The 121,896-nt window shown below is 48.9% G+C and overlaps 2 protein-coding genes and 1 long non-coding RNA gene across 6 annotated transcripts; 2 read left to right on the top strand and 1 right to left on the bottom strand.

The window, feature by feature from the left end:
- Positions 1-4,938: 4,938 nt before the first annotated feature.
- Positions 4,939-8,343, bottom strand: LOC140897680 (uncharacterized). Its single transcript, XR_012154784.2, has 3 exons — positions 8,261-8,343; positions 6,784-6,922; positions 4,939-5,155 (listed from the first exon to the last, which is right to left on the bottom strand). It is a non-coding gene; the product is annotated as an uncharacterized LOC140897680 (long non-coding RNA).
- Positions 7,688-87,083, top strand: RNF157 (ring finger protein 157). 4 transcript variants are annotated; one of them, XR_012154782.2, is made up of 21 exons: positions 7,688-8,215; positions 22,262-22,380; positions 48,217-48,305; positions 52,416-52,562; positions 53,419-53,536; positions 56,499-56,565; positions 60,372-60,415; positions 61,454-61,501; positions 61,836-61,907; positions 62,784-62,943; positions 63,889-64,001; positions 64,539-64,777; positions 65,674-65,782; positions 67,075-67,186; positions 68,037-68,221; positions 69,634-69,699; positions 71,079-71,127; positions 74,096-74,206; positions 81,778-81,901; positions 82,441-82,481; positions 85,353-85,401. XR_012154782.2 is itself a non-coding variant. In XM_073310596.2 (20 exons), the coding sequence occupies exons 1-19, from the start codon at positions 8,128-8,130 to the stop codon at positions 82,479-82,481; spliced, it is 1,977 nt and encodes a 658-aa protein (XP_073166697.1). In that variant the 5' UTR covers positions 7,688-8,127; the 3' UTR covers positions 85,353-85,435. The 4 variants fall into 4 exon arrangements, 2 of the variants coding, with proteins under 2 accessions (XP_073166697.1, XP_073166696.1); XR_012154781.2 differs by having other exon boundaries at positions 81,778-82,481; positions 85,353-85,407; XM_073310596.2 differs by lacking the exon at positions 81,778-81,901 and having other exon boundaries at positions 85,353-85,435.
- Positions 87,084-96,295: 9,212 nt separating this feature from the next.
- FOXJ1 (forkhead box J1) lies at positions 96,296-106,501 on the top strand. The gene is made up of 3 exons (XM_073310362.2): positions 96,296-96,419; positions 97,664-98,251; positions 102,459-106,501. The coding sequence occupies exons 2-3, from the start codon at positions 97,718-97,720 to the stop codon at positions 103,272-103,274; spliced, it is 1,350 nt and encodes a 449-aa protein (XP_073166463.1). The 5' UTR covers positions 96,296-96,419; positions 97,664-97,717; the 3' UTR covers positions 103,275-106,501.
- The last annotated feature ends 15,395 nt before the right edge of the window (positions 106,502-121,896 follow it).

Here is a 121,896-nt window from a genome sequence, read left to right as displayed (position 1 = left end):
TGTTCCACGTATCACGGGCTGGGTAATAACTTGAAAGGGCTCCATGCTTATCAAACTAAACTGGCTCTTTATTACAAGAACTATTTACAGCTGTGCTGTAACAACTTCAGTGAATGTTCTAGCCACGTGAAGGGAGACAGACTTGGTGTGCCTCCTGCAATTGGTGCCCCACGGTCCATGCAGGTTGCTACGGTGGGTAAGGAAGGGACCATTCAGGGATCTCTGGCTGTTCGCTGTTTAGCACAAGGCCTCTATGTTTATTTGACTGTTGGCTGCTTGGTGAAAAACCTAGAGGAGACTAGAGTGGCCTCTTACTGTTCCTCAAACCTCCCCTCCCCCCTGTGTCTTCACTCGTTAGGCCCGGGCGGTAGTTGTGTGATATGTGGCTCCCTCCAATGCCTGAATCTGGAGTGAGAGTCTCGGTTTCCCTTCTTCCAGTGGGAGGTGAGATGTAGTTATGTGTAAAGCCTTAGAAATGTGCGTGAACGGCTTCCATTCTGTGAGAAGAGAGAGGGAGCCGGTGAAGGGACTTAGGTAGGCAGTCCGGGAAGCCGATGAAGTGAGCTGCTCACTATTCAGTTGATTGAAGGGGAGAGGTGGGAAGCTGGGGGTGGGGGGAATGTTTAGAAAGAGGGCGGTTCTGTTGGTGCAGGTTAAAGAGAACCACGGTTCTCGCAGAGGGACTGGAGAGGATGGGGCAGGTTTTAGAAGTGTTATCAGGCAGAATTTGGCAAGATCCTGGATCCAGAGAAAGAAAGAAAGGGAGGAGTCAAAGATAAGCCTGAGTCTGAGTCATGAGAAAGGGACTGGAGTTGTCCCTGGTGAAAGGGGAGAGTGTAGAATAGGAAAAATGAGACAATCCACTTAATCCAGGGCTCGTTTAAGGCTGTGGTGTGACATTCACAAGTAGGTACGTTGAAGAGACTGGAAGAGCTGGGGTGGGGAGAGAGATCCAACAGTCACGGACACTGAGGTGATGAGAGAGACCATGGGAGGTCATGAGGAGAGAGGTGGAGAAGGAGAGGTCTAAGGACAGATCTGTGGGGAAACATCAGCACAGAAGGGGATGGGCAGAGGAGCAAGAGGACTTGCTGAAAGAGCAGTCAAGGTGGTAGGAGGAGGCCCAGGAAAGGACAGAGTCAAAGAAACCCAATGGCAATTTCAATCAGCGCAAGATAAAAAGGAAGGTCATGGAACAAACAGTAGATAGGGATGAAAAAGAGCTACTGACCTAGATAGCTAAGCCCGTCCCCCTTGTGAGAGCAGCACACAGGCTCCTGACAGAGGACATGTCAAATGTGCCACTGATAGAGTGCAAGATCTTAGCCAAAAGGCCATCTGGAAAGCTTTATCTCCTACAGGAGAGAGCTTGGGTCAGAGACAATGAAGGGAAGGGTGCTCTGGGATAAACTGTCCGCGAAGGTAGCGTATGCCAGTCACCACTGAAGCGTTAGAGAGGGAACTGACAGTGCATTAGATGTATGGACACAAGGCCAAATTCTCATCATCTTACTCCCTGGAGTAGGCCTATTGACCTCAGTGGAGGCAGCAGGGTCTACTAGACTTGGGAGATCTGAACTTTTCCCCAGCTTAGGCAAGTGACTTTGTCTCTCTGTGCCTGGGTTTCCCCATCAGTAAAATGACGGTAATGATATTTACCTGCCTGTGTAACGTGCTTAGTTATTTTCATGCAAAAATCACAAAGTATTAATCCATGTGGAAGAATCGCTTCATTGTCCAGCACTTCTCTCAAGCATCAGAATCCCTTACATTTAATTTTAGTATTGTTTACATTTAAGGGCCTGATTCTCTGCTGGCTAGTCATTGATGCAATGGGGGAATTTTGTGTGGGTGAGGAGTGCAGGACTGGGTGGGTCCTAGCAGAACATTCTGCATTGCCCCTTGAAACTCCTTCCTTAGAGATCGCTAAATGATACCAGCCAAACAGTCATTCAAAAGAGTATTTTATTGTGCAGCTGAGGGTGCTGTCATGCCATTAATAGAACTCGCTGCTCACTCCAGTGAGGGGTTCCACTTGATACTGATGGCACGATCCAGGCCAGCGTTTCCCTACAGCCTTCATCTGTGACTCCTGGCAGGCCAGATGCTGTGCTGTTTTGCCCTCCTGTGTGTCCACTTCATGAGGCCGGAGCGGCAGCTGTATGATTATTAAGCTGGGTGATGTCAGCAACTAATACTTTGCACTTACTGCTGCTTCCCTGCAGTGAGTACAGCTGAGTGAGGGTCAGATCAGATTTTAAAGCAGGAACTCCAGGCAAGAAGGATGCAGTAGAGAGTACAGATATGCTAGCAGGATTACAGTTCTTGGCGATCGCCCCCTTTAATGAATACTCTGGCTTCCTAAGCTACTAGATGAATAGGCTTAGTGCTTCAGCCCTCGGGTCTTGCACAACAGATGCAGAGTCAGTCTAAACACTGCCTGTCTCTCTTCCATTGCCCCCACCTCTCCAAGCTGGAGACATTGAGCCTTGTATGTTGGCCCAGCTATATCTGCCTTGACTTTGTTTTGGCTGTCAGTGTTTTGCCTGACGAGATACAGTATTTAAATTCTGCAAGCAATGCTTCGAAAGGAAAAAAAAAAGACCTAGACTCAGATCCTCCCGTAGCAATATTCTTGAACAACATTCCTCCACTACGGCACTGCACCATAAAATACTACACTGCAGTACGACACCGTAAAACTTCAACACTGGGCATAATGACTGGTGTTTTATGGCTCTTTGTGGGTGTAACTTTGAATTATTGTCTGCTGTAAAATCCTGCAGTCTGTTTAATGGGATTCATTCTAATGAAATGTGCTGGCTCTTTCTCCCCCATGTTTCTCCCGTGCCCATGTTTATACTTCCCTGGGGTTTTCTCTATGCAGAAGTGAATATGGAGATGGATCCTGAGCACTGAAATTCAGACCCACCTCTGGCATTTGCACCTGCCAAAGCTGAAAGCTGTGCAGATCCAGCGTGCTTAGTTCACCCCAGCCATGAAATTTGGATCCAGGTTTGAATTCTGACCCTCTTCCCCAAAATTCAGGTAGGTTTGGATACGGAGTTTTGGATCAGACCATCTCTAGCTGCATGGGCCTGATCCCACAAGCCTCTCTTAGCCTTGCTCCTGCACCTTGCTCTGCACAGCTGGACTTCATTGACTTCAGTGGGGCTTGAAAGGCAGGGATCTGACTATGCAGAACAAACTGTGTCGAACTCCCATTGAGTTCACTAGTGGTTTGCAGAATTGGGCCCTATATAGAGTATGTAACTTCTGCTGTGTTTTCCATCCCCAGCCACAGACTGTATTTCTAGACTAAATGATGTTTACAAAGACTGAGGAATAAAAGCAAAGTCCCGGTTAGACAGTGGAGTTTGTTGTGCGTCTCTGGCTCCATAACACACTGTCAGTTTAGCCTCACAAAATGTCAGGGGCTGCAGACAGCAGACTACTAGCAACCTTAAAAGTTTCAGAGTAACAGCCGTGTTAGTCTGTATTCGCAAAAAGAAAAGGAGGACTTGTGGCACCTTAGAGACTAACCAATTTATCTGAGCATAAGCTTTCGTGAGCTACAGCTCACTTCATCGGACGCATACTGTGGAAAGTGTAGAAGATCTTTTTATATACACACAAAGCATGAAAAAACACCTCCCCCCACCCCACTCTCCTGCTGGTAATAGCTTATCTAAAGTGATCACTCTCCTTACAATGTGTATGATAATTATATAGCAGGAGAGTGGGGTGGGGGGAGGTGTTTTTTCATGCTTTGTGTGTATATAAAAAGATCTTCTACACTTTCCACAGTATGCATCTGATGAAGTGAGCTGTAGCTCACGAAAGCTTATGCTCAAATAAATTGGTTAACCTTAAAGGTGTGGTACACAGAAAAGAAAACCGTCAGTTATCAATTCGTACGCTTCCATTTCTTTTAGTGATGATGTCAATTGCCAATGTTACATTGTCTGTCAATCTTAGTTTTGCTTTTATTCCCTAAAATCTATGAAGTTTTATTCTGGAAAAAACAGATGCAAAATGTGTCTTAAGTTTAACATTTGCCTTTAACCTGTAATTTGCTCAAACCTACCCTTGGCTGCCAGGTTATAGTTGCTTGGTGAGGGCTCAGCATCAAGACTAGAGCTGGATGAATGGCTGCAAAAGAATTCAAACATGCATGTGAAATCTGACTTGTGATTTGATCCATCCATGCTGTCTCCTTTTCTGCAGACTTTCACAGGACAGTCTTCTGTTTGCACTAATATTTAAGGATGAGCTTTTTTGTGTGCAGATATGGGTATTTGTTCCAGAAATACTTGCCAACCATTTTCTATATAAATGCAATTACTTGGCGTGTCAAGAGAATAAATGTGATACAAAGACCAATTATAGTGTTCAGCCACCAAAAACACCGAACACCATGTAACTGAATGTATCCTCAGCAACCTTCATACCATCCTCCATCTCTTATCGTTTTTGTAAAGGGATCAAAAGAGAGGATAGCTAGCCCATGAAATAATAATATTGGAGCTCCACAGATATGAAAAGAAGGAGGCATAGGTTTGCTGGAAAGTGAAATACAAGCCTTCAGTCCTGCTGTAAGGTCTGGGTGGGCAGATTTCCCCACTGACATAATTGGGACTCCATGCAAGTGCAGGGGGTCTGCTCCTCCAGACCTTCTGCAGGATTAGGGCCTAAGGCTCTGTTTGGCACACAGATGTAAGAAAGTGTGTCAACATGGGGGAAAAGGAGTGGGTGGAATGGAGAAATTGTTGCTTGTAAAATGAACATGCAAGCTGCAGGGATAAATAAAGTGAACTAAAATAATATAGGTTTCAGAGTAGCAGCCATGTTAGTCTGTATTCACAAAAAGAACAGGAGTACTTGTGGCACCTTAGAGACTAACAAATTTATTTGAGCATGAGCTTTCGTGAGCTACAGCTCTCTTCATCGGATGCATTCAGAGTGCTCAAAAGGCCAGTCCTGCAATCTGCATGGGAGCAAAATTCTTGTGGCAGTGTCTGATCTGCATGAACTGCAGTGCCAGGCATTGAATCAGTGTTGTCAGCTCTTGGATGTGATTGCTAGTCTCATTTTTTGGGGGTGCTTTTCTTAAAGCTCCGGCTCCTGGAGTCATGTGAATATGTGAGACTCTCAGCTTCCATTAAAAAAAAAAAGAAAAGAAAAAGGTATGTTTCTAACCTCCAGAGCTTCAGAAAAAAAGCTTGAAAATGAGACCTGAGTGTACCCCAAAGGTTCAAAAACCAAAAGGTGAGTAAAAGGAACCCAAAGTTATTGTCTTTGTAAAATCTCATTATTTTTGAGGGCCTGAGTCATGATTTTCCAGTTGGCAATGCTGCATGTATTCTTTATAGAGAATCAAAAGCAATTGTTTGACATGAAACACATCCAGCATTTAATATGTTTAGAGTTTTGGGTGTTTGCACTAATTTCCTGATCCTTCAGAGAAACAGGAAGTTCTAAATGAAAGAAATGTGGAACCTATGGAGCAGAGAAAAGCCATTAGAAGTTTCATTCATTACCGAATACACATCTTAGGGCAAAGTGGTCATTTATCTGATTTCATACATGCCTCTCTGATTTAGTATTTGTAGCAATTGTGATATCAACTTAAAGTAAATTCATGTGATCCTCCATTAACTTGCATTGCAGGATTGATTAATTTCTAGCATTTTTAAAGAAGTTTCTGTTCTCCAACATTTATATATGAAAATAGGTCAGAACAATGATATTTTAAAAATGGCATCATATTCCCATGGAACCTTGTTCTGGAGCAGATACTCAAGTAGTTTGGAGAAAAGTGTGTTTGTATGTATGGGAACTCCAGGAAGCATTAAGAGGGTGTCTGAGGATAAATAATAATAATTTCACATTTATATAATATCTTTCCTCTCAGCTGCTATATGGGGAGTACCAATGATATGCAGCCACTTCTGAGGTGGAGCCTGACAACCACTTCACAGTACAACGCAAACAAGGAGGTAGGTGGGGAAATGAGGTAAAACATCTACACTTAAAAAAAGAGCCACTGGTTTACCATGTCTGTACAGAACAGACGGTGCCTCTGGGGGGGGATCTATGAAGGGACTTTGGCATTGCAACACTAAGCGTCATGATGCCTAACTTTTAGGTGCGGTCCCCAAAGCTTAGTTAGGTGTCCAGGCTCCTTATACAATGAATGGGGAGAGAGGCGCCTTAGAATGGGACCCACAAAAGCCAGGACGCTAGGCGAAGAGCCACCTAAGTGCCCCATGGGAGATGCCCACGAGAGCGGTATGTTCTAAGCCTTGCCCCGCTCTTGGAAACAGGCGCCTAAATCCAGGCTGCAGGGAGATGCCTATCCCTGCTTGGCCGCCTGGAGTCAGACAGCTTAGGTGGGAGACCCCTGTTCAAATCCTTTCTCCCCCTCTGCCATGGATGAATGCTTTAACCACTGGACTGGAAGTTATACCGTGGGTGGCAGCAGCTTCTCTTCTGGCAGGATTTTGAATGGGCTCCGATCCCATAGGCGGCCCCTGAGCACGCCGACCGGATTGGACCCAGTGTGCGATTTAGGCGTTTGTCTTCCCCCAGGTTTTGAATTGCTCTGGGATTAGGTGGAGACAGGTGTCTGGATGCTAGAGAGAGGCAGTGCACTGGCCCCCAGGCAGAAATGCAGGGTACTGAGGAGCTGAGCGCGTGCAGCCGCCTACAGGGTTTGGTGGGAGTTCAGTGGCCAAAGCTGGGGCGTAGGCCCCTAAAGCCCAGACTTAAGGGCTGACGTACCTTTGTGGCTCTGGGCCTGGGTTTTCAAGTATAATCAGCAAGGTACTGGGACCCTGATCCTGCACTGAGCTCTGCGGGTGAATCCCCAGTGCAGTCCATGGGCGGGGAACAACTGGCTGGGCTGGGGCCCAACTTTTTCCTGCGAAAAAAAGACACATTTGGCCCATTTAAAGGGAGTTCCAAGACCAGTCTAGCCTCAGTGGAAAGAGCCCCCTGTCTAGTGAGCTCCCAGCCAGGCTAGGGAAGTTGCTGTAAGCAACTGGGGTGCCCCTTTGGTGCCACTAAGGGACTCCCTCCGGGGAGTGGGGGAGGAGTTGTTGAAGGGGCAGGAGGTCAGACCGGGTTAACAGACTTGCCGAGCGAATCCTTCCCGCCCCTTGCGCAGAGGGTAGGGTGACCCGACAGCAAGTGTGAAAAATCGGGACGGGGGTGGGGGGCAATAGGCGCCTATATAAGACAAAGCCCCAAATATCGGGACTGTCCCTATACATTTGGGACATCTGGTCACCCAGCAGAGGGAGGGGAGCGAGCAGGGGCCGCAGCCCCAGCCTGGGGAATACCGGAGCGGGAGGCGCCCCGCCCCGCCGCTTCTCCATGCACAGAAGGTACCTCCGGCAGGTGGCTTCTGGGTCCAGCTCGAGGCTGCAGGGCCTGGCTCTGAGCAGCAGGGGCTGCTCCTCCCTCCCCGGGCTGGGGCTGCCGCTGGCCCCGGGGCACCCGTGCCGCGCTGCCCCGCGAGCCCAGACCCTGCCCCAGCTGGGGCGCCGCTGCTGCCGCAGCCGGCTGAGCTCGTGCAGCTGCCTGCAGGCGGCTCCGGCCCGGCCCGGCCGGTGACAGCTGCCGGCTCCCCGCCTCCATTGGCTGGCGAGCCGCCCTAACGTCAAGGCGGCGCCCAGCCCCCGTGCAGCGGCTCGGCGCGGCTGCCGGCGCAGGGGGAGAGGATGCTGCTGCGGGCAGGGGCTGCCTCCCGGCCCTCCAGCGGCGGCGGCGGCGGCGGCATCCTCAGCCCTGGCGATGCAGGCACCACCCCCCGCCCCTGGTGAGCCGCAGTGCTCCAGGAGGGGCCCCCGCTAGCCCCAGCCCAGCCCGTGCGTTCCGCTCCGGCGAGGAAGGGATGGGAGGGAGGGCAGCTGCTCCTGTCCCCTGCTCAGCAGCAGCAGGAGAGTCAAGGCGGCAGCCGCCCCACTGAAGGAGCAGGGGGCACAGCCAGTGCGGTTGACTGAGGGCACTGTGAGGCTGCCCTCCTCCTCCCCCGCTTGCATTGCCGGCTCTTGCATTCCCCCCCCCCCCCCCCCAGCCCAGCAGCACCTCCCAGCCCCTGGATCCCCTCTGCAAGGCGCAGCCATGGGGGCGCTGACCAGCAGGCAGAACGCCGGGGTGGAAGAGGTGGACATCCCTTCTAATTCCGTCTACAGATATCCTCCGAAATCCGGTAAGGCTTAAAGAGCGGGGAGGTATGGGAAGCAGTGTGACTGACCTGTGCACGCTCAGGAGGTAACTCCAACCTCAACTAGTGTCGCAATCATTTCACCCTGTGTGGCGAGGGAAAAGGGCTGGTCCGGTCCTTTTGCGGGGTGGGAGGCGATGCAGTAGTTTCTGAAGTTGATCGGTTTTCGTGGAGTTTGTTTCAGGAAGAATGAGCTTCCAGGCAAAGGTTCTCAAAGGTCTGGACTGCCCTAAATCCTCTTTTCCCTTGCTTGCCTGCTGATACTCTGTAAGGCTGCAATATTTTTACATGGGGCCTGAATTATATTGGTGACATTCATGGCACTGTGCTCAGTGGTAAAGAAATGACTTTCTATTCTATTTGTTTTATTAATTGTATCTAATGTGGCTACAGCTATAGGGCTAAATCCAGAGACTTAACTGAGTTTTGCTCAGTCCTTGGTCTGACAAAATTCCCTTTGAAGTCCCTAGTAAAAACTGAATTGGGACCACAGCATCCCACAATGAATTGCTACATACCCATCTTTGTGTGTGCATGGATGGAATACACATTAACCGTAAGTGCGGTGTCTTATGTCTGTTCACACAGGTTGGAATGTTTGGCTCGTGTGTTACTTGCATTTAGAAAAATGAAATGGATAAACGCTGGGTGGGGGGTTATAAAATTCTGGCCTGTTACACAAAGCTGTGTCATCAGCCGTTCTTGCTAGCATTATGCATTATTTGTGTGGCACGGAAAAGAACGGGTTACGAATATTCAATGGCGAGGAAAGAACTTTGGGTTCTGACAAGAACTTCAATAAGTACAGGTTCAATTCCAGTCTGCCAGCTTAATGATTCTCTTTTAAATAGCAGATTGCATTGATACATTGCCATTACAAGGTGCAAACAATTGTCTGGCTTTAAAAACTTAGCTGTATCATGTTCCACTTCATTTTTCTTTTGTGTTTTGAAGAATAATTCCCAGGGTGACAATATAACTCAAAGCACTGGGGGCTTGTGCTTTTACAGATACTCACCAGGGCTGCATGTTATTTTTAAAACCATTGTTTAAACTCCTGTCGGGTTCCCTGTTGATCAATCTGGGACCAACCCTTCCCCTGAGGATTTCATGAGTGTGGTTTGCAATTCTCCTAGCTGCTGAACCTGTGCTTCTGACATGATCATGCAGGCAGGATGCCTGGTCTAGCGCAGTGCTTCTCAAGCTATCTGATGTGGGGGACTGGCAATTTTTTTTTCCAAGATGCGAGCAGACTGGCAGCCGATGGCTTGCGGACTGGCACCGATCCGCGGACCACCCCTTTGAGTAGCACTGCTCTAGATGAAACCACACAGTACTGAGAGTCAGCAGTTTGGGAATCTGCTCTTGGCTCTTCCTCATGGAAGAGCGAGTGACCTTGAGGAAAGACTGACCTCCTTTCCCCCCTGTATAATGGGAATGCCAATGTCTATCTTATGAGAGGGTTAATTCAGTAATAAATACGAAGAGTTTTGTGATCCTTGGATGGAAGGTGATATGGATGTGCAAAGTGTTACATTAGGGGGTGCATATTTTGAAGATGTCTTGATCCACTATGCATTTGTACTTGGTTTGCAAAACGAGCCTTGAGGCACTGAATATTATTAATAGGTTAAGGTAAAAGTTAAGGGTCTTCAGTGCTATAAGAAACTACTAGCTAATTACTATCAAGGACCTTTTTAGAAAGAATTACCGCTAACATAAACTGTGTTTCCGTACTGAAAATATGTGCTTGCCTTTGTAATAGCGAGCACAGCTGGAACTGGTCTGCTGAAACATCTGTCTGGTTATTGACCTTTAACAACCTCTTTTTGACCTTTAACAACCTCTTTTCCACCAGTCATGCTACAAGGTGTATTCTGGTGGGGTCATAATTTTAAACCGGTGATTCCTGCTGCTTTTAATCTCCTCTTGATGCACACGCAGGAGTTGCATGTTTTTACAGCAAGGGAAGTTATGCGGAGTCCCTGAGTACTGCAGTAGATGCTGTGAGGTTGGTGTGTGCTGGGACTGCTGGAGATGATTCTCTTTCCACTTTCCCATGAGTCGTTTTAAATGCTGTCATTTTTGTTGCATCCTTTTATTTTGCCTTACTTAACTGTAACTAAGCTTTGCATCGTGAACTGATGGACAATCTTTGGGGGGGCGGGAAACGAGTGACATTTATAGTAGGTATCTCAAGTTCAGAAGGAAACCCGTGAAGAGGAGGAATGATAGCTTTGTAGTTAAGGTATTGGATGAGTACTTGAGAGATGTGGATTTAACTCCTGGTGCTGCCACAGACTCCATGTGTGACCTTGGGAAAGTCATTTAATCTCTCTGCCTCAGATCCCCATCAGGAATGGTGGAAGCTTCCTAAAAGTGGGGAGGGGGCACCGGTGCCCAAACCATGACTCTGCCCCCCATATCGCCCCTTCCTCCGAGGCCCCGCCCCGGGGAATCTATTCCTGGCTCTGTCATCCCAGGCAAGTCACTTAACCTTTCTGAGCCTCAGTTTCCCTACCTGTGAAATGAGGGTGATAATACTTCCCCCACTTACTTCACCAGGATTTGAGAGGCATAATTCATCAATGTCTGTAAGCTGCTTTGCAGTCCTCAGATGGAAGATGCTGAGGAAGGGCAATGGGTTAGTTTAGTAGTACCATGATTTGATGTACTCAAAATGTCAAGGACTGAATAGACTGGAGGCTGCGGTGTTGGGGTATATGTCTTTATCCTGCTCCTGTATAAAGTGACCTCTGCATGAATGAGAAGGACTTTCTCATCTTCAGCTCGGTTGCTTGGGGACAGAGTTTTCTTGGCTGTGTCAAATCTGGTACTGGAGCACTCTGTTACGAGGCCAAGTGCAGCGTGGTGCATTAGGGCAGATCCCAGCACTGTCTGGGTTCCCCCATGTGATTTTTTTTTTTTCTTTTTAGTGTGTTTCGGGTCCAGAGTTGTGAGGCTGCACCGGGAACTGAAGTAGTAATTCACTAAGTTGGTTGTTTATCGGAAGTTGTGTTGGGAGCAAATACAACCATCCAAACCTAAGATGACCGGGGACTAGTGACCAAGAGAGATTACAGTTGTTTTGCTTGTGGTCTTAAGTGGGATTTTCTTTCAGTTTTGCAGGACAGCTGAGTTAGAACAGTTCTGGGCGAGATGCTTGCGGTGCTGATTTCTACAAGTGTCATGCATCGCATGTGTGAAGTGTAAACAGTCTCTGAAATGCAAACGTTGGGAATGTAAATCGAGAGCTGGGTGTATAATTACACGTAACCTTCTCCGGAGGTGGGGGAACATGATAGCTGTAGCAAAGTGGGAGTGGTGGGGCTCAGAACGTAGGCATGGTCCTTGGTTCCCTGCTTCAGAGGTGCGGCGGTTTTGCAGCTCCCATTGTTTTCTCATAGATTTGGGGGTTCCGGGCCTAACTGATCAGCCTGTAGCATGGGGCTTGTCAGGTGCCCTTTCCCTCACTGCGTAAGTGTCTTATTCTACCCAGCCAGAGCTGTTTCTCTGTTGAAAGTCTGAGACGCTGCTTTGGCCAAAGTCATGGTTCTGCTGACTCGGGCACTTTACTCATGCGTGCAAGTTGTCAGACACATGCAGCCATATTAATGAAATCTGGCCATGTCCTCTTGCTTCTCATTAAGCTGGGTCGGGGTGGTTATGTGAAGAATTGAAATGCACTATTATTCATTGTGTGGGAAAAAGGTGACTCCCTTTCTCTGCTCCCTAGTTACATCTAGTTTCCTTTCTACTGGCTGAAAGGTGCAAGTAACTCAGCTTGCGCCCCAGGTTTAAGGGTGAAATTTACTTCAACTCACTACTCGAGCTCTACGGTGGGTGAAGCGTGCAGGAGGCTCGGGGCGGGGCGATGCACCAGCGCTAGATTGCGGTTCTGTAGCTCCTTCCCCGTGCTCTGTGGGCTGGAAGGGTGGCTGTAGCTACTCTTCCATCACTCCCGTGAGATGTTTAGAGTCGCTGGACAGGTATAACTGTGGACACTGCGCCTGGTTCTTCTCATTCCCCTCTGCCCCATAGACAAACAGGGGGAGCACCTCCAAAGCATCCGTTCATAAGTCTCCTGTGTAGCAGCTCCTTAGGGGATGTAGTGATGTGGAAGCCAATTTGAAGATTGTATGTGCTGGGATAAGTGTACCCAGACCCCCAGTTTACCCAACTGGAAACAAGAGGCAGATGTTTAACAGTGAGAGTAACTAACTGTTGGAACAGATCACCAAGGGTTGTGGCAAATGCCCCAATCACCTGGAGTCTTTAAATCAAGTCTGGATGTCTTTCTAATGGCTGTGTAGTTCAGCCTCAGGTCGTTGGACTATTAGGGTATGTCTACACTGCACTGAAAGATCCTTGGCTGGCTCAAGTCAGCTGACGCGGTGTCGATGTACTCCTGAGGCAGGAATCGCTGGGTGAGACTCTCTGGTCTGCGTTATGTAGGAGCTCAGACTAGATGATCCTAATGAACCCTTCTGGCCTTAAAATCTGTGAAAGCTGTGAAATCGCAGCAGTGCAGCGATCCGAGTCCCCATTGGGTCTGATAATTGGGTGCTCACTGTCACACTAGGCCTTCTCCATAATGGAATCTGCCTCAGAAACTATTTGTCAAGGAGGCTTGTTTATCTTTACAAGCTGATTTCCCCCACCCAGTGTCCAGCCTACTATGGTATACAGAGGTGGTTTTATTGAAATGCACAGACTGAATCTTAGGTGCTCTGAGCGTACGGGTGGCTCTGCCATGACGAGCAGTGAGGGATCTAATCAACTGGTGACGTGCAAACAAAATACTGGGGTTTGATCCCACGGTTAAGGTGCTGAGTCATGCTGGCGCGCTGTTGGAATTGAGCAGTCCATCCAGGTGACAGTCAAAAGAAGAGGAAGGGTCGTGGGATGATCCAGGGGATTAGGTTAGGAGCTGGGATGCCTGTGCTCGACATCTCCCTTTGCCAGTGCCCTTCTGTGTGGCCTTGGCCAAGTCACGTACCCCTGCTGTGCCTTTGCTTTGCCTCCCACCCACCGGCTAGAGGGGAGATTTCGGGGCAGTAACTGTCTCCCCTGCATTGGCACAGCACCATGGGGCCCTATACTTGGTTGTAGTCCTTAGGTGCTACTGGAATACAAATAATACGAACAAGCTCCGCTGTTTGTATCAGAGGCCGCTGCAGGGACTCAAGGACTCCACAGTTTTTGGCTTATGGCTGCCTATTTTTCGTTTGTTTAAAAAAAGACAGTCCAGACAGTGGTCTCCTGTTCCAGCTTTGTCCTCCCTGTGCTTTTTCTTGAGGTCTTCTCTCTGGCTTATTGCACTGATCTAAATGAGCCAGAACACAATGGGGTACGGGGGTGGCTTGGAACCACTTCCCACAGTAGGAAATGCAGATGTGCATCAGGCCCGAGGCAGCTCTTGAGAAAGAGATGATGCTTCCAAAATCCTCTGCATCCACTGCACCTTACAGTGGAGTGCATCAGGTGCGCTTCTGGTTTCTGCCCAGACAAAAGGTGGGGTGGATCCTAGTGTCTGAACTCCTCCCCCTCCCCCTTTTCCTTGCATGCCTGCACAGGGTTGGGCATGATCTTGCCCTAAGTTTGCAGTTAAAACACTGCTGACGTTCTTCTCTACAGGAAAAACAGCAGTCATCGGCACAGGTTGATTACAAACAATTTATGCAGGTGTGTTGGGGGAGGGAGGGGTTTGCAGGTGGCTGCTGGGGGTTTCCTGCTACATTTATTCTTGCTGGGAAATTTCACAGGGACTGAGATTTTGCAAACCGAATCGTTAACACAGGTGTGGAGAGCAGGTGGCTAGAAGCAGAGGCTTCACTGTACGTTTAGAGAAGAATCCCTTATGTGTGTTATTAGTAACATCTTAGATGATCCAATCAGCATGAAAAAAAGTAATTGACATATCCCCATTTATGCTGTTTGCTCCACTTAGATCAGGTTGGACAGTGGCAGTAGCCTGGTCAGTTTCATCTCTCTCTCTTTTTTTTTTTAATCAGTTTCCCTTTAGGGCTGTAATGCACTAGCCCAACCCAGTTGTGTTTGGAGTCCCAATATGATTATTTATGCGTCACCAACAGTGTGCTAAGTGCTTCAAGACAAAGTATGAATCTGCCCCCCCCCCCAACACATCCACCCATTTTCATTGTTCTTTTAATTTCAAACCCCTTTGTAAAAATTGTCACCCTCTCATCCGCCCTGTAACACTGCCCTGTGGTGCACCTTTCAACTGTAAAGTGGTTTCAGCCCTTTGTTCCTAAGGGATGGGATGTAACTAATGTGTAATCCTGAGTATGAAGTGTAATGAATGGTGTGTATTGCAAGAAATGTGGTATAGCAGATTTGGAGCTGAAATTAAATGCAAAGCTGCAGTCTCAGATGATTGTCAGCTATAGATTCTAGAAAACCTGCAAAACTGGCTTCAATTGCTTTATGTGCATAGGGCTTCTCAAGATGTACAATGCCCATCAGCCCACTTGATGAGGGAGCTGTCTGTGTAGGGTGTCAATTGACTCCTGTTTAAACTGCAATGTTTTCTATAGAGCCGGACGGGGCATTATCTTTCTCCACCCACCCCCTCCTCCCGAGCAAATTCTTCATGATCAGCAAAATGGAAACAGACCCACAGCGATTGGACACTTGCAAGAGAGCTTTATTTATGCACCTAAGTTGATTAGCCCAGCTGCCATTAGCGCATTTGCCTTGCATCACACTGTGATGTGCGGTAACTGGGAAAAGCTGTCTGCTGCTTGCCAGCTTCCTAGCCTTGCGCTTGTCAGTACTCCATGGCGGAGTTCTTTGTCTCTGAGTATACAGTATTGCAGGGGGAACCCTAATTAGATCTTTTCCTGGAACAGGACAAACCCAAGATTCCTTCTCTAGAGCAATTCACCTGCTGGGTATTCGGCACACACACAAAAAAAGGAGCCCAGTAGCATCCTTAGGATCAAATATGCATTGTGTACATCTTGACAGGTTTCAGAGTAGCAGCCGTGTTAGGCTGTATTCGCAAAAAGAAAAGGAGTACTTGTGGCACCTTAGAGACGAACAAATTTATTTGAGCATAAGCTTTTGTGAGCATCCGATGAAGTGAGCTGTAGCTCACGAAAGCTTATGCTCAAATAAATTTGTTCGTCTCTAAGGTGCCACACATCCTCCTTTCCTTTTTGTGTACATCTGTGACTTCTCTTACATGAATATGTTGGCAGGGGGGATGCTGATACACGAGGCTTGTCTGAATGTACAGGTGACATCATGATGCCTTGTTCAAACTTCTGTCGCTTTTTTAAAATAGTGCAGTTCGCTTATACTGTATTCTTTATTTGTTCCTTGAGGTCTCAGAAGTTTTAAATCTCATTAGAGCCTGGCTCTCCCTCAACCATTTAACCGTCCTTGACAGGCTTTTAATCCTCTTGAGGCAGGTGTCAGTTAAAGAATTATAATTAACCAATAATAGGAAGCTTGTTGCTTGACAGAGGGGAGTTCAAACCCCTCCTCCCCTCCCTTCCCAGCAGTGCCCAGGCAGTTAAAGTGTTTCGCTCAAGGGTTGATCTCTGGGAGAATGTTCAAAGCAAGTTCTTCACCGGAGGTGGGGCAGGGTAGCCTGGTTTGCAAGTTTTCCTGCACCTGGGGTCAGCGTAGAATAATCTCTAGTCTTGTTGCTCATGGCCTAGGTGCATGCCTGTGTGAGTGACTTCAGGGAGGAAGGGAAGCAAAGTATTAAGACTGCAAACCATAAACTGGCGATGAAGGCAGCAGCATGATGGAAACAGTCAGTGTTTCGGGAGTCCGGTGTCATAGTTGACATGGAACTGCAGCATATAACAAACTAACCTCTGATCCTGCTGGAGCCATTCACTTTGCGCTCACTGCAGGCTGATCGGGAGCCCTTCTACACAGAGACAGCAAACTCCATGCAACAATGGATCTGTTAAAAGAAAAGGAGTGCTTGTGGCACCTTAGAGACTAACCAATTTATCTGAGCATCAGCTTTCGTGAGCTACAGCTCACTCTTCCCCCTTTTGCACCTAATTGGGAGGAGAGCATTGGACCAGCACAGCCCATTTGATTACTCCTTCTCCTCTTTCATGTGGATGAGACAAAACCATCAACTTACCACTTCTGTCTTTAATCTCCTCTGCCATGACTGATGGCCGTTCTGCTGGGCATATGGAAAATTTATAAGGCTTTATAAGCAGAGTTTTGATATTGAAAAGAGGGCTCAAGCATAGCTAGGGGCCAAGACATCTTGCTGTTATCCAGGTAACTTGGAGAAAAATCCAAAGGCACGCATTGATCCAGAGCTTTAGTTGCTTGTGTCCACATGATTTCATGGTAGCTGGCGTGGAAGATAGACATTTTCCCTCCAGTAAGGAGTTGTTTCTAGATCTTTTTCCCTGATAACAGAAAACAAACAAGTCTTGGAAATGCTTTTATTTATTTATTTTTCCCTTTAATGCTTTTTCTTATTCCATTTGCCAACTTACTTTCCATATCCTGACTTCTTGTGTGCCAAAGTGATCCTGTATTAGTGATGGTAAAAGGAGGGATATTTTCACTCAATTTTGAGCATAATGAAATCTGTCATATACCCCCCACTACCACAGCATATGGTGTAGTTATCCTCACCACACCCATGTGGGGTAGGTCAACGCTGTTATCTGCATTTTATAGTTGGGAAATCGAGGCACGGAGAGACTAAGTGCACAAAGTCACACAGGAAGTCTGTGACAGAGATGGGACTTGAACCTGGGTCTCCTGAGTCCCAGGCTAGCACCAAAATCACTAGGCAACTCTTCCCCTCAACCCCTTCTCTTACATACCCCTTAAACCTATGAGCTGGGGGCAGGAGGCTAGCAAACCCCAAGGTTCAGCTGACTGAGTGGTGTTGCTATTTATTGGTATTGCAGTAGCACCTAGACGCCACAGCTGAGACCAGGGCCTTGTTGTGTTAGGTGCTGTACAAGTCCACAGTAAGGGACAGTCCTTGCCCAGTAGCGCTTACAGTCTAACTAGATAAGAGAGACAAAAGGTGTGTAACCGCTCCGCCAGGTGGTGTCAGCAGCAACAAGGGCCTGGTTCGCTATTTAGGGGTTCCTCTTCAGATTACAAAACAAAAGCCGCTCAAGCCCGCACCCAGAAACCTGAGAAAATGAAACACCTTCCTTGGGCACCCTTAATAGGCAACATTTCCCCTCTCGCAAGCACTGAGTCTGCATCTAAAAGGAAGGCGGTGTTTATGAAGGGAAGAGGGAATGCAGCGTGAATGTGAGAAGAAGCAGCCCCAATGGCTCACCAGGGGGTGAGTGATACCACATACCATATCCCCATTTCACAGATGAGGAACTGAGGCCCAGGGAGATCATTTGGTTTGCACCAGGTCACGCAGGGCATCTGGTGGATCTGGAAACACCCCAGAGCTGCTGAGTACCAGCGGCCACAAGACAACCCTTTATCTCAACAGATGGGGTTCGTTCGGACTAATGCGAAAGGTGGAGGGGTTGGGCCAGCCACAGAGGAGGCAGGCGGGAAAGTCTCCAAGTCCCTCTGATCCCAGGCAAAAGAAGGTCCAAGCCTGCATAGGGAGCTTTTCCAGCATCATTGCTCCCTTGGGAGAAATGCAGCCGTTGACTCCCCTGCCCGCCCCTGTGCACAGGGGGAGTAGGAGCCAGCGCTTGTTGCACTGACTGTGGTGTTGAGCTCCCCTGGGTTCTGATGAGAGCAAGCCACGTAAAGTGGCTTCCCCCTGCTTCCCCTGCCTCAGAGCCCCAGTCCTGCAGAGGGGTTTCCCTGTGAGTTTGCCCCATCTACGCTAGCTTTTGCTCTCCCTTGCCTGCTTTGGGCCCTGGCCTTCCACTTCTTTTGACCTTCACCCTGAACTTCAGTCACTCAGGAAAGCGAGAGGCTGCCGGGCCCGACCTAGAACCAGGCATTGTCGAGGTGGATGCCGTGCCAGCTTCCTCAGGCGGCTCTGCATGTGCTCTCTATCAAGTGCCAGACACCGGTAAGAGACCCTTCCCTTCTGATCTGCAGCCACTGCCCTGCAGAGAGCCCGCTACCGCCTGTCTGGGGAGCATGCTCACTGAGAACTAACTGGAGACCATCGTTCTCCTTGTGGTCTAAGTGCCCAGTCCAGCGGGGGCCTTTCCCCTGAGCGTAGTGGGAAATGGATCTTGGTGCTAGATCAGGATTTGAACCCAGGGCTCCAGGATTGTTGAGCAGAGGCAATAAATGGCACTGCTGCTTACTGCAAGCTGCCCCCTTTTAAACTTTTTTAGGGGCCTCGGAAACTCCCCTTATAAGGTTTAATGTGCACTTCTGTGATTTACTCTTCTGCCCAAGTCACTTCATCTGTCCAAGTGAAACCATGTGATGTATGTCCTCGCCTCTCCTCCTCCTCACACATGTGCCCATATCGGTTTTAGCAAAGGTTGAGGGCAGCTCACTGTTGGGTTCTTTCAGATGGCTGCTTTCTCTCTGTGAAACTATCTTACCTATAAATTATGCACGTGGAAAATGGGGCCAGAAAGCAGCAGGCATCAATAATTGATCGTCGAGCCTTCCTCAGCTGTGAGCTACGTCATTGTACCTGCTTAGGTGTCTGGTGGTTTTCTTCTTTTGTATTTCACAATGTAACTTTTAGCTGCTGCTTGGAATCAGGTCAAATGTCACCTCACACCCTCCTACCCCCCGGAAGGCCCTGATCCAGCATAGGTAGACCCCTGTATCTGCATGGGGTCCACGGGTGCCAAAGGGTGCAAAGCACTCAAATGACAGAACATGAAAATTAAGGTTAATTAAACAGCTGTATTATTATTTGTAATATGGTAGTGCCTAAAGGGGCCAGTTTCAGGTGTGGCCCCATTGCATCAACAGTGAGAACCAGTCCTTGCACCAAAGTGTTTATAAGTAAGGCTACATTTTAGTCACGGGGATTTTTAGTAAAAGTCACGGACAGATCATGGGCAGTAAACAAAAATTCACGGGCCCGTGACCTGTCCGTGACTTTTACTATATACCCCTAACTGAAATTTGGGCTGGGGGGCCATGGGTGCTATGGGGGCGGAGGGGTGGTCCAGGGGTGCTGGGGGGGTTGCCCAGGATCCCTGCAGGGGAGGGGAGGTGGGTGGTGGTGTGCGGCCCGGGACCCCTGCTGGTGCTGGGTGAGAGGGGATTGGTGGGGCTGGCAGGATCCCTACCCGGCTCCGACTGGCATGTCCCCTAACCCTAACCCAGCTCCATAGGCGCAGTTCCCATTGGCCGGAAACCACAGCCAATGGGAGCTGCGGGGGTGGTGCCTGTGGGCGCAAGCAGCACGCACAGCCCCCCTGGCCACCCCTCCCCCTAGGAGCTGCAGAGACATGCCAGTGTAAAGCTGGGAGTTGTAGGCAGTCACTGTTTGAACTGAACAGATATATTGAGACACACAGGGTCTGAGTCTGGTCCCACGCCAGTTTTTAACTCCATTGGCTACACCAGAATCGTTCCTGATTTACACGGAGTCAGTGAGAGCAGAAATGGGCCCAGTGTTTTGTAGTGTGTGTCAGTATTTCCCTACTCCAGCAGTATTTACTGGCTCAGCCACAGAGCTAGACTGACTCAGCTTCTGACCTCTAGCTACTCCCATTTCCTCCATTCCTGGGGCTTTTGGAGACATCCCTGCATTCTGGCATGACAGTGACTGGGTGATGGGGGCGAGGGGTGGAGGAAGAGGGGCTGCCGCAGCCGTATTCTCCAGCAACCCTAGAAATTAAATCCAGTCTATTACAAGGATTAATACCTCTGTTTCTAATCCCCAAGGTTTATCTGCTCTCCCTGCATTTGTGAAACTGAAGAATCATTGGAGAACAATCCTCCCTCTTTTATCTCTTGCAAGTCAGAGGCTATCCATTCTGCTGGCATGGCTGGGATTAAGGCTAGCTTGTTAAAAGTTGGTTTGACCTTTTACTGTGAAATCTGTGAATTGTTTAGAGGGCGAAGGGGCAGGTGTCAGAGGTCTGGGAAATGTATGTGGTGCATTAACTCATGTTGGGGATCTGCTCTCTCCAGGGGCAAGTAGATAGTGTCCATTAACAGGCCGTGTGCAGGTGCTGAAGGAAGAATGTGCTAGACATAGGTCATAATTAGAGGTAAACCTTAATTGTACTTTTCACTAAGGTCCCTGTACTGATGAAAACTGACCTCAAGATTTGGCCAACATGCCTAAATCCTTTTGCAAGCAGATTCTCATTGTCTCCATTGGGAATTTGCCTGAGAAACAAACTTGGGCTCTTCTATCACTTCTGTGCACTTGAAAATGTTACCCTCAGTAAAATCTGCTTGACGATCTCAAAGTCTGACCTGCAGAGAGGTTTTTCTTGATAAAAGAGAGCTACTGTGTAATACAATCACTCTAACCAGTTGCAAAGAGACCCAACCAACTAGACCAGAGATGCACTTTATAATCAGGCTAACAATTGGACCGGAAGCTGCCATAATGCTGCTCTGAGGAAGTAAATGGGACCAAAGGGAACAGGTTTGCCATGAGAGGGCCTTAAATGTGGAGTTCTCTCTTTCATATGATGTAATAATGACTGCTACCAGAATGGAACTCCCGGGGCTGAACTGGGTCCCCTTTTCAGGGGGAAAACCCAAGGTCTAAGCAAGTCCACGGGGCTAAGTGACACCTATGCCTTGTGCTGGCCTGTGGGACAGGGTTAATTTATTTGCAGAGTATCTGATTCAACCCCTACTGATGCTTTATTTCACGGGCACGTAATGGACACGGTTCTAGATTTTCAAATTCTGATGATTTTTTTTCTGTCTTCTGTTTGTCCAGTTTCCCTTACTGCAATTTAAATAAATAAATTTGGATTAAACAAAGCCGAAGGGAGTGGCATTGTAGATCCACTTCCAAGAGATGGCAAAGTCACTTCTATCGCTTAAAAACACCAGGGAGTGGGGAGGAGGGGGTTGCTCTGTTGAAATGACCCTTCCACGCTTCGTAGCAACTTGGAAACTGTCTGATTTCCAGTGAGGAAGGCTATCATTTCAGTCTGACTGTGAGCAGTTTAAGGAGGCCCATCCAGGCTGTCAGTGTCTGCTGGAAATAACCCACCTCCTTACCTGATTGGTGATCCTGCTGGGAAAGCCATTTAGTAGGTTTCACTGACTCCTGTGGGTAGCTAGCTGATATCCCTGGCAAAGGAGCAAGGGAGGTGGCAATGGTAGGGTAGGCATCCCATCAGAGAGAGCACGGGCACGCAGAGGTGTGGAGTGCACTGGTCATGATGGAAAGACCCCTAGGAGCAGCCGCGCGTGGAGGGAAGACTGAGGCTGGGGTTTTCATAGGGTTATTTTGGAAGTGTCGTGGTTAACAAACCAGACTCCAGGATGACTCTGTGCAGTTTTGTTCCAAGTAGGACAGGAGCACTACTTACTGACAGGTCCTTTTGGGGACGTGTCATTAAAATGGTCCCCTCCTCTGAGCTAGGTAAGAGGAGCTGCTGACATCAGGACAGGTGTCTCTTAAAAGCTGCCTTAAGATGTCCTCTCTTCCCTGTCTCTGTCTAATCACCAAAATACGGGAACAGAACAACTCCCAGGAGTTTCCCTTTCAGACTAGACAGTTAATGTGGACAGTGGTGCTAATTCCAAGCAGAAGGACTGTCTTAGTTACTCAGTCAGCATGAAGAATAGGGCTCCTAGTTCTTGAGACCTTGGATCATCCCTCCACAATGTCACAGTTTTGAACAGGTCTCATGTCAGTTACAGCTGGTTTTGGTGGCTTCAGCCCCAGGGGATTGAAGTGAAGCGCTTCCCCAGATAAAGCAAAATCTGAGCGCATTGACTAAACGTGATTAATTTCAGCAGCGACTCCACTGCCATTCTGCCCACAGAATGCGTCATTGCCCCAAGTGGCAGCATGACTGAGCTGGAAATCGCTGGGACCATTTAATTGCTTAGCAGTTTATTGAATTCACTTTCCAGCTCTATTCAGTGCATTTGATAGCCTCTGTTTCTTCTGTCCCTTTTTAGGGAGCTACTTTGCCAGCCATTTCATCATGGGAGGTGAGAAGTTCGACTCCACGCACCCGGAGGGCTACCTCTTTGGAGAGAACAGCGACCTGAACTTCCTGGGAAACCGACCTGTAGTGGTAAAGTGAAATTCATTCAGCTGGGTTTGCAGTTAGGGAGGAATCTGACATTGTGAGACATAGGGCTTGAATTGCTATTGGACAGAGAAATCTGTTATGTTTGGGTTCTTATCCCACGCCTATCACCATGGTATCTGGGTCCGAGCTACAAAACTCAGATCCCTGGATACAAGCTTCCCAAAGTTTGTGGGGGTGTTTGGATTAGCCCATTACAGAGAGCAGCATGCAAGGGACAGCCATGAATTTTAGATGCAGATCTGAACTTCTTCCAAGTTGGGTGGTTTCAGGCCCATCCCTACAACTAGAAGATGTCTAACGGATGCTCTGCTCTCTGGGTGAGATCCCACTAATTTCAACAGGCCCAGGATTTTGCCTTCTAAATTGGTGGGTGACTCTAGTACTCACAAAATGGAGATGCCGATAGCACCGGTGCGGGCAGGCCATCGACGAGCTTCTCAAGGCAGCCATTCCAGTGCAGCTTAAAGCTGGTATTCAATGTCCTTGCCCAATCATTGCTAAAAGAAAAGGAGTACTTGTGGCACCTTAGAGGCTAACCAATTTATTTAAGCATAAGCTACAGCTCACTTCATCGGATGCATTCAGTGGAAAACCATTGCTGGCTCTCTTGAGAACACACACTGCCAGGGCGCTGAGCTGGGATGCATGCAAATGAGGCGGTGGGTCAGAGACTACCCAGCTCACGCTCCCTTGTGATGTGAGCTTGTGTTTGAGCCCAGGAATCAAAGGCAGGAAAGGCTGGTGCATGCATCTGCTCCGCCTCCCATAACTTCCATTGGCTTGTCTTTAATTCCCCTCCTGGCGCATGTGACGAGGGCCAGACTCAGCCAGTCAGCATTCTTTGGTTTGTCCAAGAGCTGGGCTGACGGGCACAGGCCACCCCTGCTGAGGCCTGCACTCTGCACCCGGGAGGCTCCATTTCCAAACACTGGGCCCTAACTAGGCCAGCGAGATTACATATCTCAGGACTCTTGACAGGTCGCCACCTGGATTCGTGCATTTTCTGGGATGGTATGTCCTGTGAGTACCCATGTGCAGATGCTGGATTTGTGATGTTCTCTCAGGCCCTTGTATTCAAAAATCAGGCTCCCAGTGTGTTGGGTGAAGGATATAGGGGTGCATGCCGAATCTCTCTCCACCCCCAGAAGTGTGTGTAAAGCAGACACTCTTTCCCAATGGCAAGAGTCTGATTGTTGTCACCCAGCATCTTTTGCTGGTAACACCATTCTTCAGTGGCAGCAAAGACACTGATTCTTACAGCTTAATCAGCCCTATTTACCTAAGTCAAAGGTTCTTAACTCCCCATGTTTATCCCCACCCCCACCCCCCACTGTTCCTCAGATGTTCTTGTCAACTGCTCGAAATGGCCCACCTTGATTATCACTACAAAAGGTCACCCCCTCCCCCAGCTCTCCTGCTGATAATAGCTCACCTTAAGTGATCACTCTGGTTACAGTGTGTATGGTAACACCCATTGTTTCATGTTCTCTATGTATATACATCTCCCCACTGTATTTTCCACTGAATGCATCCGATGAAGTGAGCTGTAGCTCAAGAAAGCTTATGCTCAAATAAATTGGTTAGTCTCTAAAGTGCCACAAGTACTCCTTTTCTTTTTGTTCTTAACTTGGCTCATAACCACCCTGCTCTTCCCGTACTGTTAACAGGGAGAGGGGTCCTGGCAAAGGGGGTGGTAGCATGGGGAAAGGTTGAAAACTACTCACACAGGTGTTGAATATAAATACTGAGGTTAGAGACCACACCCACAACCCAGCTGCTGTTTTCCACTTGAATTGCTCGTGGTAATTGGCCTTGCGTGCAAATTTTATCATTTGCACAGACACTTAGAAAACTCGGCCTGTGAAAATCTGATTGCAGATTGACTGACAAACTGTTGCCTTTCTATGTTCCCTTTGTTTTCCTCCTGTAGATATACCAAAGTATGGGTGGGCTGGCACATAAAGCACCACCTTCAACCCGCATGTTTAAATTAGGCTTGGCAAGGGTAAAGCAAAAGGATTATTTTATATGAGAACATTGCTTTGTAATTGCTGAAAAACAAATAATTTTATAACTTTTTAACTTCTGAAATTGTCTTGGAAATGAGAGAGAAATATTTTCCAACTATGTGGCTGAAATGGAAGAAATTTAACCACATTCTACCATATTGACTCTTATTGTAGGGGTGTGTTAATTTCAGGTTATAATATTAATGTGAGTTACCCCTGTTGTGTCCTGTTGCTTTGACATGACCGTTATTGCTTTAACAGTTGGAGTGGAAAGTTCTGCGGTCAGAGATTCCATTAGCCCCTTTCTTGCGTGTGAATTGCCTTCACTTCCTGCCCACCTTTAACACGTGATGAGTTTCTGCATGTCACATAAATTCTATCCGTGCAGCCTTCCGTCTCTGTAACCCTAAAAGGTGGGGGACTTTTTTTCTAAGTCCGTGGTTCTGATTTTTACTTATCCCACTGTAACTCCTTTGGCTTCGGTGGCTTTACTCCTGATTTACATCAGATAACTACATGGTAAATTTAGAAATGTGCTTGTGTCCTCCAGAAATACTGCATTTAAGTCAGTTCCTGTCTATTTGTGACTTCCCTCAGAGACTTGCAGATAAAATCTGGATTTTTATTAAGGAGGTCTGAGCCCTCGACACCATGAACTAGATCTGCTGTAGTTCAAACAGAAATCACATCAGGGAAGTCCTGAGGTCTCTGTTACACAGGAACCCAGACTTTCTAGATGATCACGGTGGTCCCGGCTAGACCATGGTGGTCCCTGATGTTGCTCTTCATTTACATGCCAATACACACACATCTGACTCGTCCCACCCTGGCAAATCATTGGCGGTTTACTCTTGCCACCTGGCCTATGTTTGCTTGAAGGGCAAAATACCGCAACACAGCAACAGAAACAGGCGGCTCAGGATGAAGGTGGAAGCTGTTCTTTTCCTAGCTGCCCTAAACTTGAGATTTTTCATTATATGTCATTGTTCCTCATGTTGAGCCCACCCACCTGCGCTGCGGGGGTCTAACTCAACCGGTGTAGACTTAAGGCTACATCTACACCACACTGGGGATGTGATTCCCCTGCTTGTGTACATGTATTCACACTAGCACTCCTTGGGTTAGCACAAGTATAAATAGCAGGGTAGCCGCCGTAGTACAGAGAGTGGCGACAGAGGCTAGCAGTCACTAGCTGCCAGCACCAGGCTCCCCCCACTAACCCCCTAGCCCACCCTGGACCCCGCATGCCCCTGAAGCATGGGCCTCCCCAAAGCCTTGAAAGTCCAAACATTGGTGGAGCTGGACCCACGTTCCTACATATTGGTGGAGCATGGGCACCACGGGCCCATGTAACTCGCCACCTATGGGTGGAGGTAAACAGAAGAAGGGACCTTGCATTAGGCTGACCATGGGTCTCAGTCAGATTTCCCTGGAGGCTCATGTTATCTTCTCCCGTGGAGCTCTTAGTCCACATGAAGTGCAGTTGCCTTCCCTCACCCCCCAGCATTGGAGCATGAGCGTTACATGTCACACCAGCATTTCAGCCTGCCCCTGCTGGGGTCCCCTCTGCACCTGCGGGTAGGCTGTGCGGTCTGCCAGGCCCAGCATGCAGGAGAACCTGTCCAAGCAAGCTAGGCTGAAATGGACACCTGGTTTCCCTCTCTTGCGCTCTGGGTGTGCAAGGGAGAGAGGATGGCTGTGTGTGAGGGTGGGAGCCTGGTATGCAGGAGATTTGGGATCTGCTCCCAGCGTTGCTGTTGGCTCCCTGGGGCAGGTAGCTTAGGGCTTGATTCTGCAAGGGGCTGAGTCCTCTGTCCCTGATCCAGAAGAACTCTTAAGCACATACCTAATGTCAAGCACAGGAGTGCTTAAAGTCAAGTATGTGCTTTGGGGCCTGGCAGAATATTTGTGGACTGCAGCACATGCTTAAATGGTGTGCTGAACTGGGGCCTAAATGGTGACTTATTAGCATGATCAATGCACTGTTACTGCAGGCCACGGTGGAGAGAATGCAGCTGCTGTTTGCCTGCATGGTAAAGTCAGACCATCTGATGATGTTGCCTGGTGAGTTTTATGATCTAACAGTTAAGTTTATCCATTGTTTAACTAAGGAAAAAAAATAGAACTTACCATTCACCATCTTTGAAAGGCCCTGCCTCCCCATGCTCAGAAATGGCAGCTATATTCTGACCTTTATCCTAGCATCAGACTGCCAAAGTGTTAGCTTCTCATTTGATTATTTGTCCTCATTCTATTTAAGGCCATTGAAAGTGATGTATAAGATTATCACTACTCATACTACAATAGCAGCTGAGGTCAGGGCCCCATTGTGCTGCTGGGCATGTGAGAAGATAGTCCCTGCCTCGAAGAGTTTGCAATCTAAAGGTCTGATCCTGCATACAGCTGAGACAGACAAAGCATGGGAGAAAGAAACATCATCCCCATTTTATAGATAGGGAATTCAGACACAGGGTAGATCAAGTTACTTTCCCAAGATCTTCGACTCTGTGGCAGGGCTGGGAATTGAACCTAGATCTCCTGAGTCCCAGTTCAGCTTCCCCTTTAAAATATTACATTTTTTAATCGTTAGTGGATTTTAGTTAATTCCGCAGATGAGTGGCTTCTGGTGGCAAGATATATCTTTTTAGTAAAAAGGAGAGCACATATTTTGGTGGGGATCATGTACAGCTGTGTGCAGTATTCGTCCATGCCAGAAATTATTCTTCATAATGGCCAAGTTGCTGGAGGGCTGGTTGCCTGCTGCTCACAAGAGTCCCGCAATGTGCCGTGTGCATAGTACGCTCTGTGCGAGTGAATGGAGAAGCTGTGCTAAGACGCTTTCCGTTACAATGATATTCAGAATTTATAAAGCCACAAAGTTTCTTCTTTCTTACTGTTTTGAATGCACGGAAATGAAATGTGCACCTGAGCCTTGAGATGTTTGTTTCTTTGTTCCATCGCTTACGCATTCAGTAAGTGGAAGAGAAACTCATGAATAGTGGGCTGCCAGGACTGGTTTGTTGTGGTTGGCTTGCTTGTGAATGCTGGGTAGTAATTCCTTGGTTTTTATTCTGCTTAAAGAGCACTGACGCTTTTCATTTATAAAGATAAACACGCATTTAAAGACTACATGGCTCTCACAATTAGAGCTACAAATGTTTGTCAGCTATTTGGGTTCTTTGCATTGGGTGCCGTATTATTATTATAATAATAATTATTACTATTATTTGTTATTTGTATTATCGTAGTGCCCAGGTGCCCTAATCATGGCCCAGGACCCCACTGTGCTAGGTGCTGTACAAACAGGGAACAAAGAGACAGCCCTAGCCCCAGAAAACTTACAGTACTGTCTATTTTCATATAAGCACTTAACAAAATAATTATGGATTGGAAAGACTTTGCTTGCTTTTTGCTGAATGAACCTAGTCGGAGGAGGGAAAGCCCGTGATGCTGCCCTACATCACTTTGTGGTGTTGGGGTACCAGTGCAATGCAGCATCACGGGAGTTAAGGGCTGCACAAGGATTTAGCTGTCTATTAAAATCAGTGGGAGTCCCTCAGCTAAACCCCTCCCTCCAACATAAGAATGAAAATTCAGCCTTAATCCCAGGGTATTTTTTTCCCTCCAGCAGTGATTGCAAGAAAGCCTCCTAATTCCAGTAAAAGCCTATAAACTGCCCACCATGCATGCTTCCTCGTAGCAGGGACCCTGACATCAGATAGTCTTTACAGCATCTGAGAGGGTAAACAAACAGCTTGGAAAGAATTAATGTCGCATTTCCAACTAAAGAAATGACATAGTTTGCTCTTAATTAATGATGGGCCTGAGCTGCAGAGCGGTGCTTTAGAGCCGCGTTTCTCCAAGGTTCACGTGATTGGAGCTGGGGTTCTGGTGTGGCCCATTCTGGAGCTACAAGCTAGTCACAAAGTTTGACGTTAGGGGTGAACTTCCGCGAGTTGTGTGGGGTGTTTCGGTCAGCGAATTTGGTTCTTTCCACTCTTAGGGTCAGAGAGTTCTTTTGTAGGACTTTCTCAGCATACAGCATATTGTCTCCCCAAACTCTTTGCAAAGATCTCCTGAATGAATAGTTACAGCCTCTGAGCAAAAAGAAAAGGAGTACTTGTGGCATCTTAGAGACTAACCAATTTATTAGAGCATAAGCTTTCGTGAGCTACAGCTCACTTCATCAGATGCATATCGTGGAAACTGCAGCAGACTTTATATATACACAGAGAATATGAACCAATACCTCCTCCCACCCCACTGTCCTGCTGGTAATAGCTTATCTAAAGTGATCATCAGGTGGGCCATTTCCAGCACAAATCCAGGTTTTCTCACCCTCCACCCCCCCCACACAAATTCACTCTCCTGCTGGTGATAGCCCATCCAAAGTGACAACTCTTTACACAATGTGCATGACAATCAAGTTGGGCTATTTCCTGCACAAATCCAGCTATTACCAGCAGGACAGTGGGGTGGGAGGAGGTATTGTTTCATATTCTCTGTGTATATATAAAGTCTGCTGCAGTTTCCACGATATGCATCTGATGAAGTGAGCTGTAGCTCACGAAAGCTTATGCTCTAATAAATTGGTTAGTCTCTAAGGTGCCACAAGTACTCCTTTTCTTTTTGCGAATACAAACTAACACGGCTGCTACTCTGAAGCCTCTGAGCAGGAGCAGGGGAAAAAGAGATGCTTTGAGATGGGATTTTGAAATGATGGAACGATACAGGAAGGCACTTCCTGGTAGCAGGCAATTCAGAGAAGAAGGCTCCTGCACGGAGAGTCTGTCTACACAGCAAAATCTGTGCCGGGTCTAGCCTGTCTGAGCTAGCTTGAATCCAGCTAGCTTGGGTAATAGTAGCAACTCGGCCATCGCAGCGTGAGCTTCCGAATAGGCTGGCAAGCCGTGTACTGGCAAGGCGAGTACATATCTAGGTCTATGTTGGGCTGAGCTGTCTTCGTTGCACGTGTTACTCGCGCTAGCTGGATTCAAGCTAGCACAGGTAGACTAGCCCATGCACGGCTTTTGTGGTGTAGGCAGACCCAGAGCATGGTGAGACTAGGTGGTGGGAGAGAAGCAAGACTTGTGAGAGGCAGGCCTCCTGGATGGGTTTTGGAGCCCTAGGTTTGATTCTGTGTCTCAGCCACAAACTTCCAGTGTGACCTCGGACAAGTCATTTAAGCTGCCTGGTGCCCTAGTTCCCGATCTGCACCATAGGGTGAATAATTTTTCCCTACTTCACAGGGATGTCAGTGATTGGGAGGCCCGTGGAGGTTAGGGCAATGATACTCCTTAGACAGCTAGGTCTGAGCAAGTTCCAGGAATGGTTTTAAAAACAGAGAGGGTGTTATTGAACTGGAGCCTGAAATGAATGAGGGCGGCATTGCAGAGTTCCTTTGTCCATGAAATCCACAGTCCGTCCAATGACCACGAGGACTGGTGCTTGTTCGGTTCACTGCGATGGTGTGCGCCCAATGATATTGTCGACCAGCATTAAGCAAACCTGCCATTTTGCCGTTGGCCATGCTCCATGCTACCCAAGAAAGCCGGGCACGGGGTACATTCCTGCAGTCTTCCCCTTAAGGCTTTACAAATATCTTTCCTGGACCGGTTTACAGTAGAAATCCGTACACATCACCTCCCCACCTCTTGTCCTGGCAGCGCTGTGGCGGGTGTGGCTGATACCTAAATCCCGACCTATGCGAACTGGATTTAGGATTCAGGTTTGTGCCAGCAGAAGCCAAGGTGTTAAGCAGTATCTGTAGGGCGCTCATGAGCTCTTTCCAATACTGACAGGATAAATAGTCCACCCTTAACATGGAAGCAGAAAGGAGGCTAACAAAGAAGCCTCCTGACAACTTGATGCAGATTAGTCCAGACAAGCTTTGGCTCCCCCCCCCCCCCCCGCCCACCTTCTTTCCTTTGGTTCTGTGTGTCTGGATTTATTTATTTAAAGAACAGCCACAAAGTGTCTGGGATCCTCTCCGAAGGCTCTCAGAAGCTGGAGTTTGCCGCATTGCCGGTGAACTCAGCAGAGCGTTAAATGTCAGACGCTGTTGGGAGCCTGCTGGACTTGGGAGACATTCATCGTGGGCAGTGTTGCTGGGGGGTTTTCTTGTGTGCCTTATGGAGGGAGTAAACCAAAGGTGAGTGTCACGCTGGCCTACAGAGGGCGGCGCAGAAGGCACAGAAGAATCTCTAGGTGGGATGTTAGTAGGGACAAACCAATGTCAGGGAGGAAACTGAGGGACAATAGTTGCTCTTTAAATGGTATGTGAACGTACGTGGGGCTCTTGGAGAAATACCCAGGGCCATAACAAGTGCCTACCTTGTGCACCTCGTGGAGGCATCTGCTTTGACAGTGGCCTTATAGACTTTACTGGAGGGCACAGGAGGGGGAGACACTGGTGGTGGGAAGCCAGGCGTGGATATGTACGCAGACCCAGCCGCCACCACGCTGTCGACCAGATGAACCCATTGAAGCCAGCAGCCTTGCCAAGGTTGATGTTGGCCTAGGGGTTTGGGTGGGGAAAGGTGAAAGGCTGAGTGGGCTCTCTGCTGCCATCCTTATTGCCCCTCTGTGGAATACAGTGGAGTTACAGCAGGGCTCAACCTGGCCCACGAGCCAGAGAGAGAGATGGATAGGGAAGGAGGCGCCTTGTTGGCAGCCTGCTGAGACTTTAAGGCCAGAAAGGACCATCATGATCATCTAGTCCAGTGGTTCTCAACCTGTGGCCCAATCAGCACACAGCTGCAGCCCATGTGACACCCCCAGGCAGTATATATATTGTGTGGATGTGGCCCCCATAACACACAGAGCACGTATGTGCAGCCCACACTTGTAAATAGGTTGAGAACCACTGATCTAATCTGACTTCCTGGAAATCGCAGGCCACAGAACCTCACCCACTCATTCCTGTAATAGCTCCATAACCTCTGGCTGAGGTACTGAAGTCCTTAAATCTTGATTTAAAGACTTCAAGTTACAGAGAATCCATCATTTACTTCAGTTTAAACCTGCAAGTGACCCATGTCCCAGGCTGCAGAGGAAGGCGAAAACCCCCAAGGTCTTTGTCAATCTGACCCCATGTAGTTGGTGCTTTGCTCGTCTTGTCATTAGCCAATAGGGTGATAAGGAAGTTGAGGTCAGTGGATGAAGTCTTGGTCTTACTGTGATTAACCATAGTCTAAGAAAGCACTGAACTGGGAATCTAAGGTGCCAGAGATCACGTGTGCAAAATAGGAAATATATTGTTAATGGAGATGTGCAACATTTTTGCAGTAAAACTGAGAACAGTCAGAATGTGTGTGTCTCTGCGTTTCACTGCAAAATCAGAAACTGGTCTATTTTTGCACACGCAAAACATTTATTGAAGGTTTTGTGTGGTTTTTCTTTGACGGTCGCCTGTTCTGGGAGGCTATTTCTGGGACCAAAAAATAAAATAAAAATAGGCAAAGTTTTGAGTGAAGTTGTGCTCTCGTTAGCAGAAGTGGTTTTGAAAATAATAATTTAAAAAGCCCTCTGAAAAGATGCAAATGTGTGACATGCAAATGTAGGGTGTAAAATTTCATGAAAAGTCCAGCTGTTATGGGTGTGAAACTGTGAACACTTTCACAAAGCAACTTGTCTACAAAACTTCCCCATTTCGTCCACTCCGAAGTGCTAGCATTCTTCCTGTTCCGAAGAATGCCTCTGAAATTCACAATTGCTGGGCAAATCACTGTCCAGTTCTCTTTAGCATTAGCCCTTCAGCTGGGAGAATGGCGACTCCATCTCACAATATGTAGGAGAGAACAGTACGACTTGCAGAGAGGGGCCCAAACCGAAGCCCGATCCAGATCTGAACTTTGCTGGCACCTGTCTCCTACAATGGATTGACCTGAACACCCCTGAAATCACAGAGATTTCACACCCAGAGCTGAATTTTGTGGCTCAGGTCCAGCTCTCTTGAGATGGGACTTTAACTCTTTATCATAGCTCTCTCTATTCTGCATGGTCCTATGATATGCAAGGATATGTCTACACTGCAATCAGAGGTGTGACGGCGGCACGTGTAGACACATCTGATCTATCGAGTTGGCTTGAATGACAGCAGTGAAGCTGTGGCAGCACGGGCTAGCTACTCAAATACATACCCAGGGTCCCTTGTAGAGCCTATGCACAAAGGCTTGTACATCCCGTAGTACCCGCAGCTCACAGGCATTGTGATTCGTGCCAGCTTGGGTGTGTCTACACCTGCTGCAGTCGCATCTTCAATTGCAGTGGGAACGTGCCAATGCTAGAAAACGTCACCGCCGCTTTCTCTCGCTCCAGTTCCGTACGTGACACCGGTTCCCGTTTTCTCCTTTTTTATGATGTGGACTGTGACTGGCTGCACTGACCCAACAGCGCGCGATGACTCCTTGACCAGAGACGGAAGCAAATAGAGACTGGAAATGGGCTTCCCCGCTTGGAGAATGCAGCTCTCGCTTTCTCTCTGCATTGAAGACTTAAAGAAAATCCTGGGGGACTGTCATCCACCAGGCATTGCTTTACCATTTGTGTTCACGCATGCCCTCTGTTTATGTCCTTGCTAATCAGACTGTTCTTGCCAGCAGGAAATTCGGGCCAGATAATTGCTCACTCGCCTACCAAAAAGCCCACTTGGTGTCATTTGTCAGCGCCTCGCTCGTTGCAGGCGTTTGCCTCGGCGCTGCCCGAGAGTTTCAGATGGTCGGCTTTCTCTTCTCAGTGGCTTTGCATGGGTCCCATCCGCAGCGCTGGCCATCCAAGCTTTGTCCTTACAGCTGTGCGTGGCATGGCAAATGGTCACCTGTCTCTCTGCCCTGGCCTTCTGCGTGGCAATACGAGCAGTTCTTCCCAGGGATTTTTAATATTGGCTGGGTCTTCCCTCATGGCTGTCCACTTTGAATCCAGTGCAAGAAATCCCGCAGATCACTCTTCTACCTGCAGATCAGATCGTCTTGGAGTAAGCACTCTCCTCTGAACAGAATATGCCCACTCTGCATATGGTCCAATTCTCCCCCATTTCGAGGGGTTTGGCTTTTTTGGTAACTCCTCTAACACCACCAGACAAAACTCAGCCTAAGCTTTCCTTGCAAGCTTAGCTGATCATAGGACTTTTTCATTCATGGCCTCTCTGTCTCAAACCTTAGCTACTACCTAGAGAGAGAGTCTAACCCTCTCACGGCCTGGCTGCGGTTAACAAGGTTCACCAGTGAATGATTCAGCAAGGAAGAGGTTGGATAGGGCCTGGACTGCGTTTGATCTCTGGCTCTGCCACAGACTCCCTGCAGAACTTTCAGGAAGTCAGTTCATCCACCTGGTGCCCCAGTTCTTCATCTGTAAAATGGGACTAATACATCCTTCTTGCAGAGGATGGTGTGAGAATAAAATCCATGCATGACTTGGAGACTCTGGGACGCTACAGTTATGCAGGCATCCCAGGTCACCGGCTAGATAGCAGTAATTCTTTGCTGGGCCCTCTGCACCAACATCAGGCTCTGGAGAGGAGCACTGCATCCCTAAGCAGAGTCATAGGCCAGAAGGGACCACGGAGATCATCTAGGCTGACCTGTATAGCACAGGCCAGAGAACTTCCCCCAAATTCCTGGAGCGTGTCTTTTAGCAAAATATCCAGTCTTGATTTAAAAATGGTCAGTGATGGAGAATCCACCCCCACCCTTGGGAAATTGTTCCAATGGTTAATTACTCTGACTGTTAAAAACAAAAACAAAAACATTTATGCCTCATTTCCTGTCTGAACTTGCTTTGTGTCAACTCATGTTAGACCCTTCTCTGCTGGATTGAAGAGCTCATTATTAAATATTTGTTCCCTATGTAGGTGTTATGGACTGTACTCAAGTCACCCCTTAACCTGCTCTTTGTTAAGCTAAATAGCGTGACTCGTGAGCATTAGGGTCTGGCTACATAGCAAAAGCTGGGCAAGCGCTGGTCTGACCGAGCGAGCTTGAATCCGGCTAGCAGTGAAGACAGCGCAGCATGGGCAGTACCAGCCCATCACAGGCTCTGGGTACGAAATGTCTCCTCTCTCCAGCCTGCACTGCCGGGTCTTCTCTGCTGTCATTACCTAGCGTTAGCTGGGGGAGGCCAGCCCGTGCACAGCTGTGCTGTGTTGACAGACAGTCTGCCAGCCTGTTACACTTGGGCTACTACAGAATTTGCCTTTTGGTGGCTCGCTGGGCTACTTGTGGTTGTCTTCCTCTAACAGGGCAAGTTAGGTACGTTTCTGGCCAGGTGATCAAAAGATGCTGTTTCTTGTTATTAAGGAGACTTGCTACCAGTGAGGTGGAGGGCAGTTATCAGCTGAGAGGTCTCTCAAGTGGTGTGTGCAGGCCATGAAACTGTACGCTAGCTGAATGGATTTTAAACCTACTGTCCTTGAAGCACTGTTCGTACTCCCAAGGCATGCTTGGCCAGCTTAGACCAAGCCAGACTGTCCTCTAAACCATTTGACAAGCCACGGCCTAGCCTAGATAGGGTTGTAGGGCCTAACCCCACAAGATGCTGAGTGCCCTCCGTTCCCACTGGTATCCATGGATGCTAGAAGTCCATAGCCATAGTGTCCCCACCTGTGTCCTTGCAGGGCTGTGGCCGCTTGTATGCGGTATCAAAGACCTGGCCTTTCCTGCTAGGGGTGAATTTAGCCCTTCCCTTCTGCTTTTCCACATCCCCATGGTGACTTTGTGCAACGGGCCCCCGAATGCTTCTTGCGGGGATGGGAGATCAATACCGATTTCCAGTGCTTTGTCCATGCAACAGACTGTAGTGTGTGATAAACACAGGCCGTTTGGGGGAGGGCAGAAAGGGCTGGAGAGATGCTGTTACAGTCTGTCAGCACAGAAGTAAGTGCTGGGCTGAAACTTAAGTCCAACTGGCCAGACTCTGCTGTTACGTGGGCGCAGGTCGGAGTAGTAACTCCACTGACTTCAGAGCTGTAGCAGCTTCTGGCTCTGTGCATCTCTACAAATGGACTTTTCTTCCTCCTTCCGTAGGATCTGACTGCCATCCAGGCTGCAAGAGGGACTGTCCTGTCTGTTTGTATGGGACAAGACTATTACGAGGTGTAAGGGGACGTGTCTTCTGAACAGGGCAGTAATAATACAGTGGCAGGACTGGAGCTGCGGGGTAGGGATGGGATCGGGGGTGTCAATGTGGACTTCTTTGGGTTCAGTCAGGGACAGTCTTACCTTTGATTTAAAATCACTCCCTGGGATTACCCAGGGCTTAGAGCAGTACTTGGGAGCATTACTAGGGCCCCGTATGGCTGAAGACTGGCAATTTATGGCTCTGTAGAGCTTCTCCAGGCTCTTTATCTACATAGTTTCAAGGCGGGGAGTCATGGACTCTGTGTGAATGGATCCGGACTCCTGGGTTACATGGACACCAGCTCAGGAAGCCTCGTTTGTTAGGGAAGTGAGAAGCTCTGTCTCCTTCCCTGTCACTTTGCTTGTCCTAAATGTGTCTCTCCCAGGCCCAGTGTAGAATGAACATGGAAGCTCTGATGGCCACTTCCATGGCTACATTATCTGCCCTTTTCAAGTTCTCTCTGGATCTCTTGCATGAAGAAGGTGGATAGTTACTACCAAGCTTGCCCAGTCTGCAGTGTTGCCAACTATTTGGTGCTTTTCTTAAAGGTCCAGCTTCAGGAGTCAGGGGATTATGTGAGAATTTCAGCTTTCATTTAAAAAAAACCAAAAAAAACAAAAGTGTCTGGTCCTCCTGCTGTTAGAGAAGGGTGTGACAATGAAGTGGGTATGCTCTGATGGGTCAGAAACCAGATGGCAATAAAAAGGACCCAAATTTTATTTTAAAAAAGTCTCATGATTTATTTTAGCTATCTCAGGATTTTTCAGTGTGTGAGTTTGTCAGTACTGTGTATGCAGCATAGACCTTATCCTGTTTTGGATCTGATTCTGGGAGGGTTTCTTAGATTTGCACTGTTCAAATGCAACTGGGCTTGTATTGGGGACTGGATTTCAGTAGGCTGTCTCCTTCCAGCTACAGAATACACAACAGCCTCCTTAATACATTTTCAGAAAGGTAGGGATTGGGGATTCTCCAAACTCCCACGAGCTCTGTGGATTTTTCCGGAATCCAAACCCTGATCCAAATTTTCTCAGTCCCCTCTTTGTACAGTGGGTCAAAACCAAATCTCTGGCTCCAAATCCCCCTGAATTTGGTGGGGGGAGCTTCAGACTCTGAACATTGATCCAGACTTTGTAGCCTGGTTGGGCCCATCTCTGATGATTACCGACTCAGTGTCTGTGTGTTTCTGTGTTTGACTGTGACCCCATCCTCCAGGCCCATGGGGCCTGTTTCAAATCAATGAGGCGAGGGGCTGAAACCAGCCCAGTGGCCTGGACTCATTCATCATGGGGCAGTTTTTCTGCTGTCCGGCTGAGGGAGATGTTCCATGTATCATGTCCTGAGAGGCGCTGAGCATGCACAAATCCCACTGAAGTGAACAAGGTCGCAGTAGGAAGGGGACGGGGGTGGATAAACACTGACATTGGCCCCCTGGTTTCCATGTTAAACGTCCTCAGCAGTAAAATAGATTGGGAGAGATGCACAGAATAGGTGTGCTCATGTGAGCAAGTGTCCCGGAAGAACAGGTTCATTTTCTATAAAGATGTTTCAACCGTTCTTTAAATGTCACGGCTGCTCCTGCAGGAAGCTCCTGTGGATTTCGGGGGCTACAGTACTCACTCCGGTCAAAAGCTTCTCTGCCAATGAAGCTAATTACTAACGAGTCTGAGCGGCAAAGAAACTGTGTGTGACAAAGGCCCTGCTGAGACCAGCCAGGGAAACTGCATTAGCAGCCACCCTGGAGGAAAGGTGACTCTCCAGAGACCCGCTAACCTGCTCCTCAGATCCAAACACACCTGTATGTTGGAGGAGTTTGGACCCAGAGCTGCGTTCTGGGCCTGGTGCCTGACTCTACCGGTAATAGGCCCTGGTGTCATTTGAGTAATTCTATCAGGCTGATGTGGCAGCTCTTATTTGGTTAGAAAGCTGTCTTTACGGCGTCAGAAATGTAACCGGCTCTCTCAGCTGTTGGTGACTCGGTTGTTACGAAAGGCATATTGTGCAAAGCAGGGAATGCAGCCCGCACAAATCAATTGGAGTTACTCAAGGATTTGCTCTGTGGGCCATGATCACATTGCACCAGGGCAGGTTTTGCTAAAGCACCTACCCTAAACCTGGGCTAGAGAGGAGTTTCCTCAAGGACTGCTCATGAAGGTGTTGAAACCCAGTGTACAGCCCCAGTCACACGCTTGTTTCCTGTCCTGATCACCCACATGCTTGTTACGAGAAGGCTGTATTTAGCTACTGGGCCCTCAGAGTAAAACTGACAACTTCTTCCAGACTCTGAAAGTTCACACAGCTTTGTCTAGTGCTGGGTTGGCTTTTCAGGTGTTATAGACGTTGATGTTTGTCTCTAAAGTCGCAGCTCTGTTATTTCGATGTGCTGAGTAACCACATAACCAAACTGGTTAAATAACCAGAGCTGCCTGCTGTTAGGACATGAGCCCCAATAGATTTGTGAGCACGGGGAGAAATGCTCTTAATCGAAAAGGAAAACAAGTCTAAGGTCCGCTCTCTCGTTTGAAAAAAGAAATTGCTTTGTGTAACAAATCCATGGTAACTCAGTTGTTATCTGTTGCCCTTTGCTGCATCTCATAACCCCTTGGAACTTCATAGTGATGCAAGGGGTAGAACAGCAGTCCCTCTCCCAAAGGACAGGCCCTTTCCACTTGAGCAAAAGGAGATCCTTCATTAGATGTTAGCAGTATAGGGCCTGTGAAACACAGTCAAGTGGTTCGGATAAGGGCTTGTCAAAAATCTTCCTTGAAATTGTTTTTTTTTATGGAAACTTGGGTTTTCAACTGAACCCCTTTTTCTGTGTGACAAGTAGCTGCTCTCTGGAAAATGTCGATATTCTAGTTTTGATATTTCTCTGAAAAACCCAGGATTTTCTGGGGAAAACATTGAAAAATTATCAAAATCTTCTGGAGGAAACCCCACTACTTTCCAGCCAGGTCTAGTTCACCTTCTATCTGATGCTAAACAGTCACAGTAGCTAGGTCAGTGCGCTGTTCACTTACACTGCACACGGCCTTTCAAAAACACTTGATCGTTATTAGAGCTGGCCCCAAAAATTGGGGCAGAACAGTTTTCCGTCAGAAAACGAAGTGTCATCAAAATCAAAATGTTGGGAGCCGTGCTAGCCATTGTGGGATAGCTACTCACAGGTCTGCGTGGCTGTAGAGCATTAGTGGAGATGCAGAGTACAAACTGCATTTGAAATAGCATGCCCAGTTCAGCCATACTGGGCTGACCTGCACCCGTCCTGTCCCACTGGCTCACTTCCCAGTGGTTCACTTCTCTAGTCTAGATGCAGCTAATCTCTTGATTCCCGGACCTGTGCTTTAACCACTCTAACCAGTGCTGCTTCTAGCATGGGTTGAAAGGGGTTTCCGTTGAGTTAGACACCCACTGCTGCTTTGAGAGATCGCATATGGTGCTTCAGGTGTAGCCTGGCTTCACCGCAGCTCTCAGGGTTTCCTTGAAGCCGAGCCGTGAGAGAATTGAACAGCTGTCCAACAGCGCTATTGAATTAACCGCAGAGCACTCTTCCATCCAGGGTGCCCAGAGACGTTTATATTAATAGCCGGGAAGTCAGGGGCAGCAATCATGCGACACAGATTTCTCTCTTCTCTACCGTTTTGTTCCAGATGAAATTAGCAATACTGCAGGGTTTCCATTTAGTTCTCATGACTCATTAAAAAGCTTATTACCTTGAAGTTAATGACTCAGCAACCTTTTTCCTCCTTAAGGCTGTGTGTGTGGGGAGGGTGCAGGTGGTGGAATGTGAAGATGTCTGAGATTCCAAAAAAAAAAAAAAAAAAAAAGATTTACGGACGTTGTCACTGGCTGGGGGCCGTGCAGTCCCATTGGCTCACAGGCTGCCTGCGCTAATGAGTGCCTGAGTTCTGACACTTTATCACCTCAGACGAGATCTGAAGTCTCCACTTCCTTGTGATCAGCAAAATGGAACAAGCTTACAGAGGCAAATCATTTCCCGTCCTAACAGAAAAGTGTTCTCTAATACTAACAATCACCCCAGCCTCTAGACATAGCTGCATTAGCACAGAGCTGATTGAATGCAATAGAATAAAGGACTGGATTCTGCTTTGTTACAGTGGTGACAATCAGGAGAAACTCCGTGGAGATCAGTGACGTTACGTTGGTGGGAATCTTTTGTAAGTGTGGCCAGAAGCAGTCCCAGATGGTATTGAGACTGTGGAGTTATGCAAGCTGTGAAACTGTAGTATTTACTCTTGTGTACTGCGCCTTCAGTTTTCTGTGTAAGCCATCTTGTTCTGGAGTCGCTGTAGCATGTTAGAGGAGATGCACGCGCTGTGCTCTCTCTCATGTTGCCTCTCTGGCTATTGTTCGTCGGTGCAGGTTTAATCGAAGATGAAAGCTAGTTTAGCCTAGATGCAGTGCTTAATTTATGCCAGGGCTTGGCACATCAGTTACGAAAGTAAACAAAATTGCTTCAGCCCTGGTACCTAATTGCTTGAGTCCCAGCACCTCTTTCATCACAAATTAAGCACTATCTAGATGGGTTGATTCTCCGCACAAATCTACCTGGGGTAGCTCTGCAGAAGTCAGTGGAATTGGAAAGTATAAAACTGATGTCAGGATCAGACTCGAAGCAGGAAGTTGCTCTTCACGTGCGGGGGGAAAAGCATGAATGAAATGGGGCTGCATGATGTCTGGTTTCCAGTGAAACCATTATTTCAGAATGTGGAGGAAGTAACTGGAGCAAAGCCATTTTAGATTTGATTCTCACCAAGAGGGAGGAATTGATAGTGACTCTAAAAGTGCAAGGCAGTGTGGGTGAAAGTGATCGCAAAATGATAGATTTCATGATTCTAAGGGGAAAAAGGAGAACAAAAGACCTGGGCAATTATAGACCAGTCGGCTTAACTTTGATACCTGGAAAGATTCTGGAACAAATTATTAAATAATCAGTTTGTAAGGAGCTAGAGGAGAATAGGGTTAAGGAATAGCCAGCATGCCAGACCAACCTACATCTCCTTCTTTGACAGAACAACTGGCCTGATGGATAGGGAGGAAGCAGTAGATGTGCTACATCTAAATTTTAGTGAGGCTTTTGACACAATCCCACATGCTTATTCTCATAAGCAAACTAGGGAAGTGTGGTCTAGATGAAATTACTATAAGATAGCTGAACAGCTGGTTGAAAGACATTTCAAAGAGTAGTTATCAATAGTTTGCTGTCAAACTGGGTGGGTGTATCTAGTGGGGTCCTGCAGGGGTCAGTCCTGGGTCTGCTACTATTCAGTATCTTCATCAGTGACTTGGAGAATGGAGTGGAGAGTATGCTTATAACATTTGCAGATGATACCAAGCTGCAAGGGGGTGCAAGCACTTTGGAGGAAAGGATTAAAATTCAAAACGACCTTGCCAAGTTGGAGAATTGGTCTGAATTCAACAAGATGAAATTCAATAAAGATAAGTGCAAAGGTGTGTGTGTGTGTGTGTGTGTGTAGGAAAGAGAAATCAAATGCACAACTACAAAATGGGAAGTGAGTGGCTAGGTGGTCGTACTGCTGAGAAGGATCTAGGGGTTATAGTGGATCACACTGAATATGAGTGAACAATGTGATGCAGTTGCACAAGAGGACTAATAGTATCCTAGGGTGTATTAACTGGAGCGTTGCAATTGTTCTGCTGTACTGGGCACTGGTGAGGCCACAACTGGAGAACTGTGACCAGTTCTGGGCACCACGCTTTAGGACAGATGTGAACAAATTGGTGAGAATCCAGAGGAGAGCAACAGAAATGATAAAAGAGTTAGAAAACCTGACCTCTGAGGAAAAGTTAAAAAAATGGGGCATGGTTAATCTTGAGAAGAGCGAGTGGGGACTTTGATAACAATCTTCAAGTATGTTAAGGGCTGTTATGAAGAGGACAGGAATCAGTTGTTCTCCATGTCTGCTGAAGATAGGACAAGGAGTCATGGGTTTAATCTGTGACAAGGGAGGTCTAGGTTAGATATTAGGAAAAACAATCTAACCCTAAGGGAAGTTAAGCTCTGGAATAGGCTTCCAAGAGAGGCTGTGGAATCCCCCTCATTGGAGGCTTTTAGGAACAGGTTGGACAAACCCCTGACAAGGATGGTCTAGGTTTAGCACAGGGGGTGACTTCCGAAGGTCCATCCCAGCCCTATATTTCTATGATTTCATGACCAAATTTGGAACCTCTCCACCCAGGAGGTGAAAGGAGCATAGCCAGACCTGAGACCTCCATTTACACACTCCCCTTTCATTGGATTACAGCCCTGGAGAATTCCAGGGCATGATGGATCCTTGGTTAGAAGGGAATGGTTTTGAACAGAAAAGAATTTTTGTTGGGGGAGAGGGTTTGTTTTGGTTCTGATTTGCCATCTCCTAGACTTGAAAGTGTCCCGTTAAATGAAGCAAGAATCAAGTTTTCGGCCAAGCCTGACTCCTCATTAATGTGGAACAGCAGCCTGCTATACCAACAAGGTTTGCCAGACAGGTGTAATCTCCCTTCTAAGGCCGCCCTGTTAGAGCTTCGTGGCTTCAGTCAAATTCTGCACTAGAAATCTTCTGTCCTCTTGGACTCGCTGTAGAGGGTCAGAGCCCTTTAGTCAGTTAAACCAAGTGGAAGAAGGTGGAACGCCACTGACTTCAGCTGGAGTTACGCCTCCTTCCAGCATAGCTGGATCTGTCCAGTTACCTGTCCCGGTTATAAAAGGTGTCGTGCCCGATTGCCGCTGTTGCGCGGCTGGCTTAAGGTAATAATGTAATTTCACCACTCGGTGGCGCCAAACCATTTCAAATAAGGAGGCTGTTTGCACAGTGTCTGTCTGTGCACCCTGTGCTCTCTCGTGCCGGGGAGCGTTACTCTGGGTTGGTGTTTGAAGATCATGCCCTGCTGATTCCATTCATAACTTTAAAAGCTCCCGGGGTGGTAGTGAGTCTGTGCAGGGGAAAATCTTTCCCAGCTCTCGGGCTTGGGATCCCACAGCTCTCTGGGAGTTTTGCCCGATTCCCACTGACTTGCATTGAGAGTTGGGTGCCAAATTTACGCTCGGAAAAGTCTCCCTGGAGTTCGCAGTCTGGCACTCGCTGTTTGGAACTGGCAGTAAGTGATTCTTGAGAAGAATTAAACTAATCCAACTGTAAGCTCTCTGGGGCGGGGACTCTCTCTGGTGTGTGCAATACCCTGCACTATGGAGCACGCCTCCCTTGTGGGGGCTCTGAGCTCTGCCACAATAGAGTAGCGAAAAAGAAGAAAGGCAACTGTCTCCATGTGTGTTCACGCCTTGTGGTTTCCCAAACACGCATGTACCCTGGATATAGCACTTCTATTGTGGCGCAGGGAGCATCAGGCCCAGCCGTGCGTGTCTGCGGCAGGTACCTGCCTCCTGCTTAGAGGTGCAGTCGCTGATGGAAGCTGCAAGGTGCATGTGGTGTGCAGTCTCCCGTTTCCTTTTGAACAGACTCACAGTCAGAGCAACCAAAGCATTGTAAAAGCCACTTGCAGTATGTGAGCCGGCATTGTCTGTCTTCTAGAACAAAGGAGAAAGTGTGTGTGTGAGAGAGAGAGAGATCAACTAATAGTGCAAATCTCTGAACTGTCTGGGGGCTGATTCGGCTCTCCCTCACCCCAGTTTCACAGTGGAGTTACTCCTGATTTACATCAGCAGGTGTGATCAGAATGGGCCCCATTTTTTTCAAAGATTTCTTTTTTTTTACCCATGAATTTACATAAACCCAGAACAACTGTCCGTGGTGCGTTCAAAACCACCAAGAGCATCCCTGAGTCAAACTGTTCTGTTTGTGGCTCCTGCCAGCCTTTGTCTACAGCGTTTTGATGCATATCTGAGTCTGCAGCCATAGATCTGTCTTCGCTGGAGAGAAAAGAATACATTGGAAACCCAAAAAGAGCGAATGCCAGCTGTGTTAGCACCCAGGAAATGAGATTGGAATGTCACAGCTGCATGGCTCGCCCATGCATGGAGGGTCTGCTAACGGGCAGCTGCCCTTGCTATGGGCAAAGCCTGGCTTTGCTCCCCCACAGGATACTAAATGAGTGTAAATTACACCCCTAGTGTGCCCTCACTGTGTGCCAGGTTAGTGCAGCTTACATTGCTTTGCCCCCTTGATCTATTTTCCGATTACACTTCTTTGCTGGCCTGGGTAGGAGAAGCTGTGGGAGGATTGTGCTGTAAGAGAGTCTTCTCCAGAGCAGCTGGTCTGCGCAGGGGTGGGTGGCCACCCTGAGGATGGTGAAGCATGTGCCCCACTCTGCATCCAGCAAGTCCTGCAGAGGGGCCAGACAATGGCCTAGTGTAATCCTTGCACCTTTCATGGCTTGCATGTGCCCCAAGTGGGGTGAGGAGGAGCAGACCTTGCGGGGGAGTGAACGGCAGAGCTGTCCCAGGAGCAATGCAATTGGCTGCCAAGACTCTAGCATCTCTGAGCCCGTCAGCGTCTGGCATCATGTCCATCCCAGTGGCAGCTCCCTGGTGATCTCAGACCTAAAGGCGCTGCCCTGCCCCGCTGTCGTCTCTCTAAATGGCAGCCAGCCTGAGCGCTCAGCTTGTGCGCTCACGGTCACCTCGACGCACAGTTGCAGAGGCTGCCACCCCCCAGGCATTGGTTCTGGGTGACTCCAGGATGCTGCAGGCCCTGCCCGTCCTGAGTCGGGCGCCCGCCCAGGAAGGGAGAGTACTTCGTTACCACCTTTCAGTGTGGCTCACAAGATACCATTTCTCCCCATCTGTCCCGGGGGTGCAGCTGGTTAAATGGGCAAATTTATATTCATTCCATAGCAGCCAGGCAGAGACTGAGCTCTGTCCCCCGGATCCTCATCGGAGAGGGTGTTCTGCAGCATCAGCAGTCTAAAAATACGCACCATTAGCATGCGGGACACATTAGGGCGGGGAAGAGAGCGGAGGGGAACCAGGATCTCCAAGGTGCTTTATCTTCCCATCCAAAGGAGCAGGAAATCAAAGGCAGAAACCAGCCCACCTTCCTGGAACCTTACAACCCAACCACCCGACTGGTTTGCATGTAAAATCTCAATGTCACGGTTTCCACGGCAGCCATAACCAGCTGCGCCGTGCATGGGAAGCACTCCAGGGCTGCTGTTTGGAGGGATTGCGGTCCTCCATTAACACGTTGCCGAGGAGTGGGAGATGTTAGGGGCAGGATGGATTGTTGGGTCGTTCTGACTGTTCCATCCCAGCCCTTGCAGGTATATGCCGTGTGGCAATGGCTGGTTCCCGGGATGTCAGTTCGGAGCTGCAGTTCTGAAGTCAGTGGCGTTAGGGCCAAGTCCTGATCCAGGTGGAATCAGAGGCAGAACTGCTGGTGTACTCACGGGGGCCAAGATTTAGCCCTTACTCTGGATTTACACTAGGGTAACTGAGATCAGAGTCTGGCGCAGTGTGCATATTTCTGGGTAACTTTGGGTGACAGCCACCTTGGGATGGAGACGTCATTTCATTCTCTGGGTGTAGTTCCAAGCTGTAAAGCACTGCGGGCCTGATCCAAAGCCCAGCCTCCCCTTGACTTCTGTGGCCTTTGAATCTGGCCCCACTGGTACCTCTGGTTTGTGTCCCAGCCCGGCAGGGTGCTGAGCACCCCTTGTTCCCACTGATTGTGCTCTCTCTGGGGAGCAGATTAATTTCACTGGGAGTGGTGGGTTCCTTGAACTGCTTTGGACCAGACCCTGTGGCTGGGATTTTCAAAGGCTGTAGCCAATGGGATTTGGGTGCATCACTCCCTTGGATTCCTTGAAAGTCTAATCTATGTTAATAGCAAGGAATAATGACAGCACTAAGTCCACCCAGACAGCTCCCCACCGTGCATGCCCAGCACACTGGAGTAAAGCCTGTCTGACTTTTTTACTCCTCAGCCCAAACACAGCAAAGCAAGTATCCCTCCCCGAGGCCAGCGATACCCACGGGCCCCTTTTAGAGTCCTCCAACCACATTGGAAATGTTTGTCAAAGCCTGGACAGCACTTGAATCCCTCCCACCAGATAGTTCAGGTTCCTGACTGGAATCCTACCAGCACTCCATTCCCATACAAACGGCCATACTGGGCCAGGCCAAAGGTCCATCTAGCCCAGTATCCTGTCTTCCAACAGTGGCCAATGCCAGGCGCCCCAGAGGGAATGGACAGAGCAGGTAATCATCAAGTGATCCATCCCCTGTTGCACATTCCCAGCTCCTGACAAACAGAGACTAGGGACACCATCCCTGCCCATCCTGGCTAATAGCCATTGATGGGCCTATCCTCCATGAACTTATCTAATTCTTTTTTTTTTTTTTTAAACCCTGTTATAGTCTTGGCCTTCACAACATTGGGCAGAGAACAAGCCTGAGAAATTTCAAGCCAAAGGGGGATTTTTCTGGAATGCTGTAAGTGTCCAAATAGAGCCGCAGCGTCCCCTCAGCAATAACTCTAAGCAGAGAGCTCCAGTCACCCTGCTGGCTGGGAGAAATTTCCCAATCCGTCCAAAGACAAACAGGCCATTATCGGATGCCCACAGGTGCAGTAGCATGGGATTGTCAGCCCTTAATATCACTGTCAGGAGAGAGAACTCTGGCTAGATTCTCATCTGCTACAGCCATGTCAATGTGGAGTAACCCACTGACTCCTAGCCGCCAGAAGATGTTGCAATGCAGCCTTGAAGCCCCCAGTTGGTGAGAACATGTAAGGGCAGGTTGAGTGGTGATGGTCGGGGTTCGCTCGCTCCCCCTCTACTCTCCTGGGCCTTGCGGATGGTCAGGGTTCTGTTCTCTCAGGCCAGGCAGGCTGCCTGGAGGAAAGGCCATCCCTCCTCCCGGTCTGGCTGGGCTGGTGTGAAAGAGGAACGTGCACGTGCATTGCAAGGAATTTGGTAGCTTCAATCAAAATCCTTTACCAGAGCCACCCCAAAGCCAACTTGGTACCGACGCCGCGCAGATCCGGGTGCCGCACCAGGCGAGCGCACAACGGGCTGCTGCTGCTGCAGGCATTTTGGAGAGGTCTGGCCCCGCGGGGACCTGACCCCCACCCCTCTGTCCAGCCACAGGAAATGAGCAGCCTTGTCCACTCTGCGGCAGACGCTCGGAGGATGACCTGATGCAGGCTGGATCCTGCTGGGATCCGTGCCCAGGACTTTGTCCTCAGAGCAGCTGGCCCCAGGGCTTCCGCAAGAGTTCCAGATGCTCAGCGCCTCTCCAGGGGAGGCCCTAGGTGTGGATGCTGGGGACTCGTGCACCCAAATTTTCCATCTCCGTGGGTGCTTCCTAAAAGGGCCTCAGGAGCGCAGTTGTTGGTATCAGGCCGACTCTGAGGATGTTTTGGGTGAAAGTCCTGGGCCAGCCCTGTGTCAGGGTGGTGGGAAACTGCACTGCTCAGTGGGAACTCAGGGCAGCGCTCAGGATCAGGCCGGGAAGCTCCAGTCTCTTTCATAAGAGACTAGGGCAGCAGAGAGGCAGCTGCTGAAATCACCAGCGTAAGGATGCCCTCCCCATGCAGTGGCGTGAGTCCAGGGCATGCCCTGTGCTTCACTGCGGGCACAAATGGGCTCTTTTCTGTGCGCTGGACTGGAAACCCGGCTGTGACCTAGGCCCAAACGAGACATTGCTAGGCTCCTCTGTTGGCATTGCTATGCAGCGGGGGATAACCCCGTGCACCGTCTCTTCCTGAGCAACAGCCCATCACGGTACCGGCGCAGGCTTCGGCTTCTAGCCTGCTCTGCTCTTCCCGGCAGCGAACCTCAGTCCCTGGACTGGGCATCGTGCTTAGCTTGAAACCTGCGTGTCTCTGAAAAGCAGCCCCGGGGGAGAGTGACTGAGCCAGGGCCCCGATCCTGCAAGGCGCTTAGCCCCTGCCGTCCTCGTGGAAGTCAGGAGGAATTGAGGGTGCTCCGCACCAGGCAGGATCAGACTCACTGGGCCAGATCCTCAGCTGGAGCAACTCAGTCTAGTTCCCTTCACATCAGTGGAGTCATGGCAATTGATTGGGTCCCCACTTTGCACAGGCTGCGTGGCGTGGGGCTAGTATTGGGTCCCTGCTTGGCACAGGGTGGGAGGCGTCTGGGGGTCGTATTCCCACTTAACACGATGGGGGGATGTTTCGGGGTAGTACCGGGTCACTGCTTTGCTTGGGGTCAGGGCGTGGGTTGTCCTGGGTCCCATTCATCCGCGGCTACATAGCTCTTTGTGGTACGATCTGGCCTGCGTGGAGGAGTGCCGCTGGGGCTGGCGATGTCGTCAGCGGCCTTGTGCTCTGTGCTGCTGCTCTTACAGCCCCGTCCCCGGGAGCCAGGGGATTGCTGCGAATCTCGGCTTCTGGGCCTTGTGGCTAGAGCAAAAACTAGAACACGTGACTCTGGAAGTCTCAACAGCCAAAAAGCAAACAGAAAGCCCCAGCACGTGTTACTGTTGTCTTAAAAATCTCATGGCGTCTAAACCGACCCCATGACTTGCGGGGGGACGGGGTCGAGGCTGATTGTTGAAGCTGGGGTTGGCCATACTGGGAAAGGGGCTGTGTCCTGTGGCAGAGATGAGGTCTGTGGCCTCTGACATGGCACGAGCACTTGCTCCTGGCCAGGGGATGGTATTCTGCTGCAGGCCGACCGATTTCGACTTAGGTGATACCTGGGACCCTGGTGCTACGAAAATCAGCCGTTTCAATCTTCTCTCTTTTCACCCTAGTTTCCTTACGCCGCCCCACCCCCCCAGGAGCCGGTGAAGACACTCAGGAGTTTAATCAACATCCGCAAGGACACTCTGCGCCTAGTCAAGTAAGTCCCCATTTGCAGAGGTGGGAGTTTGCATGGTCTGGCCAGGAACCCTGCTCCAGCTTGCAGCATCCCAACGGCTTAGCCAGTTAGGTGCCAGCATCAGCTGAGCAGTGACAAATCCACCCGTGAGGCAACGTCCCGAACCACCTCCAGAGGAAGCTCTGCACCTATGCATGTGTCTGGGTTAAAGCAAGGTGCACGGCGCTGGGCTGGCTGGGAGGGGATTTGGGATTGCGAGGAAGGGATCTAGTGGGACTGGGCCCTGAATGGAAGGAATAAGGGGTGACCAGAATCCCGTCTACACCTGATTGGCGAGGGGAAGCTCATGAGTAGATGCTGGAGTGGAGGAGTCAGCTCCCCCCTGGCATGGTGTGCTGAGAGCCACCCGGCATATCAAGAGGACTAAGCATGATCTTAGTGAAGCCACTGACGATGAATGGTGCTGCCACGAGGCGGCGTCCCGCAGAGAAGTCCCACCCCCACTCCTGTTATTGGACAGATGGCTCGTCTCTTGGATTTTCACCTTCCGAGCTGATCTGCGGGGTCATTAGAGGTGACAGCAGGAGCCAGACCGAGCTAATCCCTCTCCCACGGCCGGGGCCGGAACAAGCCATCGGAGCCAAATGAAATGCAGCCTTGCAGAGTTCAGACCTGGCTGGGAGAAGTACCTAGTAAAGCCAGTACCAGCAGTGCAGAGGCGAGGCCGAAGACCAGCCACTCCCTAGCCTGCCTCCCTTGCTGGGACACACTGCAACCGTTCTTTCTCTTTGCCCTTCTCTCCCTGTGTCTCTCAATGCTGATCCCCTTCCTGCTTTCCCTCGGGCCGAGAGTCCTGAGGAGGAGGAGGGAATTGTGCAAATATGTGCCTACGCCATTGCCCTGTGCAAATGAATAGCTAGGAGCCCGAGCCCCATTACACCATTGCATGTGATGTGCGCATTCAGTACCCACCTTGGACGGAGGCTGGTAGCCTGGTGAGTGTTCGTGAAGTGCTCAGAGATCCTCAGATGGCTGATGAGGGGGAGTGGGAATCGGACAGGGGGGCAAGTGTGATTTTTGTTCCATGTCGTAGAAACTGTCTCCAAGCTGCTGCTCTGTGCTGAGCACTGGCTGCTCCACTGGGATCTCCCCTGTAGCTCCATGGCCAAGCAGCAGCCACGTTTGAGACAGGCTTGCAGGTGACCTCCCAGGGTGACAAGCGACCGCAAGGGGTGAGGTGGGTTTGAATTCACACAGTCACGTACCAAGGGATTCTCGGGGCTGCGTCGTGCAGAAGGGGGTGTCCGGCTCGGACCATCTGACGAAGGGGGGCTACGGCTGAATACCTATTCTTAAAAAAACCCAAAGGAGAGAAAATGGGGGAGCGAAGCCTGAAGGTGGGAGGGAAGGAAAAGAGAAGGGGGGAGAAGGAGGGAAATGGGAGTAATCCGTGGACACCATTGGCGTGAGTTCATGGATTCTTCTCTGCTGCCCATGGTGCTCCTTAGGGGAGGGTGTGTCTGGGCCAGAAGATAAACATCTCCCTGGCGGGGTGGGGGTGTGAGAAAGAAAAGGTGAGGCGGGGGGTTTGCAAGTGCGGGCAGAAGAGGTGATTGCCCATGTCAGTGGTGAGGTGGAGCCGCTGGCCGTGACCGGCGTGCGGGGGCTAAACCTGAGTGGGCAGTGGGGCGGCCAAGGCTGCTTGTGCCCTTGCTACGGCTGCACTGGGGATTGCAGCTACGCCTCCCATTGTAGCCAAAGGGGGCGTGTGTGGAGGGGCTGCATGTGCCCAGGAAGAAACTAAAGCCCTGGCAAAGCTGCTGCCCTGAGCATCCCTGGAGGCTCGGCTTAAAGTTGAACGTGGCCAGGTTAGCATGGGAAATGTTCTGCTCCCACCAGGCTGGGAATGTGGGGGCGTCTAAGCAGGACAGTCCTGCAAAACCTGTGACTGTCAGGAGGTACGAACCTGTGACTTCTTAAAAGCAGAGTGGAGATGGGTTAAAGGTGGAACTGACACTTGATGGTGCCAGCTTTTTGTCTCTTCCAAACTTTTATTTTTCTCTTGCATCCTCCAAATTCCCAGAGCGCACAAGTCACTCATGCAGATCGCTAACCTGCTGGGCAAACAAAGGGAGTTCTGTAATGTTCTGTATCCTGTCCATCTTGTTCCTGACATCGGCTGGATTACGTGGAATTTACTGCTGCCTTTGCGGTTATTTTTCCAATGGCTTTATTAGAAGGAAGGGCAGGAATGTGGTCTAGTGATTAAAGCAGAGGAGAAGGAGTGAGACTTGGGTTCTGGGCTCAGTTCTGCTACTGACTCATTTGCGTGACTTTGGGCAAGTCATTTCTCCTTTTTTGCACCTCAGCTTTGCTCTGTTCATTGGGGGTGATATTTATCTACCACCCCGCGGCATGGAAGGTGCTAGAAAAGGCTCAGAAGGGTGGCTGCAGTTTGTCGATTGAGTCTCAGAGCGATGGCAGAGTTAATATTCATACATCTCGGGTTTTATAGAGCATAACTGATCGAGAGCCGTTGCGTCGGGGAAAAGGTGGGCACCTCCAACTTGGCCTCAGTTGCTCCCCCCAGAGGCTAAACTGCAAATTGCAACTCAAGAATGTCAGAAGCTCTTTGCACAGTGCGGAGTTTGGCACAAAACTGGGCTCTAAATGCCGTCCAACATCTTGAGTGTACTGCTTCTCTCCTGCCGGGTGCATTTGCCTATTCATCCGTTGATGCCCCCTGCGCTGCTGCCTTTTACATCTCTGGCTGGCCCAGCCCCTGGGATAACTTTCCTCCCAGCAGCACATACGCCCAGGCATGGAGGCAGAGCCATTCAGAATGAACAGAGGCTGAGCTTGCTCTTTGAATGCAAAAGGGGGTTTCATTGCAGTGAACAATGCCAGGGTTTATAGTACAGACTCCAGAGAGCACACACAATACCTGAGGAGGGGAAACAGACCAGACAAATCCAGTGAGTCAGTACTTTGCCGTTTCATCCCAAACAGTGCAACACGAGCTTTCTCCTGAGGACATTGGGATCTGATTTACACTGATGTACATCTGGAGTGACTCTGATGTTAATGGTGTTACTTCAGATTTACATTTGAGTCACCCTCCAATCGGAGCATTGGCCATGGCACCTTTTATCTGTCTGTCTTAGAAACGTTCCTGACCCCAGTCAGCGTAGCCTCTGAGCGCCTCTCGATCTTTAATGGATGTAGCCTCACAACACCATTGGGAGCTAGGACAGGGCTGTTACCCTTGTTGTAACATGGGGATCTGAGGCATGGAGAGGCTACAAGAATTGCCCCAGGACACACACAAAGTCTGTGGGGGAGCAGGGGGTTGAATTCAGAATTCTGGACCACTTTGCTATCCATCCATCTTCCTCTATTGTCCTCTGTACTTACCAGAACGGAAAGGCCAGGCCAGACTACAGCTTTCACTAATGAGGAGTCGCCCTTCCGTACCCCTAGGGCCTGAGCCTCCTTTCTACCAGGAGCCAAGCCCTTACCTCTGTCGGGTCACTCTTTGCTAAAGCTGCTGATCCGCTGGCCTGGGTCACCTACAAATTGCCCCCTACGACTTGGAAGACTCCAGCTGTTTGCTGTCCATGGGGCTTCCATACAGGGCCCTTGTGCCTTTGGATCCAGCCCGAAGCTCAGAAAAGCCTCGGATTTGAAGCTGACTCTCTCCCCCCCCCGCCCCCACCACCACCAAAGCTTCTTGCCCTCGCTTGCTAGGCAGCATCCGGCCTCGCACTGGCCGAGGCATGGGGGGGATGGGATGGAAGCGGATTCTTGTTGGCGGGTGGTTGGATTTATACAATCTCTGGCAGTAAGTCCCCCATTGTTACACAGCACTGGGGACCACTTCATTCCCCTGGCAGCCTTTTAGTTGCTGGTGTTTGCTCTTCTTGGACATGGCTGGGGCTTGTTGTCCGGCCAGTGCCAGTCCTTGGATGCAGCTCACTGTGGCTCTGTCACGTAGTGGCTTTCCCAGGGGAAGGGGATGGAATCTCTAGTTTTTCCCTTGAGTGGTTACGTTGTGCTCCAGAGCCTTTCACGGGGGCATTTAAGGGGATTCTGGATCCAGGGTAAGTTCTGTCTCCCTCTGTGATTTGCCAGGTGCACAGAGGAAGTGAAGGCCCCTGGCGAGGAAGTCAGCAAAGCCAAGGTCCGCTACAATGTGGAGTTCACTTTTGACACTGACGCGCGAGTGGCCATCACCATTTATTACCAGGCTACCGAAGAATTCCAGAACGGAGCAGCCAGGTGAGAAGAGTGCAGGAGGTCCAGGGGGAGGCATTTCCTCCATAAACTGGAGGGGCTGAGCAGTGGGGCTTTCCCCCGGCTCTTGACTAGTTCAGCTTCCCGTCGAGCCAGGCCTGAGCACAGCTCTCCCTCTGTTACTGCCCAGGATGGTGGTTGCTCCACAGGGAGTGAGAAGCCCAGTGCACTGGGACAGCTCTGCCCGAGGCAGTTCCCAGTACAGCTTGTTTGGTTTTGCTGCCGTTGAAGACTAGAGGTGGGCTCCCCACACTCCTCAGCCCCGGTGTCAAGGCCTGTCCCAGACCATGGCCTCCCCCAGGAGTCCTGGCCAGCCCGGGGCCCTCTGAGGCTTTATTTCCCTCCAGTGAGTTGAGTCCTAGACTGCCTGTGTCTCATTCCTGTCCCACTCCCCCAGCTCTTGTCACCTCCACCTCTGCGCGGAGGGCACGCGAGAGAAAGGAGCCTGGGCTCAGAGATGTTCCTTTGCCGGGCTTCCCCTGACACACAAGGCTGAGGTGTGCTAAGCAAGTGGCCCCTAGTAGGACATTAGGCCTTGACGGAGTGTCCCCACCTTACCAAGGGGAGTGGCCACAGGTTGATTTCTCCCCATCCTGGATGGCTGGCGGGACATTAAAATGTGCCTGAAATACCTTTGACCCTCACAGGGCTGCCAGCCTTCAGCCACCCTGGATGGGGAGTGATGGGCCCAAACCCAGGTCTCTCACACAAGACCTGGGGGGAGGCGGCTCCTGTCTCTGCTCTTTGGGAGCACTCCTCACTGGGGTGAGCTGACGCACTGCGGAAGGGATAGCGAGAATGCCCAGCCCGGGCACTAACTCTGTTGCCCTCTGATTGGCAGCTACCTCCCCAAAGACACCAGCTTGCAGTCTGAGACGGTCCATTACAAACGAGGGGTGTGCCAGCAGTTCTGCGTCCCCTCCCACACCGTCGATCCTTCCGAATGGGCAGAAGAGGAGGTAAGCCAGCCCGGCAAGAAGCCACAAGACGGCGGTTTGTAAGCTGTTCTCGGTCAGCCACACTCGCTGAGATCTGGGCTGCCCCTGTGGGTAACTCCCAGCCATTGGCACATGCTCTGTGGTTTGGAACAGCTCCTGGGCCGTGGCAGCAGCGTGCCCGCAGCTGAGTGGGACGTGGGCAGCAGTGGCATGTTGGGAACCAGCAAAAGGTTCATCACTACAGTAAAGGAGAGGAGGAGGCTGGAAAGCAAGTCACAAAAGCCTGAGGGACCAGTGCTGGTGATGAACCAGGGGCTGGAAATCACTGATCAATTGCATTGGTTTAAAATACACAAGCTAAAGCAGGGTCATGTGGAGCCCTTCAAAGCTGCTGAACCCTGGAGAGGTAAGGAGAGCGTTCTCCAAAGCTGTAGAGCTGCCTGGCTCCGCTCCATTAGAGTCTGAAACTGGGATCATGTGTCCTTAGTTTTCAGCATGGATATAATCTGGTTTTGTAGAGAGAGATGCATCGCCTCTTGAGCTGCAGAGGTATCAAAGCGCCTTGCAGCCATATAGTCCTCCTCCTGCTGCTCATGTGGCACCTCCATTACCAGAGGTTTGCAATCATGGTAGCCCATTCCGAACAATCCTCTGCTAATCTCTTTGCAGATGGATAGTCCTTTTCATCCACTCCGGACACGACATCGTCCATCCAAGGTCTTCTTTTTACTGCCTCAAATTCTTCTGCCATCGACTTTCCCTGCCAGTGCCCGCAAACACGCATTGCCTGCTGAATCTCTTAAAATGTGCCCTGCAAATCAAATGTTTCTTTTCATAAGATCTCTGGCTAGCGTTTGCTGAGTCCCAAGCATCTCCAGTACCTTCCGTTGGTTCTGCGGTCTATCTGTCATATTTTCAAAATTCTGTAATACCAGGATTGGAAGGATTGTAGTTTCTTTCTTATCAATTGTTTGGATGTCCATGTTTCACAGCCATAATTTAATGCAGACCAAATGTAAGTTAAGAGTCAGAATTCAGTCTTCAGGTTTATGTCCCTTCTCATCTTACGTTTATTCTTCCAGAATGCCTCTTCCGCTCTTGCTATTCTGGTGCTGACTTCAGGATCCAATCTTCTATCTGCTGTAATGATGCTTCTTGAGTAGCAATAATTTCTCACTTGCTGTACAACTGTGTCGTTCACTGGCCTCATGCATGTTTTCTCAGGATCCTTGCATACGACCCTAGTTTTTTGTTGTGTCCACGTTCAACTCTAGATCATAACCTTTGTCATATTCGTATATAATTGCCACTAACTTCATCAAACTTTCTTCTGAATCAACCAACAGCAATGTGTCATCTGCATAGCAAATACTATTTACCTATTTTACTTCTTCTCTTTCTTAGATTAATTTAATCAAACACTCACGATAAATGTTGAGTAAAGTTGATATTCTACAACCTTGTCTCACTCCTCTCTTGATCTTTATTAGATTTTTCATCTTCATCTCCCATTATAATGGCTTTCTGATTCCCATATCATTGTTTTATTACTTGGAGTTCATATCCGTCAATCCCTGCAAATCTTCATATGTTGAGCAATTTGTAGTGGTAGGTGCTGTCACATGCTTTTTGGAAGTCAATGAAATAAGTGCACTGGTTTCCCAATTTCAGCCAGTCTTTCTAATGTCCGCTTCAGGTCCCTAGTAGCATTTTCATGCTTTTTCCACATTTGAAGCCGTTATTTCTTTCGCTTATTTCCTCATCTGTCTTTCCTTGTATTTGGCCTTGAACAATTCACAAAAGTATCTTAGAGGCATGAGACAGTAGGCTGACTGTTCTGTAGGCTTTACAATCCATAGCGGCGGCCTTTGGGGGGATTTGGATACACAGTGATGTTGTGACGACGTCTGGCAATTCTCCCGCCTGACACATTCCTCCTTACCTCTGACAGGGCTTTTAAGCCTGTGTCCCCGATGCTTTTTAACAAGTCAGCCAGTATTCCATCACAGCCTCGTGCTTTTCCACGTGGAAGTCTCTTTATTGCTGCCGTGATTTCTTCATCCATTATTGGCAGATAGTTGTAGTCAGATCTAATGGGGAAGAGGCTTGGGCCAAAATGCAGAGGTAATGGGCAAGGGTCAGCCAACAAGGTTTCAAGGAACCTGTGCCATGGAGGGGTGGGAAACAACCCACTCTTCATTGTAAGAAGAGTAACACAGAGTAAAAAAAACAGGGGACCTTTAACAATACATGGAACTGAAAAAGACACTGAAAATATTCCAAGCATCAGCAACTGTACGTACCCCATAAAGGAGAGAGCAGAATTAGCTGTGCTGGTGGAACCCTGTCTTTCTCACCCAAGAGAGGGGGTCGGTGCCTAGATGCTACAGTGATTGGTCCTATATGACTAAGAGAGGCTTTTTAACTCCTTCGCTTTTATGCACCAGAGAAGTGGCATGGTCTGGTACGGTCTGTTCACGGTCCTTGTTAGAATATGGTGGAGAGGGGGGAGTTTTGTTATGGGGTTGGCTGAACTGGTTTGCATGGTTAAGCAGTGACAGATTTGTAGTTGCATAGAGCTACTGAGTAAACTTTGGTGCTTTACAGAAAACTGAGGGTCATTCACATCCCGGGGCCTGGGAAGTACCAAGATATAATTGCACCATAGCAGCCTGAGAGCTGGGAGGAACTGAGAGCAGTGAGGTGCTTATTTCTGTGCATCCTTTGCTTACACCTTCACTGCAGAGAAACTTCCCTGGGTACTTCTTAAGGATGTGTTCGCTGTAATGGATCAGATCCCTAGCAGGTGTAAATCGACATAGTGCCATTTGCATCACTGGGGTGGCTCCCGCAACTGGTGTCAATTGGCGTACCTCCAGTGAAGTCAATGGAGTTGCATTGATTTATACCAACTGAGAATCTGGCTCAATGACTCTTCCTGCAATATTAACACATTTCCTTCTCTCTCTCCTTCTCTTTACAGCTGGGCTTTGACCTGGACCGAGAGGTGTATCCCATGGTGGTGCAGGCAGTCGTGGACGAGGGAGATGGTAGGAACAGACCCTCGGGCTTGCAGGGCTTCATTTCCCTAAGTCAGCAGTGAGGTGGATGAGCCTTAAGGCTCTGGTGCCCCACGCGATTTGCCCTGCACAGTGAAGTTTCAGCATCTGCTCTTGCACGTGTGTGTTGCTCCAGTCCCCTGTGCTGGTACAAGACAGCCCAGATGGCCTGATAAATGGATTTACTTTGCTCTTGCTGGAGAGAGAAAATAAAGGCTCATTATTGCTCCCTAGGCAGCAGTTTTTCAGCCTTATCCTCGAGGCTTTTGAGATGATCAGCTCTTTGGGGCATGTTATATGTTTGTACAGCACCTAGCACAATGGGCCTGGCCTGGCCAGGCTCTTTTAAATATCACTGAAATGTAAACATTAAATAACAACAAAAGGCCACATCAAGCTGGACATACACCCGGTGGTCTGGATGCTGCAGCACGGCACAGGAAAGCTACCTTATTGAGGTCAGAATATGTAGGGATAAAGTGAGACAGGCTAAAAGTCAAGTAGAGTTGGACCTTGCAAAGGGAATTAAAACCAATAGTAAAAGGTTCTATAGTCATATAAATAGGAAGAAAACAAAGAAAGAAGAAGTGGGACCGCTAAAAACTGAGGATGGAGTGGAGGTCAAGGATAATCTAGGCATGGCCCAATATCTAAACAAATACTTTGCCTCAGTCTTTAATAAGACTAAAGAGGATCTTAGGGATAATGGTAGCATGATAAATGGGAATGAGGATATGGAGGTAGACATCACCATATCTGAGGTAGAAGCGAAACTCAAACAGCTTAATGGGACTAAATCGGGGGGCCCAGATAATCTTCATCCAAGAATATTAAAAGAATTGGCACAAGAAATTGCAAGCCCATTAGCAAGAATTTTTAATGAATCTGTAAACTCAGGGGTTGTACCGTATGATTGGAGAATTGCTAACATAGTTCCTATTTTTAAGAAAGGGAAAAAAAGTGATCCAAGTAATTATAGGCCTGTTAGTTTGACATCTGTAGTATGCAAGGTCTTGGAAAAAATTTTGAAGGAGAAGGTAGTTAAGGACATTGAAGTCAATGGTAAATGGGACAAAATACAACATGGTTTTACAAAAGGTAGATCGTGCCAAACCAACCTGATCTCCTTCTTTGAGAGAGTAACAGATTTTTTAGATAAAGGAAACACAGTGGATCTAATTTACTTAGATTTTAGTAAGGCGTTTGATACTGTGCCACATGGGGAATTATTAGTTAAATTGGATAAGATGGGCATCAATAGGAAAATTGAAAGGTGGATAGGGAATTGGTTAAAGGGGAGACTACAACGGGTCCTACTGAAAGGTGAACTGTCAAGTTGGAGGGAGGTTACCAGTGGAGTTCCTCAAGGATCAGTTTTGGGACCAATCTTATTTAATCTTTTTATTACTGACCTGGGCACAAAAAGTGGGAGTGTGCTAATAAAGTTTGCAGATGATACAAAGCTGGGAGGTATTGCTAATTTAGAGAAGGACAGGGATACCCTACAGGAGGATCTGGATGACCTTGTAAACTGGAGTAATAGGAATAGGATGAAATTTAATAGTGAGAAGTGTAAGGTCATGCATTTAGGGATTAATAAAAAGAATTTTAGTTATAAGCTAGGGACGCATCAACTAGAAGTAACGGAGGAGGAAAAGGACCTTGGAGTATTGGTTGATCATAGGATGACTATGAGCTGCCAATGTGATATGGCTGTGAAAAAAGCTAATGTCGTCTTGGGATGCATCAGGAGAGGTATTTCCAGTAGGGATAAGGAGGTTTTAGTACCGTTATATAAGGCACTGGTGAGACCTCACCTGGAATACTGTGTGCAGTTCTGGTCTCCCATGTTTAAGAAGGATGAATTCAAACTGGAACAGGTACAGAGAAGGGCTACTAGGATGATCCGAGGAATGGAAAACTTGTCTTATGAAAGGAGACTCAGGGAGCTTGGCTTGTTTAGCCTAACTAAAAGAAGGTTGAGGGGAGATATGATTGCTCTCTATAAATATATCAGAGGGATAAATACCAGAGAGGGAGAGGAATTATTTAAACTCAGTACCAATGTGGACACAAGAACAAATGGATATAAACTGGCCACTAGGAAATTTAGATTAGAAATTAGACTAAGGTTTCTAACCATCAGAGGAGTGAAGTTTTGGAATAGCCTTCCGAGGGAAGTAGTGGGGGCAAAAGATCTATCTTGCTTTAAGATTAAACTCGATAAGTTTATGGAGGAGATGGTATGATGGGATAACATGGTTTTGGTAATTAAATATTCATGGTAAATAGGCCCAATGGCCTGTGATGGGTTTTTACATGGGGTAAGATCCAAGTTACCCGGGAAAGAATTTTCTGTAGTATCTGGCTGATGAATCTTGCCCATATGCTCAGGGTTTAGCTGATCGCCATATTTGGGGTCAGGAAGGAATTTTCCTCCAGGGCAGATTGGAAGGCCCTGGAGGTTTTTCGCCTTCCTCTGTAGCATGGGGCACGGGTCACTTGCTGGAGGATTCTCTGCTCCTTGAGGTCTTCAAACTACAATTTGAGGACTTCAATAGCACAGATATAGGTGTGAGGTCTTTTTTAGGAGTGGTGGGTGAAATTCTGTGGCCTGCATTGTGCAGGAGGTCAGACTAGATGATCATAATGGTCCCTTCTGACCTAAATATCTATGAATCTATGAATCCTGCAGCCACTTCATGGAAACGGAAAAAGGGAGGGGTTTTTAATGAACGTAAATGACTGATCTTCCCTGGCCAGGAGCCCTCGAGTCTTTGAGGTCAATATTCACTGACCCTAGGTGGCCCTGAGTGTCCTCTGCCCTCATTGAAATCCAGGGCGCGCAACACTCTGCAGGATCAGGCCGTGTATGGAGACAGCTGGGGGTGTTGTAGGCCCTCCCCTGACCCCGTCTTGCAGCATTTATGTGGCACTTGGGGCTGTCAGGGAATTCGTTCTGAATCCAAGGAAATGCATTTCCCCTGCGCTCCAGCTGGGACCCCCTTATCTTGCCCTATAAATATTTGTCCTCTGTTTTGATAAAGGTCACTCGAGAAGGCCGTTACACTTTCTCTAGCCCAGATAAGGACCCTGGGCAGGGCTCAGCTTTCCCCTGGGGAAGTGGATGGTTCCTGGTGTAACAGCAGCAGCTCTCATTGGGAGCACAGGCCAGGTCACCACCAGCTCAAACAGGCCAGGAACTCTGCCTGGGGGCTCTTGGTAGGAACCCCGCTCCTGTGGAAGATTTGTCTTGGGTGCCAAGTATCCGACATGAGCCTTTCCCCTTAGCCCACTGGAGTCTCTCCAGACTCTCAGGAATTGCCTGACGAACCCAGGCTTCCAGAGCTGCCTTGTTAGAAGCCTGGGGGAGTACCCTAGGTGCAATGGAAGATGAGTCCTTTCGTAACCCACACATTCCTGTTCCTTGTGAACCTTCCAGTTTGCAGCATGAAAAGATTTGGCCTCTCTCAGAGACCGTTCTTGCCCAGGGGCCAGTATGGTCTAGGGAGAGTCAGTATGGATTAGGGGACTGGGAGCCAGGGACTCCTGAAGTCTAATTCTTTCTCTGCCGCTGACCCGCTATGAGTCAGTCACTCAACTTCTTCATGCCTCCGTTTCCCCATCACAAAGTTGGGATACCCAACCCAACCCAGCAGGCAGTACCCCTGCCCCAGATCGGCTGAAAGTGGTGTTCTGTATCCCACTCCTGCAATGGGCGCTGGGGCAGTGACCCGGATTCCCAGCTGCAGGGCATCCCTTTGACCTCTCGGCCCTGCCCCTTTTGTGTCTTGCAGAGCACCTCGGCCACTGCCACGTACTGCTGGCAACGTTTGAGAAGGTGAGTGTTGAGTCTCCGTCAGGTCCATGTACCGTACAGTCTGGCTTTCCTGTCCGGTGGAGTGGGCCTGTTTAACCCCTTTCCTCCCAGCGTGGATGGGACAGCAGCACACACAGGACAAACTGCCATACGTGGAACTCAAAAGGCAGACACCTAACTCTGGGTTTAAGCCCCAGGGCAAAAAACGATCTAACTTTTGAGGTGTCGAGCCCAATATCCAGGCTGCTTATTTATTATTTGCCTGAATATTGATTTGAGACCTTAACTTTGGACACTCAAGTTGGAAAGTTTCGGTCACAATGCCTGATTGATTGAAACTGCACTGGAGGGGCCTTTGTGTTGCATATTCCTGTGGTACCTTTCTAACTTTACTATAGTTTAATAAACTGGTGTTTGCCTACATGGAGAAAGAGCAACCTTGAGATAAGACCAGCTGGTTAATGGAGAATCTGTTGGACCGATACATGGTTAGGCTTGGCCGAATTCAGGTTTTATTTTTTTTAATCATTTTGACAGATAATATTGACGTTTATTTTTAAGCATTTATTTCAGGTTTTATCAATGTAAATTCACACCGTTGTGCAAAATTAGGGGGTTTAAACATTTTTATCTATTTATCCAAATTTTCACGACTGTGGGAAGTTATCGGGGCGGGGGTGGGGCAGACGATGGGGTGGCTCAGACAATAGTTATTTAATTACAGTGGACGTTGAGATTCAAAGAGTTAAAGCTTTACAACCATTAAAACACAAATGGTCAGCATCACGCGTCCAAGTAGCCTTCAATCAACCTCTAAGAAGTTCTTAAGCAGCATTTTTCTTACTTTGCTTCTCTGTACATTTCCAGTATTATCAATGGCAACATTTTTTCATCAGTTTGCATGTGTGGTGAAATAACTGACAACAATTTAACCCCGCCAAGCCTAGCTACAGGTGTCACGATATACAGCATGTGATAAATACACCACAGCTCCCTTCCCTCCCTCTAGCATCTATGGTTGCTTTGGATTAACTTGGAGTACAATTTCCTTGTTTCCAGCATGCAGATGGTAGCTTTTGTGTGAAGCCCCTCAAGCAGAAACAAGTGGTGAGTGTATGTGGGGATGGGGCTGGCTAGCACTGGCCTGCTCCTGGGCGCTGAGGGGTAGTTGTTCCTTGCTGGTGGGCTGGCCTGGACGGGAGCTTGACTCCAGGACGGATTGCGGGCCTGTTAGGATCACTAGTGCGATGAGACGCCCCCTTCGCAGCCTGCAGCCAGCGTAGGGCTCTGGGGGTGGGGAAGGGGTCCCTCCTCATGTGGTGGGGAATGGGAAGGCTTAGAAAGAGGCCGTCCCAAGGAGAGTATCTGAAATGAGCTGGCATGGCGGCACCAGCCTAACTCCGCGTTGCTCGTGTGCCTTCCCCGTCTCGGTGGTTTGCAGGTGGATGGAGTTAGCTACCTCCTTCAGGAGATCTACGGGATCGAGAACAAATACAACACGCAGGACTCCAAGGTAAGGGTGTGTCCCCCAGGGGACGTGGGGGTGCAGGTCCTGGGAAAGCGGGGATGCCCTCCTTAGTCGCCGTTCTCTGTGGAGCACACCTCTCTTGTGCTGATTCTCTTTGAAAACCCCCGTTTCTCTGCTCTTCCCCTTTAACTTAACCCAGTGACTGTTCAGCGCTCTCAGGAGTTGGGGGTTTATAAAACAGTGCGCTGGCCTTGGCCCAGCACTGCTATTGCTCCACGATGGTACACTTCAGCTAGCCCTGCTGCTCCAGTTTTCGGTTCCCCACGCAGCATGGCCAGTGCCCGCGGCAATCTCAGGCTTATCCCATCTTTGCAGCGCTCCAGACTCCGTCACCCTCCTCTTGCTCTGGTCCAATCCTGGACCCACCTTAATGCCTTTTCCACCCAATAAGCACTAGGGTGAGATCTCCAAACTCGTGTTCAATAAGGATTTGAACCAAGGCCCTTGGAGGTAAAAAGCCCAAGTACTGACCCTCTTTTCCATGGGCCTTCCTGTTCAATTGTCTCTCCACATAGGGCTGCAGGGACCCTATGCAGTGAATCCCTGCCTGTCAAGGGCCCAAGCTGCTATGGAGCTGGTGCAATGCTGGATTGGTGGGAGCTGCACAGGGAAGCCCCAGGCATAGCTCCTCGGGGCTCCCTGCATGTTTGGGCAGCTGTGGGTTAAGGGACTGGGGTGGGCCAGTTGATCCACCACTCTGCAGATCTGTGAGCCATTCACCCCTGCAGAACAGGTGCGGCCAGGGCTGCGGCAGGCTCCCATTGCAATAGCAGCCACTCCAAGGGCCAGGCTTTCTCCCACTGCAGAGCCCCACTGTGCCAAGCCCAGCTGGAGAGGCTCATTCTCTCTCTTCCTGCCCAGGTGGCTGAGGACGAGGTGAGCGATAACAGCGCAGAGTGCGTGGTCTGCCTCTCGGATGTGCGGGACACTCTGATTCTACCCTGCCGCCATCTTTGCCTCTGTAACACTTGTGCGGACACCCTGCGTTATCAAGCCAACAACTGCCCCATCTGCAGGCTGCGTAAGGCTCTTTTCGTATCCCGTGGTGGAAGAGGACTGATTCCTATGGGGGAGAATTGGCGGAGGGAGCACTGTCCCGAGTTGTTTTACTCTTTAGCTTGGGAAGATCTATCTTGCACATTCTACACATTGAGTTCAAGCAAGACAAAACTCTTAGCTTCACCCAAACTGCTCATATGATGACTCTGTACATGGAGTTAAGATTGGCTGGCACTGGCCTTTTCCTAGGGAATGAGAGCAGTTGCTCCTAACTAGTGAATAAGAGCTGGCTGGCCTGGAATAAGGGCATGAATCTAGGAAGGATTGAGAGTCTATTAGAATCACTAGTGCATTGACAGACATCGTCATCTGCCTGGTGTTAGAGGTAGCTCCATGGGAAACCCTTTTCTATCATTTTTACAGCACGATTCCTAATTTCATTTCAAGAAATTTTGCACCTGCATTGTTTGTGCGTTTGTTTTTGTTTTTTTTTCAAAATTTTGTGAAATGAGGTTTTGGCATTGATAAAAAAAAAAATACCCAAATTCAACATTTTTGTGGGTGCAAATTCTGAGGCAAAAATCTTTGTCTGACTGAAACTTCCAAGTTCAGAATTTTGAAAATGTTAGTGGCTCCTGCTTGAAAATAGACCCGTCCTGAGTAATGAACAAGTTGTTTTTTTCCCCACCGAAAAGAGCTGTATTTTTAAGGTAGAAAAACCTGAAATTTTGCAGCTTTTACACAGTGTGTGAAATTTCAACAAAATGCAAAACCTCCAATCCTGACCAAATGCAAAAACCTCCAATTCCATCCAGATAGTTTTGTATGGCCTTGACTAGCGTGGAATAGAAGAAATAAAACCGCTCCTCTGAAAACAAGCGGCATTCTCCGGGGAGTTTGCGTCTCCCGCTTGTTATATTAGAAATGAACTTTCTGTATCCTTCCCTCCCTTCCCCACACTGTTCAGCATTCCGAGCCTTGCTCCAGATCCGAGCAATGAGGAAAAAACTTGGCCCTCTCTCTCCAACCAGCTTCAGCCCAATCATCGCCTCCCAAACGTCCGATTCTGAGGAGCACTCGGTGAGTATTGACCAGAGAAGCCAACCATCAGCCCTCGCGTGCGTAGCCCTGACCCTGCTGTTATTCCCAACGGTGTATAGTCACTGGGATGCAAAACAGTTCCCAGGCTTCTAAACAAAGGATAACCCAGGAAGGGGAATTCCTTCCGCTTTCAAGCCTGATCTTGTGGGAGTGACAAACTCCCACAAATCCAGGAACAAGGTGCATTGGCAGAGCTGTACAGGGTAGGGAATCCGGGGCTGGACTAGTCGGGGACATTGTAGCTCAGGATCAAGGTGCATTGGCAAAGCTGAGGTGGGGCGCAGGGCTAGCGTAGCGGGGGGCTGAGGGGTCTGGTAGAAGCTTGCACAGCCCTTGCCTGCTCTATGCCTCCCTCCAAGCCATGGTCTCAGGCCCTTGCATTCCTGGCCATCAAGTTTCATATCTATAGGCTGCCACTTTGGAATGAATTGCCCTGCCCGGAGCAGAGGGGGAAGTTGTGTTGTGAAACATGGGCTGTTGAATGCTCATTCCCAGGCCTGTCTCTGCTCCCTGTAGTCTTCTGAGAACATCCCTCCTGGCTATGAGGTAGTGTCTCTGCTGGAAGCTCTCAATGGGCCCCTCACTCCGTCCCCGGCTGCACTTCCACTGCATGGGCTTGGGGACAGCCACGGGGCAGGGATGCTGCCATCGTATGGCAGTGATGGCCACCTGCCTCCCATCAGGACGCTCTCTCCCCTCGACCGCTTGTCGGACTGTGGCAGCCAAGGGCTCAAACTCAAGAAGAGCCTGTCAAAGTAAGTCACTCGCCGCCTTTCCCTTCTGCACGTTACCGCCGAGGGAGAGGGACTCTGGCCTAAGCTTCCTCGTAGGGTCCAGCCCCTAGCTTCCAAAATGCTGGAGGACAGAGTGGGGATGGCAGGATCAGGCCCACAGCCAGTAAAGCCATGTGCTTGTGACCCAGCTCCCATTGATGCCAATGGGAATCCTTGCACGGACTTTAGCGGGCCCTGCATCAGGCCCCGTGACCTCACCCTGGTGGGTCCTGTCTGCCCTGTGCTTCTTCCCTAATGGTGTGGTCCTGCCTAGCATGCTGGAGGAGAAACATCCTCTTCCCCACCCCCTCAGTGCTGCCTCAGGTGCCTGTTGCATCCTGATTCTCCAGGGGACCGTTGGCACTTGGCAGAAATGCTGTGGTGGAGAATGTGTCAATGCCAAGGAACCCCGGGTGTTGGCTAAGGGCTCGGTCCTGTCGGGTGTCGAACACCCTCAGCTCCTATTTGGGTTCAGCTGGAGTAGGGGCAGCACCCCAGTGACATCAGTGGAACAGCTCTGGATTTATCCCAGGATAACTGGGGACAGATTTTTGGTCCAGAAAGCTGAACAGATGGGAGGAGAACCCCGTACAGAGAACAGGGCAAAGGCAAAGACCCTTGTTTCACTGATCCATGTAAATATCACTTTTTACCTTGCCGTTCTGTCTGTCATAAAGGTGCCCCAGAGACCTGACATGGGTCTGGGCTACAAAGGGTTAACACCCCTGCCACATGACTGCGGCTAAGACTGTTACACCCTCCACTGGCCCTTCCTGTGGAGGGCTGCAGCCAGTTGCATTTCCAGCGTGGGTTGTGCTAGTGAAATCACTGGTGCAATCGTAAATTAACAGGACTCTCCTTTCCCCCATCCTTGCTAGGTCAGTTTCTCAGACTTCCTCGGTCCTGCACGAAGAAGATGATGAGAAGTCCTGCAGCGAATCAGAAATCAGGATTTCCAGGAGGAAGTCTCCTCATCAGCATGAGGAGGTGATTGTTGAACAGGGTTCTGGTCCAGCCGTCTGCTCAGCAAAGAGACCCCATAGAACTGGCACTCTGGGGTTCCGTAGTCGTTCCATATAAAATGAGTCCAGTTTGCAAGCAAAGCTGTGTTGTTGTTTTTTTCTAACTGGCAACCCTGCAAACTCAGCCTGGGATCTGAGAGTCAAGCTGGGCTCTTTCTTTCTTGTGCATCGTCACCAGCAATGAAGATTCTTCAGCCAAGTGCTGTCTTCTCTGAATTACCCCTGTGCAGCCCTGTTGCCGTCTGGGCTTGCACAGATTTAACTGGGGGCATAATTTGAAGAGGCTGGGGATGTGCAGGTGACCTTGGAGTCGGTATGTAGTTAATATTTCTGATACGACCAGAGGCAGGAAAGGATCCTGCTGGTTGTCCCAGAGCTGTGTTTGGTTCTGCTGGGCTGATGGCAGTAAAATATAGCAGAGACTAAGTAGATTGGGCTCCGAATGCCCATGCAGGGCAGATCTGTTAAATAAGTAGGTGCTATTTTTATACAGTCGTTTTCTGGGTAGAGTCATTAATTAGCCTTCCATTCACAGCCCCTGCTATCTAATACTTTGCACGTTGAGTCGGACGCCCATGATACCCATGTGATGTGGGTCCATATTAGCCCCCTTGTAGAGTTGGGTAACAGGTGAAGTAAGGTCATAGAGTGCAAGTCAGCGGTAGGGCTGGGAATATCACTCCTCTCTCCTAGCCCGGCTCTCTGACCAATAGGGATAGAGGATGCTTTCTCCACAAAGATCAGTAGTGGAGTCTGTTGGTGATCAATCCGTCTGTCGTGCATGGCCCGAAAGCCTCCAGCTCACTCTTTGGTGGGTTCCCTCTATCCAGTGTGTTCGAAAAGATGTCCACATCAGTCCATTATCAGAATCTCATAGCAGTTTGATGGCTAATGTGAAAGGAGTTGGTGAGTTTTAGTCCTAATGTACAGGGGACCCATGCTGCAAAAGAGCACCCTGATAATTGGCTCACTCGTTGGCAGGCTCATCAGCAAGGCGAAAGGTGGAATGAGCACCAAGAGTGAAAAACCCTTCTCCCCTCTAGAGGTGGCCCTTGGAGAACAGGCATTTTAGTGGGACGTTGTGAACATATCTGCTCTGTTTATTGTCCTGAAGCTTCAAAGACTTTAATCTCCAGGGCTGCCAATTCAGAAACTGCCATGAGCCCTAAATGCCTTGAAAATACCAAATTAGAATCAGTTGCTTCACCTGCGGGGACCTGTCGTCCTCTTACACTGGTGTGTTTGCTCTCCTTCCAGGAATGTGGTGTGACACCAGAGAGTGAAAACCTCACCTTGTCCTCCTCGGGAGCAATAGATCAGTCTTCGTGCACAGGAACCCCTCTCTCCTCCACCATCTCCTCCCCAGAAGGTACAGTAGGAGAAGAGAGACAAGCAGTATTTCAGTGGTCACGTGGCTTCCTGATGGAATAGGAGCACGTGGCACTTTGCATTTGAGAAAGAGAGGACAAAGATCTTGTCCCAAGATGCTTCTAAGGGTCTGATCCTGCTTGCCTTAGTCATGTCTGCACTTTACTGGGAGTAATGCATGAATTAGGTGAACAGGATTTGAGCTGGCATGTTAATATCTTAATGGTCAAGCCCCATTATCTGTAGATTTCAGAGATGTTAAGACCAGAAAGGGGCCATTGTGATCATCTAGTCTGACCTCCGGCATAACATCGGCCGGAGATCCTCACGTAGTGATTCCTGCATCCAGCCCCGAAGTTGTAGGCTTCATGCAGGCAATGCATGCATCAGTAGCTTATTCCCACTGGAGCAGTTAAGAAGCCCCCCAGAAAGACAAGCGGTTTCTTTGTCAAGTGTTCAAAGGGCAGTTACCGACTGCAGTCTCCTGGACCCAGCTTGAAGGCACCAGTACCTGGGTTCGGAGAAGGAGAGTGTGCAATATCGACACCCGTCATTGTAGAATCCGTATTGCAAACTGACAGGTTTCAGAGTAACAGCCGTGTTAGTCTGTATTTGCAAAAAGAAAAGGAGTACTTGTGGCACCTTAGAGACTAACCAATTTATTTGAGCACAAGCTTTCGTGGGCTCAAATAAATTGGTTAGTCTCTAAGGTGCCACAAGTACTCCTTTTCGTATTGCAAACTGTTTCAGTTTCTTTCGTATTGCAAACTTGCAGTCAAACCTGCACAGTCACAGCTGCTCTGCCCTCTCTAATGCTGCCCTGCGTTCTCCACACTTCCCTTTCTCTCTAGATCCTGGCAGCAGCAGCCTGGCCCAGTCCATCATGTCCATGGCCTCCTCCCAAAGTCAGCACTCCCAGATCAGCACTGACACCATGTCTTCCATGTCTGGCTCCTATGTCGCTCCGGGCACAGAGGAAGAGGGGGACATGCTCCCATCCCCTGCTGCTGCCAGTGGGATTCCTTCAGAAGGAGAGGTAGGTATAGTGGACCTACAAGCATTTCATGCTTTGGGGGATAAGCTGATCACCATCTGGGGTCAGCAAGAAATGTACCTCTTTGTGGACTAGTATTACACAATGTGATCGATTATTTGCGGGTAGGGCTGTACATATGCCGGGGAGCAGTGATTGCAGGGGGGAGGGGAGTTTGTATTCAGGGGGGTAGTTTACATCTTCATGTGAAGCATCCAGCCTTGACAGGCTACCGCATTAGGTGGGCCAGCTGTGTGGGAGCCTAGTGATTCCTTTGTTCATATGGAACAACACCAGAGACTCTTTCACTTTCCAGTTTTCAAAATGCTCAAGTGCCTTAGTGACTAATGACTAGTCAATAGGCTCTTAGACTGCTAAGTGCCTAAGTCCTTTTGAAATGGGAGTTAGGCTCCTAAGTCACTTAAGCACATTGGACAATTTGACCTCAGCTCTTCTAGGCTATTAACCCAACTCTGGTCTGACTGCCCTTCTAGACGGGGCTGTACCAGCACTCCGGTCACTAGAGGGTTAATGTCTTTCGAACGCATGTGCGGTGAATGATGCACCCGTTTGTCATTTCAATTTGGAGTGCTAAGTTTTAGTCTTTTTCTAAGACCTTTTGCTCTCAAACAATAGAAAGAAAACTTTCTGGCAGAGGAGCCCTGAGGCCTTTCTCCCTTCCTTTCCCTTCCTCCTCGCTCCTCCCACTTTCCTTTGTAACTGTTAGATCAATTTCAAAAGTGTGCGTGAGAGAAAACACTGTAGAAAAGAACTGGCTTTTGGAACCAGCGTGGTCCCGTGGGGTAGGGCACTGGGCGGGAAGTCAGGAGATGGAGCCTCTATTCCTGACTCTGCTACAGACCTGCTGTACAGCCTTGGGCAAGTCAGTGCACCTCTGAGTCTCTCCTATATATCTGCTGAGACTGTCAGCTCTTCAGCACTGGGACTGTCTCAGAGTATGTCCGCACAGTGCCTACCACAATGGGGCCCTGATCTCAGGTAAGGCCTCTAGGGGCTACTGTCATACAAATAACTTCAGCTTTTTGGTTGCCAGGGGGGTTATCCTAAACAGCAGCTTGACAAAATTACAGTCAGAATTAGAAATTTGAAGCCCTATATATAAATCTCAGAAATATGTTTTTGGCTCAAGGAACATGGGTTGGAATCTTCCTTGAAAAACATTTTTTAGCTCAGTTGTGGCGCACCAAATAGAGAGAGTAAGTCTGCTAATGAGTCTTCCTCTCTCTGGGTGAGCCTTTGCCTTTCTGAAAGACAGTCCAATCTTGCTGGGGTCTATTATCCCAGCTACCTAAGGGCAGCCCCTGGTGATGGAGAACGTTAGCTGCATATTGCATTGATTCATGGACAAACCGTGCAAGTAGAATTGTCTGATTTCTCTTGTCCTCCTTTTGCAGTCAACCCCTGTGGAATCTCCAGATAGGAATTTTGTCAGTATCCCTGCGGAGGAGCGAGACGCGGAGGTAAAAGTCTACAGTCAAAAAGGAAGGAACTTGTCACTAGCTTTTCCTAATGATCTATGAGCTACATAATACACTGGATTCATGTGTGTGATCACACCGGTTGCTAGCAGCTGGTCCCAGTGCAGTGCTTAATTTGTGCAGGGCTGAACCCGGGCACCTCTGGGCTTGCCAGGTCAGTTGTGAAAGTAAAAAATGTGCACCTCTTTCGTTACAAATTAAGCCCTGCCCCAGCGAGTATAAGACCTTGCTACTTACCTGACGAAGCTATTCCTTAGCTCAAGTTTTAGAGGCATGTGCTTTTGTGCTGAAAGTCCTGGGGAGAGCTGTGTGAATAATGAATTATTTGGTTGGTTTGCTGGCAACTCAGAATTTGAAAACAAAAAAATCATTTCGGGTCAAACCCCAAAATGAAATTTTTGGCACATCAAAGAGGTTTTAAAAAATCTGTTTCTGGTCCAACAAAATGTTCCATTCAGCCCGACGTGAAAGGCTTTTGTTTCAGTTTTGAGCATTTTTAGGCTTTAAAAAAAATTTTTAAATAGAAGAAAAGGAAATTTTAAAACAAGCGCTTCAGATTGAAAAATTTAAAGCAAATATTTTGATGTTTTTCAGAATTTCGTCTCCACTCTTTTTCAATGGAAGCAAATTGTCAAAATCAGCACCAGTTTACAGAATGTTTCGGTGCTGCAGAATCGGCTTTTTTCACTGCCCCCCCCCCCCCACACACACACAAAGTTTCAGTCGAAAATATTGCGCCCAGCTCTAACCCTGGGTTCTGCCTCGGCTGATGACTCGCGGTGGCTCCATGTAGGTGGCCCGAGTATAATTACACTCAATGTCCTAGCTTGTCTTCCTTGGCTGGAGAAACTAGAGTGTCAATCTCTTGGGGGCTGGGGGGCCCTGAGATGAGTGAGAACTGCCACCAGGAGAGTTTTGTCGTAGCATCCTGAGGTGAGGAGATGCACCCGCCACCCCCACAGGACTGGCAGTAGCTGTGGGAGGGGCAGATCCTCCAGCAGTGATGCAGATTATCCCTGGGACAAGCTCAGAGGGTGAATGTTTAAGGTGCACAGGACTTTGCCTGGGTTCTGCGGAGTCTGGGCCACATTCACTCTGGCATGAGTGGGCCGAGCTCCACCAAGTCCCTTGGCACAGCGCCAAGCAGGTATCCTGAGCACCAAGTCAGAGCGAAAGGTGTGTGAGTCTGGCTATGGGTGCCCGGGGGAGCTAGGTAAATGCAAAGGGATGGAGGGCAGCATGGGTTCATGGCCAGCGTGCCTGTGGAGAGGAGGCTGGCGGAGTTGGAAGGACTCAGCTCCAGGTTCTTGGACAGAGAGTCCTTTGCTGTTCACGTTCACTGCCTGTCTTCTGTGTTGCAGGGGAACGATGTCATGGAGGAAGAGGACGGATCTCCCACCCAGGAAGATGGTAACAGACGTGGATCATTACTCCCCTCTGCTAGTTTTCGTTCTATTTCACCGGCAGGCGGCAGAGCGTATGCTCAGGGCACCGTGCCTAGTCAGAGAAGGGGAGCCAGCCTTCCCAGGAACGCTATCCTGCCCAATTATTGAGTGGGGAATAGGAGGGGGGCATCTTCTCTTCCACAACAATGAACTGGGGCTCAGGCTGGGAGGGGTAATGGGGAAAATGGGAGGGTGGGAGTTTTGGCAGAGGGCAGGTGTGAGAAGGAGACTCTCTGTGGCTTTGCAGTATGTTCGGGGAAGTGATTGAGTCCCTTGATGTCAAGACTCAGGCTCTGAGGATTCTCTACACCTGTATCAGGTCCCTAAGGGAGGCACGGACGTGGTTCTGTCTGCACAGTAAATGGGGCGTAAACCGTACAGTTTGCAGTGTCCTGGGATCCCCCTTCTTCCCCCTTTCTCCTGTCCCCGGCTGGTTATCTGAGCTGCAGCTCAGGCCTTTAGAGGGCAGCAGAAACTAGAGATGGGCCCGAGCTGAAGAGAGGATTGTGAACATCCCAAAGATGAAGGGGTTTCTGCTCTGGGGGGTTGGTTCAGGTCCCTCTGGAGCAGAAGCCAAAGTGTCCTCAGTGACAGATTATCTTCTCCACTGAGCAGCTGAGAAATAGTCGTGTTTAGGGTGAGCTGTTAACACAGGAGAGAAAAGCACGGGCAGAGCAGAGAGGAGAAACCCTGCAGGTCTATCCTCCCCCTCCTCCTCTTCCCAATTCTGCCTGTTTGCCAGACAGCACCAGCTCTTATGACAAGGACAGCGGCCTATCAGAAAGGAGAAATCTAGCGGACAAGGTGGGGTTTCACAGACGCTGCCATATTAATTGTAGCCCAGCTCAGCTGGTGCTCAGGAATCAGTGACACAGCGTGAGAAAACAGTGGGGTGTGCTTGGGTGGCTCAGAAGGAAGCTGTACTTTCAGGACTGCTGCAACGGGGCCCTTTTCCTTTCTGCCCCTGGCCCAGCTGCATCTAGATCCCTGCACAGAATCCACCCCCATACAGAGCACCAGCAGGAGGCATAGGCACCAGCTGGGCCCTCAAAATGAGAGGGACCCAGGCATCTTGCTGACTCTCTGCCCGGAGGTGAATTTAGCTCTGCCAGTGAAAAGCTAACAGGGTGAAACTCACTAGTGGCTCACTTCGTTGGAATTCCACCCACTTAGGCCAGTGGGGAATTAACCCCAATATCTTCTTGCAACACCTGTGTCCTCTTTAAGCAGCCGCTGCTGCAAGGAACGTTGATAGCTGAAGCATTCGTAGCGGATACGTGCTGGAGGGATCAAAGAAGCCAGGTGTCACGGATCCACAGAATCATTGCTATGCCCCCAGCCCTGGAACAGGCTCTGGGAGGAACCCCTTTGATGGGCTAGGTCCTCAAGGGGTCTCACTCTTCCTTAAGGTAGGCCATGCAGCCGCCCTACCTCCTGAAACTGAACCTCTGGGGCTTCAGCACTGCTGCTTCGCACCCTGAGCTGTGCTTAGTGAGGCCAACTGAGACAGACTCCTGGCGGAGACTTGCACCTCCCCGGTACTTGCCATGACACGCAAGCATCATTTTCAAAACAGCGTGGGGTTTATTAGTCCCCTGGACCATCGCAGTGGAAGTCCTTAGATTAGCACAGAGAAATAAAGGCCCATTCTGGTCAACCCTGAGCAGTTCCCCTTTCCATATTTGTGTGTCTCTGGTTAGACGTGAAGCCAAAAAAAAGGTCGCCAAACCACCCTGAAAAACCATTTATCTCCTTCTGCCAAGTGTTGCATTTTCCCATGCAAAAATAACAGAGCACAGACTCTGCTGTTTTGTGTCTTTATGGTAGAATCTCGCTAATTAGCCCTGATGACTAGGGGGCTCATTCCACAGCGACTGAAATTTGACAACTAGCAAATCAACAAAAACACACTTAAATAATCATCCTCAAGACTGCAGCGGTGTGAAATGTCTTTTGTTCATTCATGTTAACCCTTGCAGTTCTCTTTAATACTCATCCGGCTTCATTATGCACCAGTCGATAAATCAGCTGTGAAAATTTTGCAGCTCTGACACAAATGATCTGATGCCATTCTTGCTGAGGAACTGATCTCATGCCCCAATCAGTGGAGATCTTCCCATTGATTTCCCTGAGCACTGGATCACACAGTATTCCAAGGCAGAAGTCTCTGGGCAAAGGGAGGTGGATTTACTAGTGTAAATTGGGAGTATTTCTTTTTGGCAGTCAGTTGACTTACCCATGTGTAAAATGGGCATGAGCGAGGAGAAACAGACACAGATCTACTCATTTCCCCTTTATCTGGATGATAATAGCACCATCAGAGAAAGATGGATTAGGATTTTGCAGAACCTGACAGTTGTGTATTTTGTAAATTATGTCTGATTGACAGTTACCTCCGTGCTGAAAGTGGGGAGAGCTTGCCAGCGGTTTGTATTTTGGGGGAGGTGGCAGTGGTTATCTCCGTCGATCAGCACCATGAGATTCGACTGTGTTCATTTTTATTTTTAAGCCCCACAGCCCCATATTCAGAAATGCATCCAATAGAGACCAGAGGCAAACAAAAGCATGGACAGGGAGTAATCTTACTAGCTGCTTTCTTTAGCTTTTCCTAGCTACTCTCTTCTCTGCCTTTTCACCTGCATAATTACTGCTCTTACAGATGTTTCTGTTAAGTAATCCTCCTGGATTCCACAGCCCTCCTTGGTGACGTCAGTTGTCATGGCACAAGAAAGGAGGCAGCTGGGGAAACAGAGCAGGATGGCTTGAAACAAACGCATGCACACTGATTTGACTCCTTATTGTCCACTCTCTACCCATGTAGTTCTCGTTGTCGTTTTTAGAGCTATGTAATTACATTTGATTTCCGTCTCTCTTCCTATATTTTACAAGGGGGGGACCCAATTGCCTCTCTAACTGCATTAACTCCGTTACAGGCCAGAGGACAGGTGCTTTCCTAGGTATGGAGTGTGACAATAACAATGACATTGACATCGCGAGCGTGAAAGCGCTGGACAATAAGCTGTGCTCTGAGGCCTGCTTCCCTGGTGAGTGGCAGTCTGCTGAACATGAACTTTGGTTTGGGGGAGGAGGGGACGGAATTTCCACTCTCCCTATCTCTCACTCCCCACTTCTGTCCCGCTGCAACAGGCGTGTGTGTGTAGCTAGGCAGCTGGGAGCAGCAGATCATCTGGAAACAGGCTGAAGATGTTCCATTGTAGTGCCCACCTTCTGATGAGCATAGTCCTGGATCAGGGCCGCTGGGGCAGGGAAAGACTGCAGGTCTCCTACTCCCACTTGAGTTGTCACGGAAGGTGAATCCTTTGCCTCTGTTGGCCAGAGTGTCCAGTAGGTCTCGGCCTTCTGTGGCTTATTGGGTGAGCCCTGAAGCAAAACCATCCCTGTCTCCTTTTCAAGCCATGCAGCACTCACCCAGGTGAGAGGGTGGGACAGGGAGTTGGGGCCTGTAGCACAATACCGTATTTTGTAGCCAGGCAGCTCTGGGCCAAAGGAGAAGATCAGTGATCTCCCATTTCCTGACTGCTCCCAAACCTGCTGTTCTGGGTCTCTAAGGAAAAGGGTCCAAAAGGGAACCTAGAAATACACCGTAGGACAGACCTCTCAGGAGGCCGGGGGGGGTGGTCCTGCAAGAAGCTTTGCTCTTCTCCCCATTTGGTCAGCGCTCGCTGAGCATGAGTGAGGAGTGATGCTGGCTTGGTGGGGGTTTCTACCTGCCTAGGCAGCTTTGCTAGTTTATGGAGGATGGTCATTGGATGATCATAGTTTGTTTATTTACTGGCCAGTGTCTGCCTTTGGGTCCCACCTTCCCAGTGAAGTTATTGCGCCTTAGCCTGCAGTGCAGTGAAAACCAGCTTTGGTCTGGTCATGCGGACAGGAGCCAGGCTTTATCCACGGTTCTGAATCATGCTGCAGTCCCACAAGGCGGAAATGTGGTTCACTCCTGTGTATGCTGCACGGCCAAACTGGGTCTCAACTGGGACAGGGGCTACTGTGTTGTTACTGGTGGTTCTTCCAACACAGTGGCTTTTCGTAGCGTAGGCCGCATCTTAGTCACAGCAAGGGCGGGTCTGCTGGTTAGACGTCGGAATGTATGCTGCTTGTGAGCAGAAAATAGATTGTTTTAGTAACACAGGCCTTGATTGGCTGCTGGGGTAAATTGGAGAAGTTCTGTCAGCTTCAGCGGAGCCGCACTGATTTGTACCAGCAGCCGACCTGGCTCATAGTCTGTGACATCCAGTAGCTTTCAGACTTGGCAAAAGAACAGCATGAAATTCCACCAGGCCCTCCTCCTCCTTCCAAATAAAGAATCAGCCGTGGCCACGGGTCAGTTGCTTCCAGGCATCCTGTAGACCTGTTCTGATCTAGTGCTTCAGGAAGTGCCATCCACAAAGCAAGTGAATAGGGGGGTAACCAATGAATGGGTGTAAACACAGTCTAGTTATTGCTGGTTTTACTATTCCTCCACTGGGGCTCCCAAAAGACCCATCTCTCCTCCCAGCTTCTTAACTCTTTCCCTCTCTCTCCATTTTTTCCTGCCACATTTTTTTTACTAAGTACGGGTCCGTCTCTCCTGTATTTTTCTCTTGAGTTTGTTTTCACTGGACTCCATCTGTGTGAAAGTTCATGTTCACTCTGTCTCAACACAGTTTTCTCAATCCATGCTTTTGTCCTTCCCACACCCAGGGTTGCTCAACGTCACAAATTTATTGAGAGTCCCTGAATGTGTCTGGATGGGAGTAGGCATGGGGATAAAGGATCACAATTCAGAGCTGCTGTGGGATCTTTCCTACTTATCAGGGTTGCTTTCTTAAGTGTCATGGGAGCAAGATGGGAGTTGTCAGGCCAGCGTCAGCAAAAGGGAAAAGAGGAAGAGCGTTTGACCCCAGCACTGGTTCAAATTCACCCCTTGACACCACTAGACTGATTTTTTTGGCCCCATATCAGTAAATTTGTGGACAAGCTGAATGCAACCCTGCCTATCCCTCCCATACACCCCTTCCCCAGAGCTGTAAATCAGGTGGCTCCCTGACCACTGTAGACCTGACATATTTGGAGAAACCTCCAGAGGACCTAGTTTTATTAGCTGTTGTGGGCGGGGGAATCCTTTCTAACCCCACCCAAAAAACACTGGTGCTTCCTCCTCGGCCGCCTCCCCTCCCATGGCAGCCATCCTAGTTCTGTTGCAGTTTATTCCACTTGGGGAAATGCAGCCAAGAGGTTGAGACCATACAGGGTCTGGCCATGGAACAGAGCCTGGAGTAAAGGCAGCAAATTATGCATTCAAATGCCTTTCTCCTGGGCTGGCAGCTGGTTTAAAGCTTCCACATGCAGGGGTGGTGGGAATGATTGGGCCACATCAGACACTCGGTTCCTTCCCTGTATGCTCCGGATCCGGTAAGAAGTGACTCCTCATAGTAGCCCAGAGCCAGGAGCATCCTACCCGAAGGTGTTGTTAAGGTGGTGTTTTAGACCACGCTCCTGTGGTTATTACTTTTTCTAATCTGGGGTTTTGTTAATGAATCAGCCATGTTGTGGCAGATAAGGAAGGTTGAATAAATACTCGGGGTCAAATTCTGCCATATTCCACTGCTGTGAATCCAGAGCAACCGCATTGGGTTCAGTAGTGTTACTGACATGGTTTGCATCCACGTAACCGAGAGCAGAACCTGGCTCTACTGAGCTTAGCTCCTGCTGTGTTTAATGGTACATGGAGAAGGCCAAATCTGTGGAGCCCTTGTGGAATAAATTGGGCACTGAGTACATGGCCGTGAGAAGTGGTGTCCATCCTCCAGGCTGCATGGCTGTTTGGCGGCTTTGCTGCTTGTGAGTCCTGTTGCAGAGCTCTCTCCTGCCTTGTGCGTGGGGCGCAGCACGGGTCTCTTAGCCCTGCTTGGGGCACGCTGCATCTCTGCTTGAATCCATCTCCTGCTTCAAAGCAGACAGCACTACTCACCTGGGGGAGATGGGGGCTGGGTGGGGAATGCAAACGTGAACTGCAATGGAGCACAGTATCTTAAGGTTGCCTGTCCTCAGATACACATAGCACTTCATGAAAGCTAGCTGGTTTAATAGGGGCTGGGTTTTCATTTTACTCCAGGATCCAGTCCTTTATTCTCCCCCTACCTCCTTAGTTCTGAGTTTATTCTATGGGTTTCCTTCCTACAGTGTTTCTTTGGTGAAAAGTTGACTCAGATTATAGATGCTGAGGGTCGGTAGCGTGGATAGAAACACAGATCTCTAGAGATAGATAGAGGAGGTGTAGATGAAATGGAAGTCAGTCCAGAGAGAACTGGGTTTATTCAGTCTGTAGAAAAGAAGAGTGAGGGGGGATTTGATAGCAGCCTTCAACTACCTGAAGGGGTGTTCCAAAGAGGATGGAGCTCGGCTGTTCTCAGTGGTGGCAGATGACAGAACAAGGAGCAATGGTCTCAAGTTGCAGTGGGGGAAGTCTAGGTTGGATATTAGGAAAAACTATTTCACTGGGAGGGTGGCGAAGCACTGGAATGGGTTACCTAGGGAGGTGGTGGAATCTCCATCCTTAAAGGTTTTTAAGGCCTGGTTTGACAAAGCGCTGGCTGGGAGGATTTAGTAGAGGTTGGTCCTGCTTTGAGCAGGGGGTTGGACTAGATGGCCTCCTGAGGTCTCTTCCAACCCTAATCCTTTATGATTCTATGAGAGGAAGTTATGTGATGAATCATGAGGTGGATGATTCCTGATGAAACAGATGATTCATAGTAGATCTAAGGCCTGATCCAATGACTCCTGTTGACTTCAGTGGACATCAGCTCTGGCCCTTATTGAAGAGGTTATTGAATCATCAGAGAAAAGGAGCAACTCTGTGCAGTACAGTACAGGCACGCACAGGCCAGATCCTCAGCTGGTGTATAAGCTCCACTGAAGTCAGTTTCCCACCAGCTGAGGATCTGCCCCACATATATTCATGTGTCAATCTTGATGCACAAAGAGGTGGAGACCATGAGAAAAATGTCCTGTTTCTTTGTCACTTTCAGTATCTATTTTATAATGCCCCTTCTGCTGTGGGGTTCGCTCTGCCGCACGCATCCCAACCCGGACTGTCTTCTCTCTGCCTTATGCACCAGCAGCAGCAAGAGCCTAGTATGCATTTAATCTCCGTGAATTACCTGTTCCAACTTACTTTGCTTTGAAACAGCTACGTTTTCTGGACAGAGATGCGTTTTCCAAAGTTTGCATGCCACACGTCCACCTACAAATTGAGATAATGGATGCAGAAAGCAGCACGCACAGCAAGAAGCAGCCAGCTATTCAGAACAGGGCAAACCTGAGCTTCTTTCCTGCAGATTCAATGCATCCAGCCGCTGTCAGAATGTGCACGCTCATGCGACAATTTCAGGAAAATTGCATGAGCAGCTCTGATTGCATCCAGGATCCTGGAGGCGATTGAAAGCTGTGACCACGCTACCGTTGAACTGTGTAAGGCTTTTTTTGTCACCATCATGGGGTTTGTGACAAAAAACTTGCCCCTTGTGGTGTTTTCACAAGGAATTGTGGTCTTTCCACCTCCAGGCAGCGTGTGGCCGAGCAGCATTCGGTCAGTTCTCATCAATGTGAATCTGTAAACATCCAGTGTTGTGCAGCATCCAAGAATGACTTGGATTTTTAAATGGTGGAATTTATTTTTTATTGAAAGACAAAGAATGTTGCCCAAAATGGTGTTGCCCCAGGGCTCCCCTCCCTGTGTTTTCTGTAATTTGGGGCGGGGGGGGGGGGGGGGTTGAGGGAGGCTGCCATGTTAAACCAATGACTTTTTCAATGATAAATGGCCAGCCTTGGAAATGATACATGAAAGCGGAGACACTTGATCACTCCTTTCACTGCTGTGGATGTCTTTTTGGAGGAGAATTAGGTAGGAGCATCCTTGGAAAGATCACAAGGCAGCATCCCTCAGGGAGATTTGATACAGCACAGGACGGTCTCGGTTACGCTGCCGACCTCACAGCGGGGACAAGGTTTAAATAAACATGACAGGCTATTCTGAATCTTCAGCAGATTTAAAGTCAGGCAAGGGCCCTTGTTGTAATTATGTAAATTACTAGAAGCATAAGCATTTTTGCAGCAGGCTTATTTCAAATGGCTTAACTTCTATTACGGATGCTCTTCCAAGAGTTAGTCATTATGGATCTGATGAAAAGACCATTGAAGCAAGAGAAAGACGGAGGAAATTGTAGGTTTTCAACTGAGCAGGGAAGGAGAGCTAATAAGGTATTTAATGCCTATTTTGCTTCAGTCTTCACTAAAAAGGTTAATGGTGACCAGATATCCAGTGTAATTAATATTAACAACAAGGGGGTAGGAATGCAAGCCAAAGCAGGGAAAGAGCAGGCTAAAGAAAATGTAGATAAGTTAGATGTATTCAAGACAGCGGGGCCTGATGAAATTCATCATCGGGTTCTTAAGGTAGTAGCTGGAGCAATCTCGGAACCATTCGGCCGAGGTCCAAGCCGGCATTACATTTCTATGATTCTCTGACGTCGGGGTGGGGTGGGGGGAGTGTATGTAATCAATACCATATTTCTCTGCATCAAGTCTCCCTGTGGAATGCTGCCTTCTGATCTTTGAAGGACTCTCCTTGCTAATCCAGTTCTATATAAAGAACCTTCTTAGTGATGCAATGTCTAGGTCCTAATGGATTTTCTCATCTTGTTAATTTCCCGTCAGCTCTGGGACCTGAAGATTTACTTGTGTAGCTCTTTAGCTCAACCTCGAAATGAAAATCAGTTAACATTAGAAACATAGAATTCCACAAATAATCTTTGATGCAAAAATGCCAGAGCATTGTAAAGTGAGTGTAAACAGTGTGATGTAAAGGAGCATTAGTGTAAATCAGAATTAGGCCCCTAATGTGCATTAGCTAAAGATAACTCTGCTCCTGGGGAATGATTTGAAGGTACTGTGTTACTGACGAAAGCAAGCAGGCAGTTTAAATGGACACACTTTGCAATATACTATAAACATCTCAGTTAAATTGGAACCTTATTTTGCTGTGTGGGTGTCCAGAGATAGCAACTTTTATTAAGGGCTTACATTTTCCAAGTTGCTGATCAAGGGCAGCCTTCATTTACTGCACTGGAAAGAAACTGTGAATGCATCAACACCTTTGAGTAATGCATCCTTTACTTAGCTCAGAAGCCTTGTAAATTTTGGCCATTGGGCCCAGTTCTGAACTCCTGTCAGTATAGATCAGATGTTACTCCTCTGAAATCAGTGGGAATACACCCATGTCAAACTGCACTGACATGAATTCAGAGTCCAGGTTGTACTGTTTCATTTTGATTGTTGTTTACTTTTTAGAGTAATTCACTCCACTAGGTACACAGCACAGCCCTACATAGAAAGCTGCCTGGTGGTAGCACATTCTGTTTACATGATGCTTCTGTAAATTTACTTTCTGCCATAACACTTCTTTCAGCAAAGCATAGCTACATTAAAGGCCAAGAGGGTGTGCTTAGTAAATTGCCCAGTATTATCTTTGGACATTGCAATATAAAATGAGCATCCAGCAGAGCTCACATGGACAACTATCTCTTGGGTAAACAAGGCTGAGGTATTCTCTTCCTCTCTGGAAATATGTAATATTTCAGCTCACTGTTTTAAAAGCTGAGCTGTTTTATCCCAGTCATAGCTGTCATAATATATGGAATCACTGTCTTAAGCAAGAGCCATTTGTTTTAAAAAAAAAAAACAAAAAAAAAAAACCCCAAAAAACGATTACAAACTCCGTTCCAGACAAACAGGCTTTTACCCAACTTGAGTTCTAGCTTTGTCTTCCTTGTTCACCAGGGCTGCTCCCTGTTTGGAACACTTTACAGCACAGAGACATCTAGTGCCTGAATAATATATTCTAAGTAAGCATATCATAGGGGCTGCAATTCACTGGTCAGGAAAAGGGATCCTTGTGGGAGTGCTTCTAGCATGTGGTCCTACTTCTATTTAAGTCAGTAGAAATAGAGTCAGGCCCATAGTTTCACAATCACTTCGGGGTCTGTGGTGTAATACATATCCTATAATACATCGTACAAGCAAGTGTTTGACTACTTAGTGCCCAGGGACCGGGAGAAAATGGCTCTGAGGCACTTCACAAACAAAAGTTTTCCCAACAGTGGATTTTCCCAGGGTAATTCCAGTGGCAGAGGATGCATGAGAGGGTTCATCGGTATGTATTGTCAGAGTTCCATGGGAATTGGGTGCTGAACTCCCACTCAAATTCTGCAGGATTTGAGCTTCTACCTACGTTAGGTCCTTTGAAAACACCAGCCTAAACCCCCTTGGACCACTTGATCGCTACACCGTGCAGGCATCCCACACAGAAAGTCTGTGGAGTGTGAACTCTATGGGGCTAGCCCTGTTCTCACTTACGCTGGGTTAAATCAGGAATATCTCTATTGACATCAATGGAGATAAATTGGTGCAGGGCAGGTGCGATCAGAATCAGGCCCACTGGGTTTGGTGGCAGGAATGTTCAGAGTGTAGCTTCATCCAAACATTCCCAAACCAGAACTGAGCCCAAGCTGTATAATCTTTTTTCACAAGGACACATTTGTTTCTTTTTCTTTGGCAGTCGGGGACAGATGTGAGGGAGCCATGCAGATTCCAGGGGGATGGACAGGAGTTTGGGAGGAAGAGCCCCCAGGAAAGTGGGGAAATCTGTGTCTCTCTTCATAAAAGAAGCGTGGCTCGTAAAAGTGAGCTGTCCAGGCCCTGTCCTCCAGATTTGTCTTTTGCTGTTCTCTCTTCCATTAGATTTAACTGTGCACTCCTGACTGTGGTAACGGGTGGAGAACTCCACCGTAAACCTGGGCGTTCAGATGCTGTGAACATGCCATTCAGCTTGTAGAAAGTCGAGTGGTAATCGCCATTTGCTGGAGCGTGTGGCTTTGTAGGGCTTTGTCTCCCAACCCAGCAGTTTTAATGGCATGACGTGTGGAATACAGTGTCCCTTGGGTGCAACGTCTATCCCTTCCGCCCAGAAGGGAGCCAGGGTGGGTTCCTTCCATTTCTCCCATCACAGCCAACTCAGATGGTCTCTAAGGAACATCGTCCGAGCTGGGGCACGGTGCCAGAGCCTTGTGTTAACCCAGCCGGGGCGTGGCGGGGTTTGCATGGAGAACCTCCTGCAGTAATACAAGGATCACAGGGTAACCAACCTCCTGTGTATTGCTGTTTCTGTTTTGTGCGTGTGTCTTTTGTTCACCATTTGCTTTTGGTCTTTTCTGCTGAACAGCCGTGGTTCCGGAGTCCTGCCCTATAAACATTGACGAATAGGTATGAGATATGCAAAGTCCGAACAACCCTCACTCTCCTTTTACTGTTTGATTTTTTTCTTTTTTTAGACTTCTCTTGATGAGCCAAATTGCCCCCAAGCCACGATTAATGGGGAAAAAAATCTGGCCTCGCCCCTGTACACCTTGTTGGTGAGCGTGTCCCCTTGAGAACGTCAGCGGGGATTTCCAAACCCGATGAGCCTGGATCGCCATTGCTCTGCATCTGGGGTCGTCATTGACACCAGTGCACGGTGGGTGTCGAACACTCCTGGAGCAGAACATTTCACCCACTGGGCACTGGCATAACGGATGCCGCAAAGTGCAGGGCAATGGAGAATGGGGCCTGCTGCTTGGATTCAGCGTGAAAGACCGGTTGTATGTTGGGGGGCTTATTCTGAAGCTGGGCTGCTCTCCTCCTGCCTCTGCCACTGGGTGTGGTTTAAAAACAAACAGTGAAGGCTTTGATGAGTTCTGCCAGCGTGTGCTACCCATCCCGTGCAAAGGGAAAAAGCCAGTCCCAGTGCAGTTCATGTGCCCCTGGCAAAAAAACAACCAACCCAAAATAATACCCTGGGGTGGTTTGTAGGGGAATAAATTACCCCTCCATGGGGTAATGGAATGTTGCTTTGGACGGGGAGTGCAGGTTCTGGTTTGTGTTGGAGTTAATCAGGCAAAATAGTTTCTCCCTGGAGAGATCTTCCAATTCCTGCTCTGTTTGGCCTCATTGGGGCTATCTAGCCCAATGGGGGATGTTTGTTAATGTTAACCTCTTATTTTATTATTTACATTGCAGTGAGGCCTGAAGGTCCCTAGTGTGCTGGGTGTTGTATGTAAACACAGTGAGAGACAGTCCCTGCCCTCAATGACCTGACCATCTAAATAGACAAGACACACGAAGGGAGCATTGTTATTTTCCGCCATTCACAGATGAGGACCTGAGAGCTGGGGCCCAGAGGACTAGGCCTGATCTGGCGCTATTGAAGTCAAGGGTTCAGTGCGAGCAGTGACTTGCCCAAGGTCACACAGGGAGTCAATGGCAGAGTCAGGAACTGAATCTAGGTCTCCTGAATCCCAGTCCAGTGCTTTAACCCCCAAATCACCCTGCTTCCCTTTTCTAAGCAGTTTCTGTGGGGTTTTAAACCATCTATCTCTTGTTGACTATAAGGGCCAGAGTTTTATAGGTAGTTAGGTGCCTACCTCCCTTTGAAATCAATTGAGGATAGGGACTTAAATACCTTTAACAATCTGAACAGAGCCCTCCTACCCCTCATCCAACATCCCCATTTTATAGCCTGAGAATCCTGCTGACCTCTTTGTGTGCATTAGCAGTTCAGGTCTTCAGCCTCCCTTAACCTGCTGGATTTGACTGATTTCTGTGGACTTTATGCCATGAGAAAGTACATGTCAAGTCAGTGACCTTTCACCCTGAAAAAATCCCATGTGTAGCTAGAGCAGTGATATGCAGCCTTTGGCTCTGGCCCCACATGTGGCAGTGAGAGGCCAACAGATCTAAGAGGAGCATCTTATGCCCTACCTAGTCTTGGGCAGGGGCCCAAGTCCCCTCCACAATGCACACAAAGTGGTGGGGAAAATGCTAAACCCTGGGATCCCTCTCCATCTTCCCAGCAGCCAGGAAGGAAGGGGCAAGCAGCTGGTGGACCAAATTCATCCCTAATGTAATTCCATGGCAGTGAGTGGAGCTGCACCCTGGATTTGCATGGCCCAGTATTTGCAGGGACCTTGCCAACAGCCAGAAAACAATCCCAGGTGCCATCCTGATGCTGCTTCTCCATGGTAGCTTTCAGCAGTGGCATCAGGCCGGGGATCCTGTGGCAGCCCAACAATGGGGCGTACATATTGCCCTTTCAGGATGTCATGCCAGGATTAGTTTTGTGTCTCCGCAAAGCCTGCTGCTGCTAACATGGATTTCTAGGTCTCAGGGACGGAGAGGTGGGAGAATCCCCCTCTCCTGGGATGTTTCTTCATTCTCTCAGCAAATAAACAAACAATGGGGGTGATGCCATTTTGATTCTGGAGCAAAACACTCCAAGGCTTGTGAGCCTTGCTGTAAACTCACGGGAGTTAGCCGCCTCGTTTAGCATTGTGCCGTAGGCAGGCTAAGCGCCATAAATTCCCTGGGCAAAAGTGTAATGCCTTTGGCCTAAATTAATACAGACACACGCTTCCTGCACTGAGCAAAAATCCCAGCTCAGCACAGGGGTTATGTTTTTAGTTTATCTACAGCTGCAGGCTCTGTTCAGAAGCCAGGTAATTAAGACATACAATGGATTGTTGTTGCCATTGTACATTTTGATTGAAGTGAGCACTAGGGTATCCTAGTCATTTCCACAGCAAGGAGCCTTTGAGCCGTTACAGGGCGATCTTTGTCCCGCTGCAACCAGCGCTGCTTTGAGGGAGCAGTTTTCATCTGCAGCGTACGGTGGAAGCCAGTTAAAGTGAAGTCATTTTTCCCAGCATGGGTTGCTGTAAGATGAGGTTCTCCTCTAGCTGGAATCACCCCTGGTAGTTTGCAAAGCGCCGAACAACGTGGGACTCATTGGAGCGCCAGTGTTTGTGAACTCACACATTTAGCTGAAAATCTGCCCCGGCCATGAACTTCTAGACATTTGGATAAAATGGGGCCCAGGGAGGAGACCAGCCCACTGTAATTTTGCAAAAAAGAGTCCAAAACCCAGCTGTTGGCAGAACTGCTTCCCCAGCTCCCTGCTGCTGTCCCATCCTTCTCCAATTATAGGGCAATTCCACTCTGTGCCCAGATTTAAAATATCAAGTGGTATCTCTGAGGTCCCCTGTTCTCTGCTGACAGTGGGCACCACTGTGCAGCGTGTAATCACCGTCTTCTCTTCTCCAGGCATCAAGGGGTCAGATGACAACGCCCTGACATGCAGGCCAGCCCAGAGGCACCATCTGTCTTCCAGGAGCATCAACCTGGAAGATGAGGAAGATATGCAGTGCATGATGGGCCTGCTGGCTGTCTGAAGAGACTCCACCCTCTCGGGGCCTGCATGTTCATTCCAGCACCACACTGGAGGGAGGGCAAAGTCCCCCACCCCCCACACTTCCCCAGCACTAAAGAAATGCAGAGCAGCAGCTCTGTGGGCATTAACACCTCAAATCCAGCAGATGTAGCGGGACTGATTTTTACACAATTGAACCTGGACATCTCATTGCTCCTCGCTGTGGACCCCTTTCCGATATTTATGCTAAGACAAACTGGGCTCACCATAATAACAGCAGAAGGGGTTTTGGTTGAATTAAGGAAGAGTGGCTACCCAGGTCTGAGGCTTTCCAGTCTCCTCCTGACATCTGTCCACGTGCTGTAGCCAAGGCTAGTTGGTTCTCTCGCCACCCACTCCTGTCCCCTTCAGTGTGGTGACCAGGGAATAGGGGAGGAAAGAGCCAATTTTTTTTTGCATCCGCCACTCCTGCCTCTTCTCTCCAGTCTTCGCTGATAGTTTGAGCCTCTAGCTTCCTAGCTGGGCCCCTGGGCAGCCCTGAAAGGTCTGCGTGCATGACCCCGCAGGAGATGTCCCAGTGTGGGAGGTCTGCATGACACCGATGGCCTCCCTCTAGGGAAGTGGGGGAGGGAAATGAGGGTTCGCCTCTGGGTTGGAGAGGTGGGTGCCATCTGCACTTGGCGGTTGGTTAAGAGAGAAGCATGACTGGGAGCAAGCCTAGCTGCCCATGGGCAGGCTCTCCCTCCTGTGTCCATCTGCATTTAGAGGCACTCACAATTAGTTCACATCCATCTACCTCGCAAGCATACAGTATCCACCTCACTCGCTCAGCTGCACGCACACTGCAGGTATAAGTTTCCCCAAGGCCTGAGCCACGTAAGACTAAATCCTGATCTCATTAAAGTCAATGGGAATGTAGCCATTGCCTTCAGTGGGAACAGGATTTGGCTGCTCGTGCTCACGATGAGCCTCCAAGAGGCGGGCTCACACACATCCATGGGGACACCTGTGCTGGTGCATGCAAGCAGGTGAGCTTACAAATGAGGGCTGGCATACCTGAGTAGGTGCACTTAAGTGTGCAAAAGACCGTGCATATGTAGGCTTATGTACACGCCAGAGTGCCTGCACCCTGGTGCATGAATGTGCACGTGGTTGTGAGTGCATATTCACATTCGCTCAGCCCTCCCTTGTCCTGCCAGGTGATGATGTCTTTACCCTGAGACCGACTCGTGAGGGTCACGCCTGCAAATTCGTGCTTTAAATGCGACTGCTTTCTCACCTTCAAAATATCCCCTCCGTCCCCCTTACCCTCCTCCCTCCAACCAGCCTGCGGCTCCAGGCCTTTCTTCCTGCCACAAAACCAACCCCAAGCAATAACCTAGCTCCCACCGCTCTGAGCCGTGACTCAGCAAGAGATCAGAGGAAGGGCAATTATCGGCCTGGAGGTGGGGGCTCACTTCTTCATCTTCAGCCCTTGCTTCTGCCTGGTATCTAACTAGAGGATCTGGGGCAGGGAAATGGTAGCCTAGTTCCCTACAATGAAAGCCACAGCAAGGGACCAGCAGCCAGCCTTTTCCACATAGTCTTCCAAACTGCCACCGGTGCTCCAGGCAGCGTGGTAAGGGGGCGGGGAACAGGGGGGTTGAATGGGGGCAAGGGGGCAGTCAGGAAGGGGGGGGTTGGATGGGGCGGTGGGGGGCAGTCAGGGGCAGGGGTTCCGGGGCAGTCAGGGACAGGGAGAAGGGGTGGTTGGATGGGGCAGGAGTCCTGGGGGGGTCGGATAGGGGGCAGGGGGCCAGGCCACGCCTGGCTGTTTGTGGAGGTTCAGCCTCCCCTAACCGGCCCTCTGTACAATTTCAGAAACCCGATGCAGCCCTCAGGCCAAAAATTTTGCCCGCCCCTGCTCGAAAGTACCTTGCCGAGAGCATCGGCAAACAACAACGCGTGCCCTCCGATCTCCCACTGCTGGTACCATTCCTCCCACTCCACCCCCACTTTTCACTCCTTTCGATTTCTGGGGGAGGTGGGGGTACTGGCCTGACCTGCTAGTCTTGGATCAGCGTGGCGAAGGGCACGGATTGAGCTCAGAGAGGTGGGCCCTTTAAGAATGCAGGACAAGGCGGGGCAACGCGTAGCAGACCCCCAGTGGGCCGTGGAGTGATCAGCCGGCAACCATTCAGCTTGCCCTTGGGACAGAGGGAAGGCCTGGGCTTCTCCCGCAGTTCCCAAGGGGCCCACCGAGAAGCCCGAGGGCACGTGCAGAGAGGGGATGCCAGGAATCATCTGAATCTTTGTTATAGTCCCTACCTGAAATAGCCCTCAATAAAAACCACTGCAGCAATCGACAGTAGTAGTCGTAGTAGCTTTTGGGGAGTTGGAGCCTTTTGGCCCATTGCTGTAGAATACGACAGACAGCTGAACCAATAGCAGACAGAACCCTCCCCGCTTTTCTTCCCCTCGCTCTGTTTTCTCTGTGCAACAGCTGTGTGTCAGGTGTGGGCTGAGCGTGGTGGACCCCACCTTTCTGGGGCCTGGGCTCTTTCCCGCAGGAGGAGAAAGGCGAAAGGAGAAAGACCCGATGAGCTGCATGTCTGAGCTTCTCACTGTGCAGAGCCCAGAATGATCCTTGGAGCGGAACGCGGGTGGCACGATCCCCACCTGGAACTGCAGAGTGATTCTATTCCTGCGGGTGCATGCCCCAGGGTGGGGGGGATGTACATCCCTATATACGCACCGGGGCACTTGGCAAAGGCCGTGGTGCACTATGTACTTATTGCTGCATGATTCTAACAGTGAATAAACTTGTTTACATGGGAGGAATCATGGGTTGTGTTTGCACAGGGAAGGGGTCCATTTCCTTGACAGTTTTCTGGTCCATTTTTACCTTTTCTAAGGTGCCAGGCCAGGGCTCAGCCAGTGCTACTGATGCTTCCTCTGTGCAAAGAGCTCTTATCCCTTTAGGCTCTGGAAATGTGCTGAACAGCTGCAAGTTCCACCCAAGCCAATGGGAGCTGCAGGTGTTTGGAATCTGGCCCTTAAGATACAGCTTCCATGTTGCACTTCTCTGGCAGAATTTCTCCTTGTCCTGAGTGACCAGCTAAGGGGGCTGGGGAGGGGATCTGCAGTCTCTCCAAAAGCTAAAGATTCTGCCAGACGGGGGCACCCCAAAGCACACAAATTGTAACTTGTAGTGCTGGGCAGCCTGTCCCATCGGTGCAGGTTAAGGCCAACGATGACCAGCTGCAGGGTAATGTGGTAAACTCAGTTTCTGTTCCTCTCTCAGGAAGGATCCCAGTGTGGGAACTATGGCTTTGGGTTTGAATTTTAAAATCAAGTGGATCTCTAGGTCTGTTGAGGGCCGTCCTGGGGCTCCTGGCAAGTTGCCATGGTAGCCCTCTCTCACCTGGTCAATTTTTGCCCTGCCCCATGCTCTCCACCCTTTCCATCAAGCTCTAGGGCAGATTTCCTGTTCTAACCAGTGAGACAACACTTCAGCCTTTCCTTGGTGGAGACTCACTGGAGCCCAGTCTGAGCAGCCATACCAGGGCTGGGTGCTGGCTGGAAATCAAGAGTCTTATCATTGAGCAGATGTAAAGGCCAGGCCTGGCTCAGTTGTAACATAGACAAGGTGACCTAGTCAGGGGTTTTCCACCTTATCTGCTCAAGGATGCTCAGGTCTCCTGCCTTCCACTGCTAGTGTATGTCCAGAGAGACTGGGGAGAGGTTACCGGGCCAGATTCCTTGGCTGCAACATTCTCTCTGTGGAGTGCAGGGAGCCAGTTTAGCAGCCATTGTTTATTCTGCTCTGCAGGTCAGAACTGAAGTGCCATATAGTAATTACAGTAATTAGTAATTACATTACTAATAAGGGGAGGGCAGGACGGTCTGGGTCCTCAGGTCAGTCAGAAAGGAAAGCAAGAGAGAGAAGGCAGGCTCTCCCTAGTTCTGCTACATGTTCCCCAAATGCACCACTTAGATGGTTGGGTCATATTCCACACTTGCTTACACCAGTGGAGTAATTCCACTTCAGTTGGTGGAGTAACTCCAGATTTGCCCTGTTGTATGGCCCACTGGATAATGAAACCTTTTATTGCTGGAAGGAAAAGCTAGCCCGTTCAGGGGAACCTGAGTGTTTCTGCTTCCCAGCATCCCTGCATTACACGCTGGCACCGGGGTAAGTGGAAAGACAACAACGTACGTTATGTGCAAACCTATGATGGCTACGTTACATGCTTACCAAGGCTTTCTCTCTCCTGGCTAAAAAGGGGACATAAAGAACTCTTGGGGCCTGTTTTACCAGGAGCATGGAGCGTGGGAGTCCTGGTGCATTGCAGGGGAAGTTCTCCTGGACTAGGAAGGAATGAAGGTGTCTTTGCTCTTTGCCTTTTCTGACAACCCAGTTCTGGAAGAGAGTGTCCATTAAGTTTAACAGAGACCTTTAAACCAGCTGAGCCTGTGTGAGCCACCCAGGGAGCTGCAGAACAGCAGCGAAGAAACAGGGAAATGGAGCACCGCCTAAGGTACTCACATGAAGTGACTGCTTAAGCTGGTAGTATAGGGTGATTCCTGACTTTACCTTTAGCTTATTGCTATAAACTGAATACGTGAATGAATCTGGGTGGCCAGATGGGCTAATGTATTGTAGCAACCTTCCCCCAGGAGAGACGTGGGTTCACATTCACTTTGGCAGCATTATAGTAATTCCTACTGGGGAACTCTGTCCACCTGATGGGCATTTGGTGCTCAGGAGAAGCCCAGGTGAGATCCTTTGGAAGAGCCATTTGGGTGGCCAGCATTACACTAGCAGGGTGGTTTGCAGGCAAGTGCCAGGCAGGCCGGCAGAGCTTTCCAGGGGAAGTTTACATGACCCCTTGCCACAAGTGAAGAGACGCTCATCCTAGCCATTTCTAATGGAGTGGTTCTCCAGTTTTGGGCCATGACCCACCAGGGATAGGGAAAGTCCTTCTTGAGGGGTCAAAGAACAAAACATTTTGAGCTGCCAACAATGCGTGACCGAGAGGTTTGGAGGAGACCTGGTTCCCTGGGGGTGGGGGATCTAACTGTTAGGATACTTAAATGGGGAAAGTTGAAGAACGTCCTCACTAGCCCTTAGCTCAACTCCTCGGGATGTGCAGCACTGTCTTGATCGTGCTTATGTCTCCAGGAGCAGGGTCCTAGTGCTACCATCCATTCACAGATGCACTTGCCGGCCCTCTTCACTCACTGCTCAGCCTAATTAACCTAGATCTTCATCTGTCATAAACTTGCAAAGAAAGGAAACCAGTTCCAAATCTTGCTTCAAGCATGTTCTTGGTGCTTAAAAGTATGTTTAATGAAAGGTATTGCACATCTATTAAGGGCCAAAAATCTTCTCTCAGTGACACTGAAGGAAATTCAGAATAACTTTACTGACTTCAGCTGAGTTCTCCAGATTTACAGGGTGTAGTTGAAAGCAGGCTTGGGTCCTTGTATCTCAGCCAGGTCGCCAGCCAGCCAGAACCCGCACAAGCCAGTTTTTCAAGCACCTTTCTGTGTGTGGGCAAAGACGTTTGGCATTATAAAGACACAGGGAGCATGAATAGGGATGTTTTGCTCGCCCTTTTCTTAGCTGTGACGATCAGAAAGCTCAGATAAGGAAGAAGCTCCTTCCCCTGTAAGCTCTGAATGGTTTCTCTTCCTAGTAATGAAATGGATCTAGAGGTTTTGGTTTAGGCTGACCAGACAGCAAGTGTCAAAAATCAGGACAGGAGTTGGGGGGTAATAGGTGCCTATGTGAGAAAAGGACCCAAAAATCGGGGCTGTTCCTATAAAATCGGGACATCTGGTCACCCTATTTTGGTTGGAGCATCTGGTACAATGCTGTTCAGCAAGGCAGAATGCAGCTGATCCGTGATGACTCAGCTGCTGGGTCTGCCTACAGGTCTGGGTCACTGAGAGAATGTAAAAAGAAAAGGAGTACTTGTGGCACCTTAGAGACTAACCAATTTATTTGAGCATGAGCTTTCGTGAGCTACAGCTCACTTCATCGGATGCATACTGTGGAAACACATCCGATGAAGTGAGCTGTAGCTCACGCTCAAATAAATTGGTTAGTCTCTAAGGTGCCACAAGTACTCCTTTTCTTTTTTGCAAATACAGACTAACACGGCTGTTACTCTGAAACCTGAGAGAATGTAGTGAGCGGTTACAATCAGCAGGTGGCATGCATTAGTCAGAAACATGGCTGAGGATTAGTCAGGACAAATGGCCCCACATTCTTGCACAAGGGGTTGAAATTATTCTACATTATTCACTTCTCACTGACCCAGCAGAGAGAGGGGATGCAAAAAAAGGAGTTTTATAAATGGTGGGGGAAGAGCAAAAAAGAGGTGGAGAGCCCACAACGAAGGCTGTGATCAACTCTAAGTAAAGTACAACTGATGAAAGAAAACAAATGGAATGATTCTGTGAGTGTAGGACGGGGAGTTTGATGCCGATGAGTAATTAATAAACCATACTTTGCATGTCTATAGCACCTTCCATCCATGGATTGCAAAGCACTGTAAAGGAACTGATGGATGTTACTTAGATTGTAAGCTCTTCAGGGCAGCGACCTCCCCGGGGCGGGGGTGTTTGTACAGCGCCTAGCACAAAGGGGTCCTGGTCCATAACTGGGATGTCTAGAGATTACTGCAATACAAATAAACAAATACTGATCATCACAATATCCCTGTGAAGTAGGTCTGTATTATTATCCCACGCCTGGGGAAACTGAGGCTAGGAGTGAGTAAGTGATTTGCTCAAGGGTCACCCAGAAAGCCTGTGGTAGATGAAAGACTAGAGACTAGATCCCTTCAATTCCCAGTCTTGCCCTGTTGCTTGAATGCCATATCACGGGGCGGGGGGAGAGAGTGAGCTAATCAGTCTGGCATCAACATTGCGTCTCCTTTTAAAGCTGGGCATATTATGTTAAAAGGGAAATGCTGATTATCATGCCCCACAGGAATGGATTTCCTCTCTGTAGATCTCGGAGACTGGGGAACAATCACATCAGAGCCGAATCTGGAGAGGCTGGCTCATGATTTAACTTTCTTTGACTCAGGTGAGTTCCCGTTAACTTCAGTGGAAGTTTCCCCTCCGTACGGATGGAGCTGATGCAGGGTAAGGGCGACAGGATTTCCCCTGTAATGACTGGCTGGGAATCCCCAGGAGGCAAGGCTGCCCCTTACTCAAGGCTCATCTTCACATACGGCGCTGCCGGGGCACAGCTGCAGCACTTTAATAGAGATGCTACTATGCTTGGCATAGTCCACCTCCCCGAGAGGAGAGCTCTCCAGTCAACCTAGCGCTGTCTGCGGGGGCATTGGGTGGGTATAACTACATTGCTCGGGGGGGGGTGGATTTTTCACACCCCTGAGGGACATAATGATACTGATGTAAGTTTGTAGTGTAAACCAGGCCTAACAAACCCACCTGATCTCTGGAAGTTTAAGGGCCTCCCTGATTCCTAGTGAAGAAGCACAAGGAATTAGGGTTCTTTATGGGGGAGCAGGTACATCCTGAGTGGCACCCAGGGGTGTTGTGCTGGAAGCACAAAGGAGCAAGGAGAAAAGCGACATCTTATTTAAGGAAGGCCCCATATCATACCCCATCCTGGGTGGTTCTGTGAGCTCTACCGTGCCTCGACTCCCTGCTTGCTGACCACGAGGCAGTTGCTGTGGTGAAGCTCTCGGGTTGTCTCTGATGGATCCAGGGAGGAAAATCATTTTCTGTAGGATTTGCATTAAGTATAAAGCAGCCACTCGCAGGCTCTCTTCCAGTCCATGTGATGCCCACCCTGCTGTCAGAGATACATTCCCTGTGTGGCACAGGACACTTCAGCTGGTTATTATTAAAACCCCAGAGAGAGATTTTGCTTAAGCACACAAACCTCCGTTCCAAATTGTGTACAAACTTGAAAATGTTTAGCAGGGTGTCTTGGCTGTCCATGTGCTTGGTAACTGCCTAGATGCCACGAGAAAGGACTGAGGGTTTGTGGGAGCTCCCAAAAATCGACTCAGTAGTGAGGTGCATAAACAAAGCACTTTATTGATCACTTCTGCACTGCCTGCCTGTGTCTGTGTTCACTTTCCTCCCACACACACACCTTCCCACCAGTGACGGCACAGTAGGAGCGTTAGTGTAGACAGGGCTGCAGGTTCTAACCCCTGTCTTGTCTAACCCTACTCGGAGCAGCTCTAAGGTGACACAGAGGTTAGAACACGCACAGCTGCTAGTGCTTTGTTCACACTGGAGCACCCCCTTTTGCTAGCATTGGTAGAGCTGGATCAACAGGTGCAAAGGTGGGAAATTTTAGGGAATGCGGGGATGGAGAAAACAGAAAAGATCTAAGAGCATCCACATGAGGTGGTGGAATCTCCATCATTGGAAGTTTTTAAGAGCAGGTTCGACAAACACCTGTCAGGAATGGTCTAGATAATACTCCGTCCTGCCATGAGTGCAGGGGACTGGACACATGCGGTGATTCTACCAGCATTGGCATAACACCCAAAGCCCCGCCCCAGCAATGCACGTGTTGTGCTCACTGGAAAACCTGAGCTGGATTCTCTGCTGGGTCGCCTCCCCGTTGCTGGTCCAGAGTCCTGGGCGTGAATCTGGAGGGGATGGTCCTAGGCTATCGCAAAGTGCTCTTTCAAAAGTCAGTAGTGAAGACACACCCTTAGCTGCTGCTCCCGGGTTGTTCATGGGCTGCTTTGGAGGCTTGGGGCACCAGAGCTGTTATCCCACAGGAATACTTTATTTGGAGAATCAAAGGATGAAAGTAAATTTACGTTACCCTGATTTTCCTGCTTTATTTTTCACACTGGGGCAGCACCCTAGGTGTCCTGGGGCAAACCCCCAACTGTCTGCCTGGTATTTTGCAACCTGCCCAGTGGGCTTGTGTAACGCAATGGGCAGGGTGGGTCAAGACCCCCCTGTGCCAGACCTGCAGATGGTGTGAGGCAGTTACAGCCCCAGCAGAGCAGCAGCACGTGCTTTTAGCTCTGCAGGCTCTCTGTGCGTCAGCCAAGATAGGAGCCGTCACATCTGTATGTGTTGGGCCCAACCCATCCCTGGTGTGACTCCGTGGCACATAGCTGGCGAGGACACATTGTACGATGCTGTTGCATGGAAGTCGCTATGCAAACCCCAGTGGTACAGTATTGGGGTGGTGGTTCTCCGGTTTCAGGAAGAGAGCAGAAGCTGCTGATCACTATCACGTGGCAAGGGGTGGCCGGCAAATATCAGCACTGACCGGCCGGCATCTCTGCAGTGATTCAGTAAACTTCCTTGACACAGCTCAGGAGCTGAAGGAAAACCAGGGCTACACAGTCTCAGCTCTTCCCTCCCCTTCCAGTCCTTCACTGGGCTGGGCCGGAGGGGAGTTTTGTTTACCCCTTTCGCTTCCCCCATGGTGCGGTCCAGTTGCAGTGCTGAGATGACTGCTTAACAGGGATTTGGGCTGCCAGGAGTGTGTGGCCATATTGCCATCCCATTGGAGGCTGGGCCCAGACACAGAGCTGAGAGCGAACAACCCTTGCATGCTAAACTCCACCTCAGAGCTCCCGCTAACCTGGGGCAGTGCTGGGCTTTGGGGCACTTTTCCTCCTCAGGGAGGCATCTCCTACTGACCCATCTTGGCTGTACCAGGGGAATGTGCTGTGGAGGGAACTATGCTTTCCTCTCTTGAGCGGGAGTTATTTTTCATTAAGGACTCTTAGAATAACTGGCTTGTGGGGGCAGGGAGTCATTATAGAGGAATGTGACTGTAACCGTCTTAATTAAAGCACCGAAGAACCCAGCAGTCCCTTTGACTGAGGGGTCTGTCAGCCCCTCGCTCCCCTTCAGCTTTCCCCCTGAGCTAATGACTTCAGGTTACACACAGAGGTCACAGCTTCATAGAGCCCAGGCAGGTAAGTGGAAAAGGGGCCCGTTTCCTCCCAGATGCCAACTCCACTGACTGCAACCGGGCTGCCGCAGGGGTGAACTGGGCCTCCAAATGCTTAGCAGCAGCATGAAAGGCTTGCTCTTAATTCCTCCTACAGCCAGGAGAGAGCCCCGGGAACAGCAGGGACCCCTGCGCAGGGATGCTCCCCCTGGCTCCTCATCCTCTCCCAGCAGCAGAGAGGGTAGGCAATTGGAAAGGAGCCCTCTTCCCTGGCAGCAAGAAGAGGCTGGTAAATGGAGTTTAACTGGGCAGAGAGGATCCCGAAATTTGTCCCAAGCGAACAGAGAGTCGAGGGTTTAAACCATCCCCTTCTTTTCAGGGCATCGATCATTCTGGTTGTCAAGTTGGGGAGGTTTTGGCAGCTGTTTCTTTAGCCTCCCAATGAATAATAGGCACCTGTGAGCTATTTCAACTGGACTTTAATTTGTCCTAAGGAAACTCAGAGCAGTAATCCCACCTGGCCCCTCTTTTGCGGCTACCACACCTAAATCAGTGGACGGCGACCCCCACATACCAGCTCCATCCCTTTAGAAAACAAACCGGGCCCAGTCTTAGCTGGGGATTTAGATGGGTGTTCATTCCTCGCCTCCAGATGTGAAACATTCAGGTCTGCGAACAACAACTCCCTAGGGAAAGGGGGAGAGGAAAGAGGGGGAAGAAGAAAAGAAAAAGTTTGTCCAAACGGCTGGCCGAATTGCAGATGAAACTGGCAAGTGACTGCGCTCTCCATGGAGATCAGTGGGCCAATGACAAGGATGGAAGCTGTTTATAGGGGCGGAGTGTCTCCATAGCATCCAGCGAAGCCTTTTTGAGCAGCTACTTAATGACAGTCATTCTGCTGCTTACAAATCACTGCAGCTCTGCAATAAAGGAGCGCTGGCAGAGCTTTGGGTAATAATTTATCCAAGGGGGGAAAAGTAGAAATTCCCTTTTTTCCAGAACATTCCTGCTGAGCTGTGAACTTTGGGAGCCGTGGGACTTTGATAAGGATCAGGTAAGGACCCCAGAAATATTGAGTGAGTTCGGTTTTGTGGCAAATGCATTTAGCTTTATTTCTGCAGCCCAGAACATTGGAAAGTGCAGATATTTTTTCTGAGGCTGAAGGTGTCATACCGGCTACGCTAATCAAGGCCGTAAGTAAGAGCATTTATTTGAAAGTTAATGGGTAACTATGCCATAGTTTTGCGGGGTTTTTTACTTGCAGGTGTATTTAGACAGAACATTCCTTTTTTCACAATGCACAACAGTATTCTACAATTTTAATGGTTTGGTGCAGTAACACCTCATATTTTTGTTTAGTTTTGCACCTTTTTGTGTGTTTAAAGAGAGGGTGACCTCTGTTGCAAACCTTCACTTGCTGGGAGTTCCTGGATTGTTACATTTGTTTGTTAATTTAGAATCTCCAGCATTTTATCTGAGCTATTTAACAGCTACATTATCCAAATAAGACACCAGCAGAATTTACAATTACGTCTGGCTGTTAGCTTGGCACAGAGGAGATGCTACACACCTCTTTGGCCTGAAATAACATTTGTATTCTAATCGTGACTGCATTTCTCTTTGGAAGAAATACACAGTTATGGTTGCCAAAGCAGTCAAAGGGATTTAGATGCATCTTCCATTAAAATTAATAGATGCTATACCTCTAAATCCCCTGGGTTGCTATAAATATCTTTATACACCTGTTGTTTTTCAAAGATGGCAGGGCCCTGCATAAAGAGAAAAATGAAATGCAACAAGGAAATGGAAGTTAGTAATCTAAGAAATACTCAAATACACTTTGACAAATGCAGGAGGCTATTATTTTGGTTTGTCGCCCATGGAATTAAAGTCCACCAAGAAAAGTGTTAGCACCCAGAAGGAGGTACAAGTCTCTGGTTTGGTGTAATGCTCCCATGGTAATTCGAATACAGTGTCAATAGCATCAGAGCTGCTTGGATTCTGGTGATTCAGAAGATAGCTGCTGTAAATGGCACAAGTGAACTCCATCTGCCTTGTGTGGGAGGCTGGATGGAGAAGGGAGACTCAGCCATCCCTGGTGTGACTTCGATGTCATCTGCAGAGGCACACCAGGCATAAACGGAGCCAGGGTCTTTGTGAGCATTAGGTTGAAAACCCACAAGTACTCCTTTTCTTTTTGCGAATACAGACTAACACGGCTGTTACTCTGAAACCTGTTGACTATTGTGAGTTGCCTGTTTGTCAGGGATCTTGAATCTCTTCATGTTGTTCTTGCAGGATCGTCCCTTTCCCCCTTCCTCCCCCCACCTTCGTTCACCCCACACCTCCTGAATGTTGGACCTGCCCATTCTGGCCTCCCCAGACATGGCTGACAGCTGGCTGAACCTGCAGTCAGAGGAAGAAAGAGGGCAGGAAAACAGCATGGGGGACTCTGCGAACCTGGATGACAGTCTGACCAGCCTACAGTGGCTGCAAGAGTTTTCCATCATCAATGCCAACGTGGGCAAGTCTTCCTCTTCTCCCAGCAGCTCGGACCCTCACGGCTACCATAAGATCCCTGGCTCTGCTGCTCCTTGCTCCCCCTTGGCTGCTGACCCAGCTTGCATTGGGATGCCCCACACCCCCGGCAAGCCCATATCATCTTCAACCTCCAGGACTACTCACCTGGGGATGGGCATGCAGGCCCAGCCCTTGGAAGACATAGATTACAAGACCAACCCCCATGTGAAGCCCCCTTACTCCTATGCGACGCTCATCTGCATGGCCATGGAAGCCAGCAAGAAAACCAAAATCACCCTTTCGGCCATCTACAAATGGATTACAGACAACTTCTGCTACTTCAGACACGCTGACCCCACCTGGCAGGTAGGGATCCCAAAGAGCCACCGTTCCTCCCTCTCTGCATCTGTCCCTAAAGATAGGCATGTGCAGTATGCTGGTTGGGTTGGGGCGGACTTGCCCTAGCTGATCAGACACTGCAGTAATGGTGCCAGTAGAAGAACTTGGGGAAATAGATGAAGTCAGGTATTCCTCAAGAGCTGCTGATGGTCCTGCTCCAAATTGGCCCAGAGCAGTACAAGAAGGAGCAATGGACACAGTGTTCCAACATTGTGCGTCTAGCATCCATTGCATGTGTTTACAGGAGCATCAGGAGCTGTGCTGCCAATTCTAAATGGTTCTGCAGAAGTGGGAGTCTTTCTGTTGATATATTAACATTGGCAGCAGACCTTCTAATGGTGGCACTCATGGCAGCAGTTCTTTTCTTTTCTTTTCTTTTCTTTTCTTTTCTTCAGGATCCAATTAATGACTTTTGGTGTGTTTCCTGCCCAGGTCTTTTGCCTTGAGTGAACATTCTCTAGCACACAGAAGCTGCTGTAAACGGGACCATAGCCCAGTATAAACAGGAATTTACCCTTGTCAAAGTTAGCGATTATCTATCACTCCTCCAGTGCTGGACAGAGGCTGAGATTGGCGACAAAAGGACAAATTCTCCTCTGTTACATCAGCACAATTCAGTGGTGCTGCACCAGTGTAATGGAGAAGAGAATTTGGCTCGGAGAGCACAGAAAGGAGAAGAGGGACGGGGGAAAGAAAAAGACAGTGGAGGAGAGGGGATGAGTCTGGGGAACAATGACAAAGAGAGGATGGAAAAACAGGGAGAATGAGCTGAAGGGAGAGGGGAAGGGAGATTGTATCTGATGTGTTTAACTTCTGTATCAGGATCAGAGACCCACGGGAGGCTCCCCTATTCTAGAGATTAGAAACCCAACAGTGCCTTGAAGGGTGGCTTTGACCAGGCGAGCTATTGGCTACAGTGAGATGGCCATTATCCTGCAATAGGCCACTGCCATTTTGATGATACTGAAAGGTACAAATTCTGCAGTAAGCAGTTGAAACTCCTCCCTGCTGGAAATCGTAGAAGGTTAGGGTTGGAAGGGACCTCAGGAGGTCATCTAGTCCTGCTTGCCGGCGCTCCCGTTGGGAGGCATCTCCATCCCTGAGCACCACCTCCTTGTTCTCTTCAGACATAGGAGCTGGCAGCCCTAAAACTGAGGACTCATTTCTTCAGTCCCCTGGTGGATTAGTGAATTCATCAGATCTCTGAGCCAGCAATTTCTACAGCCACAAAGGAAAAGATCTAGGGGAAGGGTTAATACCTTAATGTAAAAAATCCCTGATCAGCAGTGTTTAGATCAGCAAACACTGTTCCTTTCCAATGTATAGTACAATGGAAAGCTGTGCCCCCTTTCAGTACAGAGCCGTGTACCCTACAGGGGCTTGTGGAGTGAGAGGGAAAATTTCATCATTGTGATGAGAGCCCTGAGCCTCAGTGTTCCTTTGTCTTGCCTTTCTTCTGCCAATGGAAAAACGTGTCCAGGGCCAGCTTCCTTTGCCTTCTGTTCAAAGGACGAACAACTTCCCTAGATTGCTGGAGATCATCATAACAAAGATAATGCTAAGTAACACCCTGCGCTCCTTTCAAGACTGAACCCTAAACTGGCTGCAGCCTGGGAGTTAACCTGAAGATGTTCCCCAAGCTGGTGGGGGTAATCACTGGACCAGGTTCATCTCTGGTCACAAAACCACCTTAGGACCCCTAGGGAACGTATTCAACACAAGGACCTTCCTCCATGCTCTCCCCTCCCTGGAACTCCTGGCACAGGAGGTGTTCCAACGATGCGTCATGGGTAGGAGGAGGCGTGGCCAGGGTGTTCCCACCCCTGGTTAATCCCAGGCTGCTGCATGGGCCATATTGGCCATGGCAGGCAGGGTGCCAATTGAGTCTCACCTACGCTAGAGACTGAGCCGGCCCTGGCAACCCCAGGATAGGAGAGGGTCAAGCTCTGCAGCAGCACAGGGGTGAATCAGGTCCATCAAACACGGGTTCCCATGGCAGTGGGCACTGGCCAGCCACAGATGAAATGGCTGCAAAATCCAGTTTCCACGGTTCAGATGCCTGCTTACCTCGTTAACGTGCCAGCTCCTTCCGGCTGTCTACCATCCTTTTAAGAACTTTGAGAACAAGGAGACCAGACCTGCCCTGCTCAGGACATGACTCCAAAATTGTTCTGGGTTTAAACAAAATCAGTCTGACAAAACAAGGAGTTGCACCCAGGTGGAGGCTAGCTCAGCCTGGCAGCAGCCATGGAACCATGACTAGATCAACTAGTGCCCACTGTCTCCCCTTCAACCTCACCCGCTCTAAACCCAGGTGAATCCTGGGCATCTCCAACCCCCACCTTATGCTTGTGATAGCTCCCCAATCTCCATACCAGGTTGGCACATGCACTGCGAAATTGGAGGGGGCAGCAGTAACTGGTTCACTTATTCTGTAAATTGGGAGCAGTTCCACTGGAGCCGGCAGGGTCACACTCATGGTATGAGTGCTGGCAGAGAACAGGCACAAAGGCTGTGAGTGCCAGCGATTGAGGGAAACTCACCTAGATAAAGAACCGCCACAGATGAGAGTTCTTGTCAGTTTACATCACCTAGAATTAGCATGTCAATGTTCTTGGGCACTGGGGAATACACAAGAGCAGGCAAGTAGGAGGCAAGTGGTAGGTAATATTTTGACTTCTCCTCTGAATTCTGGATAGTTACCATATTTTCAATTAAATGCGTTTATAAAAAAAAAAGTTCTCAATCCCTCTCTGCAAAGATGCAGGTGGTTAGATTGCTTGTTGTAGGGAGGAATGATAAATATGCAAACTGGCTGGGTAATAATCAACTGCAGGCAAGCCAGGCTAAGTGAAATTTGGGGGTGGGGGTGGAGGATTTGGCTTGGAATTCTCTGACCTTTGTAAAATTTCATTAAACAGTAAATTCTGAATCCCTGGAGTCTGGAATGTTTGCTGGATTTTCCCCCCCCTTTCTTTCCTATTCTCCCACCGTAGCTGTGTTCTCATCCCTCTACCCCAATTTCTGTAAGTGGAGACAGACTCAAAAGGTCATGCCACCCATATGCTGGGGGAGATGGATAGATTCCTGTGGGAGCTGCATGCTTTGGAGAGGAGCCAACTTGCCCAGGGAGTTTCAGCCTGGAGGAGGGGTGTTGGTTTTCTGTAGTTTTCTTTTTTTTTTTTTTTTTTGTAAGGGCTCCAGGCATTCAAGCTTTGTTTTTGCTATCCGGCAATACGGATTATGGATGAATAAGCATAAAGATATCCAGGCAACATTAAAAAAAAAAAAAGCCCTTCACCATATCCAATCTCTTTACACCCTCTTGGCTTTGTATAGTGTAACACAGCGTTATTTACCCAATAACTGAGTTTCCTTTCTGATTATGCACATCACTCTCGACATTCATGTTTTTCAGAGCAGCTCGACGGGAAGCAGAAAGTTCCTTTTCTTTTTCCTTTTTTGCAGCTGTTTTGGTTTGTGTTTAGGAAGATACAGACAGTGATTTCATACCAAGCTTTCCTAAGCCTTACGGACAAATTCAGCAATGGTGCTCGAAATGGGAGCAATTAATGGGGGGTGCAAATCCAATGTAAATGGGTGTCCGTGGCCAAGGCCAGCCCCATGTGCAATCGGTTCCTAGTCAGAGTAGGAATAACCAGCCCGTGGGCCTGTGCATTGAAGGCATTTCTGAAGAAGGGAGCACACATGCCTAGGTGGGATCTAGGTGCCGTGATGACAACAGAGGTAGAAGGGTATCTACACTTGGCTAATTTTGCCAAATCATTTCTCACTGTTGCTAACACTGGCGCAGCACACACCCCATCCCACCTTTCCATGGGAATGATCCAAATTCAAGCGAAAAGACTCCTGTTGAATTCAGTGGGCTCTGGATCAGGCCCCTTGGCTCTGGCTATTTTGGATCGGTTTGGAATGGAGGTGGCTGCCTCCACTTTGATACTTATATGGCTGGCCAAGGAGGTTTCTGCTCTGCCACACAACTCAGGATTTGGCCTGGGATGTGTTTTCCTGTTGCAGCCATCTCTGTTTTCTGATTGTTAGAAGCTCCCTGATGGTCCTATGTATCTTCACCCCACTGGAGGGGTTTATGTTTTGTAATGGATCATTTACAAAGTTGCACATGTCCAACCTCGCTGTTTTCTTTTGGGTTTAGAATTCCATCCGCCACAACCTATCCTTGAACAAGTGCTTCATCAAGGTGCCGCGAGAGAAGGACGAGCCGGGGAAAGGTGGGTTCTGGAAGATCGACCCTCAGTACGCAGACAGGCTCATGAATGGAGCCTTCAAGAAACGCAGGATGCCCCCTGTGCAGATCCACCCGGCCTTCACCAGCAGAGTCCAACAAGAAGCCGGGACTGCTGCCAACCAGGCAGCATCCTCTTGGTCCAATGACAGTGTCTTGAATGTCAACATGGAGTCACAGCAGCTGCTCAAAGAGTTTGAGGAAGTCACGAGTGATCAGAATTGGAACCCAGCAGATGGGAAAATGGGCCACAAACGTAAGCAGCCATTGCCCAAACGGATGCACAAGACAGCTCGCCTCTCTAGCTCCCCCTTGCTCACCCAGGAAGAACAGACAGAGCTTGGCTCATTGAAAGGTGACTTTGACTGGGAAGCTATCTTTGATACCACCTTGAATGGTGACTTCTCCACTTTCGAGGATCTGGAGCTCACACCTCCAATTAGCCCAATAACCAGAGATGTGGACTTGACAGTGCATGGAAGACACATTGACTGTCCACAGGAATGGTGCCCAGTTGGGCAGGATCAGGTCCTAACAGAATCCAACCAGAACAACTTAGACTTTGATGAAACCTTCATGGCCACTTCTTTCCTTCAGCATCCCTGGGATGAAGAGAGAAACGATTATCTCTCAAATTCGGTCAACATGGACCAGTTGTTTGAACTCAACGACTCTTCTTTGCCAACAGACATGAGTGACTGGAGCAGTATGGGATCTTTTTTATAAGAGGCCGCTGCCGGTTAGAAGGATCAAGTTAAACCCAGGTAGACTTTATCTATTAGCAAGATACTCCCATTGCTGCTGGAGATTACAAGGGACAAGATCTCTAAAAACAGGGACATCCACGTTGACTTTTATCAGCTGCAAAGTATGGTTATTCACAGAAACTCCAAAAGAAACTCAGAAGATTTGGCTGGATATATCTGTTAGCGACACATCAGGAGAAGTTTCTGCCTCTTGGGTTTCCCTAAGAGAAGAAATAATTACTTATTTTGGGACTCTGTTTTTTTAAAGAAATGTAGATTATCCTATGTTTTGTGGAAATGGAAGGAACATATGTTCCCTCTAGGACAAAGGAGAACAGTTGCTGAGTTACATGCAAGAGCTGAGATTTCCTGATGACTTTGGACATTGTAGACCATGTGCAATTTCCTTCTCCTTCTTCTCCATTTGACTCTCTCTCTCTCTCTCTTTTTTTTTTCTCTGTCCAGGGATATTCCCAGATATAACATGAGATAATTAAGTAGCAGGTAAATAAAAGTTCCTTCTGGGTTCTATAAATTCAACCTTCCTCCAGAATTGGGGCTAGGGAAGAAGACGAGATCTGTAAAATCAGATGCAAATGAGCAAGTCGCCCTCTTCAGATGTTTTTGTATAGTCTATTATATATAAATATATATCTATTCAAAGAAACTTATATTTTTAGCACAATCAGTAGAGTACCTTTTTGATGGGATGGCAGTGGAAACGGGGTTTTTTCTGTGCTGTATAAAGACTAATGTTAATTTTTCTGCAAATTAAAAATGAAGCGTGTCAGATGTTTATTGTAACAAAATATGCAAAGGAAAATTCCTACATCAGAAGCAATGAATTTCTTTAAGGATCAAGAAAAGGATCAAGACAGGAGAGAAGGAGAAGAGACTTGACTTTCTCCAGATTGTGCTCTTACTTATTTTTGTATCTTGAACTCCTTGCCTCAAGTCACGAGCGATTGTATTTGCTGTAAGGCCTAGAATGGTGTCACTGTGAACCTGCTACATTTCTGAATGATTGACAAAACAATGTACTATTTTCTGATCAGAAACTGTGAACCGAAAGCATCCCCTTCATCAGCCTGTATGTCAGGCTCTGAACAGCCTTTGTGATGATCCAGGAGACAAATCAAGTGATGGGTGATTAAGGACCAAGCCTTCTCCCTCAGTGAGACAGCTGTGATCAAACATTGCTTTCTTTTGGAATTGTTATGTTGGGGTTTCCCATGCAGGGGGATGCTCCCCAGCTCTTGGTGATTTTGTATTTTATTTAAACGAATGTTCTTGTATGGGACTAATGAAAAATGAAATCTGGATCCGGGGCTCGGTCAGGGAGTAAGAGGCCAAAGACTGTGTATGCAACAAACATTAGTTATGAACAAAAGCAGAGTTTAGAATCCCTACTCTGCCTTACCGAATGTGTCCCCTTTACTCTGCTCGTCTCCTAAAGCAATAATCAGTATGAGCACTTACCATCTCCAACCCGCTGCACAAAGGTTAACCAGCTAATTCTCACAGCACCCCTGCAAGGTAAGTATTATTACCCCCTTTTACAGATGGGGGTGACAAGGCAGGGATCAATTAACTGATTTGCCCAAGGCCTAACAGCACAGCCTCGCTCCCAGTCCTGTGACCATACTGCCTCTTAAAGGTGTGAAGGGGATGCCGGCAGGCTAAAGGTTTCTCCAAAGCAGGTAGAAAATATCCTGGTGTTTTTCAGTGCCTGGAAAGGCAGAGCAAGGAGAAGCAAAGTACCTGACTCCTTTCTCGAGACTTAACAACTTGGGACCAGAGCCTCAGCTGGTGAAAATTGCCGTAGCTCTACTGACTTCAACAGAGCTACGCTGATTTACCTGTCGAAGATCTACCCCCTAATTGGTTTGCTAATGGGAGTGTGGACAGGTGTCTGTGAAATATGCATAGGCAGCAAAGAAATATTATGGTAGTTAAAAATAAAAAATCTTGCTCAAACTTGAATTCAAGCTCTAGAGAATCAGATTCTAAGCCTCTCTGTTGGTACAGGCAAATATAGTTAACGTAACGTAGCTGCTAGTTCGCAGAAAGAAGAAGTTACTTTGGAGTGTGTTAGACTTGTTGAAAAACATAAAACTATAAACTTTTTTTTGTTTGTTTGTTTAGAAACTATAGTAAGATTTAGGAACCTTGATGTGAGCAAACTAACTTAGCTGGAGTCTAGTTGTCGTTTTAAAAAAACAGCCTGATTTAATGCTGGAAAAGACAACCCTTGTATTAACTAACGAATTAACTTGCATTCAAGGTCACAGAGGTCGGAAATGCAATGCATTGCATATGGGTTTTCAGGTACATAGGGCTAGATCCTCAGCTGGTGCAAATCGGCCTAGCTCCATTGAGGTCAATGGAGCGACTCACGCTTACCGCAGCAGAGGATGTTCACCCATTGATCTCCATACAGGTGGCTGCTGGAGTGGGGTGGAACTCTTAGGATGTGTCTACACTTCAATAAGAGACCTGTGGCACAACCGTGGCTGGCCCAGGTCCACTGGCTTGGGCTCAGGTTGTGGGGCTAAATATTGCAGCAGGAGCCCAGACTCTGAAACCCCATGGGGCGGATGGGGCTCAGAGCCTGGGCTCCAGCCCAAGCCTGAACATCCACACTGCAATTTTTAGCCCCACAGCAAGAGCCCTGCAAGCCCAAGTCGATTAACCTGGGCTCTGAGACTCATTGGCATGAGATTTTTCTTGCAGTGTAGATGTAACCTTAGGGTCCATGGTTTAGACAATGCTCCCCTGGGTCTGGCGGACAATCAAAAGATACAAGCTGCAATGACTGCCAAATGGCTCCAGAGGGTTGGTCCCACTAGTCCTCCATAAAATGAGGAAGTAGGGTTGGAATTTTAACCATCTCACATACTCAGTGAACAACCTCCAAAAAACCTCAGCAAAAACTAATGGGGGTGTCCTCCACCAGCCTGCACTGTTTCGAGAGCTGGCTGCATTTCCACCCAGTGAGACATAGCTGCATGGCTTCCATCTCCATTCCAAGGCTACTGGTGATCAGACTGGGCCTAGTCCAGTGTTTTGTTTCTTTTTTGTAATGCTTCATTTTTTTTTGTTTCTTTCTCCTGTTTCGGGGCCTGTTTCATACAGATGCTGGAAGAACTGCAAAGATAAGTGTGCAATTTAACCTTTTTCATGGAAAGCTATTTACAATTAAAAAACATGTCCAATGAAAAACTGGTTTTGCCTCCTTGTTTCCCTAAAGCACTGACCTTGAGTCTCTTTCTGTCCACTACTTATATGGCCCCCATTTACCATGGCAGCCGAACCCCTCACAATATTTTTAATGCATTTACCCTCACAGCACTCCTGTAAGGTTGGTCAGTGGTTGTCTTCATTGTATAGATGGGGAATGGTGGCATAGAGAGGCTAAGTAACTTGCCCAAGGTAAGACCGAATGTCTGTGGTCGAGTAGGGACTTCAACTCTGGTTTCCCAAGTCCAGAGAGTGCCCTAACCGCTGGATCATTTTTCTTCTCTTTTCATGGAGGCATAAGATTTTTAGGGATGGGAGAAGTACACCATCTGAGGGGTCAAGATGTAAAATGCAATATTATTATTATTTATTTCTACTACAGTAACTAGGGGTCATGGAAGTAGGGGTCACCCAATGAAATTAATAGGCAGCAAGTTTAAAACAAACAAAAGGTAGTATTTTTCACACAACGCACGGTCAACTTGTGGAACTCCTTGCCAGAGGATGTTGTGAAGGCCAAAACCATAACAGGGGTCAAAAAAGAACTATATAAGTTCATGGAGGATAGGTCCATCAATGGCTATTAGCCAGGATGGGCAGGGATGGTGTCCCTAGCCTCTCTTTGCCAGAAGCTGGGAATGGGCGACAGGATGGATCACTTGATCTGTTCTGTTCATTCCCTCTGGGGCACCTGGCACTGGCCACTGTCAGAAGACAGGATACTGGGCTAGATGGACCTTTGGTCTGACCCAGTATGGCCGTTCTTATGTTCTTAACGCCTAAAGGCTCTCATGGGTTGAGAAGAAAAGCTTGGAAAAATGACCTAAGTGTGCCTGAATCTTCAGAGACCCTGCAGTAGTGGCTCTCTGGAGTGTGAACTGCCTCATTCATCTTAATGAGGTGTTAACACCAAGCCTCATTGGGCCGGGAGGCCTAGCCCACGCTAACCCCAGCAGAACAGTGTGTGTGCAAGGGGCACCAAAAGTGCCGCAGGTATGCCTCAGTTACTGGGGTAAGTCCTGGGAGATGCCCCTGTTACTGCACCTGTCTGAGAGGGGAGAGGGGACCCCTGCAGGGAGCAGAAACTCCTGGGAGGGAAAGTGGGGCCCCATGCCACTGCTCCAACCTCTCTGGTATGGGAGAGGGGCCCCCATGTCATTCAAAGTGAAGAGATGGAGCCACAGCATGGGGTGGAGCCAAAAGAGGTCTTGTGTCTTGGTGGGTCTAGGCCCCCGTATTGCCTTAATCTGTCTATACAGTATCAACACATAGTAAGAATCAGTGCTGAAGATGTTACCATCTAACTACTAGACAAAAGAAGGATTACTCTCCCCAATTTACAGCTGGGGAACTGAGGAACAGAGAGGTGAAGTGACATGCCCAAGATCATAAAGGGAGTCTGTGGCAGAGCTAGCATCTGAACCCAAATCTCCTAGTCGCTAAGTCCTAGTCTTAGCCCCAAAAGCACCCTTCCACCCCACCCATTCCTCTTCTCCTGATAGGACCCGTGCTCCTGTTGATGTCCAAGGCCATCAGGGTTGCCTGTAATTAGAGGTTCTGCAAACCCACCTATGAGATGTCTGGGTTTCATTGCTCCAAAGGGAAACATTTTCACCCACTCCAGTCTGGGAACTTTCACTCCAGGGGAGAGCAGAAGAGGCAGCTTTCCAAACACAAACAGCTAGAGTCCAAAGTCTTTACACAAGCAAACTTCCATTGGGCCAAATCCTGAGGTCTTTTAACTCGGTCCTTTCTCTGTTGGAACATCCACTGACCTCAAAGAGACTTTCACCTGACTGATTTGGCCCACATTTTGCGCACACATATTTTTGAGATACCCATGATGCCCGGCACTGGAAACTAATCTCTCAATGGTCAGTTGATTGAGAGCTGGCTGGAAATACCATATACACCTTTTTCTTTTAATACGCTAATGGAGAGGAAGGACCAGAGATGGTAGCCAGGAGATCTGGACCACCAGAAATATGTTGAAGATGTGGAGCAGTGGGATGGCCCAGTTTTGGTTGCTGTAATGATGTTTTTCCATCTAGACTTCTTACAGCACAGAGATGTGCGGCTGTTTATTGGCAGGGGAATTGTAAGACGCTTGGGAGTAATATGACTAAAAACATGTCTAACAAACAATAGTTCAGACCATAAGATATTATATGTCCTTATTGAGTTCAAACTGTCTCCTCTAGGTCCCATAGCTGCCCCCGGGGAGGAGCCATTCAACTTGATACTAGGGGCTGTCTCTGAGTTTTGCCCTGATCCCAGGTTGTTTCGCCAGAGCAGAGAAAGAAGCATTTAGCGCCCCACATCCTCACAAATTAACTGGATGAAAGTGCGATTCAGGGGTGAGGCACTGGTCCCCTCAAAAGCAACTGGATCCACAGAAGCCCATTTTAAGAGCGGTTGTGGGGGAAAACGCTTCCTGTCGCTCAAAGCCAGCCAGCTCTTCAGAGCAGAAGAGAAGCCCCAGCAACCCAGGGAAGGAGGCCGTGAGCTGGGGAGGGTGGGGGAACCGCACAAAAGAGACAGTAACAGATGAAACCACTTGAGGTTAATTACGCTGAGAAGCAATTGGCTCCACAAGGATGTTAAGGGGGGGGGGGGGACTTGAAAGGCTGGGGAGGGTGAACTCTTCATGACCTCGGAGGTGTGCAGAGGAAGGTTGTTTGGGGAGCTCAGCCCAGCCCATGGTGGGGATGGTGAGGCTATCTTTACCTAGGGGGCAGAGGAATGGGACAATGGGGGGGTGGGAGCACAGCCAGCCACAGAGAGCAAAGAGACATGGATGATTTTGCATAGAATGTTTTCAGTATCATTTCAATTTGACCTGGCCCCGTTGGCTGCTGCCTGATCCCCAAGGCCCGAAGGCCCCAGGGGTTGCTGTCTGATCGCTTGGCTCAAGGTAAGATATTTTTTTATTATTATTATTTTTTTTTTACTAGCTGCCCTCTAGGTTGGGTCAATTGAGGGCAACTCTTTTAGTCTCCGTCCTGGCTAATGCGTCCCTAAAGAGCAGTGGGAATTAGAGCCAGGAGGAGGGTGACACAAGCCCTGCTTGCAGAGAATGAGTGCCTTCATTAAAAACAATGCTGATCAGCTGCCTCAGCCCAGAGGAGAGGAACAAAAAGCAGCAGAGAAGGTGAAGAGGGAAAGATGAGGCCCAGCTGCTCAGCACTGCCGTGCAGGTAGCCCAAGCCTCGGTCTCTAGTCTTGGGCTGGTGAGGCCTGGGAGCACTGGAGGCTCTTCCAGTTGCTCAGCCTGGCCCTGCAGTCTGGAGGGGTTCCAAAGGGAGCCTGTGCCGTATATCTTGAGCAGAAGGCAGGTGTTTGTTACAGAGGGGCCTCGAGAACAGGGATATAAAAGCAGGTTGAGGGGACATGAAAGGGCGCCTCTGTGCCCTGACAGAGATGGGGGACCTTCCCCACCTCCCAGAATACACGGAAAGTCCAAGGTCAAGGGCAAATGCCATGTTCTTTGTACTTTAACATCTAAGGATCCCAGAATGTTTTCCAAACAGCCTGGGATGGCAAGCACAGCCTGGCCTGTGTAATAAACAGCCTTTAAACCTGCCTTTAAAAAGGTTCCCAGTTCTTGGTGGGGCGGGGGGGAAGTCTGTTGGGTGCATAGATGCAGGGTAAAGGCCATTGACCAGAAAGCTGAGGATTAGCTCCTTCCGCTACCACTCCCTTGATCTTCGGCACTAACTCTCTCTGCAGAGCCAGCGCATTGATGCTACCCATAATGCACTTGCACCAGCTACTCTCCCAGCACCACCAATCCCTGCACTCCTCCTAGTGGGAAGGGCGGAGCCTCCTCACCATTGGCAGCAGCTGGTCCCCCATGCAGCCGGATCAAAACTAGCATCTAAGGTAGGTGTCCTGCTGGGGGAGATAAAGGCTGTGCATGTGTTGGACACTGGTAAGAGGGCACTAAAGGAGAGACAGCACAGAGGGTCTTTAACCCAGCCTGGAGGGAGCGCAAGGCAATGGCTCACACACCAGATGACTTAAGCCACCATAGCCCACCCCTCTGTTCATCTCAAATGGTCCTGAACCATGGATCATAGAACTGTAGGGCTGGAAGGGATCTTGAGAAGTCATCAAGTCCAGCCCTCTGAGCTAAGGCAGGACCAAATAAACCTAGACCAGGCCTGATAGGTAACTGCACACATGGGAATCCCACTGAAATGCAGCCACCTCTGGGAGGTGGGGGAAGCTGCTAACTAGAACACAGGGGCAAAAGGGGGGAGTTTGGCCAAGCCATGGCCATATTCTTAAGAAAAGAGCAATGAGGATTATAATGCTCATGCAGAGCAGATAGAAACTTGGTTTATAACTCTCTTGATTTGATCGCAAGTGAGATTTGGTGGTGGGGGGTTTTCTTAAAGCCCCAAACTGCTGGAGTCCTGTTATTGTGTAAGAATCTTAGCTTTCTTTTTTGTTGTTTTATTTTTCACAGTGAGTTTCTAGTTCTTCTCGTTGTGGAGAAAAGGTTGAAAGCATGACTCACAAAGGGTTAAAACCCAGAAGGCAAATAAAAAGATCCCAGCTTTGACTGTTTCTTAACATCTCATGAGTTTGGGGGAGGCGACTGACTTCTGATTTTTTGACTGCTCAGGGGCAGCCATGCTGTCAGAAGTGGGGCCATGTGAAGCAGCCCTTTTTAGCTTTGCAAGAGGCAAGCTGCTTGCTTTTGTTCAAACCCCCTTGAAACAGATGAGCATTTTGCATGGACGTGGAAAATTTAAAGGGATGACAAACATAATGCCCCAATAGGAGATGTGGGCCTTTAAAGTGTGTGGGGGGGAGGGCGCGGAGATACGGGGAGCACCCGGCAAGATCTGAAACAACCACATTTAGTTCAGCTGTGAAACCAACAAAACAAACTTCCAAGCAAAAATTTTTCAATGGTGTGGTTTTTTTTGTTTTGTTTTTTTTAACAGCAGCCAGAAGATGTATGACTAATGTGTGTGTAGGGGGAGGCCTCGGCAGACAGGGACAATACTGTAGTAACCAGGGAGAGGGGAGGGCTTGGAGGTCTTTTCTTCCATCAAAGCTTGGAGCTTTCTTCCAGCCAAGGAGATTGAGAGAAAGAATGCAAGACAATAAACTTTCTCCCTGGGTTGTAAACTTTGCCCTCCAATGCAGGCTAAAGAGACTGGGCTGCTTTTTACAAAGCGCAGTGTGTACTCAGTGAGAAAGGGAGAGGGAGAGAAAGGAAGGTCAAGGCCCCTTCAGAGCCTGGCCTGCCCAGGCTTGCCTGGGAGAGCATGATTTTCAAACACTGCAGCTCGCAGCCTGGCCTCTTTCTCTCCCATAGATCCCATTGCTTCAATCTGTTCCCCGGGGATGTGGTGCATTTGCCCTCCACTCCTTTCCACCCCCATTCACACACACATGCTACAGTGAATTGCAAAACTAACTAGCCAAATGGGAAAGTGGGGGAGTGATTTGTTTATTTAGCCAGGCAGGCTCCCAGTGAAGCTTGGGACATCTCTGTAGGGGCTAAAAGGCTGTTTGCCAGTTTGACGAGCTGCTGCCCATGCCAATACACTTGCATAGAAAACTGCAACACATGTCCTGATGGCAGCAACACCATCTAACATATCCTATAGGTGCTGCCCGGAACAGGGCCAGACCTGGACTCCCACCCCCCAGCCTTCTCTGCCCAGAGTCCTGCGGAAATCAATGGTGTTACACCATGTTGGCTCAATGATTCTTCTACTGTTCTATCTCTCTCTTCTTAAACTGTTACAGCCTCCTAGTATCTGGTCATCTGCCTTTTCACCTCCTCCCTCTCTCCTTATGTCTCTCCCTGACTATCTTTCTTGTGTTTCTCTTCTCTTCTCTTCCCCTTCCTTTTACCCCTCTCGCCAGGTGGCAGTGTAGAGACAAGGACTTCTGTGCTTCCATGACACCCCCTGAGATCCAAGGGTTTTGGGGGGCAAATCCCCTGCCTCTTCAATGGGGAAAAACCCCACACGTGCAATGGGAGAATTAAGGGGAGAGTCTGCAGGGTCAGGGAGTTCCCATCCTCCTGCATGGGTTGGTCTTGTGTGGAGGAACATGGGCCCCCTCTCTATGGGAACTAGAAAAACCTCTTTATGCAGAGGTAATTAAGGATTCATGAAGGCAGCATTAGAATTGTGTTAGTACAATAAGGACTTCAATGGTTACAAATATTAGTGACTGAGGAGTACATATACAGGTTGGGGTGACCTGGTCTCCTTCCATCTTGGGTATTATGATATTACTACAAATATAATCGACCGGCTTGCTAGATTAGTATACTGAACCCACATGCAGCTGTGTAGCTTCAGCTGAAGTCAATAGGATCAGTGCATGTATCAACAGATGTGGGCCCCAGGGCCTGATTCTGTGCCCTGAACTGGGTATCATAAATTTCACCAGTGCAAAGTGGGTGTGAAATGCAATCCTTCCGATGGGGGAAGTGTATTAATTACATCCTGTGTTCACTCGCTTTGTCCAAGAGAAGTTGGCCACAAAAGAGAACCAGACCCTTAGGCTTTGCTTCCACTGCACTGTCTCTCCGTAACATGTCCTATTACTGCCAATTATTCCCTGCTCAGGGAAAGCCACTAATATAAATAGGCCAGGTCAGCCGTGGCCACTGGCGTTTGAGCCACTTCGTCATCAGGGCAGGGTTAGACAGATCCGTGGTTAGAACCCGGGCAGAGGATCTCTGCCTGAGTCCCTGGCTGTCACTGGTGGATCTTATCAGCAATAGCAACAGCAGAAAATGTAAGAACTGTGGAGTCCAGACATAGCCATGGTTGTTGGGTGGAATTATTTCAGTCCACTGAACCATCCTCCATGGTTCCTATGGTTTTGCTGAAAAGATTTGAAAGAAAGCTCCTGCCTGCTCTGTAAGAGATGGGGGATTAGCTGGATTCCTGGGTTGTCATGCTCCTAGCTAAATCCCCACTGCACTTCAATTGGAGATGGTGCATTTCCTCCTATCATGTAGCATTGCTTGGACTTTCAGGCCCTGATCCAGAAAAAACACTTAAACACGTGCCTCACTTTAAGCCCACGAACAGCTATTTGGGATTGTGCTTAAAGTGACTCCAGAGCTGAAGAGTTTTGCTAGACTGAGGCCAGAAAGAACTGCCACGCTCCATCCTAGAGGTGGCTGCATTTCAGGGATGCAGGAAGCGATCCTTCTTTGTAAGTGTGCGGAAGAGAAGCTGGGCAAATCCGGTAAACCTCTATTCTGGCCAAACTTTTCTGAAACTATGGAGCCAAATCCAGGTGATAAGCACCTGTGGCTCCTGCAGGAATCAGTGGATGCCTTGGCTGGGTAAGGAGCTTCAGGGATTGCCTCAGAGTTTATGCAAAGTTTGTGGAGTGTCTAGGGATGAAAGGATCCAGGCATCAATGCCAGTCATTAGGATCATCACAATCATTCCTTTATTATTTATTTCCCATATTCCTCCAGATGTCCCTTCATCTATCATCCTTTCTTAATGGGCAAACAACAACACCTCAAACCAATCTCCCGTTCACAGAGGGAACATATACACATAAGCCCTTCTTTTCTCTCCTTTTCTTGCCTTCTCTTTCTTTGGCTTCCATTGAGCGGGGGGGCTGGCACAGAGCCAACCTGGCAACAACCTGCTTTCACTTGCTAATCATTCTAAATATTGAAAATCAACGCCCAGAATAAACAGCTCAGAGATTGGGGCTGTCTCTGGTCTGTTTGGAAATGCTAATCTACCCAGCTTTTGTTTTCCTTGTGTGGATTTGATGCCTTGTGTTCTGAGGAGGTCACAGCTGATGGGGGGGGGGGCATCCCCTTATTTTTTCTCATCATGAAAATTCAGCCAGTTTTAACATACTAGACTGGGAGGGGAGGGGGGGCAGGATATAAAGGGAGGGAAGGGAATGAACACGCTTTGCATAGCAATGAACGAACCTCCAAAGTTTAGGAATTCAGGTTCCCAAATAAGCATCCAGAAGTGCAAATGCTTTATCCAAACCTCCCTGTGTCTGCAGAACTGGCCAAGAAATTTCATGGGAAGATTTCTGGTGAAGTTTCTGGCATTGCCGCTTTGAGTGGCAAGTCCCACAGGTAAGAGTTCAGGTCTAGGGCTGAGATGTGAACTGCTCCGAAGTTTGAGAACATCTGGGTACAGGACACATACTGGAAGAGAGAAACTCACCCAAGGCTTGGACGAAGGGCAGTTGTCCCAAGTTCAACCCATGAAAGACAGAAGTGATGCTGATCTTTGGAGGTTAGACTAGATCACCGTCCCTCTGGCCTTAGTCTTTCAGTCTAGGTATGAGGGAGGAAGCACCCTGAGGAGCTGCCAGTAGTTTACCCTCCCCGGTCATTGAGGGCATTGGATCAGGCATCTCAAGATGACACTTCAGTCCTAGCTACTCTGTCTCCACAGGAGGGTTTTGCCACCTTTTCTCAGATGGAGACTTGGCCATAGTTGCAAAAAGAAAAGGAGTACTTGTGGCACCTTAGAGACTAACCAATTTATTTGAGCATGAGCTTTCGTGAGCTACAGCTTACTTCATCGGATGCATCAGATGCCATAGTTGTCCATGGTTCTGTCACCTCCAGGTCAGACTACTGTGACTTGCTCAATCTGAGGTTGGATGCAGCTGCTAGAGAAAGGCTGAAGGGGTCCAGCGGGTAACAGCCACCCTTGTTTACAGTAAAGAGTGCTATAAACACCTCACAGCTAGGCTTTGCAAATGCTAGTGGCTCTCTGTTTGCTTCATAGGCCTGGGGCCGGATTATTCGTTAAACCTAACCTGCGTGCAATGTAGGACCAGAGGTGGGGGAAGAAGCAGGGAAGACAGTTGAAGCCTAGAGCCCTTTACATGACCAGAATAGCATAAAGGAAAAGTAAGCCCAAAGGCACTTCACTTGGATCCCAGCTACTTTGCAGGACCATTCTACCCCCCAAAATCACCCAAGACAACTGCACTCCTCCGGGGTGAGAGGCCCAGGTTCGACCTTGGGACAAAGCGTTCTCTGCAGTGGGCCCCGGCGTCCGGAACTCCTCGTCAGAAGATTGTGCCCTAATGATGTTCAGATCCCAGTACAAACATCAGTGAAGCCTCACAATGCCCCAGTGAGCTAGGTGAGGTGAGTGTCGTCATCCCCACAAAAAAGCTGGGGAAATCGAGGCACAACGAAGGGCAGTGACTTACCCAAGGTCTGGAATGGACCCAGAGCTCTCGAAATGTATACATTTAAAATGTAGTGACAGATTAAGGTGCAGCCCCCACTGATTCCCCCTCCCCCCCATGCACTTCTTTTTTCTAGCTGCAGCCCCTCCCTGCTAATCTGCTCGTGTCCTGTTTTCCAGTCCCCTAATTGTGAATATATTTTCCAGCATCATCCACTGTCTCCCTCCAGGGACCATTTTGGGGGCTCTGGCTTTTTCGCTGAGCCTGGCTGTGTTTCCAGCCATCGCTGCCTGCAACGATGGTTTGAGATGGGCAGACGAGGAGGCTCTTCCCCATCTTTGTCCCATGATGGCACCTCTGCTAGCTGCAGCGTATGTGTGTATCCTACCAAGCATGGAGCCCCAGGGAACCCATCCGCTCCACGGCTGTTATTACCTTTCCCTCCTCTCCCTCCCTGGAGAGGACAGAGAGGTAAACAAATATAAACAACATCCATGGCACCCAGCCGTTACAGGCTGACGTTCCTCTCAGCTGCAGCGGGGAATGTGAGACAATGGGCCGGCAGGTCGGGGCATGCCCGTGAAAAGAGAAAGGAGCTTGGAGAATTAGGCCAGCATTGACCGGAACCAACAGGTGCAGCCAGCCCCTTTCAGCTCTGCTTTGGACAATGTGTAAAGGATGTCAGGAGAAGATTGCTGTGAATTCCAACCCCCCTCCTCCAGCCCCCTGACCCAGGCCCAGGTAGTTTGCATTCTTCCTGCAAACCACAAACTCAGGAAGGTGGGGAGCTGCGCGCAGGCTAAGAGGCCTGATGTGGATGCGGGGAGGTGGAGGAGGGAAGAGGCCTTGCAGAGGAGAAAATGCCACCAATGACCCTGCAAAGCCAGCCAGTGTTAGGGCTTTCAGTACCAAGAAAGGGGGTTTAACCCCTCACAGCTGATGCTGTGCATGTGCGTCCTGAATAAGTCACTTTGCCTTGCGTATCCATTCAATAGCTGGGCGAGGGGGAATCGATTGAAAGAGCAGCTCAGGTCAGAGAAGTGCCCCTGGTACCTCCTTATGAAACAGATCAAGTACTGACAACCCCTAGCGTTCAAACATCAGGAGCAGGCCCCCCAAAATCACAAGACTTTCTTAAAAATCATGACTTTTTTTTTAAACAATAAATCTGTGATTCTTCTGATTTTACTTCTGGGGTTTGAGCCTTTAGGGGACCACATTTTCAAGCTTTTCTCTGCAGCCATGAGGGCTAGGAGCTTAACTTTTAAAAAGTGAAAGCTGTGATTCTCATGTAGTTACTTTTCTCCAGGAGCTGGGCCTTTAAGAAAAACATCAGCTACCACAAGAGTTGGCAATCCTGCAGGATCTACTTCCTGTGGGCCTGCTACTCCACTGACGTGCTCCTTGAGTAGGCACCTACAACAGTGTACATGGCCACGCAAGGTACAAAGCAGTGAAGAATCAGGCCCAGTGTGGAGTCCAAGGAGAATCAGGTTCAAACCCCCTTTGCACTTGGGGTAAGATTGGTTCCAAACCTGAACTTTGCAGCTGGCTGCTGTACTTTGAAATGATCCAAACCAACCCCTTGGAGCCAACCACCCTGAACTCTGGGAAACTTTAGACCTGCTTCTAATTCATAGTCCCGGCTGCTGCCCTTCCTTATGAAAATAGGTTTCTGCTGGTTTTCACACCTGTTAGTCTTGCAGAGAATGAGCTGGATTCTATTTTGGCTTGTGCATCATCATCAACAGAGGAGTCCACTCTCTTTGGAAGGAGAACGTTACTGGTGTTGGTGCACAAGCTACAACAACCCAGCTTGACTTTCATGTGCTGGGGGGAGTTTGCAGGGCTAGTAGTTAGAAGAAAACTTTGTTCTGCTTGCAAAGCGAGCACATTTCCCATGGAAGCCATTGAGACGCAATGAACATAGACCTCAAGACGCTGTTTGTACATTGTCACTTTTCAGAGTAGAATGGAGCTCTCAGGGTTCTGGCGTGCTCTTCCTGTAGGATAAGGAATGAGTTTGAAACCATGAGACAGAACACCCTGCAGAGTTGTAAGGGTCTAAATGGCCATGGCTACTAGTGACTCTGCTTTTTAAACCCAACCTATCTGAAGGAGAGCTCCCTCACCGTGATGGTGTCAGTACGTCGCCATGCAAGCTCGTGTCACAACTCAGTGATGATCATGCATAGCATTTATATACCATTTTTTGTGCCACTGAGTGCAGATTTCATATGTTTGTGCTATAATGGCAGTAGCTGGTATTCGTATCTGTCTTTTACAGGTGGGGAAAGTGAGGTACAGAGATGCTAAATATCATCTCAAGAACCCACAGCCAAGCCATGAATAGATCCCAAGTCTCCTGGTGTCTGACCCACTGGACCACGATAAGCTAGCTTGTGTTTGTTTTCATCAGTGTCACTGAGCCCCCAGTCTCAGCTTGAGTGCCCCACACAAGCAGCTAGCCCCAGGCCAATATGGCAGTAATGATGTGAGACCCCACTACTGTAACTGGAGACATCCAGCCACAGCAGGAAAAGTGCTCCCCGTGGGTGGATCTGCTATGTCGTTCAGTACTCGAACATCAAAATGCTGTTGGGACCTTGGATATGAGCCTGGCTTTGCAAATATTCCCAACCCATGGACTTTTTCCTGAGTTCTGATTGAACCTCTTTTGGCCGAGGCAGGGCCATATTCAGAGGTGGGAGCGGTAACGAGGCAGAGTCAACGTGGTGATTACAAAAGCCTGTGTCCTAGCCACACCAGCACTTACGCTGTAGTTAGCACCCATGGCGCTACACAACTGGGGAATTACAGCTGTTTGCTTGTGTAGAAGCAATCTCTGGGTGTGTGCACCTATCTGCTTGTGCATGGGAGCGAAGAGATCTGTTAATGTGTGTGTGCACACACGCTAGACTAGAAGGATGGCATGGGGGAGGATGTGAGAGATGGACACTGATGAATTGGCCGGAGGAATCTGAGAGGTGACCCACATGGCCACATGTGTGCTGTGTTTGCGGGAGGTAATGGTTTGCTCCAGCAGCATTTGGTATGAGACATATTAACAGGGAGGAATGTATAAATATCCAAAGGTCACTGAGCTCCACTAGATAGAACGTGATTTGAAGTTACTTCCACCACATTAAAGGAGCCTGCCATAAGACTCAGACACTATGGTGAGGGGGGCGATAGGAAACCCTGGGAGAGAGAAAGAGGAGGAGATTCTGCCCCCCTCACTCCCGGTAACAATGGCAAAACTTCACTAGGGCCAGAATTTTACCCAGAGCCTTCCATTCTCAAAAGCCAGGAGCTTCTGCGTGACGGAGGCAAATCCAAGCAATGCCTGCCTGCAATATAGAGACTGAGGATAAAACTGTAGCCCAGATTTTCTGCCTTATTCTGCTGTTCCTCCTAACGTGCTTGAAATTGGATCCTACTCCACTTGGCATCAGTGAGAGTCACACGGTTATGTCCTTGCATATTGCTTCCAAAAGGCAGCCTGCATGGGACCTGTTCTTCTCTTTGCCTCTAAGGCACCATGCACAGCTATAGAACTCTTTAAAAACATAAGCGCAATAGATCACCGTTGCTCAGATGCTTTAGCACTGTGATTGAACTGGAGTAAAAACTGAAGCTCTGGCAACTCAAGGAGCCTGATTCTCAGTTACATGCTTTAAGGAGCCTTTACGCTGCCAACTTTATAGTCACTTTAAGGCCCCTTTGTGCTGCCAGGATGATGCAAAGGGGCCTTAATATAACCGACCTAGAATCACGCCCTAGAAGTTTATGGTGTTGATTTCAACCTGTGAAGCCCCAAATGGCTGGATCCTGGCTGTCTCTCTCCCTCTGTGACTCATAGGCCTGCTCTGCGCACAAGAATTGCATTGATCTGTTGCTAAATTGATTTAGTTAAACTGGTGCCACCCCATTGGGTGGGCCCTCTTAACTCAGCAGGTATCAATTTAGGTTGCACTTTGTGTGGGAGGTTAGGCCACAATCTCTGGAACTAGTAACAACCAAAAGCAAACGAGCAGATAAAAACAAAGGGAAAGTGTTAGAGGAGGCTCTACTGGACATGGGAAATAATAATCCTTTTCCTCCAGAGATCTCTCAAATGTACAGGAGGGGAAACTGAGGCACAGAAAGATGAAGCGATTGCCCAGGGTCATACAATAAGTCAGTGGCGTTGACCGGAATAGAACCTAGGACTCCTGATTCCCCCTCTAGTTCTATATCTACTAGCGCCTGTTGCCTCGTCAATGAAATGAGATGTGTTCACCAGCGACAGGACAGGGGACATGGCACACAAGTCAGTGGTTATGGTGAAGCTGAGGAATGAGAGGAGCTGGCGGTTTGGACCCCACTTTGCAGAGCAGTTTATTTTAAAACTGCAGACACTAGGAAAATAAATACCCATCTCTATGGCTGTCTGAAATTTGATTTCCCTGACTGTGGTGCCAAAGTTTGCTTGATCTATAGCTATCAGGGTTGGAAAGATCATCCTGGGCTACCTTTCCTGCGCTCTGGGTCACTGCAGGATGGGGCATAGATCTGCACAGTGACAGACGTGATTCAGCATCTCACCTGACATAAAATCCAGCCAGCACCACGTGGGACCTACATGTGGGATCAGATCCTGCCCTCACTCACACTCATGCAACCGGTGATATCAGACTCTCTCTTCCGAGTCTGGTTGGGAATTTCCTTCCATGGCATTTTGGATCAGAGACCTACAGACCTTTCTTGGTTTGTGCACATGGGATTTGGGGCAGTTATTAGCATCTCATTCTTCTCTTGTATAGGTTGGCTTCTTGGTGGTCCCAGGAACCCTGGCAGAAACCCGGCTCTAAGGAGAAAGGCGAGTGGGGGAGGGGTTATTTCTAGCCTCCCAGATCTCTTCATCTCTGCCTGCTGATGGGATCTGCCTGTGCCCCTGGACCTTGGACAGCATAGCTGGAGGATTCAGAGTTGCAGGGGGCCGAACACTAAGTGAACACTGTAAAGCGTAGACTAGTTAATCCTGATAATTCATTTACAAATAGCCATTTAGGGACCACAAGGCAGGCAGCTATCAGTGCAGAAGGAAGGCTTTCCCAGCAGGACCATAATTCCCTGCGCAAATAAAGCCCAGGGGAGGGAGACCACAGCTTGTTCCTGTAATGCACTAATGGGGGTTCATTCTGGGATTTCAGCCTGGGGTCTTCCTCAGGGGCCAGCCAGGAGTATTTTGTCATAGGGAGCTAATCCACATACAGAGCCTCATCCTGCCACTGCTGGAGTTTTGCCATTGACTTTAATGAGCACAGGAGCAGGGCCTTGGATGATGGATTTTCAACTTTTCCTGAGGGATCCCATTGCTAACCAGTCACTCAGAACCCACAGTACTGATGGTAACACTCTGGCTAAATAGGTTGTGTTTCCCTCTAGTGGCTGATCCACAAAGAGGATAAGCTCCTACTACTACTGCCAAGAAGTCACTCCTCTATCTCTGTAATGGTGACCTGTGCATTTCAGCTGAAGGTCTAGGTTTCTATCTCCACTGGATGCCCATGGTGAGGGAACTGTTACACCAATAAATTGTAGAATTTAACTGTCTGGAGCCAGTTTGCCAAACTCTGCTCTCTATTCTACCCTTGCGCATATGGGAGACTAATAGCTATCGCAAATCCCACACTTAGGGAGCACTGAGGGTCTTCAGTCTGAACCACACTGGAAAGAAAGGTCCCAGCCAAATTTTAAAGAGAAGGAAAGTGAATTCCTTGCAAGTTCTCTGATCACTGCCCATGGCCTCTCTCAGCAGCTTACTTGTCATCAGTTTAAATCCAGGTCAGTAGTGACCAAAACCCACTACCTTCTCAGTCCTATTTGGGTTCCCGTGTCAATGAGTTTGTGGTCTCAGTTATTTTCCCAGGAGAGGAAGGTCCATCACCATCACCACAGGACTGAAGCACAAGATGACATTGATGTGGCAGCTGCACCACCCTCTCGCCCAGAGTTCAGTGGGAAGCTTGCACGGATGCCTATGCTGCTCTGTGCATCACATTCTCCAGGGCTGCCTATCTAGCAAATCTCACCAGCACTCAATTTATTTATATGCTGCACGCGAGACTGAAGAGAAAGTCTGTACAGAGCCTAAGCCTGGGGGAAACTATTTAGCAGGTGAGCCAGCAGCCATTACA

This window comes from Lepidochelys kempii, chromosome 14 (genome assembly GCF_965140285.1).
Source record: "Lepidochelys kempii isolate rLepKem1 chromosome 14, rLepKem1.hap1, whole genome shotgun sequence".
Taxonomy (NCBI): Eukaryota; Metazoa; Chordata; order Testudines; family Cheloniidae; genus Lepidochelys; species Lepidochelys kempii.
The sequence above is the reverse complement of the archived record's forward strand: the minus strand, read 5'-3'. Positions and strand labels throughout refer to the sequence as shown.

Excerpts from the sequence above, each read along its gene's own strand:
- RNF157 (XM_073310595.2), top strand. The coding sequence starts at position 8,128 with ATGGGGGCGCTGACCAGCAGGCAGAACGCCGGGGTGGAAGAGGTGGAC. Across the intron at positions 60,416-61,453 it reads TGCTGGCAACGTTTGAGAAG|CATGCAGATGGTAGCTTTTG; the intron begins GTGAGTGTTGAG and ends CCTTGTTTCCAG. Across the intron at positions 67,187-68,036 it reads CACCATCTCCTCCCCAGAAG|ATCCTGGCAGCAGCAGCCTG; the intron begins GTACAGTAGGAG and ends CTTTCTCTCTAG.
- FOXJ1 (XM_073310362.2), top strand. The coding sequence starts at position 97,718 with ATGTTGGACCTGCCCATTCTGGCCTCCCCAGACATGGCTGACAGCTGG. Across the intron at positions 98,252-102,458 it reads ACGCTGACCCCACCTGGCAG|AATTCCATCCGCCACAACCT; the intron begins GTAGGGATCCCA and ends TTTTGGGTTTAG.